Below are 130,492 nucleotides of genomic sequence, written 5' to 3'. Positions count from 1 at the left end.
AAATGAATTTAGATACATCTATTTTAGTATCCGTTTCAGAAACAAATATGAATACAAATGTCCCTATTAATGCTTTGACGAATATGAATATCAGATAATTGAGATACTTACTATCCATTTTTCACCCCCACCTCGGAGACTTGAGGATTACTCCATAAGACTGCAAAAGATACAACTTGCAACAATTGTTAGTCTCAAAATCACAACCCATAGGCTATGCTCCCCTAAGTATGTGTATACAAGTGTTGAATACTTATGAGAGACATGTACTTGTTATTGATAACAATAGGGGTACTCTATAGTTTAATTCATAGCACATAAAAGATATCAATTATAAAACCAGTGTCATAAAAAGAAACTACAACTAATAAACCATATAGGTTGCTCATGGGTTAGAAGAAATCATAAGCAACCTACTATATGATAAACCTATACTAGGCATTACAATGAATTGAAATATACATATGCAATCCTAGACAAGGCAAATGCGTTTCAATTAAAAAGAATTTGCATCTAGTATCGTTACCTCATTTACTTTTGGATGAAGATTTGAGTATATGATGATCATGATCTTCATTAATACGTCCAATCTTATACATTTGGCTTCTTTGTTTGAATTTCACTTTATTTTGTGAGTCAAGTCTCTAAATCCCCATAGCTGTCTCTGGACTTTCAAGTCTTCTTAGGAACCCAAATCGATTGAGCCCCCTTCATATTGGTGATGACTTTCTTGGGCACCAAATAGGTTGATTCCACCTCCGATCATTTCTCCCAATCATATGTTCAACCACTTTGTTATTATCCTTCTTCTTGAGCTTGTAATGGTTGCTCTTGATCTTGATCTTATAATTAAGCTTAGTGTAGAGGTTGGAGGTCTTGTTAGAGAGACTCATCATCTTCTTCTCCTTGATCTCCTTCTTGACTTACTTGTATTGGAAAGATTTGTGACATTCTTGATGACACTTGAAGCATGTCACGGTGGACCCCTCCGCAAGCTTATTCACTATAATAGCACGATTATCTTGAGGAGGTTGGGCATGTTCTTTACCTTTTAATCTTGTAAGTCCTTCTTGAGCCTCTCCACTTCTTACTTGAGCTCATCATTTTCTTGTGTAATAAGATCATTAAATGGTTCTACAACAACATTATTAATACATGTCTCATTGCAAATAGGTGAGCTAGATAAATCAATTAAATCATCATAAGAACTGAAAACATCTATCGTAGGATTGAATGTTAAGAGAGATATATATTGCTTTAAAGGGACCTTAGATTGAGATTCATTGCACTCAAATTTTGTCTTAAGCTCTTCATACTCCTTGTTTAGCAATTCGAATTTGCTCAATAATTATTCATAATTGGAAACAAGGATAGCATGAATATCACTGAGAGCATTGAATTTCTTAAGTTCTTTAGATTATTTTTTTAAGGCACTTTATTGCTCATTTATCAAATCAATGAGTTCTTCTTGAGAGGGTGAATCCTCATCGAATTCATCATCACTTATATCACTTTCCATACCTTCGGATATAAGGTACTTGTGTGATGATGACTTTGAAAAAGAGATTCTCTTGAGGAAGTGGATCGTGAAGCTCTCATCACTTAGCTTGAATCTTCATCTTCACTCACCCATCTTACTAAGCTTGTAAATGCTTTGCCTCTTACCCTTGTCTCTCTCTTATTCTTGGTCTTCTTCTCCTTCTTGATATGATCAATTATTTTGACCAAGTCCTTTATGGAGTTTCGGTGATCAATCTTGGCATTGATCTTCTTGACATTCTTCTCCACTTGTGAAATGAGCTTAGCAACCTTAGGATTTATCTCTTCATCACTTGAGGTACTTTACTCATCCTCTTCATTGATTTCTTCATCTTCATCTCCATCATCTTTGCTTGAGCTTGACTCTTACTCTTGTCTCCTCATATTTGCCTTTATATATGGGCATAGAGTTTTTTTAATTGTGAGGGCAAAGTTCTTGGCATCAGATAAGTAAAAAGCTTCAACCACCATGTTCATCATCATCTCATGGGCGCTGATCTTACCGAGCACTTGACTTGATGTTATCTTCTTGATGTTGTGGTTTTCGTAGATGATGGAGACTATCAACTTTTTCTTTAGAAGAAGAGCTTGAAATATTCTTCTCACCACTTGATCATCTTCAATTAGTGTCAAACATAACCCATTAATCTCATTGACAAGAGTATTCAAATGTGAGTACATATCGTTAGCATTTTCATAGGGATCTTATTTGATGCCATTGAGTTTAGTGATTAGCACATGATATTTTTCATTGCGCACATTCTTTGTGCCTTCATGTATTTCAATAAGACTAGTTCAAATATCATGTGCATTTATGAGATAATAAATATGATTAAATGCATCAATATTTAAAGATGATAAAAGGATACTCTGCGTCAATGCATTGAATTATCTCTCCTTGTTAGTGATGCATTGTCTCATTCCTTCCTCGGTGACTCTGAAGTTTCACAAGCTAAACCCGAAGAACTGGTTGACGCATTTAATTTCAAATAGCCAAGTCATGTTTAAAACGACTACCACATAAACCTCCACTCGTACCGAGACAATACAAGCATTAAGAACTAGTCAACTCCAATCACAAACTAGGCAAACAAGCATTCATGACAATATACTTTGCAAACGCTCACATATGAAACCAAGACTTAGTTAGATCAAGTGATTAAAACAAAAATGATCTTTTAGGCACATCATCCACAAACTAGCTGTTGGAACCTCACTCAAATCTTCTGTGAACACTAGATGTTCTGGTGCGTTCACCAGCTCTATCGTTGGGCCATCCAGCGTGTACACTTGAGTCGACCGAACTACTAAAACCTTTTATGCAAGAAATGCTTCAGCATATTGATCTTTAGAGCACCGGACCTTCCAATGTGTTGATCTTCATTCTTTAACACATGCAACCTTCTCTGCAATAAATACTCCGGTGTGTAGAACTTCAGAGCCGGACCATCCAGTGTGCTGATCTTCATTATTCAACACATGCAACATTCTCTGTAACAAATACTCCGATATGTAGAACTTCATAGCATCGGACCATTCGGTGTGTATAACTTTTTGGGACTTCTCCGATTCAATCAATATTTGTTCCAACTTCGGTGATTTCTTAATGTATTTCATCCATGAGAGCTACTTAAGTATATATATAACAAACATATTATAATCAATGAAGTTCTAACGCGCGCACCAGCCACACACAACCGAACGTGCTACCACCCACCACCCCGCGGGCCCACTGGATGGCCAAGCTCGTTTCCATCCGTGAGCAGGAGTGCAACCAGTTGCAACTACGTGCATAGACGAGTTACAACATGTAGTATAGAGTGATTGCAACTACAGACTTAAAATGATTACACATGTTGTAACTAAATTATCTACCATATTGTAACGGTAGTATTCACCAGGTTGTAACTAGAATGGTTGTAACTGTAACATTGCAATGTTACCATGTTGTAACTCAATTCTACATATTGTATTTTGACAAGCAACACCGTAGTTCACCATGTTGTAACTGTAATATTCTAGATGTTGTAATTAGAGAGGCTACCATGTTGTAACTACATAGATGTAACTTCTTTATGATTCTAAAACTTCATCAAAATATAGCCTTGATGGATCTCATTTTGTTAAGCACATTTTTTCCAACAATATACTTCAAACAGATCAAAAATCGGATCTGTGGTTCTAGAGATATTGCATTTTAACGAGTTAAATCAACAAAAGATTCACTGCATGCATGCATACTGTTAGTTGCAACTACAGACATAGTATTCACCATGTTGTAACTGCGGTGTTTACTATATTGTAACTAGATTATCTACTATGTTGTAACTGTAGTGTTACAACATATTGATTTTATTTTTTTATGTTGCAACTGTACTACTTGATCAAGTAGTTTTGATATGCATATTTGTAACTGCAGTGTTAGACATGTTGTAACGGCTCTTAGTTGCATCATGTGGATATTTCATGAACGAGCTTCATGGTGATGAAGATAAAGAGGAGGTAAAATTGGTTTTGATCACTTACTGGAAATGAGCTAGCATGAGCTGCTGCTTGGTAGAGCTTTCTACCATGATCAGGAGGAAGAAGCACAAAATGGAATTGACAAGGAGTGGTAAAGCAAAGCCAAGGTATGCACACCGGCAAGGAGAAATCAAATGGAAATTGGACTAGCTAGCTGTTTATAATCGTGTATGTGATGCAATGTATGTGTCCAATATTAGAGTCAGTTTGTAGTCTATAAAAGAATGGTAGTAGCACATCCTCCTTTATAACAAGTGAACCAGAGAAGATGAATACAAGATGTAGTCCAAAAGTAGTATGCCTCTTTCTCATTCTCCAATATTCTCGTTCATGTGTGTGCATGAGAAACAGGTTGAGCGTTCCAGGGAGTGGAAAACAAGTTAGAAGAGAGAGAGGGAAATCAGCGATTGATTTCCAACATCTATTTTATTGTAACTAGTCGATATGCAATACTACAATGTATCATATTGTAACTAGGTTGTCTACCATGTTGTAATTAGATTGTCTACCATGTTATAACTGTAGTGTTACAATATTTGATTTGATTTTTTCATATTATAACTGTACTACTTGACTATGTAGTTTTAATATACACATTGTAACTGTAATGTTAGACATGTTGTAACTGCTCTTAGTTGCATGGTAGTAACTGTAGTTATGTTATAACTGCAGTGTTAGTTGCATGATGCAATTGATTTTGATTTTATTTTTTCATGTTGTAACTGTATTGCTTGACCATACAGTTTTGATATGCACATTGTAACTGCAGTGTTAGACATGTTGTAACTGCTCTTAGTTGAATGATACAATTGATTTGATTTGATTTTTTTCATGTTTACAACTATACTGTTTGACCATGTTACAACTGTACTATTAAACATGTTGCAACTGTAGTATTCACCATATTGTAACTAGAGTATCTACCTTGTTGTAATTAGTTGACATGAAACACTGCAGTTCACTATATTGTAACTGCAATGTTCAGTATGTTGTAACTAGATTATCTATCATGTTATAACTGTAGTGTTACAATATATTAATTTTATTTTTTTATATTGTAATTGTACTACTTGACATGTAGTTTTGATAGTCCAGTACTTTCCAGCTACTCTCCATCAGTCCTCTGCCTGGCAAAGTATTGACCACTGGCCATCAATCATCATGTTACAACATACTGATTTTTACGAAAAATTGCCTTCGGTTTTACTGGTGCTCAGTTGAAATCAGTCTAAGTTCAGACTTGGTCTAACCGCTTGTTAGTTTGTAAAAAGGATAGGATTTTTTATTTTTTAGCTGGCGTTGGTCACTGACTAAGTTGTTTCTTGGTCTACCAGTGGTAATTGGATGAGTCCTGAGCTGTTTCATACTATAGTGTACGATCATTTTCCTATCCTTTTATAATATGTTTTGTTGACAAAGATGAATTGTACAAGAAATCAATTTATTCAGTAAGTGCTGAGCTATTGGCCAATTACTTGAGTTGAAGAAAAAATGTGGCCAATTACTTGAGTTGAAGATATCAGCTGTCGCTTACAAAAATATTTGCACAAACGTATCACATCGCATCAGTTCACCATGTTATAACTGTAATGTTCAGTATACTGTAACTAGATTGTCTACCATATTGTAACTGTAGTGTTACAACATATTAATTTTATTCTTTCATGTTGCAACTGTACTACTTGATCATGTAATTTTGATATACACATTGTAACTGCAGTGTTAGACATGTTGTAATTACTCTTAGTTGCATGATGCAATTGATTTGATTTTATTTTTTCATATTGCAACTACACTGCTTAACTATGTTGTACTGTTAGACATGTTACAACTAAAGCGTCTACCATATTGTAACTAGTCGACACTCAACAATGCAGTTCACTATGTTGTAATTGTAATATTATCCATATTGTAACTAGAGTGTCTATCATATTGTAACTATGTTACGTAACTCCATTACGATTATAAAACTTCATCAAAATATAGTCTTCATGGATCTTATTTTGTTAAGTACATTTTTTCCAACAATATGCTTCAAACGGATCTAAAATCGGATCTACGGTTCGAGAGATATTGCATTTCAAAGTTTTTGCATATATGCTCTGGTGGGTGGTTGGATGTATACGTGGCAGTAGCTGATTGACTATCTTAGTTTGTTTACTCACAGAATGCTCAGCTGGCACACGCGGGGAAAGAAATTGGCTTGACCTGGAGCGCGCGGGGAGGGAGGCTAGCTCGGCCGGGGTTCGTGCGGCCGGTCAGAGCGCAGCGCGAGGCTATTATGTGCATAGGTGCAGAATAGCCTCAATGTATATATAGGTGCAGATGACCATATTTGCTACAAACAGTAGCTGCTGAACAAATTCAACAGTAGCTACTGCATGTTCCGGTTTTATAACAAATACAACTGTACTTTCAAATAGCTACTAGAATCTGGTAGCAAATAAAACTGCATTTACATTACTGTTTTATAACTACTACAGTTGTTTGGTTAAATCTAGTGTTTATGCGGGCTATCAATTGGCGTATTACAATAGTAAACTTGATGATGTCAATGGTGTGACATAACTCCTAAGGATGCACCGGATCTGTGCAAACTGCTGTTGCAACTTGCACCCGTTGTATTCACCGGAAGTGGTTCCTCTGAATACAACTTCTGGTGCAGTCACTGACGTATGGGGCTCACTAAGAGTGACCTCGTACCTTAATGATCACGTAAAAGAGCAGTTACGGGTGTTAATGATCATGTTAAAGAGCAGTTACGTCAGACGAGTCTCTTCGTATTCACCTATTCCAGTACTCCAAGAGGGAAGTTTTATTCCTTGCAATTTTTTAAAAAAACATTAAAACAAAATTCAGTTTCACCGAAGCGTGTATGAGGCACATGATACAGCAACGAATTAAGCTGCATTACAAGTTCCTCTCTTCCTTTTTGGCGCTAAAAGATCATTACTCAGATTTTGATCATTACTAAGATTTTGCGCAGCAGTTGACCCAGAGAGGCAAAGACTTCGATTAGTAGTATTTATATAAGGAAGACAATAGGAGCGACAAGGACATATCCACGCATGCCTCTGCAACAAGAGAGCCAACAATCGCATACCTGCAGTTGAGGTCCTCTCCTCTGCGCATGGGGAAGCTGTGCCTGCTGCCCATCGACGAGGGCACCCTCACGGCGCTGCTCATCGTCGTCGCCGTCGTCCTGGTGTTCGTGATCGCCTCTTCGCAGCCCCCGGCTCGCCGACGCGTCTTCTTCTTCTGAGCACGGCGAGGCGATGGACATGTCGTCGAGTTCCCCTAGCCTTTTGGGAAGCGCGGTTTTCTTCTTCTTTCTATACGCGTAACTCATACAGCATGTGGTAAGCTGCTAGCTAGCTCGTGATGCAAAAGTGTCATGTCTCGTTGATTTGGAGGCTGCATGTACGTGTTATATATCATGGACTTTTTGCGGTTTGGTGTATGGAAGCTTGAGCAGATCATTCATATCTGAACGAGTGATCAATGTTTTCTTTTCCCGTCTCTCTGTCTCTGGTGAAGACTGGGAGATATTTGTTTACAGAAGTTCGGTTTGGAGCACACGGGGCAGCCATGTGTACAATTTTTTCAGTGTCCATCCATGAACACCAGATGTTGATCAGAGATTCAGAGACCTGAAACCTGAAAGAAACGTGTGCGTGTGCGTGTACGTGTGTACCGATGGGTTTATAATACCTCTATTAGTAGCTTGTTTTTATGGCCATTTCCGGGCAAAGATTGATGCAGATTTCCGCATTGTTTTTACTTTTTAACCGGTCATGAACTATTCATGTTTTTTTATCGCATCCATGAAAGCTATCGGTAATTATCTAGAACCAGTTGGGAAGCTTTCTGGGCAAGTTCTTTCTGACAACAGATCATGAATAGCAGCCATAGTTTTGCAGCAATACATATCAAACAAGAGGGGCGAGATCATATATTGTGTATGTACTACCAGCCTGCCAGGTAGTGGTGCTTGGCTAATGGCTGACACTTACGATTACAGAGATGCACATTGAGTTATGCAGCCAGGATGGCACGCACCATTCAGACAATGCCTATGGACTTTTGAAGCTTCAGGTTACATTGAAACAGGATAGGGCACAGGTCACATTCCCAAGATCTGAACATGTCACAGGCAGAAGGTAGCATGGAGCTTTAAACATGAGTCATCCTACATTATGTATCCAAAACTACTGAACTACTGAAAGGTTGCATACACTACTGTGTCTAAAGTATTATGGGGTTATTACATATACACGCCCCCCCTGCAACTGTACCTATGAAAATCGCATGTCTGTCTATAGAGCAAACTGAATCCATGTACGCTGTAAGACAAGTCTGAGTGCAGCGCACTCCACCGGTGAAATCTTCCAAGCGCTCACTCTGGTGAAGTTCTACAGTTTCACTGCACATTATTCCTCTTCTTCTTCTACCAACCCTTTCTGTAATCTGTAGTATATGCACTGCAAGCATACTCATCGCGACATGCCAAAACTCAAAGCAGAGGTTGGAATGAGAGGCTCTGATCAGTTACCACACTTTGCTTGCCTTCTCATGGCACCTCCAAGCCTCGGCCCATACATTGGCATCTGCAAGCGCACGCTCTCTATCAACACTGTTCGGAGCAACTCTGCCCCTTCCTGCGCGATGTGAACCGCTCCAGCATGTTTCCTTCACTTGACGAAGAAGTCCCAGCAAGGTTACGGCGAGCAGCAGTGCTGTTCCTATCATATGTTTGTGATGCTAAATAAGAGAGCAGCAGCAACTTCCCTAATGGGAGGCTGGTTTTTAGCTTTCTCCTGCAAACACATTGCTGCAATAGCCAAGGCCTGGTGTAAACCCCTCCTCGGGAAGCGACCTTGCAACAAAGGATCAGCCATCTTGGGAAATTTCCTTTGGTCTTTGAACAATGGACGAGCCTGCAGATGGATTGGTAGAAAATTCAACATGAACATACAATTTTTGCCATCGAATTGGAATATAAGTGGAGGTTATATAATTCAAGCAACACAATACCTTTCACTGCTAATCAGGCCTGTATAATAATCTGTGTTAAAAAGGAGGAAAATTCTGGAGAAACAAAAGATGTTTACTTCCAGGGCATTAAGATGCATACAAATAAGAGACTGATTAAAAAAAAACTACTGATTGCCAGGTTCACATTATATACTTGAAAGCTGTAGGTATTTCCAATACCTAAGCCATGTACTGTTAATTTACTGTCTTTTAGACAAAGACGGAAAAAAGAAACAGTAACCATAACCAAAGTATCGAGAAAATAATCTAAATGAAACAAGAATAACATGGTGTTAACTTTTGAAGCATTTTCAAATTTTTCTTTGGCGGTTATTCCATAATTTCCATTGGTCTGTGTTTTGATTTTCTTTAAAAAAATATGATTATTGGACCGCTTGACTGCATTTTCAAATTGACTAATACATACCCATGCGACTAAGGATCTGTTTGTCTCAGTTTTTGTTTTTGGTTTTTCTGAAAAACTGTGTTTTTAGCTTTGTTAAAAATCTGCTTTTGGATTTTAGCTGTTAGCTTTTTACAATATTTTTTTAGTTTCTCATCACACTACTTATTAGAAAAGCTATTTTCAGCTAACTTCTCGGCTACTAGTTTATTTTTTCAGATGCAGACTTCTAATTTCTTCAGAAACCACTTTTCATCAAACCTATTTGTTTGAGCTTCTTACTTTTGAGCTTCTGATAGAAACAAGCTGAAATAAACATGCTCTTAAATCTTATTTCTCAGGAGGCCGATTCCTGTCAAGTGGCTTTCTCCCTGTAATTAGCTCAAGGAACTCGACACCAAAACTATAGACGTCAGACTTAATTGTTAGGTGCCCAGTTAAGGCGTATTCAAGAGCACAATAACCGTATGTCCCCATGACACGGTTGTCAACAGAGTTAAAAAACCGACGATAACCGAGCAAAAATCGCGATAACCGGCCATCTCGATCCGGCTCGGTTTCAGAAACCGAACGGTAACCGAATTTGAATTCAAAAAATTTGAAAAATAAAAAAATTCAAAAACAAATCTTAAAAAAAACTAGACAAAATTCTAAGACCTTCTGTGAAAAACATTTTCAAAAATAATATCGTTTGCATCATATTCTATAGGGAGGAAGTTTAAAAAAAATGAAAAAAATTGAAGTGTGCGGCTCAGTTATTAACTCATATTAAGGGAAAGTTTAACATGCAAACACATATTTTTCTTGTGTAGAACGTATCTTAAGATGATCTTTAAAATTGATTTCACTTTATTTAGAGTTTTATTAATTTCTCTATGATTTTTACAAAGTTCACAAGAATAAAGTGAATATGTTAAGAAACAGTATTGTAATTAACTTTTTCATGTCTACTATTATTTTTCCTACGTAAATAGTAGTATAAATAAACTAATAAAAGTGGTTTCACTAATTTTTGAGGTGTGATGGGTCAGTTATGAATTAATCTAGTCGCAACACATTTATACAATCTTGCATGTTACAATAACTAATTCATGAGTTCATGTATTTTTAAAAGACATAGGATCATATAAGAAGACTAAAAAAAATAGTTTCATGATTTTTGGATTAGCAAAGAGTAAACTATGCATTTCACTTCGTTTAACAAATACATTTTCTCACAGAAAATTTTGAACTTTTTTATGAGTATAAATACTTTTATCATGTGGATTATGTTACAAGGAAACCAACAAAATTTGTTTCACTTTATTTGAAGCTCAGATGAATTAGTTATTGATTTTACAAGATTGAAATAATTTTTGGTTTTTTGTTGAACTACACTGAAAGTCGAGAAAACCGCTCATAAATCGAGAAAACCGAGCGGTTACCGACAAAATCGAGCAGTTACTGATAATACGAAAAATTCGAGAAAATCGCTCGATAAATCGCAAAAATCGATCGGTGTCCGAATTTTTTGAAATTTTGACCGGTTACCGTGGTAACCGTAAATTTTCGGTTACCGCCGGAGCTCAGTAACCGAGCTCCGGTCGGTAAGCTGAACCATGGTTGTCACATGAGTCTTATCACCTACAGGACCAAGCTTGAAGTCCAAAGTCAGACAACTTTGCATGATACCCTTCACCAAGAAGAATGTTTGATGGTTTAATATCTCGGTAAATAACTGGAGGATCTGCCTTATCATGCAGGTATTCCAAATAAGTAGCTGCACCAGCAGCTATCTTCATCCGTGTTTTCCAATCTAGAGGTTCTTGATGAGGTGCAAGATCTGTTGAAAGCATCAAAGAATGTAACAAACATACATGGATAAGTATAATACAACTGGCAGTAAGTAATGGAGTGTCCAGTAAGTAACAGCAGAAGAATGTAACGAACATACATGGATAAGTATAAAACAACTGGCAGTAAAGAAATGGTAAATCATCACAGAAGTAACAAATCAGTGAAAAACATGTAGGACTGAGATAGGCAATTAGAGAAGGTGAATAAGCGTCTTATAAACTTCTTACGAAATAGTTGGTATACTCTTTATTCACCCAATGTTACTAAAAATGCATAAACGGAAGCATAAATTTTAGAAAGATAAAGCGAGAAAAAAAGTTCCAAAACAACATGACTCCATGGATGAAATATGAAACATATGCTCTATTCAAAACCATTCCATATATTTTTGAGCATAGAAGTTTGAAAGTTGAATGAAAGACAAAGCAAAACGACAGTCACCGAAACAAGCAACTCTCTAAGTTTATGATATAGAGATAAGAGAATTCAAGACCCTCTCAAATACATAAGTATATGAATATTTATGCCTCTAACAACAAGAAAAATAACTTCCCAATGTTGGAAATCACAACTCAAGGAAAACACAAAAAACAACAAGAAAATCACAACCAAAAAAGAATAACTTGCAATGAAACTAATAAAGAGACTAGAAGTAGCGGAAATCATGCACATGCAAAAACATAAACTTCATTAATCAAATAGGTCAGCCCTAATTTAGGCAGATTACAAGAATTTTTCTCTAAAAAAACTCTCACCTATTATACAGACTAGACATTCATCTTCATCTCCTTTAAAACCCTAACACTAGACTCACTATACTGGGTCTCCGCCTTGAAGTTGAAACAGTAGGAGCATGCAACTCAACACCAACACACTGAGGATGAGTACCATGATAGGGAACACGTGGTCTGCCAAAGTGTTGGGACTCAAAGCCTCTTACATGTGGACCAAAACCATATAAGTCATGGTAAAATTCACATCGGACAACGTCTCTAGAAAAAGACTGAAAAAAGAGAAAAGACTCATGTATACCAACAGAGGGGTGGTACATGTCCCAAGTACTCCACTCCCACTCATGTTGCCCATCTCTCCTACGGCGAAAGCAAAACCCAACCAAGTGACTCTTCCTCTGACAGTAGGTGAAGTGATAAAGTCTCTTGAGAGCTTGACTGTTGGTCACTCTGGGCTCTCTCACAGGGGCTTTCACCTTAGGTTGTGGAGCCTTCTTAGCTGTGGTGCGGGTTTCTTCTTGATAGATTGTGATGTGGGTTTCTTCTTGATAGGTTGTGATATGGGTTTCTTCTTGATAAGTGGTGGTGTAGTAGTAATCTTGGACTTTTCGGCTTCCAGGGTAGTAAGTGTTGTGAATATAGTCTTACTTTCCCCATTATAAGTCACCCTCTCAAAACCCAACCCAAGAGCTAAACTCGTCTTGTCAGCACACATCTTGGTCTTAGCCAAGATCAAATTTTTTTTTCTCTTGCCCTCTGAGCACTTCTCCACTAGATACAGGAGGTACTCGTTTTCTGTCAAAAGCTTTTGAACTTGCCCTCTAACCCAGCTGGGCTTGTCCTGAAAGAATATATAAGTAGAACAGTTCGGCTGCATATCCTTTGAACATTCAACACTTTCCAATCTAGATTCTATCTCCTTAAGGTGCTTGTCTTTCAATTCAATATCCTTTGTAAGAAAATGACAATTCTTGCAAGCACATAAGAGAGTACACCTAGACTCCTCCTCAGGGAGCTTCTTCTCAGCACTCTCAAGCCGACTGACGACTTAAGCATGCATATTTCGAAGCTCGACAAGTTCAGCCATGACAATCAAATAACTCTCGCACTCCTCAACATTAGGCCTAGACCTAAGCAATGTAAGTTTAGTAAACACATACTCATACTTAGGTCTAATATCCTTCAACTCACACATAACTTTCTTAAGTAAGCTATCCTGGCTAACAAGAGCATCATTAGAGGTATCGACATGGATGAAAATATGGTCGTAGGAAGACAATACATCGGAAGGATCAAACTCGGGGTTGCTGTTGTTATTGTTGTTATTTGCCATGAAGCAGAGGGCGATGAAGTCTTTGGCCTTCTTTTTGCTCTTCACTTGCGGTTCCGCCTCTTCTGAGCTCTCTTCCTCGCTTGAAGAGGTGTCGATATCACTGAGAACCGCCATAGACGCCCTAGAAGCCACTTTGGCTGCTGTTGGTGTAAGAGTTCATCTTTCTCCAGCAAGTACGGTGAGAGTTTATTCTAAGGAGGAGACTCAAGCTTGGAGACGAATTTTGAGAGTAAGGAACACCATAAATGTATTGATTGTAAAGATATAGATTGGGCTAAGGGGGAGTATCACAGGAAAAACTCTGCGATTATGCTCCTCCATGCTATGTTGAGAGTGTCCTCTTTTTTCTCTCCTTTTTCCAGTGACCACAGCCCCCTATTTATAAGGTAGTACATAGCTTAGTGTACAAGTTATCACAATGTACAAATATCTAGGACCTAACCGAATTACTGGGTCTTATCCTGGATAACTATCTTTTACCCTAGATAGAATAATAAATATCTACCGTGGTAACTATGTTGGTGCTTGCCCCCTGAGGGGTGAGCCGACTGCCAATTACGGCCCGGTGCCGCTCTGTCGGGGGTGTCAGGACAACTTACATCATGTTGGGATGTCAGGATAAGCACCACTTGCACCGGCATTTATCACCCATTACCTCGCGTCAAGTCGGCTGCAGAGGGGGTGTCCTTTCTTCCCTGATATTATCTCTGGAGGCCGGTCGCACCTTTAGGCTTCGGAAGGCCGCATGGGCACCGGAGGAGCGGCCCGCAGGGGTCTGCAGCCCCTGGGGATAAGGCCTCCTGTTGGTTCGGAGGCCGAAGGCTTCGGGGATACTTGTTATAGCTCCGAGTCTTCGGAAGGCCACGTATAAGCTGGGACCTGCAGCCTCCTATTGAGTTCGGAGGCCAAAGGGACCTGCAGCCTCCGGGGATGGGTCTCCTGCCAAGCCTAGAGGCCGAAGGCTCTGGAGGGACCTTTGATAGTGATCGCCAACTATTATCCTCAGGCTGGTCTATTTTCCCCCAACAATACCCCCACATTCTCTGGCCTCGACGTTTGGAGGGGTGAGAGGATGTAGAGGAAAACCCGCTCCAGCTTGGGTCTGTAACAAGAATGCCCGAAGGCCATTCCCTGTCTCTGAGGAGATTTTCGGTGGAAACTACGGACGTTGATGGAGAAGCTTAATGCTGAAGGTGCATTGGTGATGGTGGCACACCCTGGGGTTATGCTGAGGTCAGAGGTGCAACCGGCGTCGAAGTCAGAGTGGAAGGCAGAAGACGTCCAGCAGAGGAGGCACGTTCTGGAGTCTGTTGAAGTTGGAGTATACGGTATCGAGACTCCGGGCCGGAGAGGTGTCGGTAGAGGTGATGCGCTCTGGGGTCCATGCCGAGACCGATTTAGATTCTTTGGGCTGTTTTGGTGATGGGTCTTCCTGCCATTTGAGTTTGTAAGTGTGGGGGATCACGCGTGTGGAATCAGGGAATCCCCACATTTGCCCGTTTGAGGACGGTAGGATGTGATGTGTCACTGGTGCGTTTCTGACTGTATAATGCGTGGGTTCGTCTAGGGTCTTGTGCCCATGCCCCTGGCAGGCGCCGAAAGGGGTCTAGGTCATTAATGTGACAGGACATTCATGCGAGAAAATGAGGCATTACCGTGGGATGTTGCCATGTTTCGGTGTAGGATGACCAGGATATGACCTCCAGAGATTAATGAGGGATCACGGGCCTCCAGAGATTAATGAGGGATACCATGGAGCGACGCCGAGTTGGTTCCGCTTCTCTTCCTGGGCGGACGTGGCCGCTCGGCCCGGGTATAAAGCGGGGGTCATCCGAATGGATCTATCACCGCCCCACGAGCAAACACTTAAACTTGTCTTTGAATATGGCATCGTCTTCCTCCTCATCCTCTTCGGAAACATTGATGATCTCAACTGATTCTACTGGGGCTGGGCCGTTTCGGCCACCAGTGGCCGTCTAGCTTTCGTCCCTACAGGGCGGACAGCTGCTTGTTGCCCCTGCCCAACCCCCAGTTCGGGAGACCATGGCTGTCGAGATCATCGATATTTCCAACGATGATGCGGGGATCGATTGGGATCTCCTGCGGAGGGAGAGTGACGAGGAGGAGCGGTCTTCGGCAGCGAGGGCTGGGAAGAAGCTGGAGGAGGACCCAACGGAGGCTCCTTCGGTTTCTTCCTCATCTTCTGACAGCTCAGGGGTCGGCTACTGCATCCGCTTCCGTGGTAGCATGCCGCGGATGAGGTGTATACTTCGCTCCATGCGTGGCCCTTGCCAGGATCCGTAGGAGGCGAAGGTCTCTTTCGGGGGTGCTTTGCAGACACCCTGTTCTGCCGTCCGACTATGGCCCTGCCACGAGTCATAATTGTCTTTTGCCACCTTGCACTCTTTCTCCCCCTGGTTTGCTCTCTCGGGGTTTGCCCCCCTGCAACGGCCTTTATACTGTTTGCTTCTTTGTACGCGTCCTTTAGATGCACGATTTGTTTCATAATCTAATTTGAACCCTTGGGGGCGATTGTATCTCTTTTTAGGCCGAAGTGTGAGGGGGTCCTTCGAGTAGGGGACCGCTTGTCTGTGTGCCTTCGTGCCTTCGATCCACTTCTCTTCGCCCCCTTCATGAGCGATGGCTAGTTTTTTGGACAACCGACGTGCCGAGCCTTCGCATAGATCATCGCCGGTTTCATTCCTTTCAGGGGATATGTGGCCTCGGGAATCTGGCGGTGGCAAATACATAGGGTAACTAAGGAGGTCCAGGTGAAGCAGTGGTGACCTCATTGTTTCTAATTATCACGTGCTCCTCGGGCTCGATGATGGTAGGACATTCTTCTAAATTTCTTCTAGATTTCCGACCCAGCAAAACCCATCTGGGACCTTTGGAGACAAGGTCCGGGGGTGGTCTTCGACCTTTTTAGCCGCCCGACCCTTTGCCACGGCCTGGCTCCCTCAACCCCCTCAGACTTAGCCGCGGCTCGGCTCCAGAGGTAATGCCAAGAAATAGATCAATTTTTTCAGGTCCGTCAGAAGGAGAAGGAAAAAGAGAGAGGCAGATGGATAGCAGCATGCGGAAAGCGAAACCAAAAGAACAACATGGGAGAGGAAGAGCGGAAAAGTCAGCATCGATGGGGATGTCAGGGACTCACTAATTTCCTGGTTAATTGTTCATTAAGTGGGGTTTAATATTACAGGGCAAATTTCACTTATCTCCCTGTAGACTTCTTTATTTATACACAACCATCAAAACAGGTAGTTCAAATGCCGACGGGCCAAGCATCGACGGGAAAACCTTATTTTCATTACTGAAATAAGGAACAAACAATTTGTTACAATCAAGACTTACAACAACGAAGAAGAAAAGGAAACATAAAGAAACTAAGACTAGCCCCAACATCTTCCCTTAAGGGGTGATATTCTTATCGTGAAAGGATTTTCGTTTCTTTCAGCGCTCTAACGGTGTCCCTTCACGGTTCCCTTCACGACGAGATTCTCAGGGTCATTCCCTTCAGGATGGGATTCTCTCTTCTTTCCCTTCGCGATTCTCTTCGAAGGGAAGTTGTTAGAGATGAGAGAAAAAAAAAATGAGAACAAGAAAAAAAATCGAGAAGAAAACAAAATAAAGGAAATATATTTGAAGATGATCTAAAAGCTCCAAACCGCTCTAAGAGAAGCAACAAGATAGGTAAAAGATAAGCCAAACATCCACCGCTACTACAACTTCCATGAGGAAGAAACAGGACGGAAGAACACCATCAGGAAGTTAAGATGCAGCCTCTTCAACAATCTTTAAAAAAAATACTGTTTGAATAAAAAATAATGCTTTATTTATTCTATTAACGAATGGTAAAGCGCCTGCCCCTTTTTTGAAAAAAAATAACGATTTTTTATTATCAGGATAAAAACAATACAACATCTTTTTGTCTCGGTCCAGATTCAAGCCTAAGCTTTGTCTTCGACAAGGTTTGGTCTGGCCTATGAACAAGTCTTAGTTTAGTGGTTAAATTTTGTTTGTTGGAACCATAATATCTAATCAACTCACTTTTAATATATGTAAGTAGTGTGATGTTGAAAGACTCGTGCTATATAAGCCCTATTAATTGAGCGTGAAACTTTTGTTCCTATTAAATAATGACTTTAAGATTAAAGTGTTTTACCATTCAGCATAACCCAATTGGCCAAAAGAACTGGTTCATTGAGAAGTTTTCTAGCCTAGTGAAACAAAATCCTAGAGAAGCTAGCTAGCATAGAATATTGCGACAGAAAAAGAAGTGCCATTTGATGAGACATGTAAAAGTTCATGTTTATTTTTATGAACTACTGCCGCCAATAAGCTGGCCTGAACAATTTCATCCGAAATGTAAGTCGAGTACGTACAGGATTTGTGAGGGAGTGGTAGATTAAGAGGACTAGGTCTTGCCTGGAGACTTTGCTGACCTGGGGGATGTTGCATCTCTAGCAGCCAATGTCATTACCAACATTTATTTGTGGTCACCGAGATTTGTCAGTAAGAGGAACAATAACTCTGCATAAACTATTCTAAACCTGGCCATAGAGTAGCTAGGAACAAGATAGTCTTCCATTTTGTGATTTATATAAGTAGATATTATTAGGATCTAGTTAAATTAAATTTGAATTAATCATTAGGGACGATCTTTTAACAAGATGAGATCTAGTACACGTCCGTCTCACGACACGCCACATGCTAACCTACATCTTATCACAAAGATCGTAACCGTAAATAATTAACCCAAATCTAATTCCAGCAGTCCCGGTATGTGTGTTGATAACTCTAAAAAAGTTATTATCCATGCATACCTTTAACAACATGAATATCGCAACATCAAGATAAACTAGGATTCATAAAATTACAAGTTAATGCATTAGTAAAACATAGGGTATTGTCTATCGTAAATATACGTGAAATGCGGTGGAAAACATCTAAAAAAAATAAAACCGGTGGCACCATTCGCTCACAAGGCAACCGACCGAGATTAGAGTAGTATATCAATTGTTCGCCACCACATAGTTGATGGTGGGATTCGAGTGGCCGGCACATATCTTCACCCGAAAAGAAAATAAACAGCGTGAGTACGAAGGTACTCGCAAAACTTAATTTATAATAGACATTTATAAATAGCCCGACTCAAAGGAGAATGCAATTTGGATAATTAGCAAGGATTCAGTCACAAGTTTAAATGAATTTTATATGCAAGAGCTATTTCAACTCAAGTGTAAACACCTAACTATAAACAACCTCTATCTTGAGATTATTACCATACCATAATTATAACTTGAACCATATCAAAATTTCAACGACATCACTATATATTTCCCAACATACCATCACAACCACAACCAAAACTCTACGATTTATGCAAATAGACAGAAACGTACTCATAACCGAGAGCACATCGATTTAAATTATTCTTACACCCTACAGGGGTACTCCATTACCCACACGACTTGAGGACCATACGGCTTGCGTAACCACATAGGTTCACACAAGGGGTACTTGTGCCAACCTTTCTCAAATAAACCCCAACCGTTTGAACTTGTGGCTCAGTATGCTGGGGTCATCTAGAACTACTCCCAGAGCAAACTAAATACCCCTTCCAAGCCTATTATGCCGACAACACCCGAGACTAGCACACCAAAAGATCACAGCTACATAAAGTATTCGGCTCATTCGTCCCATATACGTATACGTGGTAAGTACGGATAAGTGCTAAAGCTAACTGCAACAACGGATGATGCTTAATCGGTTCAAGCGAGCCTATAGCATCCAAGACTCCCTTCTCGAGCCATCCCTATTGTCCATCTGAATCTCGGCTCATCCTCACTAAGTTACACCATCCTTCATCATCATTATCTTTGTAATATAAAGTAAGACATAAGCTCGTGAACGATGGCCGAACCACCGCTTAACTTCTACCAATGACCTATGACATGCTAACCATAGCGTATTCTTTTTCAGTTAGACCATTATATGGCATGAACAACCTAGATTACAAAGGATCAAGTGATAAATAATATCAAAGGATGCTAATGCAACAGATTGGATCTAACCCAAAACCCAACATAAGACTCATTGACATACAACATACATAAAACATAACTTATCAATTGACACAATGTATGATCCAAAGTAATTGAATGAAAATGCTTAGATACTTACCTTGCTACTCAGCTTCACAATTAATAGCAATAAACTCCGGATCGCCCTCGATCACGTCCACGTCGCTCTCTAGTTCTTCGTTCTCTAAACAAACAGCCCATGCAATGAATGAAATGAACATGAGATGACAATGACATCCAAATGTAATTAAAATGCACATGAATGTAGTGTAATATGTAAGAAACACAGTAGAACAAGAGTCATGTGAAGTGTTATATCGAAACTCATGGTATAAAAAAAAGGAAAGGTGCAGTTCAAGCGAGGATTTAATTAAAAGAGCCGCATTAAAATGAGTTTACGATAAGAAAACACCTAACATGTCATTTGATATTTTCCATGCGTAGGGGTACACTAATAAGGATTTTTAGAAGTGGCCTTGCCCCTAGATTATTTTTATTCTTTTCTACGCAATTTTTATAAGATAATAAAGTGAGATCAACCAACAACTAAAACATGGAGCCAAACACCTCTAACATGCTGACCACTATTTTTAATAACAAGTCCTTCATTTAACCAGATTATTATAATTGGATTCACTATTTTGAGATCAACCAATCATTAAAGGTGAATTAAATAAGAATAAACACATTTAATTAAATATAGGAATTTAAACATATTTTTATGATTTTAATCATTTTTATGTGGTATAAAACAACCATACAAATCTAACAAAACTGGTTTAACATTTTTAGGACCATTATTCCATTTATTATGCAATTAACAAGATTTCAATCGATTAAACAATAGAACAATAATTCTTTTTCAGTTTTTTCGATTTAAAAGATTAATTAACCCAGCCGAACCTTTTGTACCCAGCTACTGCTAGCCATGGCCACTGACGGTGGGGCCGAGCCCAATGCCCTGGTCAAAGGGGCTTGACCGGAGCTAGGCTCGCCGGTGCGCTCATGCAGCTGCGGCGACGTAGCCTGACCGACGGCGAACCAGGTCACCGCTATGGAAACCAAGGGGTCAAGGGGAGCAGGAGCCATAGCTCACCACGAAGAACCCTTCTAAGTGCTTGCTGACCGGAGAGCGCGACGGCGACCCGGGTGGCGACGGCTTGGCGGCGGAGAGGCTCCCGATGCACGGCTGGTTGGTGGTGGGACAGAACGAAACCGGCATGCACCAAAGCACCCTGGTACCTCGTAGAAGCTCACTATGGTGGAGATTTGGTTGGTGGAGCAGTGTTGTGGTGGTTCAACGTGGAGGTGGGTGGAGGCGGCAATGGAGGCAGCGGCGGCGCGACCTCAAATCCGGCGAGGTCGGCGGATGAGCTGTAGCAAGAAGGGGTCAAATGGAAGCTTGGGAGGATGGTGAAGTTTGAGGAGAAGGTTGGGAAGTTTAGCTTCACCGTGTAGCTCAAATTTCGTTGGTGGATGGTGGTCATGCTCAGCTGCAGCTACTTCGGTTCTGTGAGGGAGAAAGAGTAGGGAGAGACCAGAGAGGAGGAAGGGGAGCTCGGTCAGGGGTGGAGGAGGAGTTAAGGGAGGTGGTGGGAACAGGCAGAGGGTGTCCTCCATATCCAGGGGCGTGTGGCGGCCGAACTCTAACCACGGTCGCCTCGTGCGTCCAGAATAGAGGAAGGAGGAGCAGCTGTCAATTTGTGCCTAAATGCTGGGGCAAACTGAGTGTTTAAGCACTTCACAACCTTAATTAAAAAAAGTTAGATGCTTCTAATTCCCACCAGAATCCATATAGGTGCTAAACATGGTATAATGAACTCATTTGATACATTTCCAAGATATCAGGTGGCACAGAATTCAAATGGTGGCAACCGCAAAACCCCTAAATTAAATGCTCAGGCTGAAATGAGTTTAAATTTGGATTTAAACCACGTAAATTTTGTGGCATGTTTCTAATTTTTTTAGAGTTTCCAAATTTCATATTGAATTAATATATAGACAGTATAATTCCATTGTAATAACATGCAGAAGCAGGTTCCAAGCAAAATGTGAATTAAAATTCATTAAAGATAGTTGTTTTTTAACATTATTTGAATTTTTAAGCACCCAAGATCATTTCCAAAAATCTGGTAAAAATCACCAAAATTATTTAATAACATTATATCAATTTCTAAAATTATGATAAAACATATGTTTTATAGAAATTTAGCAAGTCCCTTCACAAATCCATAATTCAAGCATGTTTCAATGCAATTTGAATTAAATTCAAATGGAATGCAAAAAACACTCAAAATTCATAAATGGTGCACATGATGCTTATGGATGCATAACAGATGCATTACAAATTTTTGGGATGTTACAAATATGAATGCCAATGCATGTGTATAGGACTTTCTACTAACTTGTCAATGCTTGGCAGTGATTTTGATAATTATGTGGTTTTGCCGGCGGATAGAACTAGAGGAGGCGTGTTGCTGGCTTGGAAGGGCAGTGTTTGCCATGCATTCTCATCTCGAGTTGATACATATTTGGTTTCAGTTCAGTTTGATTGTCCAAAGGGGCAGCTGTGGTGGTTCACGGGTGTGTATGGCCCTCAATCAGATAATAGGACGGTCCATTTCTTGCAAGAATTGCGTTATGTTCGGCAGGTTTGTCATGGGCCGTGGGCGATTGGAGGGGATTTCAATCTCATATACATGGCAGAAGACAAGAATAATACTAATGTTAATAGGGCAATGATGGGTCTTTTTCACCGCTTTTTGGATGATATGGAGCTGAAAGAAATATCCCTACTTGGTCGCAAGTACACTTGGTCAAATGAACGAGAAGAACCTACTTTGGTCCGGCTAGACCGGGTCTTCATGTTAGCTGATTGGGAGTTTTTGTTTCCTAATGGTATCCTCCGGAGTTCAGCTACAATGGTTTCTAACCATTGTCCGCTAATCCTTAGTTTAAAGGATAATATACAAGGGAAACAGCGGTTTCACTTCGAGAGTTTTTGGACTAAACTTGATGGTTTCTTACAGGAAGTGGAGTGCTCCTGGTGTAAGCTGGTTGCAGCCTCCTGTCCTTTGCAACTTTTGTCTATGAAGTTGAGTAGACTTGCAAGAGACCTGCAATCTTGGAGTCAAAAGAAAATTGGTAATGTTAAGATGCAGCTTGGGTATGCGAAGGAGATCATGCACCGTCTTGAAATTGCACAAGATGCCCGTATGTTGTCCAGTGAAGAAGTTTGGCTACGACAATAGCTGAAGCTGCATGCCCTTGGTCTTGCATCGCTTGAGTGCACGATTGCTCGTTTGCATTCTAGTTTGAGTTGGTTGAAAGAGGGTGATGCGAACATTGCATTTTTCTATCAACAGGCATGGTATAGGAAAAGAAAGAATGCCATGGCTAAGATCAAAGTGGGAAATAGAATTGTTACTAATCAAGAGGAGAAGCAAGAGGCAGCACGGGAATTCTATTCAAATTTGCTTGGTAATGCCGCCCAACGGGAATGCACCCTAAATTTACAGTCTTTCTATCAAGAACCTCATGATCTGTCCTCTCTTGAATTGAGTTTTTCAGAGGATGAGGTGTGGGCGACAATTAAATCTCCCCCACCAGACAAGGCACCGGGACCAGATGGATATACGGGGCATTTTTACAGAACATGCTGGAGTACAATTAGGGAGGATCTTATGTCTACACTGAACCGATTGTTACAAGGAGATGATAGCAGACTATTCCTTCTTAATTCAGCTTATATCACCTTTCTGCCAAAGACACCTGATGCATTGGAAATCAAGGATTATCGACCTATAAGCCTAGTTCATAGTTTTGCTAAGCTTGTCACAAAGTTGTTAGCCAACAGGTTGGCTCCTAAACTTAAAGAATTGGTTTCTCCTAATCAGAGTGTTTTTGTCAAGGGAAGATGCATCCATGATAATTTTATGTTGGTTCAACAAACAGCCAAAATGCTTCATAGGCGAAAGGAGTCAAGAGTTCTCCTCAAACTGGACATATCAAAGGCGTTTGACTCGGTGTCATGGTCATTTTTGCTGCATGTTTTGAGATATTTGGGATTCGGTCCAGTTTGGTGCAATTTATTGTCTAAATTCTTGAGGTCATCAACGACACGAGTATTAGTTTATGGTGTGCCAGGGGATTTGATCCAACATCAACGGGGGCTGCGTCAAGGCGATCCTTTATCACCAATGCTATTTATTATAGTCATGGATGTGCTTAATGCTTTAATTAACAAGGCAAGTGATTGTGGCCTATTGTAGCCTATTCTCTCACAAGGTTCTAGTCAAAGAGTATCTCTTTATGCTGATGATGTGGTTCTTTTTTTGCGGCCTTGTATGGAAGATTTGGAAATAATCAAAGAAATTCTTCAAGTGTTTGCTGAGGCTTCAGGGCCGGTCACCAACATCTGTAAATGTTCAGTGAGTCCAATCCAATGCCAAGAACAAGACATGGAAATGGTGCAAGGTTTCTTATGTGCAAAGTGCAAGAGTTCCCTTGCCAATACCTTGGGCTTCCACTGTCAATCAAAAAACTCTTCAAAGCTGATTTCTATGCAATAATTGACAAAATTGTTGATAAGTTACCCGGGTGGAAGGCCGCCATGATGCACCTGGCCGGGAGGGCTGCCCTTGTTCGTGTAGTGCTCAGGGTCATACGTATCTATCAGCTCTTTGCTTTGGAACTTCCTAAATGGGTTATCAAAGCAATTGACAAGATTCGTAGAGCTTTTCTATGGAAGGGCCACAAGGAGGTGAATGGAGGCCATTGCCTTGTTGCTTGGGGTCGGGTCAATAGACCGATTGATCTTGGAGGATTGGGAATTCTTGATCTAGAGGTGCTTGGTTGGTCATTGCGAATGAGATGGCTATGGCTCAAAAAGACTCAACCTGAACACCCATGGGCGGGGCTTGACATCCAAGTACATCCCAATTCAGTGGCTATGTTCTCCATTGCAGTTATATCTATTGTTGGTAATGGCAGCAGGACAACATTTTGGAAAGATAGATGGTTGCACGGCAAATCTTTGGCTGACCTTGCACTATCTCTTTGTGAGCATGTGCCGAAGAGAATTATAAACCGAAGAATGGTGCAGGATGCTCTAACTGATAGCACTCGGATCCGTGACATTAGAGGTGGCTTGTCAATGGAGGCTTTATTGGAGTATCTTCAGCTGTGGGATATCTTAACTGGTGTTGATCTTACTCCTGGAGTGGAGGATCAGCACATATGGGTGCCTTCTCCTTTGGGTATGTTCACAACTAGATCAGCTTACCGTCGTTTCTTTGTCAGGGCTATTGAATTTGAGCCATGGAAGGAAATTTGGAAAACTTGGGCTCCGCCTCGCTGCAGATTCTTTATTTGGTTGGCGTCCCTTAATCGATGTTGGACGGTCAGTTGTTTGGCTCGTCGAGGTCTTGACCATCCTGACCAATGCCCACTATGTGATCAGGAGGAGGAGAACATGCAACATTTGCTTTCTACTTGTGTGTTTTCAAGAAGCATATGGTTCTCAGTCTTGTCCTTGGTGGGGCTGCAACAACAAACACCAAGGACGGATGATGTCAACTTCATTAATTGGTGGTGAAGAGCGTTGCAGCAAGTTGAGAAGCAACACCGCAAAGGTTTTAATTTTGTGGTTGTGTTGGTGGCTTGGTGGTTATGGAAGCATAGGGATGGTTGTGTTTTTGAGGGGGCCTCACCTAATTACGATGTCATCATGCAGAATATTAGGGATGAGGCTAGGTTATGGTGTATGGCGAGAGCCAAAGGCCTTAGCAGCTTTTGGCCGTAGATGGGGTTTGTTTAGGTCGCTGTTTGTAGTGCTCTTTGGCAAGCCCTTTTGTACTAAACCTTGCTCTATTAGGGTTTGTTTGAGTCTTCTTAGACTCTTTTCCTTCTTCTTAATATAATGATACGTAGCTCTCTTGCGCGTTTGAGAAAAAAAAATTACCACTCCTTGCAGGTGCACAATATATCTACTTGGTGATCAGGATTAGTCTTCGTGACTTCAGTTGTGTCATTTGCATGAAAGTGACATGGGCATACTATGTGATTCTATTGTTAAGTACTATTTTGTTGGACTTAGTTAGTTTTGATATTTTAGAGAGAGAGAGAGAATGTACTTTACCTTTATATCAAATTGCTAATACTAGATTGTTTTCATCTTTAAATGCAATAAATAAATAAAAATGATGATATCTACACTAGTAAGTAAACAAACAGGTCATCATACTATTCAGTAGTATATTAGACACTATATATTTAGAGGAGACAATCTCTAAAAAAAATAGAATTGCTAAACAGCTGGCTTCTTAAACCAGTATATTCTCTAGAAAGTTACTTCTTAAAAAAACCAGCTTATTAGAAGACCTCCTCGGAAAAAAAAAAGTTATCCCAAGCTGCTAGCAGTTTCGTTAATTACGAGGTAGCCCATGACCTTCGCTTTCCTGGCATCGATGGTACGTGTGAGAACGCTTGGTAGCGTGAGTACCACGCATGCATGCAAGGAGATGACAGCATCAGGGCAGATTTGGACTGGACAACAACTTATTAGCGTTTGACTCTAGTTTGTTGCTCATCCTTGACACTTGCAGTTTCACTCCCAGTATATGGCCTCTTAAATCGTTCTTGATTCTTTAGTGGGGTAGACTGAAATTTCAGCACTTGTTTTTGGAACACATATATACACCACATAATTTCCAGTTAATATATATAACCAGGCACCGTCAAAAGCGTCTTCTAAAGTGGTCTTTCACACCGGATAGCACTGGAAAACGTTATTAAGTTTTGACCACTGATATGTTCGAGTCTCTCAACAATATAATTGTTATATGGAAATGATAATATTAGATTCATCTTTTGAAATTCTTTTATATGAAAATATAAGTTTATTACTAACTCCGGTCATATATACACAATGTTTTGGACAAGTTTTAATCAAATTTTTAAACTTTAACCATCAACAACTTTTGAAAATTTAGTTTTAAAACACAAAAATTATGTGTAGATTTCTCTTCAAAAATATTATAAACCTATTTGATTAAATGAATATATTCTAATTAAAAATAATAATCAAAAGTACGCATCAAAGACTACTGTCTATCTAAAATGTTTTGTATTTTTTTTACTAGAGGGAGTAGTACATATTAATATTTAGTTATAAAAAATAATAGTCAAAGTGTACTTGGAAAATGGAAAAGGTCAATAACTAAAAAAATAACGGAGGAAGTAGCATGTTCGGCATGATGGTTGACAAGTCAGTTGCGGGGTAGCACGTGCTCCATCTGCCGATTAAGACACATCACACATGGGTATGTTTGTATCTGAATATCCAATCGGAGTGTTTAGCTAATCCGGTCTCGTGACTGAGACCACCGTGATGCTGCTAATCGACCAACCGATCGCCTCCCCGCGATCCTAATTAGTCGCTACGCATCTGACGCGTGGTGCTCCATGCACGCGAGCGGGACTGGAGGCGACCGGCGTCTGCGCGCGTGCCGTGGAGAGTGCAGCGCCACTGCCGCACGCGGGATCGGATCGCGGGACAGGAGACACGCACTGGGGCAGGGGTCTAGACTCGCGCCGACGAGCGGGCGTCGCCGTCGTCGGCTGGTGGGGCACGGACTCACGGGTGGGCAGGGAAGATATTGTCACGAAGATTATAGTGAGATTTTTTTTATATTATTTATTTTATGATCTAGTGATTACGTTAAAGAGGTGAGTGAGAATAAATATGTATAATCACAAAGAAGATAATCTTTTGTAAGATATAATCCTATAGTTTGCTTTCATGAGCATGGGTCAAGTCAACACGGCTCGTGCCCCGCCCTCTCTAGTGTGGTTGGTCCATATTTTTTAATAATATTATTTTATTAAAAAATTATAAAAATAATATTTAAATTCATAAAATTATAAAATATGTATATATCGGCACACAGAGTATCGACTAAGAATCTATCGACACTTCACGTGATGATTTCTTATGTGACAGTGAGCCCAAGACCTGTCAGTATACGAAGTGCTGATAGCTGGTGGGCCTGACGGAACGGGGGTTCCACGTAAGCTTTTAGTGGACCGAGGTGCCCTGTCGGCAGGTGTCACATCATGGCTTGTCGGCACACAGAGTGCCGACAGGTGCCATGTTAGGTATGTCGGTCTCCGCATGCCGATATGCCCTTATTTACTCTCCGACTGTCGGTTCCTCTTCCCACGTGTGACCCATTCTGTAGAGAGATTGTGAGCTCAAGCGCGAGGGTGTGTTTGGCGGCGAACGTTAGCGACGACTGGGCAAGTGTGGCTGCATGGTAGGCGAGCGCAGGCGACAATGACCGGTGGGCCAGCGAGCATCGGGTGGCGACGACCAACGGTGAGTATTTTTTAATTGTTTTCTTTAGAAATAGTTAGAAATTAGGAATAGTTACAAATTTAGGAATGGTTAGAAAATAAGAATAGTTAGAAAATTAGAAATACTTAGAAAAACATTTGAAAATAGTTAGAAATTAAGGAATAGTTAGAAAAATAGTAGGAAATAGTTAGAAATTAGTGATAGCTAGAAAAATTAGATATACTTAGAAAAATAATAGGAAATGGTGAGAAATTAAGAATAATTAAAAAAAATTAGAAATACTTAGAAAAATATTAGAGAAACCCATAGTAGAATAGATAATTTAGAAAAATAAGGATATAAAATTTATAGTAGAGTAGGCATGGTTCAGAAATTAGCCATAGGTAGAAAATATAGTATAGTTAGTTAGAAAATGTAGAATAGTCGAAAAAGTTTGAATATTTCAGTAATTTAGAGTTAAAATTGGTTATTTAATGTTCTTAAAAAATTTGATATGATCAGGCGTACACATTTTTCGTCGATGTAGGAATTGTACAATTGAATTGTTATGGATTTTTGTAGTATTGTATTTAGAATGGTAGGGAAAAAACTAGACTCATTTGGAATTAAGAGTAAGAAAATTTAGAATAGAGTAGATAGATAATTTAGCTTAGAGTATACCTAATTTGAAATTTTTTAATAGTTAGAAAATAGTATATTTAGGTAGACAATTTAGATTATAATAGTTTGAAGTAGATTGTGAATCTAGAATATTTAGATAATGTATATAGTAAAAAAAATATGTACAATTGTTAGATAATCTAGAATAGTTTGAAGTCAAATTATTGTGAATATATAGTAGAAATAGTTCATAGATGTATAATGAAATTATTATGAATATGTATAATGAATATGTAGTTGTTTTTTTGGCAGCATTACATTTAGAATGTTATAATGTCAACAAAAAGGGTATAGTAGTGGTGATATTTAATGGTTATGTAGAATACAAGTGTTGAGGTTGAATAAATTTTATTGTTGTAGATGTTGTATGGTCATTACAATTATTTAAACTTATGGAGTATAGTATGGTTGTTGAATCAGGAATGTCGACCGAAGTGGGGTTCAAGGTATTTTTCAGACCTGGATATGTCATGTATTGTGACAGTAAGTGGATTTGAGTAACTTCCAGTATATAGACACATGATTGAATAGTTCGGGAGAGATGAGGCACATCCAAGTGTTAGGTTGGCTGTATAATATGCTGCAAGTTAGTTCGGCACATCAACAACTGGCGGTGAAGGTTATGATTCCTAGATGTCGTGAAACCAGGTGGCAGTAGGAGCTCTGGGAGCTTACTTGTTCCAAGCAATGGTAGAAATTTATGTCACTCCGGTTTTAGTCTGGCACATAAATGACTGGCGGTGAAGGTTATGATTCCTAGACGTCGCGAAACCGAGTGGCAGTGCGAGCTCTGGGAGCTTATATGTTCCAAGCAATGGTAGCAATTTGTGTCACTCCAGTTGATCTTGGTTCGACAAAAGCTGACCCTAGCACCGTAGAAGTTATTGGTGAAAATGTTATCGATGAGGAAGAGCAGGAGAGTGTGGTTTTGGAGGTTCCCTTGTGGACTAGTGCACCGATTGAGGTAGAGAAGAATGTATCGCTAGGGAAGATAATCAGGCCACAATGCTTGCTGATCAGGGGGAGAGGGATGAGACACTTGTGGATCAGATGGAGACAGATAATGACGAGTTCCACACATTTGTGAACTCAGCTGCTAGAATTATGGAGGAATGGATGAATTTTGCATTATAGAATTTGACGGTGAACGATGGACATGAGTCGTCATGGAAGTATGATTCCATCATGGTGACCAAATGCAAGATGTTTAATGACAATGTCCATCTGCATCATGCAATGAATAGAGTGTTTCCGAGAAGAGAGAGTTTAAAGTGGTTATTTTCAATCCTCGGACATACGATGTAAAATGTTTAGCTGAATGTTGCATGTAACGAGTCCATGGGTTCTTGCCGAGGTGTGAGACTGTATGGGTAGCGTCCATTGTTGAGCCGCATACTTGCAACTTGAGCCGACTTATGAGCGCACACATAAACATGACAGCTGATTTTGTGGCAAAAAAGATGTATCTAGAGATTGCGAAGAAAACTAGTATGTCCCTGTTTGGAATGATGCATGCTATCGATAACAGATTTGGGTACGATATTTTGTATGATATGGCTTTGAGAGCAAAATAGATGATTTTAGAGAAGATGTTTGGCACATATAAGGACTCATACCACAACCTACTTATATTGCTAGAGGTTATTCAGGGGAGGAACCCGGGCAGCTGCATTGCTACTCATGATTTTATCAACGAGGATAGAGATCGAGTTCTTCAACGGGCATTCTACGTTAGCTTGCACGGCGTTGTCAAGATATGTTATGTCGTGTTTCGTGCTGCGGAGGACGTGACGATGTGATTGGGACATCTAGGAGGAGATCCCCACCGCCATGTACTGCATCGAGCACCTCCTACATGCTGGGAGGGGGTCGTCATCCTAATTGCCAAAGCTTGGACTCACTTCCATCTCCACACCAGGCTAAATGTAAGGCTTACATGGTACATTCTATCGTTTCTACAAAATTAGTTTTATTTTCATGTTTTCGACTCTTACAATTAGCGTTCGCAACGACAGATGCTCAATGGGAGGACCCGGATGCGTACCTATCATCTACTTCTCGTTCGACGGATGACTAGGGGCATCAACAGGCTATTATTTTGCAATTTTCTTTAAAACTAATATTATATAAACAATCGTTACCCATCAACTAAAACCTCACGTTAGAAAAACGTCACGAAAAAGTCTAGAAAAATTCCGATAAAAATGTGATAGCGTAGACTGTAAAGGATGCTATCATCTTATAAATTTTGAGGTAAAGCAACAACTTGTACAGGGAAAAACAAAAAAAAAGGAAAAATCAGTTATTTATACAGAGGTATTATTGATATATGAAATTTCTCCTTTTTTATTTCTTCTTATAAAAGTTATTGTTTGGGCTCAAATTTTATAAGATGACATATGATAGTATACTCGACACTATCATATTTTTGTTATAATTTTTTATCACTTTTAACAATAGATTTTAGTTGTTTGGTTACACAAATCATCTGGTGGCCTGGTCGGGTGGAAGCACGGTGAGGGAGTGACGGCGGCACCACAATCTGCGGTTGTTCTTTCGATGCCCAAATGAGTCGCTGCTGCTAAGAACACGATCAAGCAGACGCATCATGGGCGTCTTACATTATTGGTTGTGCGGCTAAAGAAACATTTTTGCCGGAGCACGAGTGTGTCGCAGATATACCGCCATCTGTTACCAAGTTATAATTGGCACCACCAGCCACCTGTGTCATTGGATACCCTGATCTGGAAGCTGATGTCGCGACAGAATCGGCAACAAAACAAAGCAAAAGCAAACCGCGATTCCATTTATTATCTGTCTAATCATAATGTTCATTTCTAAAATTGACCAACTGGAGTTCGTGAGGATCGGAGTGACGCATGAACCCATGAATGATAGATACTATGACGCGGTCTCCTCCCCTCGTCCTAACCAGTTGTAGCATCCAATGGGTCTCACATGACCAGTTCAGTTCCCCCAGAGGGGGCCCACCTGTCTCCTCATTTTGATTTCTTTTTCTTTTTACAGGATCCCCAGAGGTTTTTTTTTTTTGTTGTTGTTGTTGCGATTGTCCCGGTCAGTTGCACGGTATTCAGGATGAAAATGGTAAAAAATATTAGAAAAGGCTTAAACTACTCTCAATTTCAAATTTTCTCTTAGAAATCACTAAGCTAGATATTCTAACCCTCAACGTTCTTTCTCGTTAGCGCTACCCTTTCTGGCGTGATGTTATGCCAATCAGCTGTCCCCACGTGATGTGACGTGAAGTCGACCCTATCCTGACTCAACATGAAGCCACACGTGTGACGCGACACGATATCATTGTGGTCTGTTGACGCCACGAGCCTATGAAACCACCGCCATCTCTCAACGCCACGAAACGGCGACGATGCCATCGACGAGAGAAGCACCACCCTAATCACGTCTATTCATGGAGCCACCCCGACTCGTGACATTCCAGAATCTAAGAAGTGTCCGAACTCACTGGCCGCATCCATTGCAGGTAGGCTTGCCAGCCCAGCTCGTTATTGGTTTTCTGCTCTTGGATTATTTTGTGAGTTGGCGGACTGCATGCTAATTTGGCCGTATGTAAGTTTGACATGGAGTAACTTCTCAGTTGCTGTTCCGATGTTTTAGGTTTGCTATGTTATGTACCAATTTTTGCATTTCTAGAGGACTCTGCAATCGGAAATTCTTGCCGGAAAAAAATCATTTACCCTAAAAATGGGTCCAGGGCCTGCGTACTGGGTTCATGGCTGTATGCTTAGAAATAGAGTGTGAATCATCCTAGTTATACTTCCTTCGCTTTATGTCTTCATTGTGGTGGCTTTTGTGCATATCTCAACTCTCATGCTAGACTTAATCTGTCATCCAGTCAAAATGGAAGAGAAGTTTTCAACAGTTGAGCCTATTCTTTTGTGATGTTTATTCGAACTGTATAGACTAATTAAATTGTACTTGTCTTATGGAACATGTATTGTGTTTTAACTTTATCTAATGAGATGCGCCATGTAAGACTTGTCAAGTCTGGTTTGCAATGGTAGCAGAGGAACTATTGGTAACTGGTTTGCAATGGTAGATGTTTGCCTTCCATTATGCCATTGGTAACTGTTCTTTGTTTTTCTAAAAAACATATCAACTATTTGATGTACATCACTGTCTTTTTTCTGGTGTATGCTAATTCAGGTTCTGAACGACGGTCTCATTGTTGATTCGCATGATCAGAATGCCATTGCAGATGCACTCTATAAACTTCTTTCTGACAAGCAACTTCGGTCAAGGTGCAGAGATAATGGGCTGAAAAATATTCACCAATTCTCGTGGCATGAACACTGCAAGAATTACTTATCAAGGATACTGACTCTTGGCCCAAGATCTCCTGCTATTGGTTTTGTGCTGTCAACTTCACTGACCATGCAAGACTTGTCAACTCTAACCATCTTTGCTTGGATCAGTTGGATGTGCTGATGTTGATATAGGCATATAGCTGATCTTTTGAAGTTATCAGAGGAATTCATGTTGGTGCTGCGCCTAATTCTGATCAAATTGCATTGGAGAGACTATTGTTTTGCATAAAGCTGATATAGGCATATAGCTGTTGATTGCCCCCCCCCACCCCCTCACCACCACATGCTGTTAATGGCTGAAGCTAACGCTCAGAGCTACGGTTCGTGCTTTCGAATTTGAATTATCGATTCTCAATCGATATCGGCATGTTTCCATTCTGATAATAACATTTCTGGTTTTCTTGTGTTATTGATGTCTTATTCGTTTCGGGCATTATCATTATCGACTTCATATATTTGTATAATTTTAAATAAATTTTAAAGGCTTAATCATATTTGGGAGATGTATATTTTTAAATTTTATATTGTTAATAGAAGTGGATGGAGACTAACTTAAAAAGCTTTCTCTTCTCCACTCACTTAGCATGTGTGGATGAGAGAACTATAAAAACACACACGTGCTCGCTCTCCACGCTAGGGCCCGAGCGGGGGCACGGGCGCATGGCACTTGCATGTATGGTCTACTGAAATCAGGTCTAGTTGCTCGCGCAAATCTGACCCCCCCCCCCCTTTTGCAGTTTTTTTCTTTTTGTTACTTGGGCAAACGAATAAATATATAAAAATCATACTGGTTAAGGCTCCGATCATAGCGGCGTAACCGTCTCCGATCGTGGTGCATCTCAACCGCGTGACTCTTCCTCTGTATATATCTGTCAGCCGCCACACAAAGGAGAGACGCGAGACATCACGCGCAATTAGGGTTTTGCCAATTTCTCTCTGTTGCGCCGTCGCACGTAGTCTACTCCATCCCGTTGCGCCGACGTGCACCGACGAATGTGAGAGGAGGTCTCCGGAACCCATCACCCTTGGGATCCTGCATCGGGAGAGGGCGAATAAGGTTTTTTGAAGCGCTCGTCACGACTGCTCACGATCTACTTCCTTTATATCATCGTGATCTACTTCGACTACTTCATCTTTGTCATCACCTACTAGATCAATATCACAGTGGCCTTTGCATCGACTATTTCATCTTCATCATCATCTATTGCATCCAGCATCGATACCACGAGGGCGTCTGCATCTCACATCGCTATTGGGTATGTATGTAAATCCTACTCTGGTACCTAGCCGAGTATATTTATTAGTCAGGTACCTAATCGAATATCTTGTCGAGGATATGCTATAGTCGATGTGTGTTGGGACTTATCAAATTCTACTCGGGACTAGTCGAATTTAGTTGGGACGAATCAGAGCTGGTCAGAACACGATCGTTATTGATTATTTGCATCTTCATTTTATATCAAAAACTAAATTAAATTAAATCTGAAAGTCCTATTACTTCCAATAGATCTGCGAGGCACTCTAGTGGTAGTAGCCGTCTGCCTAGATACAAGAGGGTGGGAGCCTGAGAGGCCTATTGCTTGTTGGGCCATGGGCCATGCTCAAGTTGAGGTGGACCACGATAAGAAGAATCGGGAATTCCCGACGGTAATTCCCGGATCAAAACAGAAGAACTAAAAAACGATCGAAATATGATTAAATCGTTTTCACTATAGTTTTTCACAGACTTTTCTCGTTTTCATTTTCATCTTTCCGATATACCATTTCCGGTTGCTGCGGAGTTTGAAAACGATATCCAGAAAACCAAGAATTACCGTTTTCGTTTGCAGACGCTGAAAATGCCATGCGTACGTGCTCCTTTTCTCCCCTTGTTTCTTCATCCTCACATTATGGTTAAGCCCTCTGGTTCGCGTCCAGTAAAGTATTCGGTGGTTGTCACCAAGGGTGAATCTACCGTGGGGGTAGGGTTCAAGGTCCCTATCTCCATAGCATACTTAGAAATCTCTAAGTCTCTTTCATTTTTTACAAGAGAAGAAGAGAGAAAGATAATAACATCTCCCTATTTTCTTCTCCCGCCTCCGACAACTGGTTGTCGCAACTCGCTCCATGATGCATCATGGCATGAGTTGACCTTGTCGGCTCGATCTCAAGGCCCCACACCAGAATATATGTGATCCGTGCATGCATTCCTAGGCCGAGATGCTTCCAGGGCAATGCACCTAAAGTGCTTTAGTTCTGTTCACGTAGTATAATGTCATGCCCTCGCTTGATACAACTGCCAGTGAATTTCAGCGATTTTCAGTGGAATCAACACAGCTCATGAGCTCAAGTACGTGAACCAAACAGCTCAAGATCGACCGCCCACTCGAGCAAGATCAACGGTTAATTAAGGCCCGCGTGTCTTGCAAAGCACTTTAATTTGACGAGATTTACATTTATACGATCGAGTTCCTCCAAATTCATCGGACTTCGAGACGGGGTGAAAATTATTTAATTTCGTGAATTCGGTAAGAGCTAGCCCAACAAATCGGAGTCGATACTCGATACACGCCTCGAAACGGGTTCAAAAACTTAGCAGCGCTTGCTCCAATGTTGATAACAGGGTCCAGTCCCACACCACACAAATTTGGAACACAAGTTTAATATGATATGTGTAATTGTGTTTTACGGTGATTTTTAGCGCTTTGGATTTTGAGTTGCTACTAGTTTTGGACAAATTTTAACATTAGTGTTCCTTTAAAACTATTTTAACATTAATGTTTGCGTGGCTAAACCTGGTTCTTAGTAATTCTTAAGACTAGACATCGAAACACAGGCAATCTTTCGACGCACGCATAGAATTGTGGAATATCTGTGAACACGCACTACGGACTCGCACCCGTGTGATAACTATTCTAAGTCTAGGTTCAATCAGATCAAATACAAATGGATATCGTTGAACACATATTATATCTCATATTCTTTCATCGGATTTAGAGCCAGATACGAAAAGATGCGAATAGTGATACAGATACGGATAGTCTCGGTCACGAATATGATCTGATATGGATTAAATATGTGATGAGTTAGATGCAGATAATATCGGTCACGATAATTTATGATTGTTCGACCATTTCATGTATCCAAAATTTAACTATATTAGAGGTCCAATAAGTAAATCAACAATATATTTTTATGAAAGGAGTTATGTTAGAATGAAATCGGAGAAGTTACGAGTGTTTAATATACTGACCAAAGTTTTTATTAATTATTTGAACCTATTAATAACTTAAATGAATAAATATCAACTACAAATTTGTAGATCTCGTCGAAGGCTATAAATTTCATATAAAGATCATCTCTATTTGGCTCTATATGAAAAAGTTACGAGCTCTGTAAGATACACTCAGATAATTGTTGAATAGTTTTTGGATGTATCTGATTTTATTCTAGGATATTTGATACCCGACGAATACCTGACTTCATACATGTGAATCCGATATCGGATACAACTATTTAAGACCCAATCCGATACCCGAGATTTCTTTCGAATATCTAAGATCTGATTAGTATCTAAAATGTTTTGGATGATTGGGCAGATAAGAAAAATCTGACCTGTTTTCACCCTTCTCAAGACTTGCAGAGAAAACAATAGTACTCCCTCCGATAATAAAATACTTGACGTTTTGATCAACATCTAATTAAATTTTTAAAATTTTGATCATCAACAATTTCCAAAATATTTAATTTAGAAATATAAAAATCATACATATATATTTTTTTGAAAAATATTTTTATTATATATTATAATTATATTATAATAAAAAATAGTGATCAAAGTTACACATCAAAAATCATAAAAAATAAAAAATATATTATTTATTTTTGACCAAAGGAAGTATGATTTATGGCTTATACTATGGAAGAAGTATGCACTACATTATTTTGCACGAGCCTTCAGAAGAATAAGGTTGTTCGATATGGAACTTTATACGATGAAATCCTAACAAATGTATATTCCTATAAAATATACGAGTTTATGATAAATTTGATCGATCTCTATCGTTCACTCAAGTTAATCAAATAGATACCGTACAGAGTTCCTCGTTCAAAAATACATTCAATATTTTATTATTTATTTTCTATGCCTGGATGCCTAATATTTTGCTTCTATACATTCTAAAAACACATTTAATCTTTCATTATTTATCTTCCATATCTAGTCAGATTTCTACAGAGAGTGTACACCTCCCGTATTTTGACAGCGTCAGGTTTCTACAGAGGGTGTGTAGCCTCTCGCAATTCGCCTACATCATTGGCATTCTAGAGAGGATGTGCTACCGTCCGCACGTCGTCTTCACCGTCATCTAACACGAAGATCATCTCTATCGCACTATCTTTATACCAAAAACTATGCGAGAATTATTTGCATCCCCTCACAAATTAGCCACCATCTTGATTATTCTCGCAACGTTGCTACGGACAATCAATTCTGGATGACATGGTCCCCTCCACCCTTTTGTTCAGGTATTCGTCATTATCTTCTCTCTTAAAATTACATGATACTGTTATGAATTTCGTGTATTCAAATCTCTCTTTTATTATACTATATTCTTTTAATTTTTTGGATTGTTATATCTGAATTGATTCAATATGTATAAAATACGTGTGTAGTTGTTAAGATAGAAAATGGGATAAAACTTACATTGTGTAAAGCTACATGGTAGGTTAGAAGGTTATCCGATATGGAACTTTAAACGATGAAAACGTAACAAATATAGAAAAAATGATATGACTTACATTAAGTGAAGCTATATGGTAGGTTAAAAGACGATGCTTTAAAAAACTACACCTCATCACTAGATAAGGAAGTATCACACCTTTCATACAGAGATGCTTTTCACGTGACGTGTGAGAAATGACGTAAGTTACTAAACTTTCGTAAAAACGAACCCATCAACAAAATCAGCGGCACAATGTCAACTTCAATCAACTTTGATCCTAATCTAAAGAAAAAAGAATCAAAATAAAGGTGATATAATTCACTGTTTGTCTAAAAATATACCGATGACGTACTTTAATTCTCATGTTATGTTATAAAAAAAAGTCAACAAACAACATAACTTTACCCTAAAGAGCCATAACGTATCTTACCTCCAACCTTTATACCCCAGGCTGTGCAGCGAAGAAAATCACCATAAATCCGCCCCTAGATAGCTAAGCCACCTCAAGCGTGGTCCTGCAGCAAAAGCAATAACGATCAGGGGAAAAAATCTTTTTCAGAAAAGGGGCGGAAAAAAAAAGAAAAAGGGAAACGAACACCTACCCCAGGCCCAGCGTAGAATCGGACAGGTGCACGCGAGCGAAGCCGCGAGACAGTGGGGTGGAAAAACGAAAAACCCAGCGGAAAAATAGAGAGGAAAAAGAAACGCAAGGAAAAAAAAAAGCAGGAGAGAGTGAAGAGAGAGAGAGAGGGGGGGAGCAGTGGCCTTGCCTGCCACACCACAGTGGTGGAAGGAAAGGGAACGAGAGGGGAAAAAAAACCCGATCTCCTCCCACTCCGATCGCCTCCTCCCCCGCCCGACCGCCGCTTCCGAAAGCTTCCCTCCCCCGCCGCGACGCCATGGAGCCGCACGCGGAGGAAGCGGCCGGAGGAGAGGGCGGCCGCGCGAGCCCCGGCGCCGGCCTCGAAGGTTCGTTTTCCTTAGATCTCTCACAGGCCGTACGGCGAGCGGATCTCGGTGGATTTGGGGGTGACGGGTGGGTGGGAGATTGCGTGGTTGCAGGGCCGATGTGGAGGCTGGGGCTGGACGGCGCCAACGGCGGCGGGGAGGGGGAGGAGGCGGCGCGGCTGCCGGAGCGGCCGGGCGAGGCGGACTGCGGCTACTACCTCCGCACGGGCGCCTGCGGCTTTGGGGAGCGATGCCGCTACAACCACCCACGCGATCGCGGCGGCACTGAAGTGAGCAGACTCCTCTCACTTCCCCTTTCGCGCGTACTCTTGAACTTTTCCCGATCTGTTGCGGCAACACGCGGTTGCCGATAAATGACTCTGCTTTAGGTATGTTTACCATGTAATCGAGGTAGTTACCGCGTGACCCCCGTGAGGATCACACCGCAGAAACTGGTGATTTGGGTAATGTGGTTCTTCTTTAGCGGATTATGAGCGCGGCACCTGTGGAATTTCCCCGTGGTGTCTTGTTATTACTTAATAGTTATCAGGTAGTGACATCAGAGTCTGGACCAGATCGTGGTGTGTGTACCTGGACGTCAGCAGCCCCTTGGAAGCGGATGGCCGGTTATGTGTGCTGCATAGAGTTCCTTCCTTTCATGGTTGATTCGTGATGCCTGCTATGCTGATCGTTGCTCTTCCTTGTTTGCTTCAAATTTACTAGTTTGGCTTTATTGTCACCTTCCAATTTTACTAGGTTGCAATCAATGCATTTGCTGAGATCCCATTTGTCCGTTCTCCATTTTTTCTCAGTTTAGTGTTGTCATAGTGATTCTGTTGAGTGGTGACATAAAAAGTTACCTTTTTCTCCATTTGGCAGTTATAAGTTTTCTATGTCAAATGTGACAAGAAACTGATGGCTTGTATAGTTTTTATGTTACTTTCATATGACATTGGTGGCCAATATTTGTTGGTACTTGATAGCTTAAAGTTACTCTTTTGTCCTGAATTTTTACGGATTAGGTGCTTTATGACCTGCTAAGCTTGCGAAAGGTCACAACTTTCAGTATCACTATTACTTAATAGTTATAATTTGCACTTGTAAGTATGCTTCTGATCCTTTAATGATCATCCTTAATGATTTAGGATCTCTGATATCTGGTGCAAATAAATCTCTAGTTGCCAAAAGTTTATGTTGTCAAATAGAATTCTTGGGAATAATTTTGCAATTTTTCATTAAGTGTGAAACTGATAGTAGTTTCTTTTTTACATCATTTTAAAACTGTAGTTTGGTGGAGGTGCAAAGAATGGAGCAGCATCAGACTTCCCAGAACGATTGGGTCAACCTGTATGTGAGGTACATTAGCACCATCGGACTCAAATTTAACTATCTTTCATAAAAAGTGAGCATCAGTCACACATTCGACCATCCATGGAGTAACTCCTGCACACTATTTGCCGCACTCAGTGTAACATGTACCTGCTGCTTGTCCACAGGCATGCAGGGTGCACAAATGAAAAATGAAGTAATGATTCACATCACTCATTATATGTATATGCCAGATGACTTGTTAGTTATTGGTGCTTTACTGCTTATTATTTTGTTTTTTTACAGTATTATTTGAAGACTGGGAGTTGTAAATTTGGTTCCAATTGCAAATATCACCATCCTAAGCAAGATGGATCTGTGCAATCTGTTGTGTTAAACAACAATGGGTTCCCTCTGCGCCCGGTGTGAAAGATCTCCGATGATTTTGCTTCTTTGCAATTTTTCTAATTATTTTTGTAAAAAAAGTATTGATATGAATGAACTGCAGGGTGAGAAAGAATGCTCCTACTATATGAAGACTGGGCATTGCAAGTTTGGTCCTACATGTAAATTTCATCATCCAGAATTTGGTGGTGTTCCGGTGATCCCTGGAATATATCCACCATTACAATCAGCATCTGTGCCCTCCCCCCATACATATGCTCCTCTTGCAAATTGGCAAATGGGAAGGTCGCCTGTAGTTCCTGGATCATATATACCAGGCTCATACACTCCGATGATGCTCTCATCTGGAATGGTTCCATTGCAAGGATGGAGCCCTTATCCGGTAATAATATGAACAGACTGCTTTATTTTCGATAAAAGAAGGCCTCTAATTTTAAGGTGAATTAAGAAAGGGGTCATAACAATAAAACTTGTGCAAAGATATAAAGCAAATGAAACAAGACCTTTTGTAAGCTAGTCCAAGATGAGAAATGTGATTATTGTATAGGCAAGAGCTAAAAGGCATTCACTTGTGTGCTAGCTGAAATTACTTGGCAATGCCAAGAAATTAAATACTGCAGTGCAATACAGTTGACTTGTTCAACAAATAACAGAAAGCAAAGGAAGATAATTTTGTAACCTAAAAGAGTGGAGGCGATCAGAAAGCGTTATTTTTCCCAAGTTTTACCTCTTATGTTTGATGCAGGCATCAGTAAACCCTGTAGCATCAGCTGGAGCACAACAAACTGTTCAAGCTGGACCATTATATGGCATTGGACACCATGGATCTTCAGCCACAATTGCTTATGGCGGTCCGTACATGCCATATTCTCCCTCAAATGGACAATCTAGCAATAATCAGCAGGAACATGGATTCCCTGAGCGGCCAGGGCAGCCTGAGTGTCAGTATTACATGAGGACTGGAGATTGCAAATTTGGAGCTACATGTAAATATCATCATCCACGAGACTGGAGCGCTCCTAAATCCAATTATATGTTCAGCTCTCTTTGCCTTCCACTTCGTCCGGTGAGCAGCCTGAACATGGTATAAATGTGTTGCAGGAAGTAATGATACTTCTAGAGTCATTATATTTCTCCAGGAATGGGTCAGACTTCCATAGTTTCAGGCAATTTGAACAAAAGAAACCTATCAAGCCATGCCTCCTCGCTACTAACAAAGAAAAGTTACACTCATATGATTTTAATAAAAATTCTTGAAGACAATTGCTTCAACAATACACTCATATGATTTTAATAAAAATTCTTGAAGACAATTGCTTCACTACTTGTTGAAGCCTCTTATATACAGGTGTCATTGGCCCCTTGTATCCCATGATAATTTCTATGCAAATGAGTGATTATCAAGCTTAGCATCTTTATGTAATTCTTTCCCCATAAACAACCTTGGCATGTTAAAGAGGTCACAGACCAGTCTATCAGTCTTGCTAGCAACAAAGGTGATGACCTTGGGAACTAGCAAAAGTTCACCTATTTATGATGCTGGGTAGTTGGAGATTGAATGAAAATTATCGTGGTCCATAAATATCTCAAGATAACGACAAATCTTTCTTTAAGCAAAGTAGATATAGGGAGGTTAGGTATTTATAAGTTGAATTTTTGAAAGATCGTGTTCGTAAAGTAAAACTACATGGAATTGCAGTGTTTCCCATGTCTTAGCATTGAGTCGGCTGCATCATCTCTGTAACTTTGATGCTCAAAGCTGTGTTGAAACTAAAACCTATCAGATAAGGCGTTTAAAAAAAAAAAAAAAAATCACCTCCCTAGTTATGCGGCTGCTTGTGACATTTATTATGATTGGATAAGTCACTCATAATAGCTCTAACAAGGGCTCCCATATATTCTCATACATCATATAATCTTTTCAATAGAATATTAATATATCATGAGATTGGATAATTGGTTTCATTATATCAGGATATCTACTCGAACCAATTGAAACCTTTAAAGGTTGATGAGACTCATTTCCCAACCAGCAAATTCGATGATGTGTATTTTACAGAAGAATTAAAGTATGCCATAAGTACTTAAAACTTCATTGTCTCTGTTGACAATTTGCTCAATAGCAATCAATTGATTTTGCTGCTGTGTGATGCTTAGAATGACTGAATGTTGGTGATTGAGAACATTGATCGGTCTGTCTCCAGTAAATTAAATGCTTGGCTTGGCACTGTGGAACCTATTATTGATGAGTTGATCAATTAACTAGTAAGGCTAGAACCTCTCATGTCTAGCTTGGGCTCTAGTTTGATCTGAACTGTATATCCTGAAAAATGAAATTAATTATTAGAAAAACATGATTGACATGATTAGCTTGTATCATCGGTATTCGTCGCTAATGGATATCAGAAAATTAAGTGATTAAGTTGTTGTTTTTTGGAATGTTGTTGGTTTGTTTTGCTTGATACCATGTGCACAGATGGCTACTAACAATGTTAATACCTCATCTCGCTATACTTCTCATTGATTTGCATTTACTAAAGATACTTTGTGAACTTTGTTATTGCAAAATAGTTTGATTTACATAAGGTACAAATTAGTTTTTGTTTCTCTTAAAAATCCCTTTTGGCAAGCCAATATTTAACAATGCATACTTCTGTACTGCAATTTTTTCCCCTGATGATTACCTGGTAGAAATCTTTTTTTAACTAACTGAAATGATAGCTATATAATTTTCTTAATCTAATTCTGTGATAATGAAATGCTTTATGATGAATCACTGCAGCAGGTAGTCATAAACTATGCAAGTTTTAGAAAGTGTTATCACAATGAGAATCAAGCGATCATCTACTTTGTCATTTGCTCAGAATCATGATACAATTTTATTTTATTTTTTTGGGTGGAGAACAAAGAAAGATATAGAATCTTCAATCTTGATACAGTACTAATTGTTGTGCCAACAAGTGTATCACTCGCGATTACATCTCCCCTGTCTAACTGAAGTGTTCAGTTCAAGTAAGCAAAAGAGTTTAGGGGGGCTAAGTTGCCCTTCTGAAATGTTAATATATGGCTGAACTTCATTGTACACTGCAAAATGCCCCATATATTACGAAAATACCTGTTTATAACAAGTTTATTTGCTCCATGATTAGTTGCATATTCCAGCTCCACACTAATTGTGATTATTGGTGTCAAATCCTGTATTAGTTGCAAAATCCTCAAAGTATATACCTCTTACTGAAGTTTGTTTAATATGCCAGGAAAAATTGTGCTGGACTTGGATCATGTAGTTATTTGTTATGTTTTCATGTAATGTGATATGCAGTTCTTACCAATCTTCTCTGTTATCTTAATTTGCAGGGTGCTCAGCCATGTGCGTACTTTGCCCAAAATGGATATTGCAGATATGGAGTTGCATGCAAATATGATCACCCAATGGGTACACTAGGCTACAGTTCATCTGCTTTGCCCCTATCTGACATATCAATTGCTCCCTATCCTCTCGGCTTCCCTGTTGCCACATTGGCTCCATCTTCATCTTCCCCAGATCTAAGGCCAGAATATATTTCAACTAAAGACCCTTCTGTCAACCAAGTAGTGTCACCAGTGGCAACACCCGAGCCTGTTGGAGCAATCTTGCCAAAAGGGGTTTTCCCTCCAGACACTATCATGCGAGCTCAGACTTCTACCGCAGGTGGCAGCAGTTCAAGCCCTGGTGGTGGTCACTAATTTTTCTGAGCTGAGTGGAGTGATCCTCTCAGCACAATTTTTCTATCACTTGATACAGGTGGGTTAGGCTTCCTGTGAATTTTCCTACTTCTTATGTAACTTACTGCTGCTGATAATGCATTTTATCTTGCTCTTTGACATCAGTTCCGATAGGCCTCTCCAATGTGAATAAGAAGCTGTGGCCTCCTTAGAGAAGGCTCGGCGAGGGTGGTTTTCTCTACCATCACAATAAGAGCATTTGATAGGCTACAAGCAAGCTCAATTCACTTGCAATTTTTGCGTTCTTCTGTTCATGCCCAAAACGGGAAAAAGGAAGGTTTTTGAATGCAAGGTTAGATAACTTGTTTGGCGCGGTGAGACTTGGATCCATTCCCTCGGTGAAAAATACTCAGGCAAGAAAATTTTCATTGTTATCAGGAAAATTTTAACATGCAAGAGGTTACTGGGTTTTGCTCCTCCACCTTCCAAATTTCTTTTTTCCTTTTTCCTGTATATTGTCATATATTACATACATATATCATCAACAGACTTGAGATTTGTAGCTACATATATATGTCCATACTGGGAGCAAGGCGCATTGTAACGGACAAGGAATGCTTAAATTAAGAGGCCTTGCTGTCATACTTAAAAGGTTGTATCGATGAGGTCAACTTCACACTTCAGCATTGTTCTGTTTTATATTAGTTCTGAGATGCGCGGAAAAGAAAATATGACCTTAGGATTATACGCATCTATCACACTTTTTCCATAAAGATGAATCGGTGCATTTAAAAAATCTCAGAGTTCATAGCCGTGGCCTAGAAAAGAATGTAGAATGCTTGTCTTTTTTCAGAGCATATAATACTTGCAAGTGGATATATTCCAACATATTCTGCAACTTGAGTTTTTTTTACGATGCAGAAATGCTGACTTAATAGACGTAAATGATTTTGTTTGGTGAGGAGACAGACGATTCTAAGGTCACAGGATGCTGGTTGAAGGGTTTGCTGTGTACCATCCATCTGAATTTGCTCCGAAAATAATGCCTGGTCATGCGCTGTAGAATTACCCCTTTTTAGTTTCGTTGGACTTCGTCGAAATACCAGGTTCCACTTAAAATGCAACAAGATGGAAATTTACCTGGCCGTCGATGAAAGCCTCCGCAAGCTCTGTCGCACCAACTTGGTTACAACATTGATTAAAAGAGATTATACTTTGTTATAACATTATTTAGACTAGGTCATAATTATAATATAATTTTTTCTTAATTTCTGCAGAAACAGAACTGTTTCATGTGAAATTTCTGCGTTCTCAACTCACCCATCACTAAAATCTTCGTCTCTATAGCTGTTGAGGTCGCCGCTACGCTCGATTTACTGTGTAAAAGCAGGGCCAAAATGTAAAGATTTCTCCAGCTTGAAGCTAATCTAATTTCTGTGGTGAAGCGAGCTGGACTGGACTACCCATGGGTGTAGTGTGGCAGTGGCACGTGACCATGGTCAGTATGAGCAGGGAGGAGAGGAAAGGAGGGGTTTGCCACCACCCCTCCCCGCCCCGCTTTCCCGTTTTCCCTCTTCCATTCCATTGAAATCGTGTGGTGTTGCTGCGGGGCGAGGCTAAAGCTAATTTTACCTGTGGATGTCCACGGGGCCCGAAATTAGAGTAGACCATGTAAACCATACAATTTAGCTAGCCCAATGTAGTAGCCCAACATCAAAGCAACAGACTTCTAGTCCACAACTCCAGTAGGAATCCCTCCGTATCCCCTTTGACCCAATCCAGAAAGCCCCAATCTACGACTCATTTCCTTCTCCCGTTTCGACGTCGCTTGTGCCCAATCCAGATCCCACGTGCCGCCGAGGTGCTCTGATCCCGTTGTTGTCGATCCAGGTCGCATCATCTAAGTGAGCATGCTATCATCAAGTAGTGTCAAGCTCTTCCTTCCTCATCTCGTACCTTGCTTGTGATTTGGATTGAATCTATAGAATGGGGTTTCATCCCGAACTAGGTCAAATCAACTACTTTTTTGTTAGATTTCCTAACTTGCTACTTGCGTTTGGACAGATTGCTTGTTTTGTTCTACAATTTTTTCTCTCTTCCTTTTTCTTTTTTGCAGAACTTACCTTGGATGCATACGTTGTTTCTTCATCATCTTTTTGATCATTTTCTCCGATTCCTGTGAGGAAGAAGAAGCCTCTATTCGCTCACCCCCACGACCCCATTGGGCATCGGGGCTATGTAGTTTGGGGTCAAGGCGGGGACTGTGTTGCAGGGATTGAGGCAGGGACAGTCTAGCATCCATCAGTTCCGATCCGTCCAGTTGCCACCTCTAATCAATAGGGATTAAAATTTTTATCTAAATTTTGGTGAAATTCGGTAATTTTAAAGGGAAATGAAATATCTAATTTTGATTTTTTTACTAACACGTGAGATTTATAGAGCAAAGGATGAAAAATAATTCATGTGAGTAATTTTTCTCGGATTTTTTCATAAAAATGATTCCTATGAGGAATTTCTAATCCCAAGTTTTTCTTTCACAAATTTTGGTCTTTTTCTGATGAAGAAAAAAAATCGTAAAACGAAATTGAAATCCCGGCCGCCAACCGGCCCTAGGCGCGACGGACACTGTAACAGTTGTTAAGGAACTGTTGCTACCGAGCGTAGTCCAACGGTTCTCCGAGAGCGATTGCAAAAGGAGACACAAGCGTAAGGGAAAAGCTGTCTATTCTTTATTCATCTATTTTTCTGTGTGTTACAACCAGGAGTCTCCCCGTATATAAATAACCAAAAACCCCTAAGTGTTGGACTGTAATCCTACTAGGATTCGAGACGGGTCCACTTCAATACGTAACATGCTAGGTTTCCTAACACTCCCTCTTGAGCACTTCTCGCGGAATGCATATGTCTCATCAAAACTCTCCAAAAACCCAATGGAAAAAATTAGGAAAAAGAGTACATAGCTCGCGACATGGTCACACAAATTGCCTCATTAAAAATCTTGCCATGAGAAACTTCAGGAAAACTCATATAAGGGAAAAGGAGTACAATTCACCCAAATACTTCAAATAATCTTCATGATTAACCTTGGGTACTTAATCTTCTGGACTAAGATTTAATTCTTCTTATCGGTGTTATGTCAAATATCTCCCCCTAAACTGTGCAACTCTCTAAGCCTCATCATCCTAATGCCACGAACACATCTTTCAAAACTAGATGCAGGGAGAGATTTAGTGAATAAATCTGCAAGATTCTCACACGACTTGGTATGCATTACCTTTATTTCGTTCATCTTATGCAATTCATGAGCATAAAAGAACTTGGGGTTGATATGTTTCGTTAAGTTGCTTTTCACATATCCCGTTTGCACTTGTGCGACACATGCAGCATTATCTTCATAGATAATGGTAGGGGTGTTAGTAGTGTTCAAGCCACATGACTGCTGGACGTGATTGATCACTCTTCTAAGCCATGCGCATTCTCGTGCGGCTTCATATAGAGCTATTATTTCTGAGTGGTTTGTCGAAGTAGATACAAGACTTTGCTTCGACGATTTCCAGGATATTGCAGTTCCACCACATAAGAAAATATAGCCAGTCTGTGATTTCGCTGTATGCGGGTTTGACAGGTACCCAGCATCTGCGTATCCAACCAGACTTAGATCCTGATTCTTTCTGTAGAACATGCCTAGATCTTTGCTATCTTGCAAGTAGCGCAGAATATCCTTCAAGCCCTTCCAGTGTTTTTTAGTGGGCTCTGCACTGTATCGTGCAAGTAGGTTTACTGCAAACGCTATGTCTAGCCTAGTGCAATTAGCCAGATACATCAGTGCACTTATTGCACTTAAGTATGGGAATTCCGGTCCCAATAATTCCTCCCCCTCTTCTCTAGGTCTATAGGGATCTTGATCTGCTTGTAATGATCTTTCGACCATGGGGGTTTTAGCAGGAAATGATTTTTCAAAACCAAACCGCTCTAACACCTTCTAAGTGTAGTTTAATTGATATACAAAGATTCTATTTGCCACATGCTCTAGCTACAGGCCCAAGCAAAATTTGATTCTACCCAAATCTTTCATTTCAAATTCAGACTTCATGTATGAACTTGCTTCTTCAATATCTTCTTCTGTACCAATGATATTCAGATCATCTACATATACAGATATTATGCAAAATCCATTCTGGGACCTTCTTATGAATACATAGGGACAATCCGTGCAATTTGTGTAGCCTTGTTTTCCAAGAAATTCACTCAAACAATTGTACCACATTCTACCTGATTGTTTCAACCCATACAACAACTTCTTCAATTGTACGCTATAAAGGTGTCTATTTCCTCTATCCTGATTTGGTAATAGTATTCCTTCAGGTACCTTCATATAAATGTCCGAATCTAGGCTCCTATAAAGATATGCGGTCATAACATCCATCAACTTCATTTTCAACTCCAGGTTGACTGCCATTGAGATTAAATATCTAAAGGTAATGCCACCAATTACCGAGGAATAAGTTTCTTCATAATCAACGCCTGGTCGTTGAGTGAAATCTTGTGCCACTAGTCGTGCTTTGTACCTCACAATTTCATTCCTTTCATTCCTCTTACGAACAAAAACTCACTTAAATCCGACTGGTTTGATGTGGGGAGGTGTGCGGCATACTGTCCCGAAAACCTCTCTTTTATTCAGGGATAACAGTTCAGCTGTTATTGCCTTCTGTCAGTCTTCCCAATATGACCTCATTCTACATTCAGCGAGCGATGCAGACTCAGGGTCATGATCTATGACTGTAGCAATTTTATTTGCGAAATATGTGTCAACTATTGTGGTTGCTCTATTCCAGGATTCCTCTGAATTCACATAGTTTATTACTATTTCATCATGAGCTGCACTTTCAGGTGCTTCTTTATCTTGCTCTTCATGATTTGGGGCAAGGGCCTTTAATTTACCAGCGTCGATTTCAGTGCGCGTATTTTCGCTGGTTTCTTCCTGAGTGGGAAGATTCAAATCTGGTATGACTACTTTCTGAGGTTCCATACCATCGCCAGGTCTCAACTGGCTCCCCTTCTTTTTCCTTTGGGGCACTTTTGTGATCGACTGTGGTAAGCTCTCATTTCCCACTTTCGCCAGACGTCTCCGGCTATTTGGGACTTGAGTAATCGGATTTCTTGTCCTTTTATTATTTTTCAGAGCTCCTAGGACAAGATAAGGGGTACCTTCTTTTGGTACTTTCACCCTCTCCGGTGCATTGCGTGCAGGCACATGCGAATTAGTCACGCTCTTCAAATCACAAAAATGATCAGACAGATTGTTTGCTAATTTCTGTAAGTCGATGATTTTCTGTACTTCATCATTTGCTTCACTAGTGCGAGGATCATGTGCCGTAATTCCTTCAGCCTGTCATATAATTTTCCGGTATTTCTCATCTAAGGGTTTATTTCCCCCCTAATGACGAAAAATTATTTTCATAAAAAATGCAGTCAGCGAAGCGGGCCGTATGCAGATTTCTAGTTGCTGGTTCTAAATATCGGATTATGGATGCAGTCTCATAACCGACATAGATTCCAACTTTCCGCAAAGGCCCCATAGCAGTCCGCTGTGGCGGCGGTATCGGCACATAAACTATACATCCAAATTTGCGTAAATGGGAAATCTTCGGGATCACCCCTTGCACTAGTTGCATAGGTGAATGGATGTTGTAGGAGGAGGGTTTGTAATTAATGAGGGCAGCTGCATGCAAGACTGCGTGTCCCCAACATGTAGCAGACAAATTACAGTGCTGCAACAACGGTCTAGCAATGAACTTTATTCTCTTGATCAGTGCTTCGGCTAGTCCATTCTGGGTGTGGACATGCGGTACAGAATGTTCAACTTTAATCCCCATGCCAGTGCAATAATCATCGAACGTTTTCAAAGTAAATTCTCCAGCGTTGTCCATTCTAATGGACTTCACTCGATGATCCGGAAAATTATTCCTGATTTGTATGATCTGCGAGATCAACTTTACAAAGGCGTGGTTACGGGTAGATAATAAACATACATGCGACCACTTCGAGGACGTGTCTATTAACACCATAAAGTACCGAAACGGGCCAGAAAGCGGCTGAATAGGACCACAGATATCCCCCTGGATTCTGTCCAGGAATGCAGGGATTTCATCCTGTACCTTCAAGACAGATGGTCTCACTATTAATTTCCCGGTAGCACATGCAGGGCATACAAAATCTTCATGATTTGGAAAATTCTTCACATTTATGTTATGACCTTGTGAGCTAGTAATTATGTTCCTCATCATTCTAAGACCAGGGTGACCTAATTTATCATGCCATAGGGAGAATAATTCCGCACTACGGAATACAGTCTTTAATGTTGTGAACACTTCAGGTGCCCTAATATGAGTGTAGTACAAGCCACTGCTCATGGAGGGAAGTTTTTCTAATATTCTTTCTTCACTATCATGCTTAGTGATGTATAGGTACTCCCTATCATCTTCTTCACCAGTTTCTACATGGAAACCGTTAGCGCGAATGTCTTTAAAACTTAAGAGATTCCTTGTAGATTCAGGATATAGCAATGCTTCTTCAATGTGCAAAGTAGTTCCCATAGGTAGTGTGACTGTGGCTCTTCCAGATCCAATTATGCATTTATCACTACCAGTGACAGTCATTACCTTTCCAGAGCTATTTCTGATAGAATGGAAATACTTCTTTTCTCTTAAAATTGTATTTGTGGTTCCACTATCCACAATACACACTTCCTCCATGCGGGCGCCACACATATTCTATAAATAAAGCATTCAATCATTCACATGCAAGAAGGTAGCACAAAGACTAAATACTTTATATATACTATCGAAAAATTATTTGCAGCTAAGATCCACTCTTCTAGAGCTTGCATTTATTCAATCCTCCTAAATTCGGCAACTAACTAAATAAATAGCTAATTACTCTAATTCTAGATAGAGTCTGCGAAACATCTGACCACTTCATCTTCAATGGCTTTGTTTTTCGCTTCATTCATTTCGGCATCTACTATGGCAGTGGAAGAGGGCAAATGGAGGCCTCTGCATCCTTCATTGGGAGTTCTTTTACAGTCATTGCGGGAGCATCATCAACTTCCATGTGGGATGCATCTCTTTCAACTTCGACTGCTTTGTCCTCTTCCATCCCCACTGCAATGGTGAGGTGTGCTTCTGGCTGCTCTTTCTTCTTCTTCCAGAATGCTTCCACAATATGCTTAGGTGCTTTGCAGATACGGAACCAATGGCCCCAAACACCGCACTTAAAGTATGTCTGGTTCTGCTCACCATAAGGCTTGACTTCTTTCTTTATCTTACCATTATCATCACTAGGCTTGACTTTGCCTGTCACCACTTTCTTTCCTCCCTTCTCCCGCTTCTTATTGCGGATCTTGCGCGCTTTGAAAGAGAGTTGATTGACTTCTAGTCTACTACTCCTTCCTTGTGGCTGGAATAAGAAGTTCTTGTTTATGACTTCGTCATGAACTTCATTGAGTTGCAACACATCAATCAATTCTGAATACTTCTTGTAATTCGATTGACGGTGATTGCGTGCGGATTCTGCCGCATTCGAGTGGAAAGTGGAGAGAGTCTTCTCAATTTTCTCCTCTTCTGTGATCTCTTTCCCACAGAGACACAGTAGTGTGCATATACGGTGTAGCGTGGAGTTGTACTCTCTGATATGCTTAAAGTCACAGAAACGGAGCCGGACCCATTCTTGCTCTGCTAGAGGCTTGATGGTGTACTTAAGACGCTCAAAACGCTTCTTCAGTGCGTCCCATAGTGCCTTAGCGTTGGTCACTACCATGTACTCATCCTTCAAAGTGGGAGAGAGATAATGGCAGAGAAAATGAAGTGCCTGATCATTCTCATCATCCGTGGAAACAATTGTACTACTTGTTCCCAGGCCAATTGCAGCGCGGAGCCTTTTTGCTCCCAGTACAATCCGAACATCCGATGCCCAAGTGAGATAGTTGCGGCCATCAGCACTCAGCTCAGCGAACTCCTTGTTCGTGATGCCAGCCATCTACATTTTTTTAATAACGCAAACATTACTACTAGTAAAGTTGCATCATGTTGCTAAATTGAATTACTGCAAAATTTCTGATATTTTTCTATGCTATTATTCTAATTTACTGTATTTAAATGCATAACAGGCAATTTAAACAGTAAAACAATAATTAACAGCATAGAAATCATAATAAAGGAATTAAGTATTGCATAAATACTAAAATAAGTACTAAATTCGGATTCTAGGGGATTTTCTATGCAAAAACATGTTTTCTAGGAAATTTTCAGAACTTAAAAAAAACCAAAAATTGCGCTTAAATACTGGAAAAAATCCGAAGGTTTAAATGCAAAATCCCCTTTTTTTTTTCTTTTTTTCTTTTCTTATCTCGCCGGTTACTGTAGCTCGGGCCAGACCCTTTTTTCTTTTCGTTTCGGCCCAGTCCGGCTCGTCCCAACCCGCATATAAGCCGGGCGGCTAGGGTTTCCAACCCTAGCTGCCGCATTCACCGTGTCCCGGGTTTGTCGGCGAGCAAGGGAACGGCGGCGGCGCCCGGCGGCATGCTTTCGGAGGCGGCGCGCGAGCTTGGCGGCGACGCGATAGGGAGGGCGGCGGCGCCTTGCGGGGCGCGACAGGGAGGCCGACGCGGCCGGATGCGCGGCGGCGGTGGGACGGGGAGGCCGCCGGCGCCTTGCGGGGCGCGACGGGGAGGCCGACGCGGCCGGATGCGCGGCGGCGGCGGGACGGGGAGGCCGGCGGCGCCTTGCGGGGCGCGACGGGGAGGTCGGCGTGGCCGGATGCGCAGCGGCAGCGGCAGCGGGACGGGGAGGCCGGCGGCGCCTTGCGGGGCGTGACGGGGAGGTCGGCGTGGCCGGATGCGCAGCGGCAGCGGCAGCGGGACGGGGAGGCCGGCGGCGCTACCGAGCGTAGTCCAACGGTTCCCCGAAAGCGATTGCAAAAGGAGACACATGCGTAGGGAAAAATCTATCTATTCTTTATTCATCTGTTTTTCTGTATGTTACAATCAAAAACCTCCTCCTATATAAAGAAACAAAAACCTCTAGACTTCAATACTACTAGGATTGAAGACAAACCCACTTTAATTCGTAACCTGCTAAGTTTTCTAACAACAGTAACCGTGGCAGCGCAGGGCCAACCAATCCACGCGTCCGCTTCGCCCGCTGCCTGCCCCCCAGCCAGCCCCCACCCCAGGGCAGGGCTCCAGTGTCCAGGCCGCCGAGGCCGAAAACCACTCCCGATCCGTCGCTCTCACGGCGCAAAAGGCCACTACGAGCGCGAGCGTACGGGACGAGGCGCGACGGAGAGAGAGAGAGAGAGAGAGAGAGCGAAGAGGAGTCGGCAGGAAGCAACCGCTTGTCTGCGGAACCGCAGCGCCGAAAATTTCGGGATTCTTTTTCCTTCATTTTTTGAAGTATATTGGTGCTCGCTCGAGCTTCCATCGAGGCTGATCGGCGAGGGCAGGCACCCTATCGCCTTCTTCCGGAGCGTGGCCGATGGAGCCGTACGCCGTGGAGACGAGCGGCGGCGGGGGCGACCGCCCCGAACCCGGTACCGGACTCGAAGGTACCCCCCCCCCCCCCCGCGGTTCGTGGTTCGTTCGTGCAATTGGGGTTGCGTTTGGGGGTTTTGGGGTCGCCGCTGGTGTACTTGGTTGCTAGGGTGTTTGGATCTCCGATATGTTGATGCCGTGTGGCTGGTTCCGCAGAGTCGATGCGGAGGCTGGGGCTCGGCGGGGAGGAGGAGGCGTCGGCAAAGCTGCCGGAGCGGCCGGGGGAGGCGGACTGCGCCTACTACCTCCGCACGGGCGCCTGCGGCTACGGGGAGCGCTGCCGCTACAACCATCCACGCGATCGCGCCGCTGCGGTGAGCCCCCACTTTTCCGCTGATTTCTTCTCTTTTTTTTCTCCCGGCTCTGCTCTGTTTTGTTTGGTTTTTTACGTCTCGTGCTCTGCTTCGCTCCACTGTGGTAGTGGTGAGCTAAGCAATTCTGCTACCCTGATACCGACGCATTGAATTACAGCTGGTTGGTGGGGACGAGTGCGTTGCTTATTGCGATGAGTGGTAGTTACAATAAGCACATGGAAGTGAAAGTTGACTTTGTGGTTGTTAGTACTTAGTAGGTGTCTTTGGTGATTGTATACGGTTTGGTGTCCTATTGTTTTGTGGTTGATGTGGAGAATTCAGAGTTCCAACTTTGGCTCTGGATACCTGCATACCACTTAGGAACTTACTAGATTGCATTGTAGGCCTGGTCTGTCATTGCAGTTCTACTTCTATTAGGAAAACATTGCTAGCCCTTTTTCTCTCTTGCTTAAATAGATGACTGTGTTCACATATCTGCAATGGGTAGGATTCAGAACCTTCGTCAAACTAGTTTACTGTAGCTATGAATTTGCAACACCAGATTGAATTTAGCGAGATTTGGAGTCGGATGTATATACTTATATTTGGAAAATATTTTATCCTGCTATGATTTAAACATATATTGTTTTAATTCCGCTCTGTTTAGGTTCATGGAGTTGGAAGGACCACAAGTACGGTGGAATACCCAGAGCGACCGGGGCAGCCACTCTGTGAGGTAACTAAACTGATTATGAAGCTCTTGCTAATTGATACTTCAGCCCACAATATATGATTTTTTTTTAATGTGGTTTGGTGGAGACTCTGGTGAGTGGTGACAATTCTTCGTTTTTTATTGCAGTACTATGTGAAGAATGGGACTTGTAAGTTTGGCTCCAATTGCAAATATGATCATCCCAAAGAAGGTGGTTTTGCACCTGTGGTACTAAATAGCAGTGGATACCCTCTACGTTCGGTGGGGGTTCTCATTCAATCTAAGTTTCTATTTAATTCTTGATCTTCTTTGCTCTTTTGTATGAAAGTTCCGTCGTTCATGCAGGGTGAAAAAGAATGTTCCTATTACATAAAAACTGGGCATTGCAAGTTTGGAGCTACATGTAAATTCCATCACCCAGAATATGTTGTTTCGGAGACGCCTAGCATGCAACCATCAACTATTTCTTCCCCTCATCCATATCCACATCTTGCCAATTGGCAAATGGGGAGGCCTCCTGTTGTGCCAGGGTCATTTTTACCAGGCTCGTATCCACCAATGATGCTCCCATCTACAGTTATGCCAATGCAGGGATGGAACCCTTATATTGTAAGTTTCTATTACTTTTCATCTTGTTCTTTACTTCTTTACACAGAAGCTACTCCAGTATATAAATTAGGAATAATATTTTTTTATATAAATTGGATTGTTAAATATAGACCAAAATAGCACGAATAAGTTCATAGCATCCCTTATTAGTGATGTAATATTTACTGTCTATCACAATAAATTAAAGGCATTGACCTGGAAATGAAGACTTTAGAAGACCCCAACTAATTGGATGCAACTTAGTAATTCCTTCATGTCTTGAAGAATGCAACATAGTCATAAAAAGAGAACACTATTGACTGCCTTAATGTACTTTTCTCTATTTTATTCATAGTCACCAATGAACCAAGTTACACCAGCTGGGGGACAGCAAACTATTCAAGCAGGGTCACCGTATGGCTTATCGCACCATGGGCCTACGTCTGTAGTCACTTATGGCAGTCATTATGCGCCATTGTATTCTTTAGCTGGGCCTTCAAGCAGCAACAAACAAGAATATGGCTTTCCAGAGCGGCCAGGGCAGCCTGAATGCGAACATTACATGAAGACAGGAACCTGTAAATTTGGAGCGACATGTAAATATCATCATCCCCACTTCAGTGCAACGATGTCTAACTGCATGCTGAGCCTTCTAGGTCTTCCACTTCGGCCTGTGAGTAGATCTCATACATCTGTTTTCATACAGGAAACTAATATGTTGTCTCCAGGAAAGATAGTCCAAATTGATTTGCATCCTTGTTTACCATTACGCAGTTTATTATCTGATACAATGTAATTGATAAGTGACTTTTAATTTGCACTCCAGGTGATCTTTTTGTCCAATTTCACTTGCATTTAGTTTGCCCCAATTGCAAGGTCATCGAAGCCTGATGATCACTCAGTACATTCATCTTAGAAGCTTTATAAATTCAAAATTATATGCCATCAAAAAATATATTGTTGCATTTAGTTGACATTCTGTTGGGAACCAACTTGCATTTTGAATATGATGATTTTGAACAAAACAGATGAGTCACTGCACTTTCATCAATTGTCCATTCGACATGTTAGTTTTGTCACCGAAGTCCACCCACAATTTATTCATTGTTCATTCAGAGCACTGCTCCTATTAGTCAAACAGGTCATCGCGTCTCCAAGTCCGTGAATTATATAGTGTACTTAACCAGAATATGAATCACAGCTGGCACATTGTAGTGTTGTATTCATACAATTTACTCGGAAATCTGAAGCGGAACATGTACATGGAAACACGCTAAGACTTACTAGGAATGGATCTGTTTGGGTATGTCTTAACCATATTTTCAGTTTTTTGTATATCCAACTATCCATCTTAAAATGTGGATAGCATGCTGCTTTATGAATCATCAATTAAATACAGAACAACACTGAAAGAACCAGACTAATGACCTATGATTTATCTAGGAGATTCCTGATCTTGTGTGACTTATTTGTTGGTTCCGCTCCATAGTGTAGACTTTTGATCTGTCCATTATAAATTGTGCTTCAGTACAGGTTTTACTTTTTCCCTGCATACACATGGAAATGCAAAACTAAGATACGACCAACTATGTTCTTTTGAAGCATTCTTGGTTGTGTAACCTCTGTTGTTTCTCATTTCTCACTAGTGTAACCAGGTGCTCTTCAAATAGCTCTGTACCTGTAGAATAAACACATCATTAAAGTGAAATATAATAATTCGTGCATCATCTCATTCCATTCTGTTGATGTTTTCTTGGGGCAATATCTTATTTACAAAGTCCACACCTTATTAAACTAAAAAAGCGGAACCCCTGTACTTAGTTACAAAGACTTCAATTCTCGACCTATTTAGAAATTGATGGTTGCTTTTGCTTGCTTGCACATTAAAAAGTTTAAAATCCTCTGCCTTTGTTACAACAGTATGCTGGAAAGCTAACTAGTGGAAGACTAACTGTAGAATTTGACAAATGCAAGATTTTGTGTTAAAAATAGTACACATTTACCTTCTTTGATCTACGTTTTTTTGTTGAATGAAATCTACTATCTGTTTATGTAGATGAAGCAACCATCCTTATGATAGAACTTGGATAAACTAAACTCTATTCCCCTGTGACATCACAAAAGAGGCTGGGAGGGAGAAGCTTATTGAAGATATCAACAAACTTCATTTGTTGTGATGTGGCATCTGTCGTGAATTCAGTTTCTTTTAGTTGAACCTTGCAATGGTTATGAATGTACTTGTGCTATCCTTGTTTTCTTGCACTTTGCAATATATTTTTCTGAGCTTAACTTGGCACAAGCAAATCTAAGTTAATGTTCCTCTAGTATTTCATTGTGGCTGCAAGAGATAAAGCATAGGAGAGTCTTGTGTGACATTGAATTTCTCATAATGAAGCATGGTAGAATTGAGAACATTAATGTAGATACACAAGGTTAAAAATGGCATTATCTGTTGTCTCTTTTCTATTCTGTTCTTGTTTGCGCATGGAGCTGTATGCTCATCTGAAGCTTCCCTTAATTTGCAGGGTTCTCAGCCTTGTGCTTACTTTGCACAGAACGGCTTTTGCAAATTTGGGCCGACATGCAAGTTTGATCACCCGATGGGTACTCTAAACTATAGTCCTTCAGTGTCATCGCTTACTGATGTGCCAGTTGCTCCATATCCTATCAATTTCCCTGTTGCTCCTATGGCTCCATCTCCATCATCTTCTGATCTGCAGCCACAATACACTCTGACCATGGAGTCCTCAGCTAACCAGCCAGCGGTGCCTGGAACTACATATGGACCTATTGGATCGATATCAAAGGTTTCTGCTCCACACACGCTTATCCGATCTCCAACTTCTACCGCTGCTGGCATGCAAGCATCGTAACAAGCCACAGTGGAGAGATCTAGTCCCCTTTCTGTTATGAAGATGGATCTTCATCAAGCTTCCCAGGATTTTTTTGCCATTGGTGAAACGAGGTCTCATTCGTTTTTGCTCCAATTTGACTCTCACATCAGATCTATCTTCTCTTACTCTCAGAATCAGTTTACTTAGACCCCCTATCAATTGTGAATTAGGCTGCAGCTGACACAAAAAAGGCATGACCAAGGAGGGGTAACCTTTGCCACCTCGATAAATTCAAAGATAGAAATTGGCAAGCTCACTCACTCGCATTTTTCTGTTCATCTCTGAAACGAGAGAAGGGAGAGAATTCTGAAATTTAAATTAGCCGGCTATCTTCATTGCAGTATGATTCCAAGGACTTTTATTATCTCGTACATAATTACCGGAGCAGGCCACTAGATGCACCGTTACAGGGGACTTTCATATCTGAAAACTAATGGGTTTTGCAGCTCTTGCTCAAAAATCTTTTGTTTATCTCATCATCTTATATATATGTATATCCCCGGGAACAGCACCTATATATGACTTGCGCTATATGTATATTCATACTGAGAACAAGGGACATTGTAACGGAACACTTGGAACCCTCAATTGAATCATCTGAAACTATTCGCTGATTGGTATCCAAATTTGAATCTGTTGCACTGTCTTTTAGTCGCGCAAACTGTATGATTCCATTTGTTGTTTGTCAGAATTTGTTGGTTTAGTTTCTGGTTTGTGAACTGCGGAGTACAGACTCTAGCTTGACCACAGGCTACATAAGATTTGTTACCTACGTTAATATAGTTAACTCCACATGTGATTAACAGGGTACATCTACACCTCAGATGCCTTCAAATCAATTTTTTTGGTTTTCAGTTGGTTCCTCAGCCAATAGATTTTGACCAACCCGTCCTCAACTGCCCCGAGTCAGAGGTTTGATATTTAGCTCTGCTACCTTTACCGGCTGTGCTTCAACGTGGAGATAGTCTTTATATGACCTCTGATAAAGGCTGAGGTAATGGTAAAAATTAAAACCTCCTTTTAATTTTTTTTTAAAAAACTGCTCTTTAATAATTGACAATGCCTTCGCCACGTCTGGTAGAGTTTTTTTTTCAACTGCCCTTGTATTTTGGATCGACCGTGGATAGATTGGTCGATCTAGCAAGCAATTGACAAGAAAGTGGACGCGTTCACAAAGAAGATTGCCTCGATCGAATAAAAGTTAGTTCACGCTTTGTTAGCACGACTGTCTACGCGTTCACAAAGAAGCTTCCCAATAAAGCACAAGATTATGGATTAAGCACACGTGACATAGCGACGCGCACCAAATCTTCTCCTGTGCAGAGTCTCCGACGTTGTTCGATATGATGCCCATATATTCGATCAATAGCAGTTTCCACGACGAAACGTTCAATTATATTGATTGTATTCATCCTAGATTGGACACTGTTAGCACGAATCAGGTTCTAGTTAGCTATAGGTTTTAATTTGCTGGTGAACTAGGACGCTGCAGCCGCACACTCCTTCAGTTTCAAATGATAGCCACGGGTTGACTCGGTGCGGTCTGTAATAGTAAATTTTGATTATTAATTTTGTAATTTTCATATTTCCCGTAGCAACAAAATCTTAATCATAGGAAAGTACTTTCAAATAGAAATTCAATGATATCTATTTTTCCCACAAAATCTACGTATAGTTAGCCTAATGATTGGTAAAAAAATTATGGTGCTTGCATCTTGAAATGTGTGCATACCTTAGAAAAGGAAACGGATGGAGTACTAATTAAGTATACGTACCGGAGTTTTACAAAACCTGGCCGTAACCGGTTAACTATGAGTTAATTTTACCGGTGGATACCGGTGTATTGTAGCTACCAGTTGAGGCCTCTTTCGAGCTATTTGTCTTATATGCAACAGACATACATTCATATACAATTTTTGGTCACAAAATAGTGACGTTTTTGGTACGCGCGCGTGTGCTCAAACCTTGTAAAGTCCGGTCATCTATCTCTTTAATTGTTATAATAGACACATAAAATTGAGGTGTACATTCGTCTCGATAAGTCTTTCATACAAGTATAATTTTGTTGACTTCTTCATATGTATACTAAAATAAAATGAGTGGTAAATATTGCGTTTTAAGGACCGTACGCCTCTTTTTTCTGACTAAAGAGTATACGTGTTTTGTGGTTAAAAAATTCTTGAATATTTCGGGGAAGCTCTAGAAATAACCAGTAGCTATCTGTTTACCTGATATCGACGGAGTCTGGCAAAAGTTTGAAGTCAGACTCTTTTTAATCCCGCTACATACTATATAAGGTGAGGATTTTGATTAAGGAAGCACAAAAATTGAATAGAAAACAGGAAAAAGAGCGCTTACTACAACCCTACTGAAAAGTAGTCTCTCCAGTGATCCGGCAAGAGTCTTTTTACCCCTCCTGAACCAAAAATATACGAGAAAAAATAAAGAAGTAGAGGGCCCAGCCTAATGTATGACCCATTTCTGGATTTCACCAATCTTATAGCTTCTGCCGTGCCGGGTCTTCTCGGAGACATCCGATAGCTTCTGCTTGTTAATTTCGTGCTAATCAAAGCATGGGGCATGGCTGGTCGATCTGGAACCCTGGCACGATAGCTGTCACGATCAAATCACGAATCGTCAAAAATGCAGTGTGAACGTGGACAAGTCCTGGGTTTGAACGAAATTTAGCATCTTAAGCCCTTGATTGGAGAGCAGTAACTTGTGCTTCGATGCAGTCACCAGCAGTTAGCCAGACCAACCAGAGTAAGTACTACTGCTAGGTAAAGCTACATTTGTCTAAATATTCTCAAGTGGAAAAACGAGAGGAGGAATCACACATAAAATGAAGAATATATCGAATATTATTGTAGACGACGATCGATGAGCCTCATCAGCACGTGTTCAATTCGTCAAAAATAGTTAGGCACGAGCTCGCCTTTCCAGCTAGCAAGTAGCAGCTATCTTAAGATTTCAGTGTACAGTTGCATGTACGTGAGAATATGTGTGTGTACAGACAGCATGCTACATACGCGTAAGATCAATCGAATATGATTCCCATCTAGAATTTCTCGGCTGTAAGTAAAGCTAGCTGGGATGGCTGCATGCATGCATGCTGGCCAGCTCAGTGACGGAAAGTGCCATTCACAACTTGGTGTACTTGTTGTACGTACCTGCCTAATCATTAATTCCCTGATGGTTTTTGTTTATACCTAGGGCACATCTATACTCCCAACTTGGTGAGTGCTGTATGAACGTCGGTTCCCAATGAAGGGCTTTGTTTAGGACGCAGAAATTTCATATGAAACAGTACGTCCAGTTCCTGTAGTCATTGGAAAAAAATCTCCTGCGTTTCAATGTGTCAAGGAAGAAGCTTGTGTGGCTGCTGCATGCAATTATCCCGGCTGTCTTGTGTGTTGCGTACGTATGAGTACTGTTAAGGTGTCATTGCTTGCAGAACAACCAGCAATATTCTACTACTAATACTAAATTAGAGCGCCACATTTATAGTAGCATAAATTCCCCAGCAGGATAGCTTAGGTAGGACACAGCATAAATTCACACGTACATAGAACAACAACTATTAGTAATGCATATATTCAGGAGGAAGATTAACGATAACTTTTTGCATAGAGGCTTGATTGATTAGAAAAGCGACTTTAACACAGAAACATTTCTTTTGCATGCGGCGCTCATCTCCATATCGTACTGCACAGCCAGACCGGCTCCGATTAATCAATCCATCAGCTAGCATGCCAGTTTAATTACAGGGAGAAGTAACGGAGCCAAATGTGTCGTCACGCAGCTAGGCACTACGAAATTAGGATAAGCCAAAATCTCTCTTTGCAGATGCTTCAAGCTTGTCAATAGCGAAAAGCAGAGATCAATTCACCCCGCATTATTCCTGACGTACACCAAATATATACTTGACAATGAGCGAGTATCAATTTTGTTCCAGATAAAAGCGATCTCAATCGAACGAATTAATCCCTTTCGCTAAAAAAATTGCTCCAAGGATAGGCACGTACAGCTCAAATTCTCTTGTGTGATGGCTAACTAAAGTACTAAACTATAGCAAGTGAATCGTATTCCCTTCTTGGGAATTTTGGCTCTTTTTGTTTTCTTTTTGGGGAAAAGGTTGGTAGGATTCCCTGCACGATATTTATTTATTTCTATCGAGCGATCCAATACTAGAATCTGTTTAGTAGAGCTCCAGCTTTAAGAATTCTCAGAGCTGTATATTCCTAACATCAGAAATTTGTGGAGCTAAACTGTAGGGTACACTGAGGGTATTTGAGTGAGTTATTTTATTTCTATTTTAATCTAAAAATATAGATTTAAATCACTTTATTTTAGTCTACAAACACAAGATCTAACATGAAGCTAGGAGTTAGAGCTATGCCGAACAAATTCTTATTCTGAGCACCATCCAATTAACTTTATTTATTAATGATGCACGAACAATTTGTAGCTAGCTAGATCTCCCCATTATCAATTAAGCAAGCATTTTCACTCCAACATCCCCACCAAGAGAAGAAAAAATCTACCTGTCTTGACGGCAGCGCGACAAGTGGCGAATTATCATGACCTCATACTGATCTGTCACCTGAATTTGGACTTCACATAATATCATGATGCGATATATTGCACACACTTTTCAACAATTCGTGCAGTTGTGTGTATCTTTCGTTTGTTTCATTTCGCAAATATATTCCAGGTAGCTTATCAAGCACATTGGGGATCGAAGAGAGAATCCTTCACTAGCACACACACAGATACACACACACATATATATTCTCCCTAGCTCACGCACTCAAGTTTAATCTTCATTCTTATTTAGTGGCGGGCACACCTTGGGACATGGGTGTAAATGTACATCTATTTTTTTTTGTGTAAAAAGTTAGCTCTATATCATATATAAGAGCCGTTGATATTAGTAGTTGTTTAGATTTAAAAATTTTGTGTCGTATTATTCTGACTCAACAGACTATTCATACTCTCTTGGGCTTTTTCTCACTGCCGTACTGCACCATCTCAAAGCCAATTAGCTCAGGGTAGGGTGAAAACATATCAAATTTGGACGGATAATGCTCTTACCATATCCATATCATTTTTTTTTGTCGGATCTAGAGTCAAGAGCGTATATTGCAGATACGGATTCAAATACGTATTATTTTGGAGTTGGAGTCAAACCATAAATGGACTAAAATACTTGGATATTACTAGCGCACACAGCCGTGCGAGCAACATGTAGCATGATAGCAAGCATGCCTATTAGTATTAAGATTGTGTAGGTTTCGTCTCTATTCTGAAGCGATCCATCATTTTCATTGGGATAAACTTTCGCGAGTATGCAGGTTCACATGTATAGCCAAAATCTCTCTGAGTACTTCTCAAGTCACCACCGCTTTTTCAGAAAGCGATGAAAGCCTAAAGGAGTCTAAGCAGATATAGACTCTAGGCAAGTAGATATAAAACAAGATATACATGTAATAGGGTTTGGTTACAAGGAAAAAAATGAGGCATATTTCCATTCCTTCCACACAAGCAAAAGGCATGCACACAGCTAGCACATAGAAATACTAAAGATTTCATCAAATGAGCATATATAGCAGACAATAGCTAGTAGCATAATTCAAAATATTACATTGCATAGAAAATATAATCCATATTATATTTTATATATAGTATTGGTCCGGACCGGAGGCCATGGACCCAGTAAAATACGGATAATCCGTATCCGTCGGATTTTTGCAATACCATACACATATTTGTATTTGTATGAAAACTATCCATATCTGCACACGTATCTGTACGAATTTCTAAAAAGGCTTACCGTACCTGCACATATCAGATTAGAAACTATCTGTTCGCTTTCACCTCTAGCTTCAGCCCAAATGTGCAATGTCTCTTGGTCATCTAATAATTTTTTTTAGCTATATACATCTATTATTAAAATGATGGGCCGGCCGCTGTTCTTATCCCTCTCTTATTCCATGCAGGTATATAACCATATATGCATACATAGCATCTTCCTGACCTGACCTAACCTAACTGCGAGCCCACAGTACTGCAAATAATCAAGATGTTCTTGATGTCTACCCTACCTTTTGCCGTTTGCCTCATCCATTATTTCGGCATCATGATATCGACTCTAACTAGTAGCTACTAGTAGTGTTCACATAACATATGTATGCCTTGTCTCCCTCATACACACGTCACCTCTACCCCACACCATCAATATATACCCCTTTAGTTTGGCCCTTTCCAGCTAACTTCATGTTCTATATATACACCTGCTTGATCTCCCTCCCTCAGCAACAACCATCTCTCTCTCTCTCTTCCAAACACACACACACACTCTCTCTCTCTCTCATCAAGCTTTGCTAGCAGCTTTAGATCAACACAACTAGCTACAGCTAGCTTGTACAAGCTAGGAAGAATTAAGGCCGAGGAGAAGAGGAGATCGACGAGGATGTCGGGTGTGTGGGTGTTCAAGAACGGTGTGGTGCGGCTGGTGGAGAATGGCGCGGCGTCGGAGGCGGGAGCGGGAGGAGTAAGGAAGCGGAAGGCACTGGTGCACACGCCGAGCGGGCAGGTGGTGCGGTCGTACACGGAGCTGGAGGGGGAGCTGCGGGCGCTGGGGTGGGAGCGCTACTACGAGGACCCGGCGCTGTACCAGTTCCACAAGCGCGGCTCCCTGGACCTCATCTCCCTCCCCGCCGACTTCAGCAGGTTCTCCTCCGTCCACATGTACGACATCGTCATCAAGAACCGAGATTCCTTCAGGGTCGTCGACATCTAAACTCGCATCGTTTACCTCTTCGATCCATCGATGCATGCATGCATGCGCGCATCGTGCTGACTAGCTATCGTATGATGTAGCTGATCATCAGTAGTACGTACGTACCTTGTTCTTCTATATTGACAGATGCATTCGTGCATGCATGTTTGTTCCAAATATATTGGTGATGATCATCGATCCAGCTTGTTGTTAGTTGTGACTTGTGGGTGCCGTAGCTAGTGTGACAGTCGACGTACGTCAGTGAGGTTATTACTACTATATGTTTTGCTTAATTTCGATGTAATGCGAGTTTGCGAGTAATTAGTTTAGTTATAGCAGTGGGACTGGATCAGTTATGTGTTTTGTGGTGTCATTTGGGAGTGCTGTAAGATTGGTTCTCTGATGTAAACTACTCTTGCGTGACTGCTCTCGTGTGACTGTGCATTTATAAAAGTAAGGAGTTTTCGTTCCACTACTACACTGTTGGCAATTCCTAGCTAGTTTCTTTCGTTCCTTTTTTTTTGGTAAAGCGAAAGGCAGGAGCTCTGCCAAATGGATGGAGAAGGGAGAAGCCAGAGTTTACAGAGCTAGCAGGGAGACAGAGACCGTTCAGGGTAGAGGCCGCGCGCGATTCACAACAGCGAATAGCGCACTGCTGAAGAAATGACGGCAACATGGGTCGCGCCAAATCAGACTATTTTTAGAGTTGTTCTCACTTTGATCAATCAGATCCATGCACATTCCCACGGAAATATCGAATGCGATGCTGATTCAGACTTTCAGATCAAAAGATTGCCGGTTCAAATATTGTAAAATGGCTGCGTAAAATCCTCAGGAATAAGAATAACCTGCCTAACTTGTGATAGGTGAGTATTCAACTCTGGTCATTAGCTAGCTAGAAAAGCAATCGTACAAGAGCTTTGCAGCGGTAAAGGACTGGCACTGCAACAAAACCAAACTTCCTTTTTGGCGTTGCAATCGAGTGATAGAAGTAGGCCGGGAACTCAAATGGCTTGTAATCGGCTTGCCTCAGGGCCCGTGAACAACAATAGACTTGCGGTCCAGTATTGCCTTACGATTCGGCCCAACACTTTGATACGTCCTGAAAAAGTTCATATTACGTTCCTCAAACTATTGCTCAAATCTGATTATCCCCAAATCACAAAATCAGATATCTCATCTTGTTTAACTATTTAAACCGATATAATTTACCTTTATTTTGATGATAGTTTCATCCTACACGACGACAACACAGCCTGCATTGTTGGTAGCATTTTGTTGACGTGACATAAAAAAATCCAAAATAATAATAATAAAAATAAAATAATAATTTTTTAAAAATACTAAAGATAATTCTAAAACCTTCTGTGAAAAAATTCAACAATATGTCCTTTACATCAATTTCATGGAGAGGAAGGTTGGGAAAAAAAAGAAACATTATGCTTTAAAAAACGTGCAACTCATTTATTAACTCACGTCAAGGAAAATATTAACATGCAAGCACATATTTTTTATGTGTAGGGTGTACTTAATAGGATCTATATAATTAGTTTTACTTCATTTAGAGTTTTATTAATTTCTCCATAATTTTTACAAAGGTCAGAAGCATAAAGTGCACATGTTGGTTTTTGTTGGTTTCCTTGTAAAATCGATAACTAATTTATCTAAGTTTCAAATCAAGTGTAACAATTTTTTGGTTTTCTTCTACACTATTACAAAATCGCGATCGAAGATGTATCAGTGCCGGTTCTTAACCTCCCGCGCTTAAAAAATGAGTGACCCGCTAAAAACCGACACTGAAAAAAACTATCAGTGCCGGTTTGTGGCTGGAAACAGCACTAATACTTCAATGCTGATTTCAACCACAAGCCGACACTGATAATGCTCAGTGCCGATTCTATATACAACCGACACAATGCCTGTTCGGACCGAATTTGAAATCCAATTGGATTTTGGCTCACATCGGCTAGTCCTCACGTCCTCATAGCTTATCTCTGTCCTCCACGTCCGGCTTAGCTCAATCCTCCCCATAGCCTTATCTCTTCCTTACCAACCCCCCCCCCCCCCCTCTCTCTCCACGTTCGGCTCAGTAGTGTTAGGGGTGAGGTTGCCCATGGCCCCCATCACCAGATCCATGATGGTGAGCTCTCAAGATTAATCACTCTATATATCTTCTTGCTTGCTGTGTAGGTGTGGTGAGGATGGACCAGCAACATCAAATCAGCTGCCGGCTGGTAGCAACACTACTCCAACGAGCAGCTCAAGAAGATTGTCGTCGACCTGGAGAAGTCCGGCCATCGGTTCCTGTGGGTGGTCAGAGTCCCTCCTCCTCTCAGTGACGACCTGGAGAGGCCGTTCGACCACTGTGCCGACCCAGACCTTATAGCACTCCTGCCGGAGGAGTTCTTGGAGCAAACCAACGGAACGCCGAGCGGCGGGGGCCGAGCGAGCCCGGGCGCGGGCGTCTCCTACATGCGGCGACGACCTCATCGGCCCCATGGCAGCTGCGAGTGCGTCGGTGCGGCAGGATCTGTGGCAGGGTCACCGAATTCGCATCGTGGTGTGATTTTTTTTTTTTGGTTTTCATTTTGATTTTTAAGCTGCAATGTCTTTTGCTTGTGCATGTGGGTGGCGGTGGCAGAGCAGCGGCGACAGTGGCAGTGGGGAAGCAGCGGCATCCGAGCCGGCTCGGATGTCACTCCCATTGTCAATTTTCTCTTTTTTTTTAATTCTTTGAAAATGGCAACTGTGTCGGGTGGTGAACCGACACTAATACTAGTCGAGTATCAGTGCCGAGTAAGAAGTGCCAGTTTAAAACTAGCAGTAAAACTATTTTTCAACCGGCACTGATATGTCTTTTTGCAGTAGTGCTAACATGATCTACATGATAAAAGTATTTATACTCATGAAAAAGTTGTATATTTTATGTGAGAAAATTTATTTGCTAAACTATTGAAATGCATAGTTAATTATTTGCTAATCCAAAAATCATGAAACTAAATTTTTTTGTCTTCTTACATGATCATATATCTTCGAAGAATACATGAAACCATAAAATAGTTATTGTAACATGCAGGATTGAGTAAATATGTTGCAACTATATTAATTCATAACTAATCCAAAACACCTCAAAAATTAGTGAAATCACTTTTATTAGTTTACTAAAACAATGCTTTGTGTAGGAAAAATAATGGTAGACATGACAAAGTTAATTACAGTTCTTTTTCTTAACATGTTTATTTTATGCTTATGAACTTTGTAAAAATCATGAAGAAATTAATAAAACTCTAAATGACGTAAAACTAATTTTATAGATCCTCTTAAGTACACCCTATACATAAAAGTTATGCGTTTTCATGTTAATATTTTCCTTTACGTGAGTTAATAAATGAGCTGCACGCATTTTAAAGCAAGCTTTTTCTTTTTTTCCAAGTTTTCTCTCCGTGAAATATGATGTAAAGGATATTATTTTTGATTTTTTAGAGAATGTCTTAGAATTACCTATAGTATTTTTAGAAATATTTTGATTTCTATGATTTTTTTAATTTTTTGATGCCATGTCAGCGAAACGCTGACAACATGGCAGGCTGAGTTGTTTCCACGTAGGATGAAATCACCATTAAAAATAGTTAAAGAGGTAACTTACACCGGTTTGAATAGTTAGAGGAGGTGGGATATATTGTTTTGCGATTCGAGGGGGATAAATAGATTCGAGCAATAGTTGAGAGGGGCAATATTGACTTTTTTCTTTTCAGAACCCACAAGTCAAAGAAGCAACATATGCCACGTACTCACAACCCGCAGCCCATGGGAACTCACCGTATAGAAACAAGGCATGGAACGTCTAGCAAAACATGCAAGTGCTATGGTAACCGGTAAGAAAAAATCTATATAACCCCCTGAACTATTGATTGGTGTATACATAAAACCTCAAACTATAAAACCAGGTATTGTAAACATTAAACTTTGCACAACCGTTTACTTAACCCCCTAATCTGGTTTCCGATGCTTTTTTCACCTTGTTGGCATCCACGTTGGCACTGGTTTTGCCACACATGTGAGGATGGGCATTGGGACCGCATGTTAGTGGTTTAGGTCCACCTTTCCCCTTTGTCTAATAAAAATCTTGACCCCCTTTCCCCTTCGGCTCCCCCGTTCGCACTAGCGCTGGTCACCCTTCTCCTCGTCTGGCTTCCCCACCGGCGCCATTGCCCTCTGCATCCCCCATCGGTAGCGCTCGCCCACCTCCCTCCATGTAGTGTCCCATCTGTACCCGTGAGCCACGCGCCACTCTTCCTTTCCTCATGCTCTATCTCTATATCGCCCCCCCCCCTCATGGCAACTTGCGCCGCCTGGCCACCCCATCTTGCCCCGCAACCTCCATGTCCCTCCTCGCGTCGTGGCCTCCGGTCTATGGCCTGCCTGTTTGAGCAGTACCATGGCCTCGCTAGGCAACCACACGGTATAATCCCTCATTTTATGATGGTGGGTCATTAATTCTCAAGGATGCAAGACGCATGACTTGCTAGGGGAGATAGAGGGTGCACCATGTGTGGCGGGTGGGGAGGAGATAAAGGCATGCTAGGTGCAATGGAGCCACGGAGCATAGGAGACAGGAGGCATGGGTAGGCACCGGCTGGCACGACCCAGGAATCGTGTAGACGTGCGCAGTTGGTAGGGTCACACGAGAGGCGGCTATTGGGCCCACACGGTAGAGGTCGTAGTAGCCAGCGGGGACCATGAAGCATAGGAGCCACTCGGTGGCTGTAGGAGAGGCGTTGATAATAGAGGGGAAGGTGGGGAAGCAGTGAGGGGGAAGCCGCAGGCAACGTGCTAGACGCTGTGGTGCGAGCGGCCTCAGCTCGCCACTGTGCCATCGCGCCTGGCCGCCGCTGCATTGTAGGATCAAGGAGGCTGGCTAGAGGGGGGTGAATAGGCGGTTCTAAAATTTCTAGCAAAATATAACCGATAAATATGCGGAATTAAAAACAAACAATTACAACACATATGAAACCTATAAAATCTATGTCTCAATAAAAGTGATCAATTCTATGTCTATGTGAAGGTTTGCAATCTAGGGTGATATGTAAGCAATTATAATTCTAGGATGTAAATTGCACAATGTAAATAAGTTTAAGTAGATAAACCACAAATGAGATATCGAATTTTTACCGTGGTATCGGAGACTTGCCGGTCTCCCCTAATCCACGTTGAGGTGGGTTCAAGCCTTTAACCACTCCTCTATCAAGTATGCAATTCTCACTACGAGAAGAGGCTCTCCACGAGCAACTTGATCTTGTATTGATTAATCCAATGAACAACTCACTACCTCGATTCCACTAGAGTTGCACTTTACCTCTCCGACAAGGCGTGCACAAAGCCTCTCACAATCACCACCGTGGCTCCTTCACAAGCTTTTTTGAAGGGCTCAACGGCGCAACCACCTCCAAGCCGTCTAGGAGGCGACAACCTCAAAGAGTAACAAGCCAAGATGAACTCGACTCTCACCAAGTGCTTAAAGCTCAATCACTAATGCAACTGCACTCGATTCTTGCCTCACAACCCTCTCTATATGCAACACATGCACAAATGTGTGTAGACAACTTCACTTTGCTCAAATATGCTCAATGGATCCTAGAGAGATCCTCCAAGCTGCTGGATATGAGATATATATATATAGGCCAGAACCTGAAATGTAGCCGTTGCCTAAAATTTGACTTCTCTACGCATATGGCAGTCAGACCATAGTTCACCTAGAGATCAAACCACCACTGGACCAACGACTCTAAAACTAGCAATTACAACCTTTTCACCTTTCCAGCGGTCAGACCGACCCTCTTGGTGGTCAGACCGGCGACACCTTTACAGTTGGACCGCCATCCTCTCCAGGAAAATAAAGGTTCTCTGCAAGCTCCAGTGGTTATACTGACCTCCTTGGTGGTCGGACTGCCACCCAATCCAGAGAGATGAGAGTTCTCTATTAGTTTCAGAAGTCAAATCGTCCATCTTGGCGGTCAGACCGCCACTCCCAGAACAATACTGCCGATACTCAGAAAAACAGCGGTAACTTTTGAACCCGATGTCTGATTTAGGTGATCTTGGACTCTACAAAAAGCTTATCCAGAGGGCTACACATCCCAACTGATTGCTTGATCTCAAACATATTGGATCAAACCTAAAAAAATAGTCCAAAAATCCACCACAATAAAAACTGCATGGACCTTAGCCTTTTGCAAAACAAATTTGCAACCTAAAGGTTCCATATGACCAAGGGTTAAAGAATTTACTATCACAACATGCAAAACACCTTTGCAAACTTATTGACATGTCACACGAAGTAGGAACATGGACTTGAGCTATTTGCAAAACCCATTTGCAAACAATAGCATCCTACCAAAGAGAGTATGCACATGTAAGATTGAGCTTATCGACACATGGTAAAACTCACACAATCGTCAAGACCCCTCTTAATAGTACGGCATTTATCCTATCAATTTAGTCATTCCCCTTCTCTAATCACCATTGACTAGGAAAATAAAATGCCCTATATTTTATACCTTTTCCTTGAGGTAGCCATCCCGCCGGACTTGATGAACACATCTTTCGAGTCTCGATGCTTCTTCTAGGCTTGTCATCAACTCTTCACTTGTGCTTGATGATGATGTTCATTCTCACTTTCTATCTCGATCCTCTCTTAATCAAGCTTGATGAAGTTCACTTGATTGCTTCTATACACCAAGCATGGAAGATTTATCTTTTCACATCATCTTCATCCGGTTCACCATCAAGGTATGAAGCGCAAGCATCAAGCACACAAGTTGTTCACTAAGTTTGTCTCGATCTTGCTCTTTCAATTCGGTACATTTAATATATGAATTCAATATTTTCCTTCATATGGAATCTAATCCCAATTTACTCTCAGGCATATAGCATATGGGTTAGTCCATAAATATTAATTGACAATTATATACCTTTAGTCACTTAATCTTCACAAGTGGCTTAGCCTTCACGCTTATTGTCAATCTTCTTGAGCTTCTTCCTTCATCTCATATAGAGCTCAATGACTTCAATGCATCTCTTTGATCTTATGAAATTCCTCAATGAATCCATTTATCACTTATGCATCTTCTACGGAATAACCTATTAACAATTCTTAATATAATTGTTAGTCCATAGATATTATCATCACTTACCCAAGCATCACCTAGAGCTCATTCATCTCCATGCATTTCTCTTTATCACATGACATTCCTTAATGAATCCATGCTTAATCCTCCATGCATCATATATGGAACAACCTACTAATACTTCTCAACACAATTGTTATTCTATAGGTATTGTTATTAATTACCAAAACCACGCTTAGGGGCTAGATGCACCTTCAATCGCTCTCTCCCCTCTAGCCCGTTGTGCCCATCCTCTTCACCCTTTATTTTGGACCTAGTGACCACTGACATACGGTCCCAGTGCCCATCCCCGCATGTCTACAAAACCAGTGCCAGCGTGGACGCTAGCGAGGCAAAAATAGCCTCAGAAACCAGGTTAGGGGGTTAAGTAAACAATTTTGCAAAATTTAAGGTCCGCAATACTTGGTTTTGTAGTTCAGGGTTTTAAGTATACACCGGTCGATAGTTCAGGGGTTATGTAGACTTTTTCCTTACCGGTAAGTACCAACTTCCCTTCTTTGTTACTTTAGGAAGATCTTCTTATCCTATGTGAACATTGAATTTCTACTGTGTAGGTCTACAGGAACATTGAATTTCTATTGTGTAGGTCTACAATGGACCTAGTCCATGGAATAGTGAATTTCTACTATGCAGGTTTAATGTGGACCGGGTCCACGGGATAGTGTCGGCTCGGCTTAGGTTTGGATCATAGCTTAGCTCGGTTTATTCTTGGCTTGGCTGGGTTTTTTATTCAGCTCAACCCGGTTTCTTGGGGGTTCAGCTCATTAGCGAGGCCCACTTGTCAAGATTACAGAGAGAGGTGGGATAAGGTGAGGGCGGCGGCCAATGACAAGATGAGGAAGGAGGCTTCGGTGGCCGATGAAATGGATTGGTGGCGGCTGGATTTGCACTGATGGTGGTGAGACAGAGGTAGGTTCTTTAGGCTAGGGTTGGGGTTTAGATCTCTCGTGTGGTTCAGGGATAGGGAGGAAAGAGAGGGAGATAAAGGGGATGGAGAGATATGAAGGAGGTGGTTGCTCACCGGTAGTGGCGTTCTCACGACGAGCTTTGTTGGAGTGGTGGTGCAGTGGGGTTTGAGGTGGAGGATGAGTTTGGGTGTGTGGAGGAGAAGAGGAACACGGTCCTCCTTTTATAGGTGACCGTGGACGGGAGAGAGGCATCAGAGACTGTGGCCGATCATGGCCATAGTTGCGGGTGGCGCTAGGTAGTATGGCTACAGGGAGCGAGGGTGGTGGCACTGTGCGTGATGTGGTGCCAGGGTGCAGGATCTACGGGCAGCATGAATAGTGCGGTGGCGGGGCATTGTGCCGGACACGTCGGCAGCGGAGGCGGGTCAAGGAGAGAGAAGAGAGGGAGGATAGAGGAGAAAGAGGTTTTTGTTTTACTTTTTTTTCTCTATTATTCTTTGCTTGGTGAAGTTTTTGGGTGTGACAAATCTACCTCACTTAGAAAAATCCCATCATCGAGATTGATAAGTCTTCTTTGAACAGATGGGGGCACTTAGGGATGGCAACGGGTTGGGTCAGGTCTGGTATGGGTTTAGCCAAAACCTACCCTTCATGAAACCTGAAATTCAAACTCCAACCCACACCCAAATTACTAATGAGAGAATTCCTTATTTTCCATTGAAAAATAAGGTAGTTTCCTATTTGCCACTGAAAAAATAGATTTCCTTATTTATCGCTGGTTGAGTTTTTCATCCCTTATTTGCCATTGTCGTCCAATCTACTGTTAACTAAGACACGAAATGACAGAAATGCCCTCTTCCACCTACTCTCCAACTTCTTGCGTGCAGCAGCCCCCTGAGCCGCTCGACCTTGGTGTTCGCACCCTCCAGGTCGACATGCGTGTCAGAGAGCTAGGCCTCTAGGCTAAGCTAGACATGGCACATAGCGGCGCAGCACACCCAACCGACGGCACAACCCACCCAGCCGAGAACTCTAGAAAGACCACACATACATTGGCCAAGTAACAGAGCCGCGACAGAAGGGTGCTAGCACACACATATGTGCACATCGGTAGTCAGCACGTCGCGCCGATGAATGGACCATGGCACAACGGTGACTAATAGAGCTACGGCGCACAGCCTGCTCAACACACACAAAATAGGGTAGCCAATGCACACGCGAGAGGTGAAAAACAGCTCAACGACATGATGGCCGGAGGCATGAACATAACAGCTTAACGCTGGAGCGGCACCTGACCATACACCCACAATGGAGAACAAACAAACATCTAGCAGTGCACACACCTGAAAGGCGGCAGCTCATACAGATTGACACGACAACAGTAGCACACACGCATTCTCCATGCCGCACACCTTGCACACCCTCGTCCTAGCCCTATCGTCAGCACCCTTCTTTTGCTAGAAGCAGCATGACCATGCATCCTCGGCCTCACCCTCGGCGCCACCGCATGGAAAATGCATGAGCTAGTCGAGCGTGGTGTGGAGGCCGGTAACGGTGGCCTCGTCGCTACTGGCGATGCCCTGCCAGGTTGCATCGAGTTTGTCATCTAGCTCCGTGTTGCATGCTAGGTAGGCCTCTGTAGCTTGGAGGTGCCGCACAGCTATGCGCTTCACTAATGACACCATGGCCCGCACGTGCCATTGTTGTGCCTCCTCTAGCCCTGCTCGATTCGAATGAACTCATCAATTTCGACACTGTGCTGATAGAGATGTGACAGGTTGCCTTGCGACATCGATGGCGCTTTCACCAACATCACCGCACTCAACGATGGCGATGAGGCTTCTAGTCGGCACACTAGAGCGGCATCATGAGAAGGGTGGTGACTAATCTCTGGCTAGGGTGCACACATCAACCAACAGGCGGGCAAGCACAGTGGTCGAGGGTGTGTCAAAAACACACACACATATGGCCAGGCCTTCACTTGCTTGGCCTCCATGGCGTTCGCGCCCTCTAGCTCAACCTACCTGTCAGAGAGCCAGTCCTTCACCTGCTTGGCTTGCATGGGAACCGCGGACAACACGGCGGTAAGGTCATCGACCGCCTTCCTGCTCCTCTCCTCGGCCAGCACTGTCGCTCAGAGCTTGGTCTTGAGTCCGTTGATCCCCTCGTCGAAGGTTCCATACATGAGGTCCATGACTCTCCACTGCATATTGAGCTTGGTGAAGGGAGGATCCATGGTAGGTAGGGCGAACTTGGCGATGTGAAGGAGTCGCAAAGGGGCTGGCGAGCCTGCGGCAAGAGGAGCCATGGAGGGGAGAGCAAGATCGGTAGATCCATGGTGGTAAGGCGAGATTGGCGTTCAGGAGCAGCCACGAGCGGGGAGGGAGCTCGGCTGATTCACGGCGGGGAGGCGAGCTCGATGTTCGAGAGGAGCTATGTTCGGTGGGGGTGGCGAGCCTAGAGGCATGAGGAGGCATTGCAAGGAGGGCCAACCAGATAGGAGGAGGACGAGTGTGGCAGGTGAGATGCTGGACCCTATCACCATCGAGTTCATGAAGGACGAAGGAAGACTGAAGAAGAGAGGATGTGGGAGAAGGGCACTTTTGTCATTTCATGTCTCAGAAAGGACGGTGGTGGCATATAAGGGATGAAAAACTCAACCAATGAAAAATAAGGAAACCTAATTTTCTCAATGGCAAATAGGAAATGACCTTATTTTCCGAGGGCAAATAAGGAATTCTCTCATTACTAATCGGGTTTAAATGTGCCCCCGTCCCGAACCTGATGGGGACTTATCAAGTCTCACAACAGAAACAACAACACAAAGGGGGCGGAATGAGGGCATAGAGGGGGCAGTGCGAAGGGCGTTGTTGGCCGCTAATGCCCTCCCGCTCTCCACACCTCCCACGGCACCGGTGCCCATGCGGTTGCGTGTGCGCTTGCCCTGCCTTTGCTCTGGTAGGGCCAGGGCCACCTTCCAGTAGCCTACCTCCCACGTTAGCGTGGGCGACACCCTCGACGCTATCGCGCGTGGCGTCTTCGCGGGCCTCATCACCTACCAGGACATCACCAAACCAGGAGCTCGGTCGTTGACATTACGTAGGAGGGTACAACATGAAGGAGCGGACACCGTTGACTGTCGTGGTGTCGTTCGATCGGGATAGATAACTGGGCTAGGTGTTGCCGTGCTGGACTAGGCTCCCACGTGCTGGGCTGAACATGTTATTGAAGGTTTATAACTTTTATGGGACTCTTAAACACTCTTTTATTTGTGATATATAATATCACAGGAAAGGTATCATATGGCCAATCTAAATAATCCGATAGAGGGATTCGGTGGCCTCTCGTTTACGTGTAGTGTAAAAGTCTTCTCAGTTTAAATAATTTGATGGTTACATATCACCTCACCTATGGACCGAAGAGAAAAAAAATAGTGAATGGATCATCCGACATGCACCAAACGACCATTGATGTCTCATGTCGATCTGGTAGCCTCAGGGGCTTCGAATGCGACGTGTCACCTAGCGAAACAGTTCGATCTAACTGAAATGGACGGACGGCTGCGATGACGATCGGGCTATAGTCTCTCCTCGACCAACTGCTATTACCTAGTATCAGTATTACACTAGTATTATAAGATGGACAATAATGTCGCATATATATATATGTGGATATTGCGACAGCCGTGGACATGTAGAACAGAAAAAGTTATCAAAGGAAGAAGTCGCAACTGGCCATGCATCCATCGGAATCGGTCAGCTACGGTACGCCTCTCTCATGCAGAAACCACCGAGTATCTAAACACATGTGACACAACTAGTTCGAAACGTGATCAGACAGCAACATGGTTCGAGGGAAAATCGTAGCAGGCCCCATCGGTAAATGAATCTTAGTACCGCACGCCTACAAGGCTGACGTCGACTTGGACGCCTGCCTGCCTACCTACCACTCGCATGTGTCTACATCACGTACCAAATCTATAATTCCGCTGACGCGCTCCAACCCTGCACATGCTATTCGCACGTACGTCATTGATCGATCTTGATGGTTCGGCCGGCCGGCACGCACCAACCGTACGTGCGTGCAGTGCATGCATCGCGTCTCGTTGAATGGAGCAGTGTACACGCCTTCCGGTGCACGCAACCACCCTCCAATCGACTTACGCACGCATCACATCTCAGAACTTTTACAGATTTTGGTGCGCCGTTCACATAGTAATTGTACGACCTCGGGGTCGATGTACACACGAAAAAAAAAGACAAAAATCTAAAATTAGATAATATATATAAACATATTTATCAAAATAGATAATATATTATCGTATTATAAATTTAGCATTCGTATTTAACGTATCATTTACCGAAAATAAATTTTTGGTATACTATACGCCAAAAAATCTATATTCGGCACACCGTGCGGCGAATACGATACTATAACCCATATTTGACGCACAGTATGTCGAATATCATCTGTATTCGGCACACGGTATGCTAAATACAGGCTACAGTGCCGTATTCGCCACACGATGTGCCAAATATGACCGTGTGCCGAATTAGTTACAGTACGACAGGAAAATGCCATATTCAACACACCGTGTGTTGAATATGATACTGCAGCCCGTATTCGATACACGGTGTGTCGAATACGGTTGATATTCGGCACATGGTGTGCTGAATATGGGCTACAATACTATATTTAGCACACGACTGGACCTGCGGTTTTTTTGCCGTACACTATACCAAAATTGCATTTTCGATAAATAATATATCGATACGAATACTAAAATTGTAAATACGATAATATATTGTCTATTTCAATAAATACGTTTAAGTATATTATCTAATTTTAAATTTAAAAAAGAACTCCCTACACGTACGTACGTTGGGCCCAACAACGGAAACAATAAGACTACCCCCAATCATATTCTCTTCATTTCGTTCCCTTCCCGATTCCCTTCCCTATTCCTATTCCCTTTATTTCCTCTCATTTCCAACAGCTTCTCTTCGAAGGGTATCGCGAAAGGAAAGGAGAGAGAATCCCGTCCTGAAAGAAATGACCCTAGGAATCCTATCGTGAAGGGAACCGTGAAAAGAAACTGTTGAGAGCGCTGAAGGGAACGAGAGTCTCTTCACGACGAAAATCTGGCCGTGAAGGGAATCCCTCGACCTTGGTCTAATTGTGGTGGTCGTACTCCTAAGCCGTTGCTGATGCTTGAAGATCCGGCCATGCATACAGCTCTGGCTATCGATCGTGATAGCTGCATCTTTGAACAGTCGATGATCGAGGCCTGACCCATCAGCATGTCTGCTGAATCTATCGAACTCTCTCTTCCTCTTCTTGTTCGTCGGTTCTTCTTTCTTTCTTTTCTTCTTTAATTTCTTTTTCCTCTTTCTCATTCATGATAAAAATCTATTAGAGGTTCAAAAGAACTATTAGCCTCGGAGCAGTAGGGGCTGCCCCCCTCCCCTGATCTGCGTGCGCCCTTCGTCCGCATTGCGTGACAAGTGAGCTGTCAAAGCTCTTTACTATCTAAAAACGATTTTTTAAATCTCACTATCTATTTCTATACAGAGAATCTCTCTAAAAGATATTTATCTATTTCTTTACGTGTTTTAATCGACTTTCTAAATCTCAATTCTAAAATATCATTCACTTATATTTTATTAATATCTATAACTAAAAAAATAATTCCAACACGTAGACTTAAGAAACAGTTTCTGCTCCTGTTAATTCAGTTGCTCAAAACGCTACAAACACCTGACAACAGGAACCGCGAAGAGTATATCTCACTGATTCAGGACTACAAATAAGTTTGGATAAACTAAAAATTTAGCTAAAACTTAGCCAAAATCATTTACCAGTGAAGAAATGACCAATGGATCCCAAAACCAACCAAAACAGGGACTCATCAAATTGCATCAGTTCAATGTAGCCTGCGAATGCTTGAGTACCACTAATTGTTTAGCAACCAAAGCTTCTTCGACATCCAGCCTCAGACCATAGCTCAAGTCTTGCAGTTGTATTCCACCACGCTTGTCCTCTCCCAACGAGTGACGCCATTGACACCCTCACCTTGCGCCAGTCTCTCCCATGGAACCAGACACTGGTCTCCAAAGGCGGCAACTTTGAGCTCGGTCTCTTCTCCTCGTGCAACTCCAAGAAGCACGACCACGAGCAGGACGGCGTCCACCACGGCGAGCACCGGGAACAGCACCGCAAGAGAGGAAATGAAGCAGCTGCGGGGAAGGGAAGAGGACTCGACGCCGCCTCCTCCTCCTTGCCATGAACCAAAACCACCTAGCGTCCTATCCCCATGCTCCTCCGCCTCCTGTCATCCACCACGGCATGTGAGGTCGATTTGGCGGCATGTGGGTTCGATTTGGCAACCGAGACGTTTGATTTGGTGGAGAAAGAAGAAACCGAGGACTCAAGGAGGAGGACGCCTCCGGGTACCTGCGGCGGCGGGCAGATGGATACTTGGATCTGGAGAGACCTATGCGTGTCCGAGCCGGTGGCAATCGATGGCGCGAAGGCTGCAGCGGGCAGATGGCCGCTACTGCAGAGGGCGGATGGATAGCCAGCGGATGTCGTGAAGGCGGCGCTGGTCGGATTTGGAGGCAATCGATGGCGCGATGGACACTCCCGCGATAAGCTCCGAGATGCCGAGTTCGCTTGCCGTCGGATAAAAGTGGCGAGCGATGGAAGGAAATGCTGAGCTGAAAAAAATATAGCGAGCCGGTTGGAGCCGGTTTTTTTAGCCCAATCATCATACCTAACGATGGAGAGCCGGATAGCAACTCGGCTAGAGCTGCTCTAACAGACTACCGCGCCTACGCCTTGTCACATGGGTGCAGTGCATCCGTTGCCTCGGCCGAGAGGCCAACTGTGCCGACGTGCTGCCATGGCACGCGAGGTACGGCGCCCCCGGCGCGCAGCTCGCTTCTCTCTCTCGCTACCGGATGATCGGTTTCCGCTTTCCCGAGCACCTGGGCCGCTCGTGATACGACGCACGCACACCAACTGCGCGCCCTGCCACCATCGAAGTCACCCGGCTATACCATACTCCATCGGGACTACACAGTTTTGGCATACAGCGGAGCAGGAGACACGCGAATAAACGATCGGAATCCGTCCGTCCCTCGCGCGCGCAATGATGAGCTCGCTCGCGCGCGAGGCGTTGATCAGAGACCAATCAATGGTCGCTGTCACCGACGCCGACGCGCCATCTCTCACCTACTGCCGTCCCGCCATTGCCATATAAACCCCACCCCCACCCCTCGCTCTTCTCCCACACCGAACGCGCCTAGCTCCGTTTCTTTTCTTGGTCCTCGGCCACACGATCGGGCCCTGCAGATACATTCGCCATGGCGCAGCTGCTCCGTGCCGCCGTCCTCCTCCTGCCGCTGGCCCTGTCCGTCTTCGCGCTCGCCGCCCCTGCGTCGGCCATGAAGGGCGCCGGCGACCTGGGCCAGCTGGGCGCGGTCGTGATGCGGCGCGGCGGGCGGACGTGCCGGGGCACGGTGGGCGAGTGCATGGAGTACTTCGACGTGGACGCGGAGGGCGAGGGCGACGTGGCGGCGATGGTCACCGGGAAGCGTCGCGTGCTGCAGAGCGGGTCCGGTTACATCGGCTACGACGCGCTGCGGCGGGACAGCGTGCCGTGCTCGCAGCGCGGCGCCTCCTACTACAACTGCCAGCCCGGCGCCGAGGCCAACCCCTACTCACGCGGCTGCAGCGCCATCACCCAGTGCAGGGGCTAGCTGCCTTCATCGCTCTAGCTAATCGCAGCAAAGGCTAATCAATCGCTGCTTGATGGTAATGTTTAATTAAGAGTTTGAGACACGGAGGTCGTCGTGCCTGCTGCTCTTGTCCGGCTGAGGCATGACTGATCCATATGATTGTGCAGTGGATGTGTGTCTATTCTGTTCTAGCTTCCTCAAGGGTGAAAATAAAAAAAGTAATTATGACTGTGTAATTCTGGTGTCTCTGGTTTTACAGCCAATGAATCTCCAGTGTCTCTCATGTTTCTCTCAGGGCTGGTCGAATTTTCTGAGGCAAAACATGTCGACGGAACAAACATTTCTGCATTTTTTTTCTTGATTGAGTTGTGCTGAAGAAACTACTAGCTATGAACTTGGCAGGTTAAATTTCTGGTGGCTTGTCAGGAAAGAAATGTCAATTCTTTTTTAGTTGAGCTGTCTTTTCTGGGTATCAACTTCACCCCTTTTTTCATTGTGTCTGGGTCATCGGCAAATTCGGATCAGACCAGGCACTATGGTGGCCAATCTTTGGTCTCAAAGGGAAAACGACCCTGTCTTGTAGAAAAGATCAATTCCATGGGGTAATCAAAGTGGCCCTTACACTATAGAATTAGTCATTTGTTGATGCCACCAACTATGGTTGGGCTGTCATTTTTCATCTTGTGTGGAGCCAGTGTACCTAGGGATTTTATTGGCATAAATAAAAGCAGATGACCAGTACTCTTCTTTTCTTTTTCTAACAGACAGATAACTGCTAGCATCCTATAGTAAAATGATAGTAATAATCGCCCCCAAACAGTGAATGACTATAGGCACATATCTTTGCTTAATTATTATCTCAAGCTGTTAACAAAACTCATTGGAAACAGATCGCAGGCTGTTATTCCATATTGTTGGTTCATACCAACCAATATGGATTTATAAAGACAGAAATATTCAAAATTATCTAGCATGGTCCTTCCAATTTCTCCACGTGTGCCATCGGTCGGAAATTGTCATTCACAAGCTGCCAAAGCTCTAAATAGCTACTTGCAGCTGTGTAATAGCTGTTTGGACCTTACACAAGAATCAATGGCCAATCTTCCGCAATATAAAATATAAGCGCTATAGTTTGCGCTACATAAATTTTTCATAGCTTGTAGTTAGAGATAGCTTCGCTATACTACATATGTACGCGCAATAAGTCGATTTTGAAATCCAAATTTGCTAGAAGGCATAATTTGTTTTTGAGTTAATTTTATAAACCTACCACTTTCGTAACCTAATTATCACGAAACCACCACAATCTTATCATATATCATAGATCCACCAATAACTTAAGCTCTCTTCTCACAGAACTACCATTTCATTACACTCCCTGTTCTTGACCTAGTGGAACCCACTTGTCAGCGTCATGATGAAGAAATCCTAATTGTTCCTGTTGCCATGTCATTCTGGGTGTGCACCATGCAAGCAAGCCACCATGGTTGTCTGGACTGCCAACATGGCAATTGGAGATGGGTGTGGAGCATGGTATTTGTTAGGAAAAAATCTACATAACCTTTGAACTATCGTCTAAGGTATACTTAAAACCCTGAACTATAAAATTAGATATTGTGTACTTTAAATTTTATAAAACCATTTACTTCGCTGTTTTTGCTTTGCTGGTGTCCATGTTGTCACTGGTTTTGCAACACATGCGAGGATAGGCACTGGGACCGTATGCTGTGGCCGTTGGGTCCAAAATAAAGGGTGGAGAGGATGGGCGTGATGGGCTAGAGGGGGGAGCGATGTGACGGCCAAGCACGATGGCGCAGTGGCGCGCTGAGGCTGCTTGCACCGTGACATCTAGCACGTCGCTTGTGGCTTCCCCCTCACTGCTACCCCATCTTCCTTCTGCTATTGACGCCTCTCCTGCAGCCATCAAGCCACCGCTCCTTTGCTCCATGGTCCCACTGGCTACTACCACCTATACCGTGTGGGCCTGGTAGCCGCCTCCTGTGTGACCCCGCTGACCACACACATGTTCGCACGATTCCTCGACCATGTCGGTCGGTGCCTACCCATGCCTTCTATCTCCTGTGCCCCGTGGCTCCACTGCACCTATCATGCCTCTGTCTCCTCCCCACTCGCCACGCACGATGCACTCTCTGTCTCCCCTTGCAAGTCGATGCCTCCTCTGCTCCTTGCATCACTGTGACTTAATGACCCACCATCATAACATGAGGGATTATACCGTGTGGTTGCCCAACGAAGCTATGTTCCTGCTCAGACATGCGGGCCATAGGCCGGAGGCGGCGACACGAGGAGGGTCGGGGAGGTTGCGGGGTAGGATGGAGTGGTCGGGCAATGCGGGTTGCCATGGGGAGGCGGCAGTATGGAGACAGAGCACGAGAGTAAAGGAAGAGCGACGCGCAGCTCATGGGTACAGATGGGACACTACATGGGGGGAGGTGGAGGCGGGCGTTGCCGATGGGGTATGTGGAGGGCTGCGGCGCCGGTGAGGAAGGCAGACGAGGAGAAGGGTGACTAGTGTCGGTGCAAACGGAGGAGACGGAGAGGGAAGGGGGTCGAGATTTTTATTAGATGAAGGGAAAAGGTGGACCCAGGGGTCATTGACATCCGGTCCCAATGCCTATCCCTGTCTGTGTGGAAAACCAGCGCCCACGTGGACGTCAGCGAGGCGAAAACAACCTTCTAAACCATATTAGGGGATTAAGTAAATGGTTTTGCAAAATTTAAGATCCTCGATATCGGGTGGTTTTATAGTTCGAGGTTTTAAATATACATCAATTGATAGTTCGTAGGGTTATGTAGCATTTTTCCTGCCGGTTACCGTAGCACTTGCGCGTTTTGCCAGACGTTCCATGCCTTGTTTCTGTACCGTGAGTTCCCGTGGGCCGTGGGCTGTGAGAACATATCAGGTGTTGGGCCGAATTGTAAGGCAATACTGGACCGCAAGTCTGTTTCTGTTCACCGGCCCTGAGGCAAGCCGATTACAAGCCATTTGAGTGCCCGGCCTACTTCTATCACTCGATTGCAACGCCAAAAAGGAAGTTTGGTTCTGTTGCAGTGCTAGTCCTTTACCGCTGCAAAGCTCTTGCACGATTGCTTTTCTAGCTAGCTAATGACCAGAGTTCAATACTCACCTATCACAAGTTAGGCAGGTTATTCTTACTCCTGAGATTTTACGCAGCGATTTTACAATATTTGAACCGGCAATCTTCTGATCTGAAAGTCTGAATCAGCATCGCATTCGATATTTCCGTGGGAATGTGCATTGATCGGATTGATCAAAGTGAGAACAACTCTAAAAATAGTTTGATTTGGCGCGACCCATGTTGCCGTCATTTCTTCAGCAGTGCGTTATTCGCTGTTGTGAATCGCGAGCGGCCTCTACCCTGAACGGTCTCTGGCTCCCTGTTAGCTCTGTAAACTCTGGCTTCTCCCTTGTCCATCCATTGGCAGAGCTCCTGCCTTTCGCTTTACCAAACAAAAAAGGAATGAAAGAAACTAGCTAGGAATTGCCAACAGTGTAGTAGTGGAACGAAAAATCCTTACTTTTATAAATGCACAGTCACGCAAGAGTAGTTTACATCAGAGAACCAATCTTACATCACTCCCAAATGACACCACAAATACCTCAAAAAAAAATGACACCACAAAACACATAACTGATCCAGTCCCACTGCTATAACTAAACTAATTACTCGCAAACTCGCATTACATCGAAATTAAGCAAAACATATATAGTAATAACCTCACTGACGTACGACGACTGTCACACTAGCTACGGCACCCACAAGTCACAACTAACAACAAGCTGGATCGATGATCATCACAAATATATTTGGAACAAACATGCATGCACGGATGCATCTGTCAATATAGAAGAACAACGTACGTACTACTGATGATCAGCTACATCATACGATAGCTAGTCAGCACGCACTACTAAAAAATTATTTTTAGAGGCGGATAATAACTCATTTTTACAGACGTTTAATGCATCCGCCTGTGATCGAAGGCCTGTAAAAATAAATAATTTTCACAGGCGCAAAAGTGACCGCCTGTGAAAATCTATTATCACAGGCGGTTCACTTAGGCGGTTCCTTAAGTAGACCGCCTATGAAAATTGATTTTCACAGACGGTTTCTTAAGCGGACCGCCTGTGATAATCGGTTACTCAATCGATATTTTTTGAACCGAAAAAAGCAAAAAAAAAAAATTTTGACCGACAAGTAACCCCACGCGGTCACAAGTCACAAGTCACAAGTCACGCGTTTTTTCGCGCGAAATACGCCCGCTACGCGGTTTTTGGCACTCAAACTCGAAACTTGTCGGGTCGCGCGATCCCTCCCCACCATCACACCAGAGAACGACAACTGAACATTGAGCACATGTAATTCTTTTGATATCTGCAATCCGAAACTTTAAATGATTATTTGGGCATCTAAATGACCTCAAATGAAAAACTTTTCAACTACAAAGTTGTAGATCTCGTCGAGGGCTACAATTTTCATAGAAATTTTATCCTCATCCGACCTCATATAAAAAAGTTATGAATTTTGAAAATAAGCTATCACCTATTTCCACAGGCGGGGTCATTTTTACAGTCGGTTCACATAAGGAACCGCCGGTAAAAATATGTAACAATTTATTTTTTAAAATTCATAATTTTTTCATATGAGGTCGGATGAGAATAAAGTTTATATGAAAATTGTAGCCCTTGATGAGATCTACAACTTTGTAGTTGACAAGTTTTTCATTTGAAGTCATTTAGATGCTCAAATAATTATTTGAAACTTAAAATGATTATTTAGATATCTTAATGACTTCAAATAAAAAACTTTCAACTACAAAGTTGTAGATCTCATCGAGAGTCACAATTTTCATATAGATTTTTTCCTCATCCGACTTCATATACAAAAGTTATGAATTTTTTAATAGATGATCATTTCTAGAGGCGGTTCACATAAGGAACCGCCTGTAAAAATGGAACCACCTGTGATAATAGAGCGGTTCACATAAGGAACCGCCTGTGAAAATATATTTTCACAGGCGGTCCGTAACTGCAGGAGGCCCTCGCTAATTGTTCAGGCGGTTTTTCAAATAAACCGCCTGTAGAAAATTATTCTAAGTATCTTGAAAAATAGTTGTTGTAATAGTAACGATGCGTGCATGCATGCATGCATCGATGGATCGAAGAGGTAGCTGATGCCAGTTTAGATGTCGACGACCCTGAAGGAATCTCGGTTCTTGATGACGATGTCGTACATGTGGACGGAGGAGAACCTGCTGAAGTCGGCGGGGAGGGAGATGAGGTCCAGGGAGCCGCGCTTGTGGAGCTGGTACAGCGCCGGGTCCTCGTAGTAGCGCTCCCACCCCAGCGCCCACAGCTCCCCCTCCAGCTTCGTGTACGACCGCACCACCTGCCTGCTCGGCGTGTGCACCAGTGCCTTCCGCTTCCTTACTCCTCCCGCTCCCGCCTCCGACGCCGCGCCATTCTCCGCCAACCGCACCACACCGTTCTTGAACACCCACACACCCGACATCCTCGTCGATCTCCTCTTCTCCTCGGCCTTAATTCTTCCTAGCTTGTACAAGCTAGCTGTAGCTAGTTGTGTTGATCTAAAGCTGCTAGCAAAGCTTGATGTGTGTGTGTGTGTGTGTGTGTGTGTGTGTGTGTGTGTGTGTGTGTGAGAGAGAGAGAGAGAGAGAGAGAGAGAGAGAGAGAGAGATGGTTGTTGCTGAGGGAGGGAGATCAAGGAGGTGTATATATAGAACATGAAGGTAGCTGGAAAGGGCCAAACTAAAGGGGTATATATTGATGGTGTAAGGGGTATATATTCAATAATTCATAGATCAATTTCAGAGCTATACCACATAGCACATACCAGAAAAATGCACATATAATAAAATTCAGCATAGCTACACTACAGGTCAGCACTCAACCACTCACTCAGCAGCACAGGATACAACAGTACAACACATGTAAGATTTAACAAATAATCCATAGTGGCATAGTTTAACAAACAATCCAGACATCCAGTGAATCCACAAACACTCTTACAGTCCATACTATATTACTAAAAAACAATCCACAAAGGCACAAACAGTGAGTCCATACTAAAAAAAAAGTTAATTCTACTAACAAACAGTCAAATACTCCAATTGCCCGAGATGGCAAGATGAACAGTTCAACACATCAATCTTCAACCATGAAAGATGCATCCGAGGGAAATGTACTTATTGTTGGAAGATTGTACCCATGTTGGCCTACAGTATCCCCAATGCCTACATGACATAAAGAAAATAGTAAGTTGGACATTACTAATAAACAGAAACAAGATCATCACAAAGTAATGAAAGTATAATACCTTCAAATTTAGACAAATTAGATATATCTTCATCAATGTTTTTACGTTTTGAACCCTGCAACCAATCTTGTGCATAAATCAAGCATTGGAGTGTAAGTGGAGTTAAGGAGCTTCTAAAATCACAAATTACATGACCACTAGTGCTAAAAGTTGATTATGGGGCAGTGGAGTTAAGGAGCTTCTAAAATCACAAATTACATGACCACTAGTGCTAAAAGTTGATTCTGAGGCAACAATTGAGATGGGTATTGCTAATATATCAGCAGCCATTTGTGAAAGGATAGGAAAACACGCTGAATTGTCTTTCGACCAGTTGAGAATATCAAAATCATCAAGTTCCTCTTCTACATCTTCACCTAGGAACTTGTCCATTTCAGAATTACCAGCGGGTGGTCTAACTTCACCATAATACCTCATGCTCTTGTTGTATACATACCTCATAAAGTTCCTAGAATCAGATTTTGATTGCTCCGTAGCACTAACACTAGTAGTTTGTGAATATGACATAGCCTATCTATCACTTTATCCTGCAACTGGAGAGTAAAATATCTTGTATTCACCAAATAGACCAGAGAGTGCCTTTTGTGTCTTGATCCATATCTTTTCACCAATAGCTAGGCTATATGTCGAGAGGACAATGTCATACAAATATTGTAATTGCTTGTTCCTTGAAGTTTACATCAACAATACACAAATATTTGATTAGTTAATAATAAACAAGAACAACAGCCATATCTTGATAGTAACTTAATAAGCAAAAAAAAGTATAAGACCATAAGAGAGGCTTGTACGGTTGTACCTAGGATCAAGCATAGAAGGAATAAAAGGTATGTCATTCATCTTTAAGAAATCTCCCCAATACTTGTCATATTTTATCTTCATTTGAGCACCCATGTGTTTGAAGGTATTATCATCATCATTCTGACATTGGATCATATTGGACAACAAATAATTCACCCTAGCAATATCTTCAAAGGAAGTGTTGGAAGTAACATATTTAAAACCTAAAACCTTTTCCGTAAGGTCATAAAAATGTTTGAGAAATTTCTTGAACTCTTCCACAAACACCCAATCATCATGTGTTGGTATCCCTGTAAGAGAATTCAGTTCTTCGTTATAGGAGGGGTCCTCAACTCAAAGCCTATCAAATGCCATCTCAAACCTCCCGATGGTCTCTAACATAAGATATGTGGAGCTCCATCTAGTGAACATATCAAGACACACCAAACCTTGTCCTTCTACCTAGTTAATTTGCACAGAATGCTTGAACTTATTCATTCACGAAGGGGAGCTTCTCACATACTTGATAGCATTATGAATTCGGGTGATAGAAGGGGCCATTGTCTTCAACTCGTCTTGGACCACAAAATTCAACATATGGGCAAAAGTGACACCTCGATTAGCTAAAGAACTCCTCATATAGCCTACAACCCCATAATTGTTGCTAGCATTGTCTATGATAACAATGCACACATTCTCAATGCCCCACTCAATCAAACATTTGTTTGTTGCTTTTTCAATATCTTCCCCTTTGTTGTTGTCCACTAAAATAAAGCTAATAATTTTCTTGTTGAGTTGCCAGCCTTTATCAATGTAGTGTGCAGTGAGAACTATGTAATTTTGGTTTGTGGAAGAAGTCCAAGTGTTTGTTGTGAGGCTAATCGTTTGACGTGAATCCTTGAAATAATTCTTCAACTTAACCTTTTCATCTTCATAAAGACGTAGAACATCTCTATACATTGTTGTTCTAGATGGAGGTTCAAACCGAGGACAAGCTATAGGCATGAAGTCCCTAAAACCTTCTTTTTCTAAAAATATAAAAGGAAGCCCATCTATGATAATCATGCGTATAAAAGCTTTCCTAACCGCTTTAGCATTCCAATGCCAAGGAACTAGAGAAGAACTACCATATGTACTACGTTGAAAGCTTAATTGCGCTTGTGCCAAAATGTTTCTTGCAAGTTTTAATATGAGATCTCAAAGAGGATGTACCATTCTTGGTCAATTTGCAGCAAAGCACTGAAGGACAATAGTGGTACATAGCATGGTCTGGGTCATCTTTCAGTCGCGTGAAGTGCTTCCACACCTCTGATCTGGCAGTCATTTTCTGATGGCTTGCTTCTGATGTTTCAACTTCAGCTTCGTCAGGTCCAATAGTTTCATCATTCAATCACCCTGTACCAGCACTAAGATGAACAATACCTATATCATCAGACTCGGACATCTGGAATGCACACAAAAAACAGAAGCATAAACAATTGATAAGTAGCAATTGGTATTCCATATTTTCAGTATTTGACAGAAAAAGATTAAGAAAGAAATTGCATTGCACGATCCTATTGACTCTGTTGTAAAATCACCTTCTAATTGAGACTTCAATTTTACAATTTCCTAGCAGGCAGCATCCCAACTTCAATATCTAATAAATCTAACAAAAACAACCAAAGCAAATACATCAATTAATCATTTGCCTTTGCACTAGCAACACAACAGCATGGCAACATGCAACAACAACTCAACAACTCTCTCTCTCTCTCAGATGGCAATTGAAAATAAAGGCACTCATACAATCATACTCATACAGATGCCCCTAGTGCTGCCACTGCAAGTACTATTTGTAGCAGCATCTGTATGCATTCACGTATAAGCCTTTCAATTTCTAGCAACTCTCTCTCTCTCCCCCCCCCCCCCCCCCTCTCTCTCTCTCCGAGTCTCAAACAACCAGATGCATGAGCAAGATCAACACTCAAATGTCACCTTGTTGCAACTTGCAAGTTCCAATCGAGCGTCTATGGGCTTGCGACGGTGGTGCAATCGGCAGTCGGTGAGCTTATGGTGGCGGCGGTGCAACACGGAGATGGCGCACGTCGTCTGCTTGTGGCAGTGGCGTATTGCACAGCGCACCCAGCCGCTAGCACAGAGCAGTGTAGGGTTGGTGTGTGGCTGTGTGAGTGCTTGCGCCGTGCAGACTACGATCCACTAGTCAATCCAATCGACATTCATGTCTACCTACAACTGTGTTACAGGATTATAGCCTAACAACTGTGTTACAGGCTTACAACCCAACAATATAGGCACATCCCACAGCCCACATGGACAGCCTCTACCTCATAGTCACAGGTCACAGTCCACACAAATCGATATCTTTGGTTTCTAGTGTTTTCAACCGGGTTTTTACCCAAAAAACTGAACACTGGAAAACCATACTTCCTGACTACCTAACTGAAAGCCAAAAACTGGTCAAACTGAGTTGACCAGTTTTGCTCAATTTTTTTGGCTCGATCTTTTTGGTTTGGTTACAAAGTGCACATCCCTACTCTCTAATATATATAATGAATCGCAATGAAGGTACCCTGCGGCAGCGTGAGATGTAGAGGCCCATATGATAACAATGCAGCAGACAACGATGAAGATGACGTAGAGGAAGCATACTGTAATGATGTTGAGGAAGTAGATCTTGAGCAATCGCGCTGAGAAATTACCAAAAAATTTATTCGCCCTCTCTCTGTGCAGGATCCTGTCACACCCGGTTTAAAGACCAAAACCAGATGTAAACTATATGTATGCCAGGATCAGTTATTCATACATATAGCAACTTCATTAGTGTAACAGACACAGTGTTTCTTATTACAACGCTAGAATAATACAAAATGACCACCCACGGGTCTAAAGAAAAGAACACCACAGCGGAAAAAGGGAACGGCACAGCTCCAAACCAACAGGCAGCCGACCGAGAGGTTCCACAAGCCTAGAACTCGGCGCCATCCTCGGGGAAGTCATCCTCAGGAAAATCTTCAAATGCGTCACCTTCTGAAACAGCAAGCGTGAGTATTTCCAATACTCAACAAGTGGGGGAAAACAAATGAATCTACTATGGTGGCTTGAGACAAGGTTTTCCTAATCTAGGGTTTCATTTGCATAAAAGCTGGTTTTTAGCCCTGAACTACGGAAACAAATTTTTATTTTAACCGAGAAAAGATGTACCAAAGATTTTCTTTAACCTCCGGGAATTCAACCCAATTCCCAGACCAAGAAAAACACCCACCCCGACTAATCATGCGAGGGTCCAGGCTGCTCATAACCGTGAGCACGGCTGAATATTCAGTTTGACACTCTGCAGAGTTTGTGCACTTTACCCACGAGTCGTGATCTTCTCTGTTGCCGGCACCTGATGGTACCTTACACACTTCCGGGGTGTGCGCCAAGAGTTCACTACGAGGCTTTTCCAGAGAGTCTCCCAGAATGCACTTGCCCACTGAGGTTTCACCGCCGTACATAAGTGGAGTAACCCTCCACCCCAGAGGCCCCCTCTTGTGCCGGGTAGAATCGGGAAGTAACCCTTCCTTATCTACACATCCGATTGGCTCATACAACCCTGGGAGAACATCTAGTTACTAGGCCAAGCCGTACCATATTGGTCTCGTGGTTGCCTTGTTTGCCATGGGTGTTCGCTCCACGAACCGGTCCTTAAAATGGTCTGGGCAAGACCTCCAATAACCCCATAAGGGTATACTACCCAACAACCAAACAACCAACCATGTCGGGAAAAGTACCCCTTTCTTGCCCAGAACCCCAATTATCTCCGTTGTTAACTCCCTTAACAACATTAATTTTCCATGATATTCTTCCTATATCAATTTTTAGTTCATAACTCAAGATTCATCATCCTACACGCTACATGTTCATCTAAAGCATGGCTAAGCAAAAACATGATGATCTTGTATGGATAAAGCATCTATATCCAACACTAGTATTTGCTATTCTACCCATTTTTGTAAAGCATCATGCATATTTGAGAAAGACTACTTGATGTAAAAGCTGGGTTTGCAACATGGTCAAGACACTTGCCTTCGTCGAAGTGTTGCACAGGTCCTTCAAAATCTTCTTCTTGAAAATTGCCAAACTCCTGGACTGAATCGTCTACACGAGCACACAATCTAACATGAGAACAGTACACCAAACATTCCTAAAACTAGAGAAAAACCCTATAAACAGATTCTACACGTCGCTACGAGAATATGAGCGCAAAGATCGCCTAAATCGGAGCTACGAGCAAAAAGTTATGAGCTTTTGAAGTTCCAGGGGCTATTATGCAAATTACTTGAATTTCAGAGAATTACCGAATTGATTTTATACTGAAAATCCTATTTATAAAACAAATCCAGGGGTTTCTATAAATGTACATAGCTTTTATGAGGTTACAGAGAAGTCTAGGGGCTTAAGTGCAAAAATACCATTTTTCCCGAATTAAAACAAATATAAATCTGACTGGGTATATGGGTGATGATGTGGCATCGCTACGCGGGCAAAAAGGCTGAGGTGGCCGGCTTACAGGGCGATGAGGTGGCGGTTCTTTGCCAACTGGGATTACATAGCCCACGTGTCACAACGGAATTGGCTAGGCGAAGGGGTATTGGAGCATCTAATCTGGGCCATCCATCACGGATCCGAAGGTGGGAAACAGAGGGAGCTCGGACCGGTGGCGCAGACACGGCGGCGGCCGGCCGGCGGCGGCGGAATGGCCGGAACCGCATCGGAATCACGCAAACGGCCACGAAATGCGACGGAAAGACTTTCAAACGGAGGAGGAGCTCACGAGGAGTGCATACCGAGGCTTCACAGAGGCGGAGATAGTCCGGGTGATGGCCGGCGACGGGGAAGATCGGGCGGCGGCCTTGGAGCTCGGTGCGAAGGCGTTCGGCGGCGGGAGAGACACCGAGGAGCGTCGGGAAGCGTCGCCCGGTGTCCTACGACACCAAAGAAGCGAAGGCTAAAGTAAAAAAAAAGGTTCAGCACGGTGAAGCAAGGCGGCGGCGAGCTTCTCACCGGTGGCAATGGAGGAGACGGCGCCGGGTTCGAATCCGAGCAGAAGAAGAGGGGGAAACGGTTGCAAAAGCACGGAAAGTCACCAGGAAGACGATGGTCGGCTTAAATACGAGAGAGGGGGAGGGGATCGGCCGGAATTTGAAGAAAATGGCCGGCGGCCATGGCTTTGAATAGCGTCGGTTCCCTCGCATTCAATCGAGCTATGGAGAGGGGAAACCGTCGGGGAAGAGGGAATAGGGGCGTGGAACCCGGCAGCGGTGATTAATTGGCGAGGTAGTGCGCGGGGGCTCGAATTTGAATCGGTCGGAGGTGGATTTTGGGAAAAACGGCCGACGGCCGGAGGTGGGAGAAGCAGAGCCGCGGCTCGGGCGGAGCGGCTCGGCGCGGGCGGCTCAGCACGGGCGGCTCAGCGCGGGGCCCACCCGACAGAGGGGGTCGGCGGAAGAGGCCGGCTGGGTGGGTGGCTGTAGGCCGGCTCGGCCGATGGGCCGGCGCGGGGGAAGGGAAGACAGCCCACGAGAGGAGGAGAAGGGGAGGAAAAAATGGGCCGAGGGAGAAAGAATCGGCCCGAGGGCATTTTTCCTTTTTAGAATTTCTTTTTCCAAATGAATTTCATCAAATTTTCCAATGGGGTTTTAAAGCGGCGAAACCTAGCGAAATTTTGCAAACTTTTTCAATCCAATAAAACCTTATTGCATCTACAACGGCATGAATGCAAACAAACAATTATCCTAGGCCATGTTAATTTTAGAAATTAATTTCCTATTGAGATAAGTTGCAACACCTGAGTTAAATCTAAGAAAGTTTTAAATTATTGCAAAAATTTGAATTTTGGGTGTTACAAACCTACCCCCCTTAGGATGAATCTCGCCCTCGAGATTCGGGTTGATCTTCAAATAACTGCGGGAATTCTGCCTTCAGATCGTCTTCTCGCTCCCAGGTTGCCTCATCTTCCGAGTGATGACTCCATTGAATTTTGCACATTCTAATAGCCTTTCTTCTCGTTGTTCGCTCTGCAGTATCCAGAATTCTGATAGGATATTCTGCATAGGTCAGATCTTCTTTTGGGTCCACTTCTTCCAGGGGTAACTGTTCTTCTGGCATTCTTAAACATTTCTTTAATTGAGATACATGAAATACATCATGCACGTCAGCCAGTGCAGATGGCAGTTCCAACTGATAGGCTACCTCTCCACATCTAGCGATTATCCTGAATGGTCCAATGTACCTAGGTGCCAATTTTCCTTTGACCTTGAACCTGCGGAGACCTCTGATAGGCGAGACTTTCAAATACACCATATCCCCCACTTCAAAGGTCAATCCTCTCCGTCGATTATCCGCATAACTCTTTTGTCGGGACTGTGCGGCCTTCAAGTTTTCCCGTATGGCCTGAACCTGTTCTTCTGCTCTTCTAAGAATTTCTGGCCCAAACACTTGGCTTTCTCCAGTTTCGTTCCAATACAGCGGAGTTCCGCACCTTCTACCATACAAAGCTTCATATGGAGATATTTTGAGGCTGGCTTGGTAGCTGTTATTGTAAGAAAACTCTGCATATGGTAAGCTTTTATCCCAACTCTGCTTGTACTTCAAGGCGCAGGCTCTTAACATATCTTCCAACACTTGGTTGGTCCTCTCTGTCTGCCCATCGGTTTGGGGGTGATATGCGGAACTGAAGTTCAGTTTAGTGTCCAAAGATTCGTGTAGTTTCTGCCAGAAGCGAGAGGTAAATTGGGTACCTCTGTCCGACACAATCTTTTTGGGTACCCCATGTAGACACACAATTCTTGACATATACAACTCGGCAAGTTTCGCACTTGAATATGTTGTCTTGACTGGGATAAAATGCGCAACCTTCGTTAAGCGATCCACCACTACCCAGATAGAATCGTAGCCTGCTTGAGTGCGGGGTAACCCGACGATGAAATCCATACCGATTTCTTCCCACTTCCACTCTGGAACTTTCAAGGGTTGCAATAATCCTGCCGGCCTTTGATGTTCTGCCTTTACTCTCTGACAGGTGTCGCACAAAGCCACATATTCTGCAACATCTCTCTTCATACCATACCACCAATAATACTCTTTCAGATCCTGATACATCTTAGTGCTCCCGGGGTGAATGGAATGTGCAGAATCGTGTGCTTCTCGCAAAATTAAATCCTTCAAAACTTTCTGGTTGGGTACACAAATCCTTTTCCCAAACCATACTGTTCCTTGATTATCTTCCGAGAAACCCGGTGCCTTATCTGTTTTTATGAGTTCTTTGATCTCCTTTATTTTCTCATCCTCCCATTGTCCTTTTCGGATGTTTTGTTCCAATTGTGACTTCATTTCTATTACTGTTGCATCCATGTCGGCAATAAAACCTAAATTTAATCTCTCAAATTCCTTGCATAATTCCGGCTGACTTCCTCGCAACATAGTCATATTGCAATATCCCTTCCTACTCAAGGCATCTGCCACAACGTTTGCTTTCCCAGGGTGGTAATGTATTCCCACATCATAATCCTTGATTAGTTCCAACCATCTACGTTGCCGCAAATTAAGATTCGGTTGGGTGAAAATATATTTTAGGCTTTTATGATCCGTATATATTTCACATCGGTTGCCAATGAGGTAGTGCCTCCAAATTTTCAGGGCGTGAACTACTGCAGCTAATTCCAAATCGTGGGTCGGATAATTTTCCTCATGTTTTCTTAACTGCCTAGATGCATATGCTACCACATGACCTTCCTGCATAAGCACACATCCCAACCCTTGTCGAGATGCATCACAATACACTGAGAACGACGTCTGGGTGTCTGGCATGATAAGAACTGGTGCGGTGGTCAACTTTTTCTTCAATTCGTTGAAACTGGCTTCTCGAGCGGCTGTCCATTTGAATTCTGCTCCTTTTCCTAGTAGTTCTGTCATTGGTTTCGCTATCTTGGAAAAACCTTCTATAAATCGGCGGTAATACCCTGCTAAACCCAAGAAACTGCGGATCTCTGAAACATTATGCGGGGTTTTCCAGTTTAGTACATCCCTTACTTTGGACGGATCTACGGACACACCTCCCGATGAAATAATATGACCAAGGAAGGGTACTTCCGTCAACCAGAACTCACACTTACTCAATTTGGCATAAAGTTGGTTCTCTCTGAGTTTCTGTAATACCATCCTTAAGTGTTCCTTGTGTTCTTCCTTGTCCTTGGAGAAGACCAGGATATCATCAATAAACATTACGACGAACTTGTCCAGAAACTCCATGAAGACTTTATTCATTAGGTACATGAAGTATGCTGGCGCATTTGTCAAGCCAAAAGACATTACCGTGAACTCATAAAGGCCATATCGGGTGACGAACGCGGTCTTTGGAATATCCGAAGCGCGAATTTTCAACTGGTGGTATCCGGACCGAAGATCAATCTTGGAGAAAATACACGCCCCTTTCAACTGATCAAACAGACCATCAATGTGAGGCAGTGGGTATTTGTTCTTGATAGTTACTTCATTGAGAGCCCGATAGTCAATACACATCCTTTGCGTTCCATCTTTCTTGGGTACAAAGATGACCGGAGCTCCCCAGGGTGAAGAACTAGGGCGGATAAACCCTTTGTCTAACAGCTCTTGGATTTGCTCCTTGAGCTCTGCCAACTGATTGGCATCCATTCTATATGGTCTCTTATATATAGGTGCAGTTCCTGGCACTAATTCAATCACAAATTCTATTTCACGATCTGGCGGCATACCTGGAAGATCATCGGGAAATACGTCCGGGAATTCATTCACCACACTGATCTCTTCGATAGGAATACCCTTCATTTGATTTAGTGAGCCTTCCTCTGTCGAGGGTATAGCTGCAACAAACTCGACCTGCGTGCCTTCTTGCTTAGTCAGTTGAACTGCTCTTCTGGCGCAGTCTATGATTCCCTTATATTTCGCCAGCCAGTCCATTCCCAGTATGACATCAATCCCATTGGATTCCAGAACTATAAGGTTGGCTAAGAAATCTACCCCCCTTATACAAAGGCTTAGCTTTGAGCATATATACTTTGCCCTCATCTCTCCTCCAGGAGAGCTAATAATCATTTGCTGCTTCATATTTACAATTGGCAGATTATACTTTGCAACATATCTTGCAGTGATGAATGAATGTGATGCTCCTGAATCAAATAAAACTGATGCTGGGTTTGAGTTGACAAGGAACATACCAAGCACCACATCTTGCGCCCCTTGGACTTCTTCAGTAGTGACATGGTTGATTCGCCCACGCGCGTAATTCTGTTGAGCCCGGTTGGTTGGAGCTGGTGCCGGGTTCCCATTGCGGCCCGGAGCTTGATGTTGTCCCTGCTTTGGAGCATTCCCATTGCCATACTGCACGGGAGAGTTGCTGGGTTTCTTCCTTGGGCATTTATTGGCATAGTGCCCTACTTCACCACAGACGATTACATAGCCCACGTGTCGCAACGGAATTGGCTAGGCGAAGGGGTATTGGAGCATCTAATCTGGGCCATCCATCACGGATCCGAAGGTGGGAAACAGAGGGAGCTCGGACCGGTGGCGCAGACACGGTGGCGGCCGGCCGGCGGCGGCGGAATGGCCGGAACCGCATCGGAATCACGCAAACGGCCACGAAATGCGACGGAAAGACTTTCAAACGGAGGAGGAGCTCACGAGGAGTGCATACCGAGGCTTCACAGAGGCGGAGATAGTCCGGGTGATGGCCGGCGACGGGGAAGATCGGGCGGCGGCCTTGGAGCTCGGTGCGAAGGCGTTCGGCGGCGGGAGAGACACCGAGGAGCGTCGGGAAGCGTCGCCCGGTGTCCTGCGACACCAAAGAAGCGAAGGCTAAAGTAAAAAAAAAGGTTCAGCACGGTGAAGCAAGGCGGCGGCGAGCTTCTCACCGGTGGCAATGGAGGAGACGGCGCCGGGTTCGAATCCGAGCAGAAGAAGAGGGGGAAACGGTTGCAAAAGCACGGAAAGTCACCAGGAAGACGATGGTCGGCTTAAATACGAGAGAGGGGGAGGGGATCGGCCGGAATTTGAAGAAAATGGCCGGCGGCCATGGCTTTGAATAGCGTCGGTTCCCTCGCATTCAATCGAGCTATGGAGAGGGGAAACCGTCGGGGAAGAGGGAATAGGGGCGTGGAACCCAGCAGCGGTGATTAATTGGCGAGGTAGTGCGCGGGGGCTCGAATTTGAATCGGTCGGAGGTGGATTTTGGGAAAAACGGCCGACGGCCGGAGGTGGGAGAAGCAGAGCCGCGGCTCAGGCGGAGCGGCTCGGCGCGGGCGGCTCAGCGCGGGGCCCACCCGACAGAGGGGGTCGGCGGAAGAGGCCGGCTGGGTGGGCGGCTGTAGGCCGGCTCGGCCGATGGGCCGGCGCGGGGGAAGGGAAGACAGCCCACGAGAGGAGGAGAAGGGGAGGAAAAAATGGGCCGAGGGAGAAAGAATCGGCCCGAGGGCATTTTTCCTTTTTAGAATTTCTTTTTCCAAATGAATTTCATCAAATTTTCCAATGGGGTTTTAAAGCGGCGAAACCTAGCGAAATTTTGCAAACTTTTTCAACCCAATAAAACCTTATTGCATCTACAACGGCATGAATGCAAACAAACAATTATCCTAGGCCATGTTAATTTTAGAAATTAATTTCCTATTGAGCTAAGTTGCAACACCTGAGTTAAATCTAAGAAAGTTTTAAATTATTGCAAAAATTTGAATTTTGGGTGTTGCAGATCCTAAGAGCAATGAGTTCTGGAGACCTGCTCTCCTATTCGTCGGTGCACGCTGGCGCAACAAGATGGAGCAGACTACGTATGACGGCATAGCAAAGAGAAAATATGCAAAAGCATATTTGCGTATATACTTATATATATGTATATATCCATTTTCCCACACAATAAAAGAATAAAAATGTAAAAGGAGGTCGCACATGCGCAAGCTATTGGACCCTATTTTGGTAGACCATTCACACAGATCTAGTGCGCCCGCGCCCTTTGCCCCCACTGAAGCATCTAGGCCCCTAATTTATGTTTTGATAATTAATGATAATATTTAAATATGGACTAACATGTTTATTTGGTTATGAAAAAGGTTTGTCCTAGAATTGTTGAAGAGCTAGAAAAGGCATATGCGGAAGACACGATAATGGCTAGCTCAAGATAAAGGTATAAAATATATGGCATTTTCTTTTGTTGGTCAATGATGATTACAGAAGAAAAGTAACCAAATTGATATGATAAACGACATACTATTAAGAGGGGTTGATGCATGTTTACATGTGATATCAAAAGTGTCATATTGCTCAAACTTGTATTTCATCTAGAATGAAGAATTCATTTTGAGAGAAATCGGAAAAACCTGCTCTTTGAGTGTTCTGTGTGCCTGGCAGTCTGTCCGCCATCTGCGCAAGGGCAAGGTACCAAGTTATATGTTCTTGCGGTCTGACCGTGGTCATGTCGGTCTGACCTCCATAAGAACAGAGAGTTTTGAGTCTCTGTTCTAGCCCGTGGTCTGACTGTGGACATGCTGGTCTAACTACCATGGGAAACATAGAGTTTGAGATCTCTATTCAGCGGTCGCGATCTGACCATGACCAACGACGGTTAGTCCGCCAGTTCATAAGTTGTTTAGAATCAAAGCAATCATTGCTCTGAAGTAGTCGTTGAGCTAGCAGCAGTCTGATTTCCAGGGGCATATAAATGTTAGACTTTGGGTAATTGCTACATTTCAAGCTGTAGCCTATAAATAGTTCCCTTGCTAGTCCAAGAAAGTTCTCTAGCACTTCTATTCTGAACTCTTGAGCACTTGGCTTTCTTCACTCCCTCTCTTGGTTTAGTGATTGCATTTTTGAGAATGTGAGAGCATCTAGTGTATTGCTTTATAACGTTTGAGCTTTGTGGCACTAGTGATCCTTCAAACAAGCGTCATCGACTTGTTACTCTTGGAAGTTGACATCTCCTAGATGGCTTGGAGGTGGTGGCACCATTGAGGCCTTCAAAGGAGATTGTGAAGGAGCCCCCGATGGTGATTGTAAGAGGTTTTGAACACGTCTCACGGGAGCGGTAAAGTGCAACTCTAGTTGAATCGAGGTATTGATTAGTTCATTATACTAACTTGACTCAAGATCAAGTTGCTCATGGTGAGCCTCATCTCATGATGAGAATTGTATACTTGATAGAAGAGCGATTAGAAACTTGAACTCACCTCAATGTGGACTAGGGGTGATCGACAAATCACCGATACCATGGGATAAAATTCATTGTCTCTTTCGTGTGGTATCTCTTGTGCTAAATTTACGTTAATGCAATTGACCTTGTGCAATTTATTTTCATAGAATGAAATTGTTGCATGTCAATATAGGGTTGCAAAACTTATCCATTTTCAACATGGTTATAGTTACTTTATCCTGCAAGTTTTATTGATTACTTAGCAATTAGTTTTTAAACCGCATATTCACCCCCTCTAGTCAGTATCTTAGATCTTACAAGTAGTATCAAAGCATATGACTCCTTTTATAATGGATTTAACCATCCCAAGTAGGATTATGGCTAGTGATGCTCATGTCAATGTGGGAAAGCCACCGTTCTTTGATAAGTCAAACTATTTGATGGGATTGTTGGCCTGATCTTCTGATAGGTAGCGATAAGTCGGTAGGTGGAGAACTCGACGTTGATGATCCAAAGGCTTCGACCCGAACAGATCGTCTCCCTTGCAATTACTACACCACATCTCCGTTGGTTATCAACCGTGTCGCGCAGTTGACCTCACCAAGAAGGCTCAATCCCTGCAAGCGTACCGAGAACACAAGTAAGAACGTAGAAGATGCAATCTGAAATAATGCGAATAGAATTCAAGCACTCGAAGTTGGGGTTCCACAAACACTTGCGGCGGCCTAGTCGGTCCGGAACAAGAGCGAAAATCTCACAATCTGTGTGTAGATCAATATCTAAGCAAAACTCAACCCTAATAGTGGCGGCTACTGTATATAAGAGACTAGGGTCAGCCAAGGACCCCTGGACGCGTCCCTAATGAACTCCAACACGTTACACGGCCCAACGGGCCAAAAGATGGTGGTGCAGCACCCTGACAGATTCTAGATGTCCACTTGTTTCGATAATTCCTGTTGACTCAGAAAGAATTTGAATGTGGGACCAGTCCCGTTGGAAAGCCTATCTCCTTAGCTTTCCAACCATATGTAGAACGTCGAAAACGGAGTCCGTATGCGTCCTGGGCGACGATTTTAATGCAGTCTAGTCCTGGACTCCGAAACGGACTCGAACTTGATTGGACCTCCACCTTGGCTTGGGCGCCCTTGCTGATCTTCTCCCATGTTCCTAAGTAACAATACATCACAATTATTCAGTAGCATCCCATCCTTATCAAAATATAAAGGAACACTAAGGAACGAGCTCACCTCATGATTTAGTTGACGTGCACGAGCTCGTGTCAATGAACCTATTGTTGGAGGAATACTCGGTGTGTGTGTATCCGAAAGAGTGATGTCCTCATCATCCTCCCCCTCTTGAATTGGAGTCGTCCTCGATACAATATCATCTTCTTCTCCCAAGTAAGGCTTCAAATCTGAAATGTTAAATGTGGGACTAACCCCATAATCTGCAGGCAACTCAAGCTTATATGCATTATCATTGATCTTTTCCACAATTTTAAAAGGACCATCAGCTCGATGCAGCAATTTAGACTTTCTCAAATCAGAAAACCTATCTTTGCGCAAATGTAACCACACAAGATCACCAATTTCAAAAGTAATATGTTTCCGACCTTGGCTACCATAAGTTCTATACTTTTCATTCATCTTTTCAATATTTTTCTTAGTCAACTCATGCATTTTCAGAATCAAATCAGCACGTGTCTTAGCATCAAAATTCAATTTCTCGGATGTTGGTAAAGGCAGTAAATCAATAGGGGCACGGGGATTAAAACCATACACTACCTGAAACGGACTTACCTTGGTGGTGGAGCAAACTGATCTGTTGTAAGCGAACTCAATATGGGGTAGACACTCTTCCCACATCCTCAAATTTTTCTTCAAAATAGCCCGCAACATGGTGGATAATGTGCGGTTCACAACCTCCGTTTGTTTGTCGGTTTGAGGGTGATATGTCGTCGAAAACAACAGCTTTGTCCCAAGTTTATTCCAAAGTGACCTCCAAAAGTGGCTAAAATTTTTTGCATCACGATCGGAAACAATGGTGTTAGGCACTCCATGCAAGCGAATGATTTCCCTGAAAAATAAATCAGCTATGTTTGTAGCATCATCGCTCTTGTGAAAAGGTATAAAATGTGCCATTTTTTAAAAACGATCCACAACGACAAATATACTATCCCTCCCCCTCTTGGTCCTAGGCAATCCTAAAACAAAATCAATAGAAATATCCTCTCAAGGCACACTAGGAACAGGAAGAGGCATAAAAAGTTCATGTGGGTTCAAGCGAGATTTAGCTTTATTGCAAGTAGTGTAGCGTGCCACATAGCGCTCGACGTCGCGCCTCATCTTAGGCCAAAAGAAGTGAGCAGCCAGTACATCCTCGGTCTTTTTCACTCCAAAATGTCCCATCAAACTACCTCCATGCGCTTCCTGCAAGAACAATAGGTGAATAGAGCTAGCTGGGATGCATAGCTTGTTAGCACGGTATAGCAATCCATCATTCAGCACATATTTATTCCAAGTTCTTCCTTCTTTACAATGTTCAAAAGCATCTTTAAAGTCCACATCAGTAGCATATAATCCTTTAATTGTTTCTAAACCAAAAATCTTATGATCGAGTTGGGACAGCATGGTATAACGTCTAGATAACGCATCTGTAATGATATTGTCTTTACCTTTCTTGTGTTTAATGATATAAGGAGACGACTCTATAAATTCAACCCATTTAGCATGAAGTTTGTTCAGTTTGGCTTGGTTTCTAATATGTTTCAAAGCTTCATGATCAGAATGAATAATAAACTCCTTGGGCCAAAGATAATGTTGCCATATTTCTAAAACTCGCACTAAAGCATACAACTCCTTATCATAAGTTGAATAATTCAGAGATGACCCTTTCAATTTCTCACTAAAATAAGCAGCGAGTTTATCTCCTTGTAGTAGCACTCCTCCAATTCCAATGCCGCTAGCATCACATTCTAACTCAAAAGTCTTACCAAAGTCCGGAAGTTGGAGTAGAGGTGCATGCGTAAGCTTCTCTTTCAGCGTATTAAAAGCTTGTTCTTGTGCTGGCCCCCATTGGAACGGAACGCCCTTCTTTGTCAACTCATTGAGTGGGGCAGCAATGGTGCTAAAATCTCTCACAAAACGCCGATAGAACCCTGCAAGGCCATGAAAGCTTTTCACCTGTGTGATAGTCCCAGGGGTCGACCAGCTCTTGATGGCTTTAATTTTAGCTTCATCCACTTCAATTCCCTGTGGAGTAACAACATAGCCAAGAAAAGCAACTCTATTCGTGCAAAATGTGCACTTGTCAAGGTTAGCAAACAAACGTGTCTCTCTCAAAGCAGTAAAAATAGCACGTAGATGATCAATGTATTCTTCATGTGACTTGCTATAGATCAAAATATCATCAAAGTACACCACACAAATCTTCCTATGAAAGCACGTAAAACCTCATTCATCAATCTCATGAAAGTGCTAGGTGCATTAGTTAAACCAAAAGGCATCACTAACCACTCATATAGACCGAACTTAGTTTTGAAAGCAGTTTTCCATTCATCTCCCAATTTCATTCTTATTTGGTGGTAACCACTACGTAAGTCAATCTTCGTGAAAATAATAGAACCACTCAACTCATCAAGCATGTCGTCTAGCCTAGGAATAGGGTGATGATGTCTTATTGTGATATGGCTCTACAATCAACACACATGCGCCATGTACCGTCTTTCTTAGGAACCAAAAGAATAGGAACAGCACAAGGACTAAGGCTCTCTCGTACGTACCCACAGTCTAACAGGTCTTGGACTTGTTGCTGAATTTCCTTAGTCTCCTCCGGATTGATCCTATATGCAGCGCGGTTTGGCAAAGTCGCTCCCGGCATCAAATCTATTTGGTGCTCTATCTGTCTCAATGGTGGCAGCCCCGGGGGTATCTCAGCTGAAAAGACATCCTTATACTCCTGCAAAAGGTTAGTGATAGCAGCAGGCAAAGAGCTAGGTATATCATCAATTGAAAATAAAATCTCTTTGCAAACCAAAGCATAGCACAAAGTATCATTATCTTGAATTTCAGCAAGGTCAGATTAAGTAGCAAGCATAACACCACCCTTTAACTTAATGCCTTCGGACCTAGGTGTGTTCTTCTCTTTCTTAGGTGGGAAAACAGATTGAGCTACTTGCTGATTTTCAGATTCCAAAACATGTTCTTTCTTTTCTTTTTCAGCTAGCGCTTTATCACATTGCACAATTTCAGCAGGTGTCAAAGGAAGCAAAGTGATTTTCTTTTCCTTGTGCATGAGAGAGTATTTATTACTTCTACCATGGTGTGTAGCATCGGTATCAAATTTCCAAGGACGGCCTAACAAAAGTGAACATACTTGCATAGGCACTACATCAAAATCAGTATAATCATGGTAGGAACCAATAGAAAAATGTACTCTCGCAGATTGTGTTACCTTAACATTGATGCTGTTATTGAACCACTGAATGTAGTATGGATGAGGATGTGCACATGTTGGCAAGGAAAGATTCTTCACAAGATCAGAGCTCAATAGGTTGTTGCAACTCCCGCCATCAATTATGGTACGAACACGTGCATCTTTGACAATGAGGAATATTTAGAATAGATTATGGCGTTGTAGCTGCTCTGCTTGCTCCATTTGAGAACTCAAAACTCGCTTCACAATGAAGGTGCGTGCTGCATAACTCTCCGTGGTAGCGGTACCACTAATCTCCTCCCCCTCACTATCCATGTTATGATCGGCTACAAGATTAGCTTCAAATACATATTCTTCCTTGACATCACTACGACTAACATATCCACCATCTGCTGTTGCGAAGTATGCTCGCTGGCTTGGGCAATCCTTCATGATGTGGCCAATACCTTGGCAGCGACGGCACACAATACCCGTTGTACGACCCGTGGTAGCTGCACTTGAAGAAGAGCTTGGCATTGGATCCTGCGAAATAGTAGATTTGCTCACCTCACGTGATGGTGGTGGTGCTCCTGCTGAATGCGCCCGAGTGTTGGAGGAGGGGGCAGCAGATCGTGTAGATGTAGAAGGGAATGTTTTTGCTTGTCCCGGTGGTACTCGTGAAATAGATGTACTCCCAAAATTGTTCCTCAATTTCTGCACCTGTTGTCGACCCTGCAGTTCTTTTTTTGCCAAGATAGCAAAATGGAACAACCTATTGGTAGTATTGTAATCTTTATAATCAACAAGGTCCTGAATTTCACGTCTCAACCCGGAGTAAAAACGAATCATGGTATCCTCATCATCCTCTTATATATTACAACGAAGCATAGCAATTTGAAGCTCTTGATAGTAATCATGCACAGATTTAGAACCTTGATTTAAGCACTGCAATTTCTTTTTCAATTCACGTGTATAATCAGGAGGAATAAATCTATTGCGCATGGCACGCTTTAGTCTAGGCCATGATTCAGGTTCTAAGCCACTAGAAACTAAACCATTCCACCAAATAATAGCATAATTCGTGAACTCACAAGTGGCTAGTCTAACTCTATGCATTTCAAGAACCATATGAGAACTATACTTTTGATCAATCGTCATTTCCCAATCCAAATAAGCATCAGCATCATATGCACCATCAAAAGGAGGTATTGAGAACTTAATCTTAGAATAAGGATCATCGCGACCATTGCAATTAACATTATTACCTCTGTTACCTTGATGACGTTGTTGTTGTTCACGACGTAATTGTTCAGCACGACGACGTTGCTCAGCACGCGCATCTTGCCCAACAAAAACCTCACCATCTTCCTGGTCACCATCTCCGTCACCATTATTATTATCATTATGTGAATATTCATCATCCTGTGGTGGCTGTCGCAACTCAAGGTCGTTCACTCGCGTGACAAGGTTAGGAATGCTTGTTCTAATGTCTGTCAATAGTCTAGTATGATCCTGCAAGGCTTTGTTGAGTTCTTCCTTGGACACACAATCCTTAAAATCCGACGGAGAGCCATCACCTGACATGGTTAGTAGAAAACAAAGGACAACACAATATTATCCCTATCAACTACTAGGTGGTGGAAGGTGGTGGAAGGTGGAATCACACACAGTTAAGCGTCTTACCACGCTCTTACAAATGTTCTTACCAACGCAGCAAGGAGGAACAACCGGTGACAAGTCTTGAAACCGTGTGAAGCGTGGGATGATTACAAGAGTAAACCTGTTCGGATCAAAGGAGGTGGAGCTTGGAAGGCACAATATGGTAGCAAGGATTAGCAATAACTGTAATCAGATGAGCAAAGCTGAATAAGTGTCCAAAGTATGAATCACAGTTACTGGTCTATCACGTGTCCCTAGTCCTAGCACAACAGCTAAAACAAAGCTAAACAGGATGATCAGATAAAGCACAAGATGGAAAGACACAGCAAACAGCACAATTATCTGGGTGTTCTCTATGTGCTCCTCTTTTTTGTCTTTTAGCACTAGTAGAAATCACGAATATATTATTTTTTTTGTATTTTTCTGATATTTTTTTCTGAACTAGGAGCACACAAGAAACAACCACAGAAATTTTCAGCTCAAACGGATGCAAGATGTGGCCTATAGAAAATCAAGCACGTTCTCTGAAAAGCGTGCGAAAACTTCGCGGCTCGAATACTCAATCTTCCAAGCCGAATTTGGGAATTTTTTTTTGGCGAAACTCAATAAGGTAGGGGAGCAACGGATGTAACTTTTTCTATAGATATCCGTGAAAAAAAATTTGCCTGATTCCGAGTCCGTATGAGAAAGTTATGGCCATTTTACTGAACCCCTGTCGAGTTAGGGGTTTTTTTTAAAGCACCTCTTGCAGAAATTGTTCTCGTTAAGGTATGACAAGCAATAGGATCGCGAGAGGAACAAGGAGGGCAACGGTGGCAGGGCAATTGGTACAAGGCGGCTTGCGACCTATCTAGGGTTGGCGTGGCGGAAAGTAACACAAGACGGCTCGCGGTGGCAAATCGAGTAATGTGGTGGCTCGACTTGTTGGTGGGGATGCTGGCGATGGGATAGCGGTGTGATCAAAATAGCACGGAGCGTTGACTAAAGACCAAGAACACGACTCTAAACCAGCAACAAGACTCGACCACGGACACAAACTCAACAACGCGCAACTGAAAACAAAAATTGCAAAGGCACAAAGGGTTCTAGGGCAGCGGAAATTGACGGAATTTTTTTTGGCTTTTTCTGGACTCTAGGTAATGAAAAACAGACTAATCTAAAGGGGAAAACGAAATTAGCTAACGGGCAACCTGAAAATTTGATACCAGATGATGGGATTGTTGGCCTGATCTTCCCATAGGTAGCGATCCAAAAGCTTCGACCCGAACAGATCGTCTCCCTTGCAATCACTACACCACAGCTCCGTTGGTTATCAACCGTGTCGCACGATTGATCTCGCCAAGAAGGCTCAATCCCTGCAAGCGTACCGAGAACACAAGCAAGAACGTAGAAGATACAATCTGAAATATTGCGAATAGAATTCAAGCACTCGAAGTTGGGGTTCCATAAACACTTGCGGCGGTCTAGTCCATCCGGAACAAGAGCGAAAATCTCACAATCTGTGTGTACATCAATATCTAAGCAAAACTCAACCCTAATTGGGGCGGCGGCTATTGTATATAAGAGACTAGGGTCGGCCAAGGACCCCTGGATGCATCCCTAATGGACTCCAACACGTTACACGGCACAACGTGCCAAAAAATGGTGGCGTAACACCCTGACATATTCTGGACGTCCACTTGTTTCGACGATTCCTGTTGACTCAGAAAGAATTTGGATATGGGATCAGTCCCGTTGGAAAGCCTATCTCCTTAGCTTTCCAACTATATGTAGAACGTCAAAAATGGAGTCCGTATGCGTCCTGGGCGACGATTTTAGTGCAGTCTGGTCCTGGACTCTGAAACGGACTCGAACTTGATTGGACCTCCACCTTGGCTTGGGTGCCCTTGCTGGTCTTCTCCCGTGTTCCTAAGTAACAATACATCACAATTATTCAGTAGCATCCCATCCTTATCAAAATATAAAGGAACACTAAGGAACGAGCTCACCTCATAATTTAGTTGACGTGCACGAGCTCGTGTCAATGGACCTATTGTTGGAGGAATACTCGGTGTGTGTATCCGAAAGAGTGATGTCCTCATCACTATTTCCATTGGAAGATGGGTGGTAAGCTATGAGACATCATAGATAAAGATTTTTCCATCCTTGATCCTAATAATCTTACAGTTGAAGATAGAGAAAATACTCTTGCTAATGCTCAAGCTATGAATGTTTTCTGTAGTGCTTTGGATCTCAATGAGTTCAGCCGCATTTGCAAACTTGAGACCGCTCATGAAATTTTGGAAACCCTCAAAAAGATTCATGAAGGGACAACCATTGTCAAGGATATAAAAAAAATTATCTACAAATGTCAACTTGCGAAATTTGCCATGTTACCGAAGAAAAGCATTACCGAAATGTTTAATCGCTTGAAAAACATAATAAATAAGCTCAAGGGGCTTGGTATGGATGTATCCGATGTTGATTTTTCTTATAAATCTCTTAGAGATTTACCTAACAAATATGACACTATTGTGACTTTGCTTGTGAGATCAAATTTGAAGAATATAACTCCAATGGAGATCTTGAGTGAAATTCTCACTCATAATTTTTTGAAGAAGTCACAAGAAGATCTTCATGATTATGCTACCAAAGCAAAGAAGAAAAATATTTCATTCAAAGCTCAAGAATTACGAGATAAAAGTGATCATGAAGAGAGTGATGATGAAGATGATAATAAAAACCTGACTCTATTTGTGAAGAGATTTAAGAAATTCATAAAGAAAAAAAGGTATCAAGGTGGATATAGCAAAAAGGGAAAATCATCCAAAAGAAACTCTTTTGAAGAAAGAAGGTGTTTTGAGTGTGACGCAAAAGGGACACATTTTCACAAATTGCAAGAACAAAGAAGAAAAATATACTAAGAAGGGGAAGAAAAGTGACGACAAGAAGGTATTCAAGAAATTCTACAAGAATAAGGGAGAAGGAAAGTGACGACAAGAAGGTATTCAAGAAATTCTACAAGAATAAGAAAGATAGCAAAGCGTGCTATGTATATTAGGATTCAGATGCAAGCTCAAGCCATGACTCCGATGTAGAAAAGCCATCTCAAAATTTCAAAATGGTCTTGCCAGTGTAGCCATCAAAGAGACAACTAAACTTTTCTCCACACATTTTTGTCTCATGGCAAAATGTAACTTTAAGGTATCACGTGACGAAGGTTAATATTTATATGATGATCTTGTTAAGTTGATAAATAGTTTTGATGACTACATGAGCTAAGAGAGATCAAAGTTTGACGAATTAAAGAGAAAATACACATCTCTTCAAGAATCCTATGAGGATCTAAAGATACAAGCTCATTTCATATGTTGGGCCTTTGAGATTTCTTTGGAATTTCAAATATAATGGGCCAAGCCCATATATTCTAACAATCAGTGCTATTTCACTAAACTGCTGTTGCGAATTGTGAGATACAAGATTGTTAGTCATATTTTTACCACACCACAAACTTGGCGTTGACCTAGAAAAAAAGTAATTCCTTTTTGAATTGGCCAAGGGAAGATGGTAGTAGATTTATCGTGAAAGTTCTTCGCTTCTCACATCTTTAACACTTTATTTGTGACAATATACACTACTAGGGAACACCTCATCTGTAATGGTTCGTAAAGGCTATCTCTAATGGTGGGACGAACTGATAGAGACAATTGGTCAGTGATGAGGAAGCCTCATCTCTAACGGGTGAACAATCAATAGTGATGTAGTCATCTGTAACTGTTCATAAAGCAAAGCTGTTAGGGATGACTGCATGCCGCCGTTGGTGGGGCACTCATCTGTAATGGTTCGTGATAGGTCATAGTGACGAACTGTTAGAGATGTAGTTTTTTTCTTTTGATTTTTTTTGTTTTATTGGCTAGCCTCAGGTTTTGCTAGCCATGCCCTCTGAAAAATAGCAGATCACATACATTCACAGTTCATAGAATTGCATATATATCATAGTTCATATAATCACAGACATATCACAGTGCATACAATTGCACATCACTATTCATAGTAAGTTCACAAAAAATGATAGGTACAATATGCAAGTAAAATTTCAAAGCAAACACTTGCAGCTCCTCCACAGCCAACGGACTTTGAGTCTTCAATTGAAAGCTGCAATAATTAATATAATAATAAAAGGTAAAGTAGGTAGTGCGCATAAAAAAAGATGTGGCGAGTACGAAAAGTAGAGGTAAAGAATCGACTATAATTCAGTGAACTATTCAAAGCAAATATTTACAACACAATAATAATTAGTTTGCTTCATTTGTTGTGGAAAAGTCCTTTTTCGTTAATGACGCTTAAGAATATGAAAGGGGATAGCCTTCCTCTAATATCGCTTAGGTCGACCTTATCTATCTTCGATGCAACCTAATAATAGTAAAAGAGTAATAATCGTAGAAAAGAGTATTGTAAGTACACGTTATTCGTAATGGTATTGGTGATGGAAAATTCATAAGTGATATGAGTTAACAAACATCAAGATTAGATTGAGTCACCTGACTTATGAGAATTTTAATGTGGTGGTAGACAAAGAAAGCACATGTGTTGCCATAATTGGGTTGTTGGGGGCATGGGTAATCAAACCTATGTGATAAGTTGATCGTATTGTCCTCTTGCTTGCCTCCACTTGCAAATATGGTTTCCATGCCCTGTTAATTACATCTCTAAGACAAGTGTAATCGTGCTTTTTCACTTGAAGAAAGTGTATAACCTTGCTCCATTTAGGTACTATGACCACAAGGATCCAATAGTTGTTGTAGGAACGTAGTTAGTTATGATTAATTATCATCTTTTGAATTATACGAGAAGAATAGTGAATAGTTTCAAGCACTTACTCTTGATTGTAGGGTAGCATTATGTAGTCCATGTCTTCATAGCTTGTGAGGCAGCGGTTCAAGTATTCCATGACATTATCAGACTGAGCTGCTATCATTGTCGTGTTAACTATTTGCGGGTCCATGAAATCGATCGTGTGTTTATTCTATTTTGCTTCCATAAACATAGCCTTGAAAATGACAAGAGTTGTTCTTAAGCATTTTTCTTCATTAATTACTAGAGTATAGATAAGAGAAGAAGGTACTTACAGACAAAAGCATCCGAGGAGTGACATTCTAGAGCATTCAGATTGTATAGGTCGTAACAATCGTTGAAGCCAATAGAGATGAGTGTCAAAGCTATGTTTGACAACTATGCTTGTTGGCCGATTGGATCTCTTGGAGTTCATCATCTCCATGTACCATGCATGCAAGCGCTGGCAAGCCACACCCATCCTGTTTAATTCTTCATCACCAACCAATGGCCTGCCAAGCACGAAACTACTTAGTTGTAGCTTCTTCGGATCCAACGAGCTTTTGGCCTTCACCTTTCCTCGTGCATTTCTCCTAGTGTTCTTTACAGGAGCTATTTGAGCCTTGGTTTTGACTGGCGCAGTTGTGGTGGTACTTTGTCGATAGGAGCATCGTTGAAATTTGGGAAGTCAACTTCAAATTGGTCCTACACCGGTGCCAGAGGCGGTGGAAGAGATGGATGAGGGACTAGTTTTATTACAATATCATGCTTCATCCATTGGATGAAACTTCCACGGGTTGCACCTAACGTCATCATTTCATCCGAGAGAGGCACATCCAAAGTATAACCAACAAAGTTATCGTAAACATGATCCACTGACACCTTTGCATATTTATCGAGCAACTAGGCTCTATGCACTAGGGTATCTGGTGTCAGATGGAATGTCAGGCCCATGGCAGCATCCACACTGAATGTAGTGGTGACCCTAACTTGTAGGATGCACGATGTTGCTACCTCTAAGTGGTCCACGGCGTAAAGGACCGTCCTTTTGTACCTGCTCCATTCTTGTTGACGCAAAAATGCTCCTACGTTGCATAGAGCTTGCTTCCATCGGAGCAACGAATGCTTGAGGAGGTGCGACAGCTTGCTATTGTCGAATCTCTATCCTTATGTGTCACAACTCTTCACGTAGTTTCACTTCAAATTCTAACCGCACCTCTCCTATAACCTCTCCTTTCAACTCTTAATTCAAGCGCGCTTCTCATTCCACCTTGTTCTTCTTACGCTTCTTGTACTCAGAGGCGTAAGAGGTAAGCCCTACCTTCCAAAGAATGGTAGCCCCATACCCTCGAGTCTGGCTAGGGCGTTCTAGGATTTTGAGTGCCCTGGTAAGGATATTGAAGGCAAACGTTGATTCTACCTCACCTTGTGAAGACTCAACACTCAGTTCTTCCTACACGATGATGAAAATATTAGTCATTTGAAGTTTTAGTTTGAACATATACATTTAAGTTGGAATGAAGAGAGAACTAGAAGGTACCATGATGTGTGTGACCCTCGCATCTCCTTCATTCCTAAAACTGACAGTGCCATCTGAATTAACAAATCCTTGTGCTCTTGCCCAATTCCTGGCACATTATCGTTAATGTGTGAAAAAGGTGGGGCAACATCTGCTCTTCTCGCCTCTTCATCCTCCTATTCCCATTGTATCCTTTTTCCCACATATCTGGTTGTGCCAAGTTGGTGCGGATGCTCGTTCCTACTCTGTAGTGCTTTATGGGCTTGACTAGAGTGCCTGAACTCATTGGTGGTCTTCATGAACACAAATGCATCCCACACCTCAGGAGTAAGGAACGCATATTCATTCAAATGGCTTTGGCCTGGAAGTACATACTTGGCGACCAGCTTTGACTTGAAGCTTTTCCAGAGTATGTCCATCTTCATCAACGCATGGTGTTTCATGACCTCCTTCGCATCCTCTGGGACCTCGAAGTAGGTTAATAACCTATCCCGGAGATCATCTTTTTGGTTTTCTGGGACTTCCGGCCATGATCTTATAGTGATAGGGATCCATTGTCTCACAGGGATGTCACAATTGTTCCTATATGAATTTGCTGCTTTCTTGGGGGCTAGTGGGAACCCCATTGTGTCAACCTTTGTGATAGTCAACTTGGTATCCGGAAGCTTGTTTCTAGTTCTAGGACCTTGACTAGTTGTTATTGTTCTTGTCCCAGCGACAGTGATGAAGGTTGTTCACCAGACATTTTTCAAAGCTACATAGACATACAATTAAAACCTAGCATATCTATTTGCATGCACATTTTTCAGAGCTGCATCCGGAAAGCACACTTGCATTCAAGCTAATTCATACGCATTCATCCTAACAAAGGAGGAGGAGGAGGAGGCACTAGTGGAGCCCGAGGTGAAGGTGGCAGTAGAGGGGGGAGGCGGCATGTTGGCGATTAGCGGTGCACGTCAAAGTCGAGTTGAAGGCAAAGCGTTGGCTGGTGATGGAGGAGGAGACGGGGGCAGCGTGTCGATGTTGGGAGGAGGATCCCGGGGTGACATGTCGGTGGAGCGAGGATGAGCCCAGGGCGGCGCGTCAGTGGAAGGTGCAGTGGAGAGGCTAGTGCATCGGTGGAGCGAGGACGAGCTCAAGGAGGCGCGTCGTTGAAGGGGTGACGCACCGGAGGTCAGACAAGGAGGTGGCGCATCGACGGTAGGCGGTGCACGTCGGAGTCACGGAGAAGGTAGTGTGTCGGCTGGTGGAGGAGGAGGAGGCTGGGGCGGCGCGTCGGTGCTAGGAGGAGGATCCCATGGCGGCGTGTCAGTGGAGCAAAGATGACCTCGGGGTGGTGCGTCGGTGGAAGGGGTGGTGCGTCAGAGGTCGATGGAGGGGACGATGTCTCGGCTGTTTTCAGAGGACAAGGTGGTGTGTCGGCAGAGGAGGGGTGACGGTTGAGGAGGAGGAAACCCTAGATTTGGTAGAGGACTGAGTGTCTAGCGAAGATTGGTATATTCTGAAAAATGGCAACACTACCGACTAGTGGCTCAGCCAGCAGTGATAAGTGGCAACATTGCCGGCTGAAGCCACCAGCCGGCAAAGCTAGACACTGTAACGGTTCAAAGCTATGAACCGTTACAGATGTGTTTTCCTCCATTATTTTAGAGCTCCATAATTACAATAACTTATATATAAATATACATATTTCAGAGCTTGATATTGTTTCATTACAATATATTGGGAAACAGAGCAATACAAATTTTTGCATTACATAATATTGACAAACATAGCATTACAAATTGATGCATTACAATAAAGTTGGCAACAAAGTAGTCAACTTCTACATATATATATTCCTTCATCATGATCTTGACGTATGTAAACAGCTTCTTCTGTTGGTTGCTCATTGTCGAGAATTATGGCATGGCCTAAAGGGGGCAACTCGTCATATTGATTATATTCTTCCTCATCAATGACGTGCTCAACTCCAACAATTCTTCTTTTGCCCGGTAGAACAATGTGAAGCTTCTTATTTGCTGGGTCAGTTACATAGAAGACTTGTACAACTTGTTTAGCAAGAACGAATGGTTCATCATTGTATCCAACCATTTTGAGAGTAACAGTTGTGAAACCGTACTTGTCGACCTTGACCCCTTATAGGAGTTGGACCCATCGACATCGAAATAATGGTATCTTGAATTTTATATAATTCAGCCCCCAGATTTCTCTATGAATCCATAGTGCGCATTGTACCCAGTTCCATCCTGAAATGCATCTATATGAACCTTGCTATTTTGGACAGAACTTATATCGTCATGCGGTCTTGTATAAAAGGTGTAGTCGTTAATATCATATCCTTTCCGTGTGAGAACATCCCATGATGGACCTTTTACCAACAAATACAATGTTTCACTCGATTGAGTGGTACTCATCGATATTCGCTCCTTCAACCATTCATTGAACCGAGAATTGTGCTCTTTTGTGATCCAACCGTCCATACGTCCTGGATTTTATCGGCAAATCTTCACTTTGTACTCTTCGAAATATGGGGTTACTTCTGTCATGTGTTGCAGGATAGTGAAATGGGTTTGACCATATCCAAGTTGTTCAGGATTTACCGATTTCCTGCCGATCGTGCTAACGCCTGCGAGCCTACCCTCATGACGAGTCTTAGGCACTCCGATAGGTGCAGTATGAGCCATATAATCGATGAAAAATTCAATGACCTCTTCAGTTGTGTATCCTTCGACAATACTCCCCTCAGGGCGAGATCAATTCCATGCGTACGCCTTCAGAATTCCCATGTATCTCTCAAACGGGTGCATTTGCCATAGAAACACTAGACCACATATTTTCATCTGCTTCACTAGATGTACAATCAGATGAACCATGATATCAAAGAACAATGAAGGAAAGTACATCTCGAGTTGACATAGGGTTTTCACCAGTTCTGCTTGAAGGTCATCAATTCCTTCGGGGTCAATGATCTTCTGAGCAATGGCATTAAGGAAATAGCATAACCTAATGATCGTGACATGAACTTTGGTTGACAAAATATTTCTAATAGCAATTGGTAGAATTTGTGTCATAAGCATGTGACAATCATGCGAGTTCATACCAATTAATTTCAAGTCGTCCATTGATACAAGCTTACGGATGCTTGCTGAGTACCCAGATGGGACTTTGATCCCATGCAAGCATTGACACAATTATTTTTTCTCCTCTTTGGATAGAGTGTAGCATGTGGGAGGGAGAAAAGCTCTGCGGGTTACAGTCTTTGTTGGTGCTAGTTCACTCCGAATGTCCATATCAACTAGGTCTTGCCTTGAATTCAATCCATCTTTCGTTTTGCCTGGAATGTTCAATAACAATCCAATAATACTATTGCAGACATTCTTCTTGACATGCATCACGTCAATACAATGACGAACCTCAAGGTATTGCCAATGCAGTAACTCCAAAATATTGATCCCTTCTCCCACAAGCTCTTTTATTGGGCATTGGAGGTTTTCCTTCTCTTTCCAAACACAGTATCGATATCCTTAACCATATCATGCACCTGTGGTTTGGTAAAGTTCCTTGGAGGAAGTTCCTCCTCTTTCTGCCCATTAAATTTTTTCTTCATCCTCCAGTACGGGTGATACTTCGGGAGGAATCTAAGGTGACCCATGTAGACAGTCTTTCACGATTTATTTAGCCACATACTATTTGTGTCTTCCCAGCACTTTGAGCATTCGTTAGATCCTTTAATATTTTGCCCCGATAGGTTGCCAAGTGCAGGATAGTCATTAACCATGCAGAACAACAGGGCGTGAAGGTTGAAATTCTCTCATCCGTATGCATCCCAAGCATTCACCCCTTCGGTCTAAAGTGTCTGCAGATCATCCACAAGTGGTCTTAGGTACACATCAATATCATTACTAGGTTGTCTCGGCCTTTAGATTAACATCGCCAGCATAATGTACTTTCTTTTCATACACAACCAAGAGGTAAGGTTATAGTTGTAGAGAATGACTGGCCAGGTGCTACGACAACTACTCAAGCTACCAAAAGGGTTCAAGACGTCCGTGTTCAATGCGAACCTGATATTTCTTGGGTCCATCCCAAACTCTGGAAAGATCCGATCGATATTCCTCTATTGGATTGAATCTGCAGGATGTCGTAGCTTACCATCGGACTTTTGATCCTCTGAGTGCCAGTGAAGCAACTTAGCTTCCTTTGGGTTGGCAAATAATCACTTCAAATGAGGGATAATAGGCATGTACCACACACTCTTAGCGGGACATCCCTTCTTTGACTCTTGCGCTTATATCGAGACACTTTGCATACATGGCATACTTCCAAATCGGCATTTTTTTAGTACAATATACAATCATTTGGACATGCATGTATTCTTATGATCTCCAAGCCCAATCGACATAAAACCTTCTTCACTTCATATGCCGTCATTGGCATCTCGTTTCCCTCAAGAAGCATGTCCTCCAGTAAATCTAATAGTTTCGTAAAACTCTTGTCAGACCATCCATTATCAGCTTTCAACTTCATAAGCTCTAGCACAACTGATAAGTTTGTGTACTTTGTTTTGCAACCAAAGTACAGAGGTGTCTCTAAATCCCAGCCTAGTGAATTTATCATAATCCCTCTCATTGTAACTTGTTTATTCTGCATCACGTAACATCTAGTCAAGATTATCATCAAAGTCAAACATATCATCACCGGAAAAAGAAGGAACGAACATGTCATCATCTTCCACTTTGTCGTCTCCCCACACTATGTAAGAAACCATCAAAGGAGACAAACCATTAATGACGGCTGCTCAGTACGTGTCACTACTGTACTATTAGTGATGAGTTAAATGATGACCCGTCACTAATGTGTGGCCTGGGTTGGAACTCAGCCAAGACTTATCACTAATGAGGGGTCATTAGTGACGACGAGGAAATAACTTGTCACTAAAGATAGTAGTGATAGATCATCTCAAAATCCGTCACTAATGATGGAGTCATTAGTGACGGGTAGAGAGAGCACACTCATTAGCGACGAGTTACCTAAAGGTCAGTCACTAATGAGTCAGTCATTAGTGACAGGTAGAGAGGACACGCTCATTAGTGAAGGATGATAAAGACACCCATCACTAATGGCTGACTCATTAGTGACAGGTCATTAGGTGACCCGTTATTAATGACGGGTTGGATCCTAGGTCATAGCTGGTCGAGTAAAAAATTCATAACTTTTTTATACTGACCTAGATAGGGAAAAACTTTATATAAAAATTATAGCCAACAGCGAGGTTTACAACTTTGTAGTTGATCATTTTTTTATTTGAAGCCATATAGATGCATAAATAATATATAAAGACTGTCGAAGGAACAACACAGAAGGTCACAAACTAAAGTGCTAGATCTAGTGTAAAACTAGTAGGAATCATTCAAAAAGACACATATGGTCACAAAGTTAAAAATTGTAAATTCAAATATTTTTTATTATGAGTTTGATAAGTTAGATTGATGAAATTTTTGCACAGCACTAACTTTCAGATATAACACTATGTCTCTAAAAATTTCCAGGCAAATCGGAGAAGATCAATTTTCGATGAAAAACTTCAGAGGTCTTGTCGAAGGTCTTTCGAGCCTTTTTTGTGTATCAAGAAAGGTACATGTTTAAAGATGTGTACTTTTTTTTAGATGTGTCTCCTCATTAGCTTCAAGAGTAGAGGTCAAACGTCGAAATCGGATTCCGTATGCAAAAGTTATGGCTGTTTACTGAACATTGTATGGGTTGGACACAAACTTTTTCATACGGAGTCGGATGGAGACAAACTTTATGTGAACATTGTATAACTTGGTGAGATCTACAACTTTGTAATTGACAATTTTTTCATTTAAGATTATTTAGATATTCAAATAGCCATTCAAACGTTCAATCAGAAGATATCAAAAGATTGATTTTGCTATTATACTCAACAACGAATGAGAGGATAGAAAATTAGAGGGGTCACGCACGCGGAGCTCACTTCTGAGGTCGTGAGTTCGAGTCCTGGAATCACGTGATTTGTAAATGGTCGGGTGTGGTCGGGTGAGCAGTGACTTGTCGGGTGTCTGATCGGTTGTCAAATTTTTTCAGACAAAAAATTATTTCCTTTTTTCAAAACACATATTAGTGACGGGTCGGGACTAGACCCATCACTAGTGTGGAGTTATTAGTGATGGGTCAACTCTAGACCTGTCACTAATGTTTATCATTAGTGACGGGTCGGATCCAGACCCGTCACTAACGTGTAATCATTAGTGACAGGTCGATCCAGATTCGTCACTAATATATATCATTAGTGACGGGTCCAAACCCATCACTGATAAGTCCACATTAGTGACGTGTTAAGAGTGACAGGTAAAATACCCGTCACTAATGAGGGTTATCACCTATCACTAATATGGATTTCTCGGTTAGTGCCATCGGACACATCGGCAACTACATCATCGATAACTTCCTCTTCATCATGTTTAGTCCAACAAATATAGTTCTTCATAAAACCTCTTTGTATCAAATGAGATTGTATCTACACTCTATCAGCAAACATCCCCTCGTTTCTACAAGCAAGGTACGGACAATGCATATGTTTATTTCCCTTAATCGCCTTTTTCTCCTCCGTAACTGTTAAAAATTCAGATAAACCGTTCATGTACTCTTCGCTCATGTGATTACCGTACATCCAACTGTGATCCATCTAAGGAAATAATACAATTCCATATTGCCAGTACAGTACATAGCCATATTAAACAAATATAAACACCGCAATACAATATTCAATAATAAATTCAGCAATATATAATACATTTCAGTACAATAAAAATATAATATACGTATAAGAATGGATCTTTCTTTTTAGCGAAAATGTAAAAGACTTAATACTGACTTGAAATGGAGCCAAATTTCGCCCCCAACCCCTCCTAGCCTGATGATCTACAGTGGATCTGGCCGGAATGACCCTACATCTGGTCCAGCAGGACTTATATAGATAATGAGGGAGGTCATCTCTAACAGTTTATAAATTATGAACTGATACATAACATCTGTAATGGTTTGTATTACACCAACCATTAGAAATGAGAGTAGATGACAGTGGGATGTCATCTTTAATAGTTTAAAAATTATTAATCGATACAGAACATCTATAACAGTTCATATTATACTAGTTTTAGAGATGATCTCACATCTATAACGGGTCATCCCTCCCAACCATATCTTGATCGGGTCTATTTTCTAACCGTTAGAGCTCATGTTATTTCAAATAGTTATACTTAAACCGTTAGAGATGATTCGTCGTGGATGACTATTTCTGTAGTAACGATAGATATAGAAATAATGACCAAATGTGTATTCTAAAGACCATGGGGCGACCTCCAACGCGCCGCAGAGAAGGTACATCGGATCTGAGACTGTTGGCGCAGTTTGTTGCGCAGCACTTAAATATTCAGGCTTCAATTTGCAAACAGATGTGCAGCACGGCCGCAGGCGGTTGACTTCCCTGCTACACGGTCACAGTAGGCCTTCACTTGATGGTTGGGACCCGCAGCAACAATGTCTAGGAGGGTTGCGATTTCCTTCTTGCAACGGACGTTGGCGCGCAGCACGTCGGCAATAGTAGCAGCAGCAGCAGTACGTGTTTTGATGAAGAGATGCGCGTCCGATAAAAAGGAAAACAGCCTCTTGTCCGCGTCGAGCTTTTCCGAGACGAAGGAGCCGGAGACCTGGTGACGCAACAGGGCACGCGGATCTAGCGATGAACACCGGCGGTGTGTGGTTGATCGGGAAGAAGAAACCGAACTACTTTACCTTAGACCTAGATGAAAAAAATAGAAAAGCGATTTTGTTTGTTTGGTTTGTGCGTTCATGAATGGACAGTTCCCATGGATTTAGATTGGGGCTGGTATGCGCTTACTCGTATTTGAATCGGCTGCTAATCGTATTTGAATCGGTTTCTAAAAATGAACAGCTTCTATTTCGGTTCCACTTTACATAATATACGATCTGTCAATTTTGTTATCATCATATGCCTCTGTTTTTTTGCAAATATTATTTGCCAAAAAATACATGTATCTCAACGTACCTCAAGCAATTCATTGATCATTATAAATTTTTATAGGGCGATGATTGATCACATCGGCCATATTGCTTCTTAGGACGATAATAAAACATTAACCATTTCATATCTTCATGCAGTATTTCAATGCATCTTGCCAAATTCCTGTTGTTATTCTGCCCCAAGTAAAGTTAGTCTCTCATTAATTGATAAATTTTATTTATTATTTTGTCATTAGACCGATTTCTTGACTCAAACCGGTTTAGCTTAGGGCATATCAATCTATCAAACGGCATTGGCAGGTCGAAGGTACGATATAGTGTCGCTGCATAAAAACTCTCATGTCGATGATTCTAACCATCAAACCCTTGCTTTGGAGATGATATTGATCACCTAAAATCATCTAGCTAAATAGAGCCCTTTAGACCACCCTTACTATCCTCGTACTTAGTCAAAAGCTCATTAAATGTGGGCTTCAATCTTTAACATTTTTTACGGTTTTGTTTCTACTTTCATTAACCTTCCGATGATCAACTTCCAGGCGTTGTAGTTTGATCATCATTGGCTTAACATTTTTGCATAGCCCCAGAATTCGACGTTTTTGTACCCCTCTTATCTACCATCACATTTTTGCCTTCTGTAGATTCAGCCTGAGATGATTGAACAAGCACTTTCTTGTTCTCAAAATCAATCACGTTGATAGGAATAGATTGTGGTCTAGTTGTATTTTTGGATCTTCGGTAAATTTCAATCATCATTCATTAATAACTAATTAAATCTATCAACAAAAAATATTATAATCATTAGTGGTATAAGAATAAAAATTATTCTATTTACAATATACAAGCCCTTTTAATTATTCAAGTGGTGGTATAACATGATTATCGGACAATCTAATTTATTTTTTTAACAAGTAATCAAACATTTTATCACATTTAGTAACATTAAAAGTGTACTTTATTTTTTCTTGCCAATTCTTTTAGGGATTCAGCTTTAAAGTTGGGCAAACGAATGCTTTAGACTTTCAAGCCCATGACCACTGGGTCACACACATATATGCCCTCATCATCCGATGACATGGGATCATACTCTATTAAATTAACATATGTTTGAACAACCTTATTCTTCTCGTTAAACCTTTAGAAACTCTTAGATTGTTTAGCATGGCATTCTTGAGCCATAATTTTTTTTTAAAACTTGGTTAATGTCTCAGAATTCTTGCCCTTCTAACATTTCTTTAAGATGTGAAAGTGATCCAGAAAAAGATAGCTTAGCTATTAGATAGCACCAAATTAAAACATTGGTTCTTTGTATATCTAAACCTTCCAATATAATCAGCAACAAGTTCATCATTATTTTATCTAAGCAATGTCAAATGTGATAACCTCAATTCAGTATCTCCAGTATAAAAAATATTCATGAAACTCTCTCTAATTGAGGCCATGTATGAATATAATTTGCTCTCTAATTGAGGCCATGTATGAATATAATTTGATGTAAAGTAGTAAATCAAGTAAATACAGTGCTAGATAATGATAAAGAAAATAATATTAATTTTAAAGCATCACTAGCACCAACTTCACCACACTATGCAAGAAATTGACCAACATGTTCCAATGCGGTTCTACCATCTTCCCTAGTAAATTTAACAAAATCATGAACTCTAAATCCGTGAGGATATAGAGCTGTATTATAAAAATTAGGATATAGCTTTTGATATGCATGTGCCCTCTTTTAGCCTCTACTCCAAAATGCTCTCTCAAAATACTAATAATTTGTTCCTTCATATTTTTAGGTCATAAAAGTGGTTCGGTCATGTTGCGGCCTCAAAACTTGGGGTTGTGTTGCATCATAAGCATGTGACACCATAGGCTATATATATGGAGTATGTGATGGTGATGTATTAAAATAATTATCTGATAATTGACCATAAGCAATTCTTGACCCCTAGAGTGGTATAGGAGGCACACTATATGTTGCAGCGTTATACAAAGGCATGGACATGTTTGCTGAATTTCCATTTACTCGGCTATGGTAATTAATTGCATGTGGAGCTGAGCTAACTACATTGGACATATTATTTGGTAATGAAAAAAAAGCAGTGCAACCTCCGTACTAACAACATTTGGTGTAACAAATATTAGCAATGTAGTGTTAACTAAATCTACAATATTAGTTCGGCTATGAATTTAATGTATTGGCACACCTTGTTGTATAGGCATATATGGTATAAATGTTACCGATGTATTAAAAGGTATGTCTCTTGTTGAATTTTACCATCACTATTAGGATTTGAAGTACTGACATTATGCAATAAAAGTTGCTTTCGATCTTTTTTATTTTGCAATTCAAGAAATATAGCCCTAACGCGACTAGTAAGCACATGACCATGATCATTCACTAGTCTTTTAGAATTATTATATATAGCAGCGCCAACAGATTGATCAACCGTATGAGCAAGTTATTTTTAAGTAATAGGTGAGCTATTTACAACAAGTTTTACCTTGGACTTGGTGTAAATGGGTGGCAATGCACATTTCTTCATAAAGACACCTTATCTTATCTTTTAAAGCACGATAACATCATCTTGTTGAATTTCAAATTGTGTTTCTCGTACTCCTCGAACAACTCATTAATAATAAATATGATAATATTATCAAGATTGACCTTGGATCCATCCTTAGCTATGATCAGATCCCTTCAATTCCCTAACGGAGTTCCCAATTTGTATTGGCACAATTTTTTACGCAACACTTTAATATTCAAGCTTCAATTTGCAAACAGTGGTGAACAATAAGCCTATTTAGGGTCCGGTTGTTTCAGCTGGGGATTTTAAAAAACTGCTCGTAGAATTTTTATTATAAAAAGCTAAATTGTAAAAGGTTGGATCGTGAAAAACTTATAGATCGTAGATTCTAAATTTTTTTATGAGTAGTCCAGTAAAATAAATTTTTATAATTTGTAAAAAACTAAGAGAAACTAACTTGTTGGATTTCCACAATCTAACAAGCGAATTATAAAAAATTATGACAAAAAACTATCTATTTATTCTAATTTTAGATTATAAAAGCTAAATCCCGTAATTCGAAATGGAAACAAATGTACCCTTAATCACGGCACTATAACTGTCGTGGTACTGTAGCGTCAGATGTGCAGCACGGCAACATACGGTTGACTTCCCAGCTACACAGTAGGCCTTCACATGATGCTCAGGAGGCTTGCGATTTTCTTCAGCGCAGCACGTCGGCAATAGCAGCAGCAGTACGTGTTTTGATGAAGAGCTTGGCGGCCGATAAAAAGGAAAATGGCCTCCTGTCCACGTCGAGCTTTTCCGAGACGAAGGACCCGGAGACCTGGAGACCTGGAGACGCAGCAGGGACATGGGACTAGGCGATGAACACCGACGGCGCGTGGTTGATCGGGAAGAACAAAAAGAAAATGAACTACTCTACCCTACACCTAGATGCAAAAAATAAAAAAAAATGAAAAAACGATTATGTCTGTTTGGCATGTGCGTTCGTGAATAGGCGTTCCCATGTATTTATACAGGAGCTGATTTGTATTTGAATTGGCTACAAATTGTATCTAAATCAATTTCTAAAAATAATTGGCTATCATATCGATACCGGTTTCATCTGCACATAATATGTGACTTGTAAAATTTTACTATCAACAGAGACTAGTCACGTTCCAAAACTCATTCCATGGATCCTCCCACCCCCACACATGGAGAGCCAAGGCGACTCTTCGTCTTCTTTTTATTAGAAATATCAACACAACTTATAAACACATTTACATAAACATACATACGTACTCACACAATATTTATCAAAAGATCAAAAATATTGAGTTTGAAAATTGATGAAGTCACTGCAGACGTCTCGTTATCGACATGTATATCGCTACTATAAAAAAAGATTTCACCTTAATAAGATATAAAGTTTGATCAGTAGAAATACAACTGCTTGCACTAACTATCGAGATCAAGACTTGTTCTCTTGTCTTCTTCCCCTTTCTATTGTAGGAAAGGACTCCTGAATTCCAATGATGCTATGCTATCTAATCTAACACTACCGGAGCCCATATTTCGGTGTCATTAAAGTGCACCAATTTCTCTCGTTAGAGTACAAATAAGATGTTCTTCGTCCCATTTTATGGCCAAGTTATACTTTGATTTAGACTATCATTTTACAAAGTATTTTCAAGGTATTAACTTCACACGTACTAGGAAGCACTTGTAAATCTCTCGCAATCGATTGACTAGGTTGCTATAGTGGGGTAGGCGTTTCCGAAGCTACGAAGTTCCCGATCTGCTTTTGTGTGAAAATTGCCGTCCAAGCCTAATCCAATAATGATTAGCCATGTAGCTAAATTAACCTTGAAAACTAATAAAACTAATTTCGAGCCAGGCTCAAATCGAACTTGTCTCACTTGTACCTGCATGTTTGTTGTCCAATTCAGGTCCTAAATTGGATAGTGCTTGAGGCCCGGCATGCCTGTTGCTATATTTACCTTTTCCTCTAAGAAAACTAAAGTTTTATTTGTTATAGTGGTTAGACACATAATCTATTTACCTTTTTTTCCTCTTGTGAAATTTAATTTCTAACGTCAAGACGTTCCAAAAGAGAGCATGGCCTTGGGACACTAAGTGTAAGAATAAACTCAACCTCATTTAAAAATAAAACTCATCCTCATTTAAAAAAAGAATAAAGTTGTTCTGATTTTCTAGAAAGAGTTTCTAGAGATTAGCAACTCCATATGTTTTACATATATAGAATCAATCTAAGATATAGTAAATATTGAATGTCTAGATATGATAAGATATTAAATATATTTTTAAAATATATGTAAGATAAATAATGGATGCCTAGGTATGAAAAAATAGATAATATGAGATTAAATATATTTTTTTTAATGAGAAACGGATCTAACTTTACACAATAACTATTTAATTAACTCGATTAGATGGTGAAGATTGATTGAATCTATCATAGCTCCTATATTTTATAAAGTATATAAAAGGAAGAGAGGCTCATTTAGTTTAACAAAGAAAAAGCTAATCTTAGCTAATAAAAAAAGAAGGGAAAGAAAAAGACGGTTCTCTTTATACTAAAGTCGTACTAGGGCTTGCGAGCTCCACGGCCACCGCCCCCTCCCGCTTCTCACCAAGAAAAAGCTAGGGTTTTGCGCACGGAATCTCCTCTCGCCACCGCCGCCTTCCTCCCGTGCGCCGGCGATCTAGGTCCTCGGCCTCCCTCCTCCGATCCGGCCTTTTTTATCCCCGGATCTCGCCAAGATGGTGCGTCTCTCCCCCTCCCTCCCCTCTCCTCTCGATCCCCAAAGCTGGGATGTTGTTGGTGGCCGTTTCTGATTCTATGTTTGTGTTCTTGCGCAGCTTCCCCTCTCGCTCCTCAAGACCGCCCAGGGCCATCCCATGGTAACATTCCGGTGCCTGGCTTCGCCTTTCGTTCTTGTTATGTGATTATTGGTTTGGGTTCTGTGTTGGTTCTAATCGGTCACGGTTTTGGTCTCAACTTTTGTGATCTCAGCTCGTGGAACTGAAGAACGGGGAGACGTACAACGGGCATCTGGTCAATTGTGATACTTGGATGAACATCCACCTTCGGGAAGTTATTTGCACCTCAAAGGTGAAATTTTGTGCCCTCCGTATTCATGTTGTGATAGGTTTTAGTGAGCACAAAATTAGTTAAGTGTGTTGTTTTAGTTTCGGGAAATTAGTTTACCTGCCCCCCTTTCTAAAGATAGCATTCACGAAATTGCAATTGTAATATGAACAAACAGTCGTTGTAGAGTTGATTTCCGATTGATCTGTCCTATTAGTTTATCAATTTCCTTCTCTTATGGTTTATGATGGTTGGGATTGCAGGATGGTGACAAGTTTTGGAGGATGCCTGAGTGTTACATACGCGGGAACACCATCAAGTATCTTCGAGTTCCTGATGAGGTACAAGTTTCTGGCATAATTAATCTAGTTAGTCTCTGTTTTCAGTTTGCTTGGTTGGTTAGATTCTTGTGTTGTACTTTTCCTTCCTTGTCATTAGGTTGTGTATTTCCCTTCCGAAATAATTTTTTATCACTTGACAATAGTCTTTTAATCCTTGATTTGTTTTCTTTGTTGGTTAGGAATCTGATTGAGAAGGCTTAGTTTTCAGCATAAGAAATCCCTACTGTATTAATAAAGACATGGCCACATGAAGTACTTGACCTTATGTTGTCATGGAGGAGGTTATTCGAGTGAAATTTTATAGACTTGACAAGCTGAAACATTGATTATCTGAATGGTAGTAGCAAGTCAAGCACAATTTTATACAGAAATAATAAAGGAAGCTAACAATTTGCATCTCATTTCATTGATAAATAAGGCCAAAATGTGCTGTCTTTTAATTATTAGTTTACATGTGTCCAAAGAATCACTCCTTGTGCTTCAATAAAGTCATTTTGGTCTTTGACAGTCAAATTTTGATTTCACCACCAGTATGTATATAAAAATATTTATATTCACATCATGAGAATAATTTTTGCATCAGGTACCTTGTACTTCCATAAAACTATTTTCCAATTTTTAGTATATTATGAGTTATGATAGGGACTAGTGGTCAAACTAGCATCTTGGAGACCATGAGAAGCCAAAAAGGACTTCTATTTAGCTGAGTTGAGGGAGTATTTGGTGTATACATGAGTTCTATCTAGTCTTTGCATTGTGACCGAGTATCAAGTATTTTGAAAATGAATTAGACAAATGAGCTAGTTGTGCATTGTAATTGCTTCGGTTTAGATCATTGCTAAGTATAAAACCAAGTAAACTTCCTCTTGTGATAGTTCTTCTGACCAAACCTTTCTGCATGTGAAGCTACCTTTCCACCAGCAAAGCATAATGCGAATAATTTACTCAGATTATGGGTAAACACATATATCGCTAATACAGACATCGATAGTAGACACAAGTACATGCGTCTCCTTGGTCAAGCCAATACAGACGTTGACAGGCTCTTGTGTCCTATATTATTTCAATTTTGACAATAACGCTGATGACCATTGACCAGTAACCTGAGATGGAAATGAAAGAGCAACATGCTCATTTCCCCCCAGAACTGTAACAACAAGGCATTAATATGGATGATATCAACATAGTAAATCTCTCAAACTGGGTGTGATGAAATACGTTGTAGCATTGATTAAGCTTGTCTGAAATACTCGAATGATCAAGATCTGAGGTGAAACAGGGGTATGTGAAACTGCTTTTTGGATGTCTGATGTACTTAGAATGATGTTGTTGAAGGCATGAAGCTATATTCGTTGATAAAGCTCAGGCATTATTTAGCATGCATATGACAGGATTTTGGGTTTTCACAAATCCATTGAATCTGCAGAATAAGTTCCATATTGGTTTTGTTCAGCTTATTCAGTCACATCCTGTTTTATACTAAATTTCCCTTGTGTGCTTCCTTCACTGTCTAACTTTTATGGTTGACTCTAGAGTTCGAAACTTCAATTGCAGTGAAATGTGCGCAGCAGTTATCAGTTTCCTTTGCAGTACACTAGGGAATTTTAAATTTTGTATTTGTAATTCTTTTCTTTCCATGTCATTCTAGTTTGTGCCCTATTATTTGTTAACTTCAGCATGAAGATTCGTTAGCATTATTCTGTCATTCCAGTATGTGTTCTTAATTGAATGAGTTTATTTTCCACCTTCAGGTGATTGACAAGGTCCAGGAGGAAACTTCCAAGAGCCGATCAGGTATGAAGCAGTCAACCAATACTTTGATCACATATATACATGTTTGCTCTGATCATTAACTGTGTAATATTTTGAATTATACGCTATTAATTGTGATTTATGAACTTGTTATTACCCCATTTCATAATATTAGTTAACTTCGAACTGCATGCAGTCTCCAATAGACTTTTTGACTTGTCACCAATCATGGTATGTGAATGTAAAGTATAATATTTTGCAAGCATTTAGATGACTAGTGGTATCATTTTCATGTGGCCGATGCTGATGTTTTTAAGTGTATCAGTAGTTGAAGTAAATATAAATGTCTCACTGCACTGACTGTACTAGTTTCTTAAATTTGTTAAAGAGGTAGTAATTTCATTGCTTCCTTTACATCTATAAGTTGCTGATCTTATGTACTATAGATCTCAGTTTCAAAATTAAGCACAGTGAACACATATACGTTTACAGAACAATATTTTATCGAATATGTATAATTTTATTAGCAAACTGCTGGCACTAACTAGATCATACTAAAGATCCCATCTGTAAATGCACGGTGTCACAATGCATGTTTCTCACAGTTCACATGGTGTTGACATGGATAGTTGTGCTCGTTTTCCATTTTTTTCTTTCATGAAGGCACATGTACAATTGTTTATTTGTTGTTATTGGTTAACTAATATTCTATGAATTTATAAATATTGCAATATCTGTTCCTGGACGGTTTGACTCAATTCATTGGATAGCTGTTGGTAACCAATCCAGATTTGAATTGTTCATGCTGTTGTAAATGCAGATAGGAAGCCACCAGGTGTTGGCCGTGGAAGAGGAAGAGGAGATATTGGTGCTAAACCTGGAGGCCGGGGAATCGGGCGTGGCCAAGACGATGGGGGCAAAGGTGGTGGTGGCCGTGGAAGGGGTGGAGTTGGTGGTAAAGGTGGTAACAAAGGTATGTGTTTTCTTAACCACTTGACACATGTTTTTGGTTTCCTCGTATTTCAAGACTTAGCAATATGTTGCGCACTTATCCATATTTGCAGGTGGAGGCCGTGGCCGCGGCTGAAACTGGGCTTCACATGGGAGAACGCCGCTTTTTAAGGCTTGTAGCTGTTTTGCATAGGTTGCTTAGGACGTGAAGAATGAACTGTGGAGCTTGGGATTGGTTGGTTGTTTTTGTGGCATAAACCAAAATGGTTCGTGGAATATAAGCACTACGGCTACCAGCCAATTTGTTCATTTGCTAAGGGGCATCCAGATTAATGACTAATTGATGTTGCTCGGTATCAGATTTCTGTGCTGTTAGGTGCAGGGCTTACCTGCAAGTTGTATTAAGCGCTATTCGCATAGCCTATTCAAAGACCAGGTTTGGCTCAAAAACCGCAAAACACATTTCCCAACTATGCTCGTGCATACTTGAAGTAGCCACGTTAGTTGGCCGAGTTTGGGGTTATATATATATTTTGAGGTAAAGGGTGGCACTTTATTAATCAGAAACAGATAGTTCAGTACAAATTATGGTCCGGATGAACTCCGGGACCTTTGTTATACCACACAGCCTTGACACCCTGCACCGTCGATAGCTAGAACATGAGCCGTCCTATTACAAGATCTGATAACATGTGTAAATCTGAAAGAAGAAAAGACTCAAGCAATTGTTCTTATGTCGTGGATGATGGCACCAATGGCAGACCGGTCAGCAGCAGACGAGTTGATCCTTGAAATGAGGTTCAGACAGTCTGAAGCAACGATCAGGCTCAGATAACAAGCATCCCAAGTACTTTGGAGAGCACATCTAGTAGCTAAGGCTTCAGCCAATTCAGGGTTAGAGGTGTGATCAATGAAGATCGACTTTGCCAACATGACCACACCCAAATCATTACCAAGCATAAAGCTTGCACCTATACTGTTACTTTCTGAAAAAAAATGGCAGCATCAACATTGAGCATGGCCAAGCCTACCGGCGATGGACTCCAATTAGGAGCTGAACGAATGGATTCACACCTGGTGGGATACTTGGTAGAAAAATGCTGCAAAATCATATCAACGTAGATTTTAATCTTCCCTGCAACTCGACGGAGGGTGATGAGCTGGCTTGCCGTTTCGAACAGATTCCTGGCATCCCAGATGCGCCATATTGTAACAGCAAACACTGTAGCATCATTTGCCGTAGCTGAAGTCAGCCAATCCAAAGTCCATTGTCTGATTAATGAAGCTCTTAAGTTTCAGTCTGACAGCAAAGCATGCATTGATTTCTTTCCAAACATCTCTTGCAAACGGACACAATAACATGGTATGTTCAATTTGCTCAAATCGATTGCAGAAG

The 130,492-nt window shown here is 41.9% G+C and overlaps 8 protein-coding genes and 1 pseudogene across 9 annotated transcripts in view; 5 read left to right on the top strand and 4 right to left on the bottom strand.

Annotated features, from left to right (window-relative positions):
* Positions 1-8,166: 8,166 nt before the first annotated feature.
* Positions 8,167-13,513, bottom strand: LOC133931015 (receptor-like cytoplasmic kinase 185; annotated as a pseudogene).
* Positions 13,514-38,285: 24,772 nt separating this feature from the next.
* LOC133909238 (zinc finger CCCH domain-containing protein 6-like) lies at positions 38,286-44,599 on the top strand. 2 transcript variants are annotated; one of them, XM_062351577.1, is made up of 8 exons: positions 38,286-38,519; positions 38,613-38,788; positions 39,786-39,854; positions 40,113-40,229; positions 40,315-40,593; positions 40,957-41,295; positions 43,569-43,995; positions 44,082-44,599. In XM_062351577.1, the coding sequence occupies exons 1-7, from the start codon at positions 38,450-38,452 to the stop codon at positions 43,935-43,937; spliced, it is 1,419 nt and encodes a 472-aa protein (XP_062207561.1). In that variant the 5' UTR covers positions 38,286-38,449; the 3' UTR covers positions 43,938-43,995; positions 44,082-44,599. The 2 variants fall into 2 exon arrangements, with proteins under 2 accessions (XP_062207561.1, XP_062207570.1); XM_062351586.1 differs by having other exon boundaries at positions 38,288-38,519; positions 40,957-41,277.
* Positions 44,600-52,427: 7,828 nt separating this feature from the next.
* Positions 52,428-53,395, bottom strand: LOC133931006 (uncharacterized). Its single transcript, XM_062377822.1, has 2 exons — positions 53,047-53,395; positions 52,428-52,852 (listed from the first exon to the last, which is right to left on the bottom strand). Exons 1-2 carry the CDS (start codon positions 53,393-53,395, stop codon positions 52,428-52,430), a joined length of 774 nt encoding a protein of 257 aa, XP_062233806.1.
* LOC133909229 (zinc finger CCCH domain-containing protein 5-like) lies at positions 53,114-58,606 on the top strand. The gene is given in 8 exon segments (XM_062351566.1): positions 53,114-53,519; positions 53,662-53,819; positions 54,466-54,534; positions 54,658-54,771; positions 54,856-55,119; positions 55,454-55,771; positions 57,624-57,965; positions 57,968-58,606. Coding segments are annotated over 8 exon segments (1,362 nt in total). The 5' UTR covers positions 53,114-53,449; the 3' UTR covers positions 57,995-58,606.
* A 5,714-nt stretch (positions 58,607-64,320) lies between these two features.
* On the top strand, positions 64,321-65,249 carry LOC133887662 (flowering-promoting factor 1-like protein 1). The gene has a single exon (XM_062327624.1). The coding sequence runs from the start codon at positions 64,465-64,467 to the stop codon at positions 64,792-64,794; it is 330 nt and encodes a 109-aa protein (XP_062183608.1). The 5' UTR covers positions 64,321-64,464; the 3' UTR covers positions 64,795-65,249.
* Positions 65,250-80,145: 14,896 nt separating this feature from the next.
* On the top strand, positions 80,146-80,901 carry LOC133909220 (rapid alkalinization factor-like). The gene has a single exon (XM_062351557.1). It carries the CDS (start codon positions 80,233-80,235, stop codon positions 80,626-80,628), a length of 396 nt encoding a protein of 131 aa, XP_062207541.1. The 5' UTR covers positions 80,146-80,232; the 3' UTR covers positions 80,629-80,901.
* A 4,886-nt stretch (positions 80,902-85,787) lies between these two features.
* Positions 85,788-86,257, bottom strand: LOC133887652 (flowering-promoting factor 1-like protein 1). Its single transcript, XM_062327612.1, has one exon. The coding sequence runs from the start codon at positions 86,160-86,162 to the stop codon at positions 85,833-85,835; it is 330 nt and encodes a 109-aa protein (XP_062183596.1). The 5' UTR covers positions 86,163-86,257; the 3' UTR covers positions 85,788-85,832.
* Positions 86,258-125,537: 39,280 nt separating this feature from the next.
* On the top strand, positions 125,538-129,569 carry LOC133909211 (probable U6 snRNA-associated Sm-like protein LSm4). Its single transcript, XM_062351545.1, has 7 exons — positions 125,538-125,727; positions 125,824-125,865; positions 125,978-126,076; positions 126,316-126,393; positions 128,145-128,187; positions 128,966-129,118; positions 129,210-129,569. Exons 1-7 carry the CDS (start codon positions 125,725-125,727, stop codon positions 129,230-129,232), a joined length of 441 nt encoding a protein of 146 aa, XP_062207529.1. The 5' UTR covers positions 125,538-125,724; the 3' UTR covers positions 129,233-129,569.
* A 757-nt stretch (positions 129,570-130,326) lies between these two features.
* Positions 130,327-130,492, bottom strand: part of LOC133930997 (uncharacterized) — a 681-nt gene continuing 515 nt past the window's right edge. The window contains exon 1 of the mRNA XM_062377810.1: positions 130,327-130,492. This exon is cut by the window's right edge and continues 515 nt beyond it. Coding sequence (XP_062233794.1) covers positions 130,327-130,492 — 166 coding nt within the window.

The sequence above is a fragment of the Phragmites australis genome, chromosome 1 (assembly GCF_958298935.1).
Source record: "Phragmites australis chromosome 1, lpPhrAust1.1, whole genome shotgun sequence".
NCBI classification, from domain to species: Eukaryota; Viridiplantae; Streptophyta; class Magnoliopsida; order Poales; family Poaceae; genus Phragmites; species Phragmites australis.
This window is presented reverse-complemented; position numbering and strand designations above follow the sequence as displayed.

What these genes read in the sequence shown, in the direction of transcription:
- LOC133909220 (XM_062351557.1), top strand. Translation starts at nt 80,233, where the DNA reads ATGGCGCAGCTGCTCCGTGCCGCCGTCCTCCTCCTGCCGCTGGCCCTG.
- LOC133887662 (XM_062327624.1), top strand. Translation starts at nt 64,465, where the DNA reads ATGTCGGGTGTGTGGGTGTTCAAGAACGGTGTGGTGCGGCTGGTGGAG.
- LOC133931006 (XM_062377822.1), bottom strand. Translation starts at nt 53,395, where the DNA reads ATGGAAGCTCGAGCGAGCACCAATATACTTCAAAAAATGAAGGAAAAA. An exon ending in GTTGTTAGAAAACTTAGCAG is followed by an intron (nt 52,853 to 53,046) that starts GTTACGAATTAA and finishes TACGCTCGGTAG; the next exon opens with CGCCGCCGGCCTCCCCGTCC.
- LOC133909211 (XM_062351545.1), top strand. An exon ending in AAGTTATTTGCACCTCAAAG is followed by an intron (nt 126,077 to 126,315) that starts GTGAAATTTTGT and finishes TTGGGATTGCAG; the next exon opens with GATGGTGACAAGTTTTGGAG. An exon ending in AACTTCCAAGAGCCGATCAG is followed by an intron (nt 128,188 to 128,965) that starts GTATGAAGCAGT and finishes TTGTAAATGCAG; the next exon opens with ATAGGAAGCCACCAGGTGTT.
- LOC133909238 (XM_062351577.1), top strand. Translation starts at nt 38,450, where the DNA reads ATGGAGCCGCACGCGGAGGAAGCGGCCGGAGGAGAGGGCGGCCGCGCG. An exon ending in CCCCGGCGCCGGCCTCGAAG is followed by an intron (nt 38,520 to 38,612) that starts GTTCGTTTTCCT and finishes GCGTGGTTGCAG; the next exon opens with GGCCGATGTGGAGGCTGGGG. An exon ending in ATGGGTTCCCTCTGCGCCCG is followed by an intron (nt 40,230 to 40,314) that starts GTGTGAAAGATC and finishes AATGAACTGCAG; the next exon opens with GGTGAGAAAGAATGCTCCTA.
- LOC133887652 (XM_062327612.1), bottom strand. Translation starts at nt 86,162, where the DNA reads ATGTCGGGTGTGTGGGTGTTCAAGAACGGTGTGGTGCGGTTGGCGGAG.